This window comes from Notothenia rossii (assembly GCF_949606895.1).
Source record: "Notothenia rossii genome assembly, chromosome: 10".
NCBI classification, from domain to species: Eukaryota; Metazoa; Chordata; class Actinopteri; order Perciformes; family Nototheniidae; genus Notothenia; species Notothenia rossii.
Window position 1 is genome coordinate 36,960,405 of NC_136908.1, and position 144,179 is coordinate 37,104,583.

General features: G+C 43.6%; 1 protein-coding gene across 1 annotated transcript; it reads right to left on the reverse strand.

Annotated features, from left to right (window-relative positions):
* Window positions 1-12,006: 12,006 nt before the first annotated feature.
* LOC307022365 (ras-related protein Rab-37-like) lies at window positions 12,007-116,318 on the reverse strand. Its single transcript, XM_079655151.1, has 9 exons — window positions 116,033-116,318; window positions 52,098-52,208; window positions 50,206-50,247; window positions 50,009-50,075; window positions 49,849-49,901; window positions 49,520-49,585; window positions 25,386-25,442; window positions 24,608-24,684; window positions 12,007-14,612 (listed from the first exon to the last, which is right to left on the reverse strand). The coding sequence occupies exons 1-9, from the start codon at window positions 116,186-116,188 to the stop codon at window positions 14,507-14,509; spliced, it is 735 nt and encodes a 244-aa protein (XP_079511277.1). The 5' UTR covers window positions 116,189-116,318; the 3' UTR covers window positions 12,007-14,506.
* Between the last annotated feature and the right edge of the window lie 27,861 nt (window positions 116,319-144,179).

Consider the following 144,179-nt stretch of genomic DNA (forward strand, 5'->3'; position numbering starts at 1 on the left):
AAGTTTTTGTTTTTTGTGTTTCGGAAATATGTAAGGAATTCAAAGTTAAAGAATGGAATATTAGTCCGACGGTGTTGTTATCAGCTGTTCCACCATGGTTGCTACCTCAACCTATAGTAGATTTGTCCCTAGTGAAACGGGTACATTCAATGAAAAACAAATTCAATGTACAGGCTTATGTGAACACTGTTCTACATGAACAATATGGGCAGTTTATAAAAATATTTACTGATGGATCCAAAAATCCAGAAAATGGTCTAACTAGTTGTGCATTTTATGTTCCTGAGTTAAAAGTCAAAGTGGGAAAGCGTACAAGTGATCACATTGCAGTATATACAGTAGAGATGATGGCTATCTCTCTAGCACTTCAGTGGGTAGAGGAAATACAGCCAATCAATCAATCAATGTTTATTTATATAGCCCAATATCACAAATGTTACATTTGTCTCAGTGGACTTCACAGTTTGTACAGAATATCAGTATGACAATACGACACCCTCTGTCCTTAGACCCTCACATCGTACAAGGAAAAACTTCCAGAGAAAACCCACAGTTTAAAGGGAAAAATGGGAGAAACCTCAGGGAGAGCAACAGAGGAGGGATCCCTCTCCCAGGACGGACAGACGTGCAATAGATGCCGTTTGTAAATTGAAAAGATAATACATTTGCAGCATAGGTAGTCCAAATGTTTGGAAATGCATGTGTGTATAATAGGAAGATTAATCCACGAGTATATCCATCCAGGACTTATGATCCAGGACCACAGCCAGGACTCGCAATCCAGGACTCGCAATCCATGACACAGGACCGCAGGATCATCCATGACTCCGGATCCCTGCGTATATAGACACCAAAAAGAAAGACATTTGGGGAAGCTGGGTTAATCGGAACATGAGAGTACACAGGTATAGACAGAGAGAAGGAAGAAGTAAGATGTCCCCCGACAAACTAAGCCTATATCAGCAAAACTAGGGGCTGAATCTAATCAGCCCTAACTATAAGCTTTATCAAAAAGGAAGGTCTAAAGCGCACTCTTAAAAACGGATAGGGTGTCTGCCGTCCGAACACAAACTGGAAGCTGATTCCACAAAAGTGGAGCTTGATAAGAAAAGGCTCTGGCTCCCATTGTACTTTTAGAGACTCTAGGAACAACCAACAACCCTGCATTCTTGGAACGCAATGCCCTAGTAGGACAATAGGGTATAATGAGTTCTTTAAGGTAAGATGGCGCCTGCCCATTAAGGGCTTTGTAGGCGAGAAGAAGAATTTTAAATTCTATCCTGTGTTCTATAGGGAGCCAGTGTAAGGCAGCCAGAACAGGAGTAATGTGGTCCCTTTTCCTAACTCTGGTTAGTACACGAGCTGCAGCATTTTGAATCAGCTGAAGCGACTTGACTGACTTCTTTGTACACCCTGATAATAAGGAGTTACAATAATCCAGCCTTGAAGTAACAAATGCATGGACTAGTTTCTCTGCATCGTTTTGAGGCAAGATATGCCTGATTTTTGCAATGTTACGTAGATGGAAGTAGGCGGTCCTTGAAATTGATTTTATGTGGGTGTTAAAGGATAAATCCTGATCAAATATAACACCAAGATTCCTTACAGTCTCACTGGAGGCCAAATTAATGCCATCCATAGTTAATATATCTTTAGATAATTTGTTTCGTAGATTCTTCGGGCCAAGTACAATAACTTCAGTTTTGGTCGTGTTTAACATCAAAATATTTAAGGTCATCCACGTTTTTAAGTCCTTGAGGCAGTCTTGATTTTTATTTAGATGATTAATTTCATCAGGCTTGATTGATAAATATAGTTGAGTATCATCCGCATAACAATGAAAGTTTACAGAATGATTCCTTATAATATTGCCTAACGGAAGCATATATAGGGTGAACAAAATAGGTCCAAGCACTGAGCCCTGTGGCACTCCATGGCTAACTTTGGTTACATTACATTACATTACATTACATTGCATTTAGCTGACGCTTTTATCCAAAGCGACTTACAATAAGTGCATTCGACCAGGAAGATACAACCTTTAAGAAAACAGAATCATATAAGTACATCAGGTTTCATAGAGCCAAACATTTCAAGTGCTACTCAACTGGCATTTAGAAAGCCAGCCCTTTATTAGTATATAAGTGCTTTGTTAGTAATTCTATCGCTCGAAGTGGAGTCTAAAGAGATGAGTTTTCAGTCTGCGTCGGAAGATGTGTAAGCTATCTGCTGTCCTGATTACAATGGGGAGCTCATTCCACCATTTTGGAGCCAGGATAGCAAACCCACGTGTTTTTGCTGACGGGAACTTGGGTCCCCCTCGCAGTGCGGGTGCAGCGAGCTGTTTGGCTGATGCAGAGCGGAGTGCACGTGCTGGGGTGTACGGTTTAACCATGTCCTGGATGTAGGAAGGGCCAGATCCATTCGCAGCATGGTACGCAAGTACCAGTGTCTTGAAGTGGATTCTAGCAGTTACTGGAAGCCAGTGAAGGGAGCGGAGGAGCGGTGTGGTGTGGGAGAATTTGGGAAGGTTGAAGACCAGACGAGCTGGATGAGCTGCAGAGGTCGGATGGCACATGCAGGTAGACCAGCCAGGAGGGAGTTGCAGTAGTCTAGGCGTGAGATGACGAGAGCCTGGACCAGAATCTGCGCTGATGTCTGGGTCAGCTGGGGACGTATCCTCCTGATGTTGTAAAGCGTGTATCTGCAGCAGCGGGTTTGCATGGAAGATTCATCGTTGACACGTACAAACTGAGAGCGTTCAGATAGATAGGACCTAAACCAGCCTAAAGCAGTTCCCTGTATGCCAACTAAGTGCTCTAGTCTTTGCAATAGGATATCATGGTCGGTAGTATCAAATGCAGCACTAAGATCGAGCAAGACAAGAATAGAGACAAGTCCCTTGTCAGAGGCTATTAGAATGTCATTTGTGACTTTAACCAGAGCTGTCTCTGTGCTATGTTGTGTTCTAAAGCCAGACTGAAAATCTTCAAATAAATCATAGTTTTTTAAGTAATCACACAGCTGTTTTGCGACTGCTTTCTCAAGAATATTTGAGAGGAACGGAAGATTAGAAATAGGTCTATAGTTGGCTAAAACCTATGGATCGAGGTTGTACTTTTTAAGAAGCGGTTTTATCACTGCTACTTTGAATGATTGTGGAACATAGCCTGATAATAAAGACATATTTATAATATTTAATAAAGAAGTGCTAATTAATGGAAAAACTTCTTTTAACAGCTTAGTTGGAATCGGGTCTAATATACACGTTGATGGTTTAGAAGAGAGAATCATTGAATTTAATTGTTCAAGGTTTATGGCTGAAAAGCATTCTAGTTTACTATCTAGTGTAATATTAGAACTTAAGTGTCCGGGAGCTGTTGATAACACTATACTGGTCAAAGGCAAGAGGTCATTGATTTTGTTTCTAAGAGTAACAATTTTATCGTTAAAAAAGCACATAAAATCATTGCTACTGAGTGCTATGGGAATAGAAGGCTCAGTCGAGCTATGGCTCTCTGTCAGCCTGGCTACAGTGCTGAAAAGAAATCTTGCATTATTCTTATTCTCATCTATTAATAAAGAGTAGTATGCTGCTCTCGCTTTACGCAGTGCTTTCTTATATTCATTGAGAGTAATATGCCAAATTAAACGAGATTCTTCAAGTTTAGTGGAACGCCATATCCTTTCAAGTTGTCTCGACTTTTGCTTTATTTTGCGAGTTTCGGCATTATGCCATGGAGCTAATCTATGTTGTTTTATTTTCTTCTTTTTCAAAGGAGCAACAGAGTCTAATTTTATTCGCAGCGCATCTGTAGCACTATCAACAACATGATCAATTTGGGGTGGTGTACATTTTGTATAAGTTTCCTCCCCTACATGCAGACATGCTATCGAGTTAAGTATTGGTGGAATCTCTTCCTTAAATTTGGCTATAGCACTAACAGATAGGTTTCTGCTGCAGGAGCTTTTGACTAATGCTTTGTAGTCTAGTAACAGTACTTCAAAAGTTACTAAGAAATGGTCGGATAAAGCAGGATTATGCGGTTCGACTAATAGTTGCTCAATTTCAATACCATAAGTCAGAACAAGGTCAAGAGTGTGATTATAGCCGTGGGTTGGTTTATTTACACTCTGACAGAAACCAACAGAATCTAATATAGAGTTAAATGCAACAGTAAGGCTATTTTTATCATCGTCAACATGAATATTAAAGTCACCTACGATAATTACTTTATCTGTTTTAAGTACCAAAGCTGATAAAAACTCAGAGAATTCTGATAAGAATTCTGAATAAGGACCTGGTGCACGGTACACTGTAACAAATAAGATTGGCTGCAAAGTTTTCCAGGTCGGATGCGTAAGACTGAAAATGAGGCTTTCAAAGGAGGTATAATTTAATTTTTGTTTAGTATTGATAAGTAAACTTGAGTCAAAGATTACTGCAACTCCACCTCCTCGGCCCGTGCCTCGGGCAATATGAGTATTGATATGGCTGGGTGGACTGGCCTCATTTATGCTGACATATTCTTCATGTCTCAACCAAGTTTCAGTGAGACAGCATATATCAATATTATAATCTGATATTAAATCATTTACCAGTATTGCTTTAGATGCTAGAGATCTTATGTTTAAGAGACCACATTTAATCTTCCTGTTTTGTTGCACTGTAGTAGTTGTTACATTTACTTTTATTAGGTTATTATGTATGACACCTCTATTAGGTTTTACCTTAAATTGTCCTTGGGCAGACACACACACCGTTAATATTGGGTATTTTATTGGGTTCGGGATTCCTATGGAGGACTGCCTAGGAGAGAGCGCAGAGAAGCGTGTAAGACTGCGACTCTGCCTCCTGGTCTCAACTCCAGTTTGTCATAGATTAAGTCCACAGAGCCCTGAAATGTTTGCCGAAATGAGATTTGCACCTTCCAAAGTAGGATGAATGCCGTCTCTCTTAATCAGACCAGGTTTTCCCCAGAAGGCTGTCCAATTATTCACGAAGCCCACATTGTTTGCTGGGCACCACCAAGACAACCAGCGCTTAAATGATGACATGCGGCTATACATGTCATCATTGATCAGATTGGGGAGGGGACCAGAGAAGATTACGGTGTCCGACATTGTTTTAGCATAACTACACACCGACGCCACATTAAGTTTGGTGCATTCTGATTGGCGTAAACGAACATCATTACCACCGACGTGAATAACAATCCTACTGTATTTACGTTTATTTTTAGCCAGCAGTCTAAGATGCGCCTCAACGTCGCCCGCTCTGGCCCCCGGAATTTATGTGACTGTGGACGCTTCGGTCTCTAAATTCACGTGTCTCATAATAGAGCTACCAATAACCAGAGTTGGCTTCTCAGCGGGTGTCTCGCTGAGTGGGGAATATCTGTTAGATACGTGAACGGGTTGATGGGGACCTGCAGGTTTCGCGTTATGCCCCTTCTGAACAGTCACCCATTCTCCTTGCTGCTCGGGAGTTGCCGGGGGACGGCTAAGAGGAGCTACCTTTTGCCGGTCCGCACCGGCTAACATGGGCTTTACTGTAGCTGAGTTATTTTCTAAGATGCAGAGCCGGGCTTCTATGGCTATGATTCCCGCCTCCAACCTAACAACTATACTACATTTAACACATGTATCGGTACCAGTAAAGGAGGTAGGGGAGTAACCAAACATGAGACAGTTAGAGCAGGAAATAGCACCCGAGGGTGGGGAAAGAGCCATGGCTAGCTATCAAGCTAAAGTAGCTACCGTTAGCAAACCCGAAAAGAGTGTAGGCAACTGTGGAGTTACAGTCGCTAAGAGAAGGAGAGTTTGTGAGTGCTTAAGCTGTAGTAACGTGTGATTACAACGTAAGGCAGTTGCCGTGATCAAGAGTTTTAAAACGATCGATTAAGTTAAGATAATAAGCTATCAGCAACAGAACAGGCACACGGGATACCCGGAGATGACAACAACAACCGGAGGTTACAACATGCTTACCGCAATAGTGGTCCGTCCAATGCGAGTGGTCATTTGCTCTGACTCCAGTGCAGCTCTGGAGAGTATAAACAACTTCTCTTCAGAATGTCGTCAGGATATTTTACATGACATTTTACAACGCATGTTTAGGTTAGTTCATCTGGGAATTGTTGTTCAATTTGTGTGGGTTCCAGCGCATGTGGGTATTAGAGGGAATGAAGTAGTGGATCAACTGGCAAAATGTGGTTTGAAAGCAAACCAGATTGATATTATGGTACCCATCAGTAGAGCAGAAGTCAAATCTTTTACAAAAGTGGTTATCAAGCAACAATGGCAAAAACTATGGGACAGTAACACCAAAGGAAGAAATTTATATCAGATACAAAGGGAAGTAGGAACAGGAAGCACGTGGGGGAGTAGTAGAAGAGAACAGAGCATTAACAGCAGGATAAAATTGGGACACTCTGGACTAAACTCATCACTGCATCTGATTGGAAAACATCCAAATGGCAATTGTGATGGTTGCCAACAACCAGAGACAATACATCATGTATTTTTTAGCTGCCCGGATTATGACAGACAAAGATTAATTCTGAAAACTGCACTGGAACAACTCAACATCAAGGACATGGATTTCAAGGCAATATATGAAAGTAAATCAAGAAATGAAGCAAACAAGCTGATCTTCAAATTCCTCAAAATCACTGGTCTGAGGACAAGGATTTAATTTGAACATGTAATAACTCAACAGTAGGTGGCGATATATGCTCCAAGTGGAAGCGATTCGCCATTAAAGAAAAGAAGAAGAAGAAGAAGAATGCCGTGCTTCCATGAGCATCAAATCCCGCCGCAGATGGGAATACATTGCAATCAATTGAAAGCTATTTGCGTCCCTTTATGAAGCTGAAGGAGCCTAGGAGCGTCACAACTGCACGCCATGGGACCTGACCAAGCGTCACTCCTGGACGTTTATGGAGTGAGAGTGTGTTGGATTCCACAAATGTGGAGCTTGATAAGAAAAGGCTATGGCTTCCATTGTACTTTTAGAGACTCTAGGAACAACCAACAACCCTGCATTCTTGGAACGCAATGCCCTAGTAGGACAGTAGGGTATAATGAGTTCTTTAAGGTAAGATTGCACCTGCCCATTAAGGGCTTTGTAGGCGAGAAGAAGAATTTCAAATTCTATCCTGTGTTCTATAGGGAGCCAGTGTAAGGCAGCAAGAACAGGAATAATTTGATCCCTTTTCCTAACTCTAGTTAGTACACGTGCTGCAGCATTTTGAATCAGCTGAAGCAATTTAACTGACTTCTTGGTACACCCTGATAATAAAGAGTTACAATAATCCAGCCTAGAAGTAACAAATGCATGGACTAGTTTCTCTGCATCGTTTTGAGGCAAGATATGCCTAATTTTGGCAATGCTGCGTAGATGAAAGAAGGCGGTCCTTGAGATTGATTTTATGTGGGTGTTAAAAGATCAATTCTGATAAAATATAACACCAAGGTTCCTTACAGTCTCCCTGGAGGCCAAATTAATGCCATCCATAATTAGTATATCTTTAGATAGTTTGTTTCGTAGATTCTTTGGGCCGAGTACAATAACTTCAGTTTTAGCAGTGTTTAACATCAAAAAGTTTAAGGTCATCCACGTTTTTAAGTCCTTGAGGCAGTCTTGAATTTTATTTAGGTGATTGGTTTCATCAGGCTTGATGGATAAATATAGTTGAGTGTCATCCGCATAACAATGGGAATTTACAGAATGATTCCTTATAATATTGCCAAGCGGAAGCATATATAGTGTGAACAAAATAGGTCAGAGCACTGAGCCCTGTGGCACTCCATGGCTAACTTTGGTTTGCATGGAAAATTCATCGTTGACACACACAAACTGAGAGTGTTCAGATGGATAGGACCTAAACCTGCCTAAAGCAGTTCTCTTTATGCCAACTAAGTGCTCTCTTTGCAATAGGATATCATGGTCGATAGTATCAAATGCAGCACTGAGATCGAGCAAGACAATAATAGAGACAAGTCCTTTGTCTGAGGCAATTAGGTCATTTGTGACTTTAACCAGAGCTGTCTCTGTGCTATAATGTGTTCTAAAGCCAGACTGAAAATCTTCAAATAAATCATTGTTTTTTAAGTAATCACACAAGTGTTTCGCAACCGCTTTCTCAAGACTTTTTGAGAGGAACGGGAGATTAGAAATAGGTCTATAATTAGCTAAAACCTCTGGATCGAGGTTGTGCTTTTTAAGAAGAGGTTTTATTAGTGCTACTTCAAATGATTGTGGAACATAGCCTGATAATAAAGACATATTTATAATATTTAATAAAGAAGTGCTAATTAATAGAAAAACTTCCATTAACAGCTTAGTTGGAATCGGGTGTAAGATACACGTTGATGGTTTAGAAGAAAGAATCATTGAATTTAATTGTTCAAGGTTTATGGCTGAAAAGCATTCTAGTTTAGCATCTAGTTCTAGTGTAATATTAGAACTTACATTTCCGGGAGTTGTTGATAACACTATACTGGTCAAAGGCAAGAGGTCATTGATTTTGTTTCTGAGAGTAACAATTTTATCATTAAAAAAGCACATAAAATCATTGCTACTGAGTGCTATGGGAATAGAAGGCTCAATCGAGCTGTGGCTCTCTGTCAGCCTGGCTACAGTGCTGAAAATAAATTCTCATCTAATGAAGCTGCTCTCGCTTTACGCAGTGCTTTCTTATATTCATTGAGAGTGATATGCCAAATTAAACGAGATTCTTCAAGTTTAGTGGAACGCCATATCAAGTTGTCTCGACTTTTGCTTTATTTTGCGGGTTTCGGCATTATGCCATGGAGCTAGTCTATGTTGTTTTATTTTCTTCTTTTTCAAAGGAGCAACAGAGTCTAATTTTATTCGCAGCGCATCTGTAGCACTATCAACAACATGATCAATTTGGGGTGGCGTACATTTTGTATAAGTTTCCTGCCCTACATGCAGACATGCTATAGAGTTAAGTATTGATGGAATCTCTTCCTCACATTTGGCTATAGCATTAACAGATAGGTTTCTGCTGGAGGAGCTTTTGACTAATGCTTTGTAGTCTAGTAACAGTACTTCAAATGTTCCCAAAAAATTGTCGATAAAGCAAGATTATGCGGTTCGACTAATAGTTGCTCAATTTCAATACCATAAGTCAGAACAAGGTCGAGAGTGTGATTATAGCAGTGAGTTGGTTTATTTACACTCTGACGGAAACCAATATGATCTAATATAGAGTTAAATGAAACAGTAAGGCTATATTTATCGTCGTCAACATGAATATTAAAGTCACCTACGATAATTACTTTATCTGTTTTAAGTACCAAAGTTGATAAAAACTCAGAGAATTCTGATACAATTTCTGAATAAGGACCTGATGGATGGTACACTTTAACAAATAAGATTGACTGCAAAGTTTTCCAGGTCGGATGCGTAAAAATAAAAACAAGGCTTTCAAAGGAGGTATAATTTAATTTTTGTTTAGTATTGATAATTAAATTTGGGTCAAAGATTGCTGCAACTCCACCTCCTCGGCCTGTGTCTCGAGCAATATGAGTATTGATATGGCTGGGTGGAGTGGCTTCATTTATGCTGACATATTCTTCATGTCTCAACGAAGTTTCAGTGAGACAGCATATATCAATATTATAATCTGATATTAAATCATTTACCAATATTACTTTAGATGCTAAAGATCTTATGTTTAAGAGTCCACATTTAATCTTCCTGTTTTGTTGCACTGTAGTAGTTGTTACATTTACTTTTATTAAGTTATTATGTGTGACACATCTATTAGGTTTTACTTTAAATTGTCCTTGGGCAGACACGCACACCGTTAATATTGGGTATTTTATTGGAGAGAGCGCAGAGAAACATGTAAAACTGCGACTCCTGCTCCTGGTCTGAACTCCAGTTTGTCATGGATTAAGTCCACAAAGCCCTGAAAGGTTTGCTGAAATGAGATATGCACCTTTCAAAGTAGGATGAATGCCATCTCTCTTAATCAGATCAGGTCTTCCCCCAGAAGACTGTCCAATTATTTACGAAGCCCACATTATTTGCTGTGCACCACCAAGACAACCAGCGCTTAAATGATGACATGCGGCTATACATGTCATCATTGATCAGATTGGGGAGGGGACCAGAGAAAATGACGCTGTCCGACATTGTTTTAGCATAACTGCCCACCGACGCCACATTAACTTTGGTGCATTCTGATTGGCGTAAACGAACATCATTACCACCGGACGTGAATAACAATCTTACTGTATTTACGTTTATTCTTAGCCAGCAGTTTAAGATGCGCCTCAACGTCGCTCGCTCTGATGTTGCATGTGACTGTCGAGGCTTTGGTCTCTAAATTCACGTGTCTCATAATAGAGCTACCAATAACCAGAGTTGGCTTCTCAGCCGGTGTCTCGCTGATTTGAGAAAATCTGTTAGATAAGTGAAGGGGTTGGTGGGGACCTGCAAGTCTCGCTTTATGCCCCTTCTGAGCAGTCACCCAGTCTCCTAGCTGCTCGGGAGTTGTCGGGGTCCGGCTAGTACAAGCTACCTCTTGCCGGTCTATACCGACTAACATGGGTTTTAATGTAGCTGAGTTGCTTTCTAAAATGCGGAGCCGGGCTTCTATGGCTATAATTCCCGCCTCCAACCTAGCAACTGTACTACATTTAACACACGCAGGCCTATCGGTACCAGTAAAGGAGGAAGGGAAATAGTTAAAGATAAAGATAGATAAGATAGAGCAGGAAATAGCACCCGAGGGTGGGGAAATAGCCATGGTTAGCTATCAAGGTAAAGTAGCTACTGTTAGCCAAACCAAAAGAAGTGTAGGCAACTGTAGAGTTAGTCGCTAAGAGAAGGAGAGTTGTGAGTGCTTAAGCTGTAGTAACGTGTGATTATAACGTCAGGTAGCTGACGTGATCAAGAATTGTAAAAACGATCGATTTAATTTAAGATAATATAAGCTATCAGCAGTAGAGCAAGCACACAGGATAGCCCGGAAGTGACAACACGCTTACCGCAATAGTGAGGGTTACCAAACCAAACCAACCAAGGAGCTGATTGTGGATTACAGGAAGCAGCAGAGAAAGGGACATGCCCCCATCGCCATCAATGGGACTACGGTGGAGAGAGTCAGCAGCTTCAGGTTCCTCGGTGTCCACATCACTGAGGACCTGACATGGATTCTTCACCACGACCATCACCAAAAAAGCTTGCCAACGGCTCCTCTTCCTCCACAGGCTGAGGAGGTTCAACATGGACTCCAGGATACTCTGCAACTTCTACAGGTGCACAATAGAGAGGATCCTGACTGGCTGCATCACGAACTGGTACGTCAGCTGAACCGCCCTCAATCGATAGGCTTTAAACTGCACAGAACATCACCAGGACGGAGCTGCCATCCATGGAGGACCTTTACTCCCAGCGGCTCAGGAATAAAGCCCTCAGGATTATCAAAGACTCCCATCACCCCAGCCACAAACTGTTCTGTCTGCTGCCGTCTGGCAGGCGGTACCACAGCCTCAGGATTAAAACCACCAGACTCAGGGACAGTTTCATCCCACAGGCAATAATACTGTTAAACACCTGAACTGTTGAAACAACATCCACAATATGCATCTGGCTGCTAGTTATAAATTATTTATCGATATACCTAATATATTATATTCCAATAACTTGCATATAGACTCTTATTGCACTATTTCACTTTTTTAAACAATTTTTCTTTTTTATTTAATATTTACTTATACACTATATTTTTCTGTTTATCTGTGTTATTGTTTTGCACTGTTGGAGAAGCCTGTGACCTAAGAATTTCATCGTCATAACTACACTGTAGCTATGTTCGTATGACAAATAAAGAACATTGAACCTTGTTGTTCAGACATCAGAGTTTCTTAAAGCTGCACAAATGAATATTTTTGTATTATTAATGTAAAAGTATTTTAGCTACTTCAAGCAGGTTCATAGTTCTGTTTGATTTTCTGCCTGAAAATGTGAAATTCTGCTGACACCAGTGTAGTATTTCTGCCCAACAAGCAATGATGGAAGGACAAGGAATCTGTCCAATAATGCAGCTTTAATAGGTTGATGAAGACCTATATGTTAGATGTTGTATTCCAAAACTAAAGTTAACCCTCATTGTTCAACTTAAAAAAAAGAAAAGCGCTAAATATTTGTTATTACTTATATTATTATTACCTTATAGTTTTTTTTCTTGATACAAATATAAACAGTTCCATATGTTCTGGAGGTACTGCGCACACATTTGGTACATGCAACCCAGCAGCTGAGCTTTAGAATCCTTCATCAAGCCATAAAAGCAAAATACACAAATTATATTTACTGTATATCTATTAGGCATGGGCGGTATCATTTTTTTCATACCGTCATACCTTGCTGACATCATACCGTGGTATACGGTATATGACGGTATCAGTCCCAATTTAAGGGGTAATTTCTCCCCCCAAACATTTTTTTACTCACTATATCAACAGCCCCACCAAAAATATTTTCCACCAGCCGCCACTGACGGTATGACTTGGGTCGACTTGAGCGAGGTGGCGTTCGGCGGCAAATAGATGTTTCGAACGGTATATTATATGTTCGGTGTAAAATGCAGCCCGAGCGTTAGACGCTCGCAAAGTGCCGCGACGTGCGCGCAAGTGCAAAACAAGGGCTGCATACATGACACATTGTGCAAATGGCACATTTTGAAATCGGTTACAGGACGCGTTTGTAGATGTCCGACGTTGTTTCCATAGTGAGCTAAGTTAAAAATATATCATCATACATAAACATTTTCGGGAGTAAATACTTGACTTATTGAATAAAGTTTGCTATATTCACTAACTAGTTTGGCAATATTATTCCGTGCATGTGTTAAAAACCTTATTTCCATTTGATTCATTGGATTACTCGCGTGAATGTTTAGCACGTAAATGCTTTCATTTTTAAAACCGTCCGACCTCCACTACAAAACCATCAACCAGTTGCATAGGATTAAAAAATGTCAACACTCACTCACCCCATCTTAAATATTCCCAAAGAAGTGCCTCTGTCTCTCGTTGTGCTGGATGAAGTCACTGGCGACGAGTAAACCCAAAATAGTCCCAAACAGGCGCAGAGGTATTTTTCTTTTTTACTAGTTGTCCGAGTTCGGGGCCGGCAAATGCTGCCGCCATCTTGCTCAGCTCAGCTCTGTGCTGAGCTCTGAGAGCGGGAAAGACGGACTGCCCTCCCCTGCCCTCTGCTGGCGCGTGCTGTGCATTACAACCAATGTCGTCCCTGTCAAAACTCCGTGTCAGCGTAATAGAATGAAACGCATCTGTGATTTGGCACACAGTCTGTGACGTCACTGTATTGAAAATCATACCGAAGGTATTTCGAAATACCCTGGTATACCGTAATACCGCCCAAGCCTAATATCTATCTATATATATATATATATATATATCACACACACACACACGCACGCACGCACGCACGCACGCACACACACACACACACACACACACACACACACACACACACACACACACACACACACACACACACACACACACACACACACACACACACACACACACACACAGGAAGGTAAGTAATGTGGACAACATTTTACAAGACATTGTCAATTCTCGCCTCACTCACTCACAATATATAAACACAATATGATGTACTGTACATTTATTAGGCAAAACTGGAGATCCAAGTTATGGTCCTATGCAGCAATCTTCTGCGAGTGACATGTTTCAGGAGACCAGGACATTTGGGTTCCTCTGCATGTTGAGAAGCAGTTGCTGCTCTTACTCTTCTGGGTTGTTAGAGCATTTTAGCTTCCTGCATCGTGGTCCCTGAGCGTTTCTCCTCACAGCCAGCGTTCAACAGCTGACTGTCACTTCATCAAAACAGAATATACGTCATTAACAGACAGGGCTTCGTCCAAGGGGATGTCTTTGAACTACATCTATGGCCTTTGTGTGTCTGTCTGTAGATTGCATAATACACAAGGTTGTACAATTGTAAATGTTTCAAGGCTGATCCCCACTGATCTGCCAAAGACTGTGTGCTCCTCTGGCCTGTGCCAGAAGTCTGTGGGTTTATCAAACTGCCTGAAGCTTTCTTGCACTTTGGCAGAGTGGTGTCTTGTAACACACTTTTTATGATACATTAAATTAGTTAAAAAACCTTTTACTCTGAGTTCTATGTAAGGCAAACACAAAAAAACTGTGTTCAAAAAAGCATTAATGATGTAATTAGTTATATAAGAAAATTCATTTAAATTGGATTTGTTTTCAGTTAGAGTGTGGTTATGGCTGAGTATGCTAAGTCAGGCAAAGTTTGAACATGTTCCTGGGGTAAAAAGCTCTCGGCTAAAGCAAACCATGGGCTAAGTGAGTGTAGCTGGGTTTATCTTGTGAAAGGATGGCAGCAGAATATTCTAGGAGCTTCAGTTAGTTCATGGGGCTTCCTCCCACTCAGAAGCAGAGAGACTCAGATGTAGCTGCAGCAGCCGGACTTCTCCTTCTGAGCTTCAATGTACTCATGGATCTGGAACTTGGGTTCATTGGGATGTTGGACAACCCGGTGCTTCAGCTCCCTGCATAACAGAACCACACATCAATAACAGAATGTGGATTAATTAATAGGTTACAATGCATTAGGGATCCCACATAATACTATATTTGAACAATATATTATAGGGCCATAACTATCAATGTCCAAACCACATCAAGCATTATTTCTGAAACAGTATGGAGCTCAAATGCTTTCTTTCTTGCGGGTTTACCACAAGGTGAGTACCTGTTATATCCGGCTTTTTTACACATACTCTCTTGTGGAGGCTATTTTTATATAACATTAGAAAGACTGATTCTTATTATTACATTATAAGTTTATTGTGCTCATTTGTGTGGCTGTGACTTTGGAATAGATAGACGTATTCAGCTGCAATACAGAGTAGCAAGATCAGGCGCAGACACTGAAAGAATACAAAGAGTTATTCATAAACAGGACATCACTCCGGCCTTGAGTTGTATGGGAGCTTCGCTCCCACTAGTCTTCACCAATCATAAATGTACGGGCACGCACGAGGTTCGAGGCTCTTGTCCGGAAAAAGACTGACACTGCGCAGACACTGAAAGAATACAAAGAGTTATTCATAAACAGGACATCACTCCGGCCTTGAGTTGTATGGGAGCTTCGCTCCCACTAGTCTTCACCAATCATAAATGTACGGGCACGCACGAGGTTCGAGGCTCTTGTCCGGAAAAAGACTGACAGATTACAGCTTTGCTGTAAGTGATTTCTATGACGTGACGGAGTCCTTGGCCAAGTGAATATATATATATATATATATACAGGACTGTCTCAGAAAATTAGAATATTGTGATAAAGTTCTTTATTTTCTGTAATGCAATTAAAAAAACAAAAATGTCATAGATTCTGGATTCATTACAAATCAACTGAAATATTGCAAGCCTTTTATTATTTTAATATTGCTGATTATGGCATACAGCTTAAGAAAACTCAAAAATCCTATCTCAAAAAATTAGAATAGTTCCTCAGACCAAGTAAAAAAAAAAGATTTATAACAGCAAAACACAATCAAACATTTGATGGTCCATTAATGCACTCAGTACTTGGTTGGGAATCCTTTTGCACGGATTACTGCATCAATGCGGCGTGGCATGGAGGCAATCAGCCTGTGGCATTGCTGAGGTGTTATGGATGCCCAGGATGCTTCAATAGCGGCCTTTAGCTCATTAGCATTGTTGGGTATGGTGTCTTTCAGCTTCTTCTTCACAATACCCCACATATTCTCTATGGGGTTCAGGTCAGGGGAATTTGCAGGCCAATCGAGGACAGTAATGCCATGGTCAGTACACCAGTTACTGGTGGTTTTGGCACTGTGGGCAGGTGCCAGATCATGCTGGAAAATGAATTCCTCATCTCCATAGAGCTTTTCAGCAGACGGAAGCATGTAGTGCTCTAAAATCTCTTGGTACACAGCTGCATTTACTCTGGGCTTGATGAAACACAGTGGACCAACACCAGCAGCTGACATGGCTCCCCAAACCATCGCTGACTGTGGGAACTTCACACTGGATTTCAAGCAACTTGGATTTTGCTCCTCTCCAGCCTTTCTCCAGACTCTGGCGCCTTGACTTCCAAATGAAATACAAAACTTGCTTTCGTCTGAAAAGAGGACTTTGGACCACTGTGCAACTGTCCAGTGCTTCTTTTCCTTAGCCCAAGTCAGACGCCTCTTCCGTTGTCTTGAGTTCAGAAGTGGCTTGACCATGGGAATACGGCTATTGTAGCCCATTTCCCGGACACGTCTGTGAACAGTGACTTTTGATACCTGGACTCCAGCTTCAGTCCACTGTCTTTGAAGCTCCCCCAAATTCTGGAAGCGACTCTTCTTCACAATGCTGTTAAGGCTGCGGTCATCTCTCTTGGTTGTGCAGCGTTTCCTGCCACATTTCCCCCTTCCAACAGACTTTTTGTGGATGTGCTTTGAAACTGCACTCTGTGAACAGCTTGCTCTTTGAGAAATTTCTTTTTGTGTCTTACCCTCCTGATGGAGGGTGTCAATGACGGTCCTCTGGACAGCAGTCAGATCAGCAGTCTTCCCCATACTTGTGATTTAGTTTACTGAACCAAGCTGAGTGTTTTTCAAGGCTCAGGAAATCCTTGCAGGTGTTTCGAGTTAATTAGACGATTCAAGTGATTCGTTGAACACCCTACTAGTATACTTTTTCATGATATTCTAATATTTAGAGATAGGATATTTGAGTTTTCTTAAGCTGTATGCCATAATCAGCAATATTAAAATAATAAAAGGCTTGCAATATTTCAGTTGATTTGTAATGAATCCAGAATGTATGACATTTTTGTTTTTTTAATTGCATTACAGAAAATAAAGAACTTTATCACAATATTCTAATTTTCTGAGACAGTCCTGTATATCTATTGCTCTCTCATAATAAATAGTTAAACTTAGAAGTCGTCTGTCTTTCCTGGAATGTTGAACACAACACTCTCCAGTACAGCGTTAGCTGAGTGTTAGCGATGCTTGCTAATGTAAACACAGACCATATTTCTTCCAAAACACGTTGTGCATTGTTTCTGATACAGCACATAGCTTGATGTTCTTTATTCAGCGTTTAACGCTAGAAAAGTGTCATTGTATAATATGTACCTGTATAAGAAGCAGCGTTTCTGCCAGGGGTGCGTCTTGGCGTCATTTGAGGGAACGCGTAAAATTTTTTTATAATTCGAGAGAAAGATCGAGAGTTTTTATCGCTTGAAATTACGAAAAGGAAAAATGACAAGGACATCCCTCTGTTAGAGCCGAAACAGCCGACACTTCTTTGGAGAGCCGAGCCAAATGGTCCGGCTCACTAACGTAAAGAGATAGTATCTATAAGGGACGGCTCAATTCAAAATTCAACCCCCCCCACCCCGTTCTCGGGGTGGACGCCCTCACAGTAGCATGTGCTTGTATAAAAAACAGAGTGGAAACAGGGATTATTATTTGTTCCTCTTCTTCCTCTTCTTCTGGTGCAAGCTGGGAGATTTTGGAGTGCGAGAGAAAGAGAAGAGCAAGACTTTTTCATTATATTTTCCGTTTATCTTTGTGTAATGGGTGTTCATTTAATATAGTTTATCGGTGGTGGTTTGATTTGCTTTACTTTTCATGCTTTTTGGTGGTGTTTTTGGGGTATTTTGTAGGCTTCTCCTGCCGGTGTCTCGCCGGCCGGCGTCTGACGCCATGTTAAATGGGGAGTTTGCCAAACTCACGAGGAAGCAAAGCATTAAAATCTCAGCCGGCTTCCCATGCACTGTGGAGGAGATCAGGCTGGCTGTGGGAGAGAAGGTCGGGCACAGCAGCATTAAGTCCCTGGGGCGGATGAACAGCGCGGTGGTGATCTTTCTGGATCAGGTGGAGAAGGTGAACCGCGTCATCGGGACGGGCATCACGGTGAGAGAAATGTTTGTACAGGTTCAGCCACTGATGCTGCCCGCAACCAAAGTTGTACTGTCTAATGTCCCTCCCTTCATAACTGATGAGTTTCTCAGTCGAGAACTGTCCAGACACGGGAAACTTGTTTCTCCAATAAAAAAGATGCTATCTGGATGTAAGTCTCAGTTACTGAAACACGTAGTGTCTCACCGTAGACAAGTTTATATGATACTGAACAATCGGAATGCGGAGCTTAACCTCCGTTTTTACGTTAAAGTAGATGATTATGACTATGTGATTTTTGCAACATCATCAGTTATGAAGTGTTTTGGTTGCACGGTGTGCCCACACCGTGAATGCCTGTCCGAGGCAAGGGGATCCGGCTCTGCCTGGTCCGGATGACGCGCAGGCTGGGCCGTCCAACGTGCCAGCGGCGGAGCCGTCTGCAGCTGCGCCGGGACCACCCGCGGCTGCGCCGGGACCACCGGCTGTGCCAGGGCTGTCCTTTGCGCCGAAACCGCCAGCCGCCGTTGCGTTGGTTGTAATGGAGCAGCAGGTGGCTGCTGCTGAGGGAGGGGTGGCTCCCACGGTGGCAGCCGCAAAAGGCCCCTACACACGGCGGCTTGCGTTGCCGCTTGGCAGTGGGCGTGTCTTGAGCTTGGGGAGTTTACGCGAGCAACGCGACCAACAACCAATAACATGAATCTCTCCTGTCAATTGCATAAAAGGTTTTACATGTCACACTTTACATGATGAATATTTATGACATTAATATCTATGGTGCTATTTTACGCAACATTCCATGCTGGCTAAATACTGTCTATACCTGCTAGCTGTCCATTCAAATGAAGTACACTGGATATAAACTCCCCAAACAGTCGAAAACCTGCCAGTTTCAACCACTGTCTCTGCCACCTCCCTCCATGCCTGGCTCCTCCGGTTTGTATCCCGGTAGGTGAACAGGGACTGATCATAAAGCACCGGGTGATTCCCTACCGCTACGATTATTTTCTCCTCCATTTTTTGGCATATGAGGAAATGAACTGCGGTCCGGCTCTCCCAGCATACACGCGGTTTGATTGATTGAGCTTGTACTGGCAGATTTGCATACGCAGGATTTGATTGGCTGACGCCTCCGTCGAAGCGTAAAAACTAGAACATTGCTCTACTTTTGCAGCGGGCACCGCGAGAGAAGCTACGCTTTGCTCCCACAATGCAGTTCGGCGAAATGTGACGTCACCCCATTCAAAGTGAATGGACAGAAGCGTTGAGGAGTCAACGCACGCCGCCATGTGTAGGGGCCGTTAGCGGGCGAGTGCGCGCTACACAGCGCGGTTCTGCTGCTGTGCCCGGCTGGTGGTGTTGCACAGGGTGTGGGTGTGGGTGATTATGTCCAGGAAAATTAGGTGGTGGTTTTGTGTGAAGCAGAAGAAAAGGGGGATGGGAGAAATAAAGATAAAAAAACAAATACAAATGGTGAAAAAAACCCTGGAATAATCAATTAACCACAAGTTGATTTGGCAAAAGAAAATGTAGGGACAGGTGAAGTCAGTAAAACACAGGAGGAGGATATGGATATGGAAACACATATGGACAAAACAGGAGAGGAGAAGAAAACATGGGGTGAGCAGGTGGAGGTTGCTGAGATGGATGAAGAGGAGGTGGCAACAGAAATGATAAATAAAAAAAAGACTGCTACTGTACTAAACTAAACACAGGAGAAATAAAAAAGACATATCAACCGTTGCAAAAAGCAGTAAAGTAGTGAGTGAGGGAAAGGAAGGAGGAGAGCAAGGACAGGCGGATGAGAGTTGGGATGATTGTGTGTCTGACAGCAGCGATGTGCCAGGTTTATTGAGCAGTAGTCAACAAAAAAAAATGTACTCAGCTGAAATGTAAAAAAAATTACCTGGTGCAGACAAAAAAACAACATAACGTTATAAAAGAAGAATATTTCCCAGATTTTGGCCTTCCTCCTCTCCAAGTCTTTTAATCCTGTCTCTCTGGAGGTCGAGCATTTGATCAAGGTGAGGTTGCTTTTAATAAAAGCACGGTTTTACCTTTTTACAGTTGTTTTTATAAATGTGTATGCTCCAACAAACGGTGCAGAGAGGAAGCTGTTTTTACTAAAAGTTAATGATGTTTTAAACGGTTGTGCCACGGAGGATTTTTTATTCTTGGGTGGGGATTTTAATTGTACAGAAAACGCATCTTTAGATCGCAACCATGCAGAGCCGCATCCAGCATCCCAGCATCCCAGCATCCCAGCATCCCAGCATGCTCTGAGACAGCTGGTCCACTCCCACAGCCTGGTGGATGTATGGAGAAGGATGCACGCAGACAACAGGCAGTACACCTGGTCCCACATCAGAGAGAATAGAATCTCATCAGCTAGAGATTGTTTTTATTGTTTTAAGCATCATTTTAACACTTTTAAAATGTGCAGCATATCACCTGCTGGTTTTACGGATCACTCTTTGCTTTTATGTGGTGTTTTTATTAGAAATGTTTTACCCAGAAGTGCATATTGGCATTTTAACTTGGTTTTAACATTTGATAAACATTTTAAAGAGGCCCTTATTTATTTCTGGAGTGTTTTTAGGCAGAGGAAGGGAGATTTTAGCAGTCTTAGGCAATGGTGGGACCATGGTAAGACTGAGATAAGATTGCTCTGCCAACAGCACACCCTCAATGTCACACAAGACATCCTTATATCTATGAAAGACCTGGAGAGTGATATAGTGGAACTAGAAACAATAAGTGAGACCACAGGAGATCGAGAACATATTCAAATCCTCAAAGACAAAAAAATGGCTTTAGCCAACCTGCTGGACGTTAAAGTTCAGGGTGCACTAGTCAGGTCCCGGTTTCTCAACACCAATGAGCTGGATGCTCCCACTAGCTTCTTCTTCAGCCTGGAAAAAAAGAATGGGCAGAGGCGAGTGATCCACTTACTGCTGTCAGACACAGATCAGGAAATAACAGAGCCAAGCCAGATCAGGAGGCGAGCTGTGAGCTTTTATTCCACCCTCGACACAAGCGAGTTTGAGGAGGGGGATACTCTGTCCGAGGGGTTCTGCAATGAACTGCCTCAGGTCTCCGAGGAGACCAACTCACTGCTCGAAGGGCCGTTAACGATCCAGTAGTTGCCGACCAACCTGCAAGGCATGCAGGGACGGCGGGCTCCTGGTATCGATGGCCTCTCCATAGAGTTTTATAAAGCCTACTCGGACGTCTTGTCACATGACCTTTTAGACGTTTTTAATGAAAGTATGGCCTGTGGCTCTATGCCGATGTCCTGCAGGAGAGCGGTGATCACACTGCTACCAAAAAAAGGAAACCTGCAGGACATCAAAAACTGGCGCCCTGTGTCTCTGCTGTGTGTGGATTACAAACTTCTGTCCAAGGCTTTGGCCACCAGGCTGGGGAGGGCTGTGGAGCAGGTCATCCCGGGACCAGACCTACTGTGTGCCCGGCAGGTCCATGGTGGAAAATGTCCACCTAATTCGAGATGTTTTGGAGATCTTCAGCTCATCGGGCATTAATACTGGTCTGATTTCTCTAGATCAGGAAAAGGCTTTCGACCGCATTGAGCACAGCTTCCTCTGGAAAGTAATGGAGAAGTTGGGGTTCAGCGCTGGTTTCATAGCCAAGATCAAGGTGTTGTACAATAAGACTGAGGGTGCGCTGAAGTTCAACGGTGGACTGTGTGCTCCTTTTAGAGTGTGTAGAGGGGTCCGGCAGGGCTGTGCTCTGTCTGGCATGCTCTATGCGCTCTCCCTAGAACCCCTCCTCAACAAAATACGCTCCAAACTGCAACGGCTGTTTTTACCTGGTTTTAGTGGAAGCATGGTTTTATCAGCATACGCAGATGATATCATTGTTTTTATTAGAGACCAAAAACATACAGACATTTTAGTTAACATTGTGAGGGAGTTTAGTTCAGCATCGGCAGCGAGGGTGAATTGGAAGAAAAGTGAGGCCCTCGCTGTCGCTGAGTGGAGTGGCGGTCTCCCAGTTCTTCCCCAGAACATGACATGGAAAAAAGATGGGCTAAAGTACCTGGGTGTGTTCTTGGGAAACACAAATATAGTCCTGAAGAACTGGGAGGACGTCATAGGAAACATAGAGGAAAAGCTGTCCAAGTGGAAGTGGCTGCTCCCTCAGATGTCTTTTAAAGGTAGAGTGTTGGTTTTAAACAACCTTGTGGCATCCCAACTGTGGCACCGTCTTACCTGTGTAGACCCTCCCTCAGGCTTACTAACCCAGATACAAAAGAAATTGGTTGATTTTTTTGGGAGGGTCTGCACTGGGTGCCACAGGGGGTGCTGTTTTTATCTAGAGAGGAGGGGGGACAGGGCCTTATCCACCTGGCCAGCCGAACAGCCACTTCTAGGATACAGTTTTTACAGAGGTATCTGACCGGCCCGGCTGATTTGGTGTGGAGAGATGTGAGCAGTTGCATTCTCCGACGCATGAGTAACCTGGGGCTGGATGCTGCTCTGTTTTTAACTGATTTAAATATTTTAAAGTTAAGTGGGTCACCTCCTTTTTATCAGGGTGTTTTTAAATCTTGGGCCCTTTTTAACCATAACAGGTGTCCAAAGACTGACTCTCTGTACTGGTTGTTCAGGGAGCCTCTGATTCACAAAGCCAGGTTGGACGTCAGCAGCAGCGAAACACCTGGCCTGACGGTGGCTCTGTGCAGATCCAAGACCCTGTGCCTTCAGCAGTTGGTGGATGCAGTGGGGCCGGAGCTGAGCGAGCTCTCTGCTGGGTCTCTGCTGGGTCTGCACTCTGTCCGGGTGGCCGAGAGGATCCTGCAACTCTGGAGCCAGATCCTCTCCCCTGATGACAAAATACGTTTAAGGAGCTACGGACAGAGAAGAGCCAAGCCGGACCCAGCAGACCCCATCCCGGAGATCTACCTGAGCCCAGGGCTCGGAGAACTGACCGGCCCCCTGCTCAAGGTCGCAAACCAAGAACAAATGACTATCCACAAAGCTGACAAGAAAACACTATACATGAACATTGTAAAGACGACCAACATAAATGTGCTGAAGGACATGGCCTCCACGGTGTGGAGCACCAGACTGGGTGCAGGAAGCGGACCAGGCCCACGGCGGAGGGTTTTATACAAATCTCCCATTAAAAAACGTACTGCCAACCTCCAGTGGATAATTTGACACGGTGCCATCGCCTGTAATTATTTTATATTTATATTATTATTATTATTAATCATGCTGTTTTTAACAAGTGTCCATTTTGTGGTTTTAGTGAGACTGTTTTCCATGTTTTTACAGAGTGCAAGAGACTCACGGGTTTCTTCTCTCTTTTAACATTGGTTTTTAGTCCTTTTAGTATAGCTTTTACCGAGAGTGTTTTTATCATGGGGGCTCCATACAAGAAAACAAATAAAGAAAAGTGGCAGCTCCTGAATTACCTCTCTGGCGAAGCAAAAATGGCCATTTATTTAAGCAGGAGAAACAGTGTTGAAAATAAGAAAGAGGAAGAGGAAAAAGCGATCTGGCTGTGTAACATCAGAGCCAGACTCTGGTTGGAGCATCGTTTTTATAAGCACATTGGGGACTTGGACGCTTTTAAACAGCGTTGGTGCTATGATGACATTGTGTGTTCTCTTATCAAAGAAGATTTGCACTTTGCACAAGTTTTTAAGACATAGGTTTTTAATGTATTATTTCAAGTGATTTGTTTTTTTATTGCACAATGAAGCATTTTTATTTGAAGAATGTATAATTGATCGTATGTAAATAAAGTGTTTTTGCAAAAGTCTTCTTCTTCTTCTTCTTCTTCTTCTATGTATTAACAACTTTACTCTAAGTCCCTCTCATAGAAATCCTGCTGAATACACAGACAAACAGCTGAGGGAGGGGATTCAGCTATCTAGTGACTGTATATGGAGTTCAACGTAAAGCCAGCCCAGATTTTCGATATTACGTCATGACCGCAGAAAATCTGAATCAGCTCCGCTCTACCGCCGTTTTTTTAGATGTGGGTACGGAGGAAAAGAGAGAAGGTCATATTTTTGGAGACTTTGTGTGTCTCCACACATATTTATGTATAAAAGACATAAAAAAGTAACACTTGCATAATAGGTGACCTTTAGGAAAGGATGGACCTTTAACGAAACAACATTATAGCATCCGTGAACTTGCAACTTGGTTAATATTGTAATGGCCTTTTAAGAAATAAATGATTGGATGGCTATTATACCATTTGATTAAATTTTTTGTTAGTTTATTTAACGTGGACATGTTCTTATCAAATCATCCCTGGAAATTAATGAATTTGTCTTTAAATACTTCTCAATGGAATGTTACCAATATTTATATTTTAATATATTATGTATTAAATGGATTGCTAAATAGGCTGAAACGTTCAACAAACATTTACATGTTAATGTTCTTGCATATTATTGATGATGGGTGAACAAATTAGTAATGACATGAATGGTTGGTACATCATCTGTAAGCACAAACGTTACAGGATGAAAATGTTTTATCCTATTAAACCCCTTCAGTGTTAGTATATTGTTAGACAGGTAGAAGCTAATAATTCCTTCAGTTCTCTCAGACTGGATATAGAGCAGGTAAAGAGTTTCATACTTGGACACAGCAGTGAAGGCCAGCTCCACGTTCACTCCTGTCTTGGCACTAGTCTCCATGAAAGGAACGGAGTACTCCTGGAGAAGCAGAGGAGCATGGTGTCAGCATCACTGAGTCGGAACAGTGTGAGTGAATAGCCGCGTCCACACCGGAGTACTTTTCCCCGTACTTTTCCCCTTTAGTTCCGTTAGTACCCCTTATGTTGCGTTCACACCAAAAAGAGTACTTAGTGCTGGGAACTTTAACCCCCATTTTTAGTGCCTGCTAAAGAGGTGGTACTATCCTGGGGGGGAAAAGTGCCCCAGTTCTGATTGGCTGGTCGAATTGCAAACCACGCCCCGTAAAACTCTGAAAAGTTTTGTGAAGCCGCCATTGTATTTGTGGTATTAGCATTATTAGCATTAGCATTAGCCACGCACACCAACGGAGAGAGAATAACTTATGGCAACACAAAAAAAAACATGGGAGCGGTGGAGTGATGAGGAGGTGTCGGCGTTCTGGCGATTTACTCGGAAGCCAGTCCCCAACTCCGGGGACTTCCGGTCGGGGACTCTGGGTGGCAGTATACGCCGTGAAGTTGTTTGCAGCCTGCCAGTAAACCGACGAAGTGACGTCAGCGGCTCATTTGCTTAATCTTCCCTCAGGGAAAAGTATTCCGGTGTGAACGCGATTGGTACTTAGTGCCCTGGGGTAATAAGTGCTGGGGCACTAAGTGCCGGCACTAAGTACTGCAAAGTACGCGGTGTGAACGCGGCTATAGAATGAATGAAACACTCACTCTGGCCAGCCTCTCTCCTTCTTCCCTCCTCATGGCTCTGTCGCTGCTCATGTCAGCCTGTCAGACACAATGCAGGGTTAAAACAGCACATCTTATTTATAAAACAACCCCTGCAGCCTGTCATATATTAAAACAGCATTTTTATTTTACTTTTTGTTGCAGGTTTTGAAAATATGGCTGCAGTAGGATTTTGTTGCATGCTACCGTTTCAAACTTGGAATGTTTATTTTTTTTTTAAACAAACCGTCTTCTCTGTGGAGTTTTCTTATAAACCATAGTAATAAATAATAGATCCTCATTATACAAAAAGATTTACAAAAACATGTTTTTGACAGCTGCCCTACATCTGCAACTGAATGAAAGGAGAAACTGTTATAAAAGCAGTCCATACAGAGGATATAATGGACCTGTGGCAAGCTATTAACACTACACCACACAGAGCAGCACAGAGGAACAGGCCTCAGCACAGAACCAGAGTTATGGGAGGAAAATATCCCATTGCAATTAACACATACCATTGGAAATACCAATGCCATGCACAGAACAGTGACCGTTAGCGGGCTAGCTCAGTATGTTTCTATGTTCAATACACAGTGCTGAGCGCCATTCTCTTTTTGAACGAATGAGCAGTCCAAGGGCAACTTGCTTGGGAACCAGTTCAAGTACCAGAATGGGCCAATTATGGAGTGTAAGCTGGTTCCTAGAGAGGTGCAAATTCACAGGAGCAAGGTAACGGATCCACACACTGACCTAGAATCAAATACCTTATTAAGTCTTTACAGCATACGTGGAAAAAGTTGTCTGCACAGCCAACAGACACAAAGCAATATTAGCTATTAAGGAAGTTTAGTTTCTGTCGATCTCATCAAAATTACAATAGTGGTTCAAGAGGTGGAAGTACTCAGATCTTGTACCGAAGTAAAAGTAGAAGTAAGAGAGTGCAAAAATACTCACTGACAAGTAAAAGTCCTGCATTCAAAATGTTACTTAATTACAAAAGTATTAGCATGAAAATGAAATTGGGGATTGCAAGCAGAAGCCTCCATGTGGCGCATCCCGGGCAATGCTGACAACAGACACTGTACCACAGTGACGGTACGTCCACACGGCAGCGTCGCGTTGAAGCTTGCCGGTGGGCGTATCTGGCATGCGACCAACAACCAATCACATTAATCTCCCACCCCGGACACACAAGCATGCGGTTTGATTGGCTGGCGCTTCCGTCAACGCTTGAAAAGTTGAACTTTTCTCAACTTTCGAAGCGAGCAACGGAGGTAAAGTGAGGCGACGGAACCACAATGCAGTTCGGCAAAGCGTAACGTCACCCCATTCAAAGTGAATGGGAAGCGTCTCCGTTGAAGCATGCAACGCTGCTGTGTGGACGTACCGTGAATGTCTGAAGTAGCCAATTCTGCAACCACTGACCATCTGTATGCAAGAGACCCACCTGGGTCTGACCGGCCAAGCCGACCAGGTATGAAACTTGTAGCCGAGATACGTCTTTTTCACAAACTTGGATACTCAAAGGTAAGGACTCAAATGCACGACCCGGTGGAGGGGGCTTGGAGGTGGGAACGAGTGTGCTCTCATGCACGGCCTTGATCTTGCTGACATGGAAGATGGGATGTATTCTCATAGTCATGGGGAGTCGTAGGCGCACAGATACAGGGTTGATGACCTTAGATACCGGGAATGGACCCACAAACCTCGGAGCCAATTTCTTGGAGGCGACATGAAGCGGTAGGTCCTTGGTAGAAAGCCAAACCTTCTGACCCGGTTTGTAGAGGGGACCGGCCCTGCGGTGGACATCTGCTACAGCCTTCACCCGAGCCGAACTTCTGAGAAGTAACTGGCGAGCACCTGCCCAGGTTCGGCGACAGTGTCTGATCATGGCATGCACTGATGGAACCGTTACTTCTCCTTCGTTGGCTGAAAACAGCGGAGGCTGGTGGCCATTGGCACAATGGAAAGGAGAGAAACCTGTGGCCACCGTGGGAAGAGTATTGTGGGCAAACGCGACCCATGTGAGGTGGTCGCTCCAGGTGGACTGGTTCTGGGAGACGAGACAACGTAGCGTAGTCTCCAGTTCCTGGTTCAGACGCTCCGACTGTCCATTTGATTGAGGATGATAACCTGAAGACAAGCTGACAATGGCGCCTATGAGCCTGCAAAACTCCTTCCAGAAGGTGGAAATGAATTGTGGACCCCTGTCGGAAACAATGTCATTAGGGAAACCATGGATCCTAAATATCTGGTTCATCATGACCTCTGCGGTACCCTTGACAGAGGGAAGCTTGGTTAGGGGAAGGAAATGAACCATCTTGGAGAACCACCACTGTCAGGACAGTAGTTTTGCCTCTGGATCATGGGAGTCCTGTCACAAAGTCCATGGAAATGTGTGACCAGGGACGTTGGGGAACCGGCAACGGCTGAAGCAAGCCCATCTTGACCTGGGACGAGGTTTTATTCCGAGAGCACACAGGGCAAGCCGCTACATACTCCGCCACATCCTTCTTTATGGCTGGCCACCAGAACCGCTGCTTGATCCCGAACATGGTCCTCTTTACACCAGGGTGGCACGAGAGCACAGACGTTTGGGCCCAGTGGATGACCTTGGAGTGGAGAGACACAGGGACAAACAACAGGTTGTTTGGACACTCGCTAGGTGCCGGGTTCAAAACATTAGCCTGTTTTACATCCGACTCTACTTGCCAGGAAAACGCTCCGACCACACGGTTTAGTGGAAGGATGATCTTGGGCTCTATGGCAAGTGGTTCTGGGTCGTAGAGGCGAGACAAGGCATCAGGTTTTTGATTCTGAGATCCGGGATGAAAAGAGAGTGTGAAGTGGAACCTACTAAAAAATAGTGTCCACCTTGTTACGCCCAGGTCTAGGGGAACCTAGGCGCAGCACAAAATGCACTCTCCCCCACTCTTCCCACTCCCAAGAACACGGACACTGAGTCAGAGAAAGCGTTTGGTAAATTTATTTACCAAAAATTATACAAAAATAGGAGTAACAAAACCAACAGAAAAGAAACAAACCTTAGAACTCAAAATCTTACCTAACCGAGAAAATAAATATACAGGCTTCTTACCTACACTAACTTAAACAGGAGAAAATTATCAATGCAAAAAGGGAAGAGAAAACAAAAAGGTTTTGTACTCCTGAGAACATACATCTGTCTTTCAAAGACAGGTAAGGTATAAATGGCCCGCAGCCAGAGGAGAAGGACAACGATATCAAGGTGTGAACACAGCACCATAGAACATAATCTCAGAATAAGCACCGCGTTGGGAGTAGGAGAAGTTGAGTCAGTGAGAGCGGCCGAGGAACTGCACGGCTGTAGCTTAATATGCTCCCGTCTCCTCAGGTGGACCAATCAGCATGCAGGAGGTAGCTAATCAGCTAACGGGCACCACCTGCTAGCTCACACACACACACAGACACAGGAGGAGGGAAAAATGCACACACAAATGACCTAACGACCCAGGGTCGTAACACCCCCCCAACTAAAAATCAAACATTTCCCCCTAAATAAATGTTTGACTCAGATATATGGTTTAAAAAATATATAATATATATATATATATTAGGGCCGGGACTTTAACGTGTTAATTAAGATTAATTCATTACACAAAAATTAACGCGTTAAAAAAATGTACGCATTTTATTCGCACTTATCTTTGCACCGTGGAACGTTTCTCACTGGATGAGTTTCAGGGGTACCGATTATACTGGAGCACCAACTAACGTTCATGACTTCAAACAACAACAAACCACAGTGAACAATAGTCAAACATGAACGAACAAGCTGATGAGACCGCTTTGGTTGGCCCCGTGGATGGGACATTTTGTTTTAAAAAACGGACGGATGGAAGCATCGATAAGAGCACGGTTGTTTGCAAATTATTCAAAAAGGAATTTGCATATCACCGCAGCACATCAAGCCTCAAGTATCACCTCAATGCAAAACCTATAGCAGCTAGCGTGGAAGCTAGCGTGGACGTTAGCCCGACTCGGAGTACAAGGACCCACACCCAATTCGCGTTGATCAAACAGTGGCCTATGCAACAGAGAGATTTTATTTTTCATCAGGATATTGGAAGAATAGGAGGGATTGAGGTCAATCACTGGCACTTTTTTATTTTATTTTAAATGGTACAGTACACTTTATGTTGAACTATTTATTATGTTATTGGCGCAACTGGCACTTTATGTTGAACTGTTTATTGTTTTGGCCAAGGTTATTGAGAGAGTTGGACTGAAATGTATTAGATTTTTTAAATCAACTGTTGGTAAATCAACAAAGTCTGTTATGGCCTCTGAAGCAACAGAGAGATGTTTTCTAATAGTCAGGGTTTCCAATGTTCTGAATGTACTTGAAAGTATTGTGTTATACTTAAAAAACAAAGTGTTATAGTTTACAGATGGTCTACCTACCTATAGGCTACCTGAATCTCTGAAATGTACTATATTCCTAAATATGCTATTGCTACACTTTATGGCAAAAATTGCACTTTTCTGTTGGTGGAAGTGCCACCTTGAAAAAAATAAACAATGTTTTGTTGCTCAAGCTTATGTATTCAGTCATTATTCAATGGTATACTAAAATCCATGTGAAAAAATTGCTTCTCACTGTTGTCAGGTCAAATATTTATATGTGATTAAAAATGCGATTAATTGCGATTAATTAATTACAAAGCCTGTAATTAATTAGATTAATTTTTTTAATCGAGTCCCGGCCCTAATATATATATATTCTAAAGACGGACTCTTTAAGGACTAACGGACTCATAAAGACTCTAAAGGACTTCAACAGACTCCAACGGACTCTAACGGACTCCAACGGACTCCAACGGACTCGAAGGACCCTAACGGACACTGAAGGACTCTGAAGGAATCTGAAGGACTGTGAAGGACTCCGAAGGACTGTGACGGACGCTGAAGGCATGGTGGCCTGAACACCTCATCAATTGCGCTATTCTCCACGTTCGTTGCAACGTTTCTTAAGGAGCGCGGTTTGGTTTGGATCAAATCTATAGGGGACGATGTTTCTGTACCCTTCTTTTGCTCCTTCCTTTTTAGAATAGGACAGGTGACGATGAGGGTCCTTGCTCACGGCAGTAATAGCACTCCCTTTTCTCAGCTGTTTTGGTGTTACCACAGGGAGGAGATTTTACCCTTCCGTCACCTGCCCCAGGATCACGGTGAACTGGAAGATAACAAACATTTATATGAGTTATTACAAATTCATCTGCCAGTACCACGGCAGCAGCAAGCGACGCAACTTTCTGCTCATTCAGATAAGTGACCATTTGATCTGACAGCTGATTTTTAAATTCTTCCAAAATAATGAGCTCACGCATGTCCTCTATGGATGTGATTTTGCTGGCTCGACACCACCTATCAAAAAGGCCACCTTTTCCTCTCGCAAACTCTACATAGGTCTGGTTGACATTTTTCTTACCATTCCTAAATTTTTGTCTGTATGTCTCTGGTACCAATTCATACGCTCGAAGGACCGTGGCTTTCACAACATCATAATCGAGGCTCTCCTCAATAGTCAGGGCATTACAGACTTCCTGAGCCTTACCCACCAATTTGCAATGCAACAACAGAGGCCACACTCTCTTTGGCCACTGCAGCATAATAGCGATGCGTTCAAAATTATTAAAGTATGTATCCACCTCTGACTCCCTGAAAGGTGGAACTAATGTTATCTGCCTACTCACATCAAAACTGTCATGGGGATTTGTGTGTGTGATCTATGGGTAGGTGTTGGACTGGATGGTAGAGCAACTCCCCGCTCTATCTGCAGAACTTTTACCCTTAGGTGCATGGCTTCTACCTCCAACTCCTTGTGTCTCAGCTCTACCTCAAATACACCCTTCTCGACTAGTTCTGCACACAAGACGTCTTTTAACTCTTGTTTTTTTGTTTTTGTAGGCACAAACACATCATAAAACTGTGCAATTAACACTAAATCTGCTACTGTGAAGTCATCTAGTCTCTCAATGGAAGAGTCCGTAGTAAACAATTCCAATTGACTCTCCATTGTAAATTCCAACCAGAAAACTGTCAACCAGAGACCTAGAATGTGCAAGAAGAGGAAATAGCCATGCTTACCCGACACGATGAAAAGAACGGAAGGACCGGACGGACGAGCCTGGCGAGAGTTAAGGCGTTTAGCTATTTTTTTAAATATTGAAGTTAAAAGCATCAATCTGGTGCACTTTGAGAGCAACATTAAGAGATCTATGGATAGCCTAAATCTCTCAACATCCATATGAAACACAACTGTAAGCAGATGTTCTTTTTCTTTATGTATATTTTACAAATTGCTCCCCTTTCAAACTGTATTCTTGTTTTACTGCCATATATTATTTCATAACTGTTTTTCCTTTATTCTCTTGTTTTTTTTAATAACGATAATGATCATATGAAGGTGTGCCGCGGAAATAATCTTTTGAATAATTTGTGACCAAACCGTTTGAGACCCACTGAGATCTAAACACTCAGAGAGTCCTTTATCTCACCTGAGTCTCTCAGTCTGACAGGAGAGGACTCTCCTCCAGCTTGTTGTGGAACAAACAGCTCCTTATGTCCGTTAGTGCAGCTAGCTAACCAGATGCTAACAACACGATCCCTGCTGGCACCTCTCTCTCTCTCTCTCTCTCTCTCTCTCTCTCACACACACACACACACACACACACACACACACACACACACACACACACACACACACACACACACACACACACACACACACACACACACACACACACACACACACACACACACACACACACACACACACACACACACACACACACACACACACACACACACACACACACACACAGAGCCGAGCTTGAATGACACAAGCACACTTTTATTTCCATGCAACTCTCTGATTGGTCTAGTGTCTTGCCTCTGTTGCATTCACTGAACACGGGAAATTAAAATCCTGCCGTCCTATAGTGTCATGATGAGGTACAAGTAAAGCACGGTTAATGTATTATATTATTGAGATAGAATTGTCCGGGGCTACAGAAAAAACATTCGGGGCAGGCCAAAATATTATTTTACCAACAATGTGGAATTTATTGGCTACATATTACACAGATTATGCACAGCGGGAGCAGCAATAACCGTCAAATAATAATTCAGACAGGGGAGCTCTTGCCTGCCGCTAGGGGGTGCATGGGACTTAGTGTCTGGTGAGAAAATCAAAATGTCATTGAGATACACAAACACAGAAACATTCAAAAACTCCCGCAAAACCTCATTCACAAAACCCTGAAACACAGCCGGTGCATTACACAGTCCAAAAGGCATTACAAGATACTCATAGTGGCCACTCTGTGTGTTGACTCCTGTCTTCTACTCATCCCCCTTCCTTATTCTAACCAAGTGATAAGCATTTCTTAAATCCAACTTGGTGAATATCTTGGCAGTCTGAAGTAGCAGAGGACATGAGTGGCAGAGGATAGCGGTTATTTACCGTAATGTCATTAAGAGGACTGTAGTCCATACTTGCCAACCTTTAGACCTCAGAAATCGGGAGCATTTCAAAATGCAGGGGGGGGGGGTGCTAGTGGATTATGTTAGATTAACATTAACATGCTTATTGTAGTTGTAAGTGCACTGACTTGCGGCCTGTAGCACCGTCCTTGATGGAGCATATGTGTGGGCTGGACCTGTATTTTACAGGAAAGGAGTGAGCAGTTGTCAGTTCTTGTTCTGTTTTCTGTGAATATCTGCCTCACCCTCTCAGACTTTGAGTTGCGCGCGCTACTAAAGAGACGTGTTACCATGGAAACCAAACAATGGTGAAGCTGTATTAAAGTCCGAGTGGAAACAGTCGTGTGTAAATCTGATTTTGTCAGAAATCGGGAGAAATGCGGGAGAAATATGACCCCGGGAGGAAACCGGGAGAGGGCAATGAAATCGGGAGTCTCCCGCGAAAATCGGGAGGGTTGACAAGTATGCTGTAGTCTATGCAGGGTCTCAGGGTGCATTCACACCTAATAGTCCGCTCTCTGGTGCGCACCAGACAACAGTTTGTTACATTGTTTCATTTTTCAGAAGGTTCGGTTTGCGTTCACACGGGCAAAATCAAACGGACAATAAACTTTAAACACAAGTCATGTGCTCGGAAATGCTGTTCAACCATTGGTCAGACATTAAGGGGGTGAAAACGCAAATCCCGGCAATTTCTAGCGGAGCCTCCGCCATGGAGCATCGGCACTTTCGGCAGGTTATTCTCATGTTGTTGTTAATCTGGAGATCAACAGACACTAGCGGCCCGGCATATGATTATATAATCAGACAACGTCCGTTAAAAAACATTATTACATGGCTTTGTTGAATACTCGATTCTGATTGGTCAATTCAGAACACGTGACACGTTGTTAATCCAGAACAGACAGACCGCTGTCAAGGATTTATTGACCGTTGTTAAGGACGCTCACATCTGCAAAAAGAAGTCCGTTCGATTTAACTGTATACAGTTTGGCTGAAAAGCAAACTGCATGCAGTTTGCAAGCAACGATATTTTCAAATATGTAATCAAAAAGCTCCTCAAAAATGCTATCGAAGCAGTTCCTGTCATTGCTACGTTAGTTCAAACAGTAACAACGGACAATTTTTCTTAGCGGATGCATGTCAATTTAAATTAGTACATACAACAATTTTTTAAATCAATAAAATCATTTTCTAAATCCACAAAAGCATTTCAATTAATATTGGGAGTCAAGTCGTTACTTTGTTGAGAATGTGGCCATGTAAAAAGCGGGATAATGTGCCGCGACTCGGTCATTATGGGGAAAAGAACACCTTCATGCCGATCTAGATCCCTCCGCTTCGTTGATGAAGGTATCTGCGTTCTTGTGACACGTAAATACTGCGCTTCCTATGTTTTGGTGCGGACTGCGTTCACACCAGCAATGAACTGCTCCAGAGTTCGCAAGCAAGCGCTCCGAGACCACCTATTTTAGCGGACCAGAGTCCGGTTGTTTAGTTCACTTAAGAGGTCTCGGACTGTGTTCACACCAACACAAATTAACCGCACCAAGCGGCTAGACGCACCAGGGTTCGATTCAACCGGACTATACAAGGCAGGTGTGAACGCACCCTCAGAGAACCGTCTTTTTTTCCTACGAAGAAAACTCCCGCTCCAGCTGGGGAAGATGAAGGGCGGATAATCCCTGATTTGAGAGAAGAGGAAACCTACTCATCCATTGCCACTCTCTCGGGCCTTGAGATTGAATACAGTCTTCCCTTGGGAATGGGAGCCCCCGGTAGGAGATCAATGGGGCAATCAAAAGATCGGTGAGGAGGTAGTGACATGGCTTTCGATTTGTTAAAGGCTTCCTTTAAATCGTGGTAACAAGGAGATATTTTCTGTAGATCAGGATAGTCAGGGTGATCTATAATGATCTTATCAGGTTCTATTGGTGCATTAACAGAGCGTGAATGTTTACACCTGTTAATACAATCCTCTCCCCACTCCTTAATTTTCCCTGAGCGCCAGTCAATGTGTGGGTTGTGAATTTTTAACCACGGAAAACCCCAAATAATCGGGTGCTGAGCAGATTCAAAAATGTGAAACTGCATAACTTCTGTATGGTCCTTATTGACAGTGATCCGAATAGGCTCAGTGCAGTGGGCAACAGTGAACAAAAGACGACCGTCTAAAGCACTGGCGTTAATAGGATGAGATAGCGGAACAGTATTTACTTTTAGCTGTTTGACTATGCCCCAGTGCATAAGACTTTCGTCAGCCCCTGAGTCTATAAGCACTCCCTGGTCAATGGCCTGATTGTTAATAGGAGGGAAGTCTGTGGGAAGCTTGCTCACCAGCGCCCTCCTCTTGGCTGGTGAGATCGGTCTTTTCCCGGACATGAGGCGAGTTGGTGATCCGACTGGCCACAGTAGAAACAGCAACCCTCCCGAAGGCAGCGCTGCCTCTCCTCCAAAGAAAGCCTGGTCCTACCCAACTGCATGGGTTCGTCTGAGTCAGGCGAAGGAGCTGTCCTCTGACGGTCCGAAGCCGCGGGCAGGAAAACTTCCCCCGGCGGAGCGGCTCTCAGATGAAAGCCCTGGAAACTGGGATGTCCGTCACGGGTACGGCGGCGTTCTCTCTCCCTCTCCTGAAGTCGGTTCTCGATCCGGATGGATACAGCAATGACAGAGACTCCAGGTCTCGTGGCACCTCCAGAGGAGCCAGCTGGTCCTTTATTGGATCCGAAAGTCCAGTCAGGAAAGCGTCATGAAGAGCCCGAACATTCCACCCGCTGTCTGCTGCTGCCGTGCGAAACTCAATGGCATAATCAACCACCTGACGGTTGTGCTGGCACATCTGAAGAAGCCTTCTGCTGGCCTCTGTAGCAGGTGACGAGTGGTCAAAAATGCGACTCATAGTGTCTGTGAAGTCGGCTAATGAGTAACATAGTTCAGTGTCTCTGGACCATTCTGCAGTAGCCCAGGCTGCTGCTCTTCCCGTTAAATGGGACACAATAAATGCCACTTTACCATGGTCTGATGAGAAAGCCCCTGGGGTGTGCTGGAAATGCAGATCGCACTGTTCACAAGTTTGTGAAGTTCTACCTTTATTCTCCATAACTTCTTGCGCAGGACAACCCAGGCAAACACACAGAGGGCCATCTCAGTTGTTGATGTGGAGCCACTGCCAGGTCTAGGAAGAATTGCAGCCAACAACTCCACAAGAGAGGCCTTCAGAATTAGGGAGGTCTTCACATCATACTTCAATGCAGAGGGAACGGTCCCACTATTGAGCAACATTTCTATCCCAACACCAGATTTAGGTCACCAATTCATATAATTGTTTCTGTTAAATCCATGAATTATTGTTGTGTGAGGAAGTGCCACCATCTGCTTTTTAAATGACTTTATGATTATAGGCAAAGCATATATAGAAGTACATTTTGACTTTAAATTGAATGAAATTGTGAAAATATGCAGTCCCTTATATTTCTACAAAGGATTATATGTAGCACACTGCTACTAGGAACACTCTGTTACAAGTAAAGTTAGTTACTTTACACTACTGTGCACAATACAATCACCTTAATTACGTTATTAATTATGTGATGACCATAAAGAAACCTAAAGAAAAGTATGTGATGGCGAAAGAATAAAGGAACATTAAACAACGTGTTATTTTGATATTTGAATACAAAATTATAATCTAAATGTATATACAGTAGATTACATTATAAAAAGCCTGGTTTGTTCCCTTCAAAGATTGTCAACCCATGGCAGGTAATCTATTCAAATTCCAAATTTAGCACAACTGTGCTTGCTTCAGAAATTAATTTATGAATTTCAAACTTCACAAAGTTCTTCTGCTGCGTTGGCAGCCTTTGAAGAGAAGGAAGCAGGCTTTTGAGGAAAAGTTCATCCTCTGTTAGTGGAGTGCTAACAGTGGCAGGCAGAGCAATGGATCCCCGCACTGACCTACCACCTAAGTGAAGGAAGAAGTATGCTGTTGTGATTGGGCATTTTAACTCCCACCACACAATGTGGGGCTATGATTCTACCAACAGTGATGGTGAACTAGTCGAAAGCTGGATTGAAAACCCATGCATGCAGCTAGATCTGATTCACAATGCCAAACTCCCCAAATCCTTCTACAGCTGCCTCTGGAGAAGAGGATACAACCCTGACCTGTGTTTTGTGACCGATCTCAGTCACGATCAACCATGCTATAACAAAGTCGGAAGTTCCCTTTCAACGCCGCTTCAACCTCAAGAAGGTAAAATGAGCCGAGCATAGCGAGGGGATGGAAAAAGCACTACTAGGCATTGAACCCACACCATCAATCCACATTCATTCCAGGTAACCAACAGAACATGTCAATACCAACCAAGCCCTTCACCTTGGAAGAGCTTGAAGCAGGACTTTGCACTATGAACCTGGGAAAAGCAGTGGGTCCTGACAACATCCTGACCGAATTGATCCCTCACCTACTCCCAGCCGCAAAACAATGGCTTATGAAAATGTACAACGCATGCCTCCAGACCATTCCAGCCATATGGAAGAAAGCTACCGTCATTGCCCTACTAAGAAATAGAGTCGACCCTGGAACGAGGCCTCTCAGATATGTCTGCTTACTATCTTGAAAACCACCCACGCCCAATCCTTGAGAAAACTCAAATGTGTAGCTTTATGTCAAATACAGAGAGGCTAAACAGGAGCTTGACGTAAACTGGGAAGAATGCTTGAAAACCACCAGCACCCAGTCTCTCTGGGACTAACGTTAGATCGTATCCTTAGTTTCAAACAACACATCCAAAAGACGAGAGGCAAGTTCTCCACCAGGAACAAACTCCTACAACAACTAACAAACTCAAAGTGGGGGGCCCACCCACCCAAGTAGTGGACTATATCAACGCTCTGAATGTGGGTATGGACCAGGCCTCAATGAAACGCCTGCAGTTAGTCCAAAACGCAGCTGCACATCTTCTGACTGGCCACAAAAAGCTAACCCAATTCTGGCCTCACTACACTGGCTTCCAATTGGGTTCCGAATTGATTTTAAACTCCTTTTATTTGTTTTCAAAGCCCTAAATGGGCTAGCTCCTGCCTATGTAGCCGAACTCCTCCATCACTACACCCCAGCCAGAGCTTTAAGGTCTGCTGACCAGCTGTTGCTGATAGTGCCCAAGACTCAACTAACCCAGGCTCAAAACCTGAGGGCACCGAGCCTTCGCAGCAGCTGGTTCCAGGCTCTGGAATAGTCTGCCCCTCCATGTGAGGTCGGCCCAGACCCTAGGGGTTTTTAGATCCTCACTAAAGACTCACTTCTTCTCCCTGGCCTTCTAGTCAGAGCGGAGCATGACGCCTGACTATTCCCTGGGTTTTTGTTTTTTATATTTCTTTTATTGTGATTGTAGTAATGTGTTTTTATTACATGTACAGCACTTTGGCTCGACCGAAAATCGCTTTTAAATGTGCTATATAAATAAAACTTGATTTGATTTGATTTGAAGTACAGTGCATACATCGGCACTAGCTCTGTGCTTCTCCACTGCTGAATATGCCTGCCCAGTATGGAGCAGATCTAGTCGTGCACATAAACTAGACCCTATCCTCAAGGAGACATGCAGGATTGTGACTGGGTGTATCAAAACAACCCCCGTAAACTGCCTGTATGTATTCTTCTGGAATCGACCCCCCTGACATCCGCAGAGCAATCATCACCAAAGTCGAGCGCACAGAGCAGGCCAATGACAACCAGTCCCCACTTCACGAGCACCCTGCTGCCCAGAAACGCCTTAAATCCAGAAGCAGTTTTCTGGACAGCACTGAAGTACTGGAGACCAAAGGACGTTGCAACGTGTCCAGTAAGAAATGGAAAACAACATCTTCCGATTCATGTGTGTGTGGCGAATCACAAACAATAGAGCACATCATGAGATGCAGCCGAGCCCCACAATGTAACGGCGATGACCTGGGCGAACCAAATGCTGCTGCGCTCGCCTGCGCCAACCACTAGAAAGAAGTGATATACTGTAGAAGATGGCTGGATACAAGGAAGAAGCATGAAAATATATTAAGTAGTACCAAAAGTGAAAGTACACATCTTGCAGATTGGCTAATATATAATATATGATTCGATTTTAATTATGGATTGTTAAGTATTACTTTGTAATAGCACCCTTACTCCATGTTTAATGGTATTTCCCTTTGTGACGTCATAAGCAAGTGCGGAGCGCTATATGTCTTGTTGTTGATTACGCAGCACTGCCATGCTGGTTCAATGACCCTGAATAAATGGATGAGAGAAGAACAATGACTGCCCATACTTTATTAGTTTAACAGGTTATGGGCCCAGGCAAAGTTGGACTCATGCTAGTTTTCCGGAAGAAGTTTAACGTGAAGTATTACACGGGACTTCTACAAACTATGTGGACCAATAAGTAAAGAAGTGGCGGGAGATATTACACGCAACGTATAACGTGAGAACCCAATGCTAACAAGCTAGTTTAGCAAGCTAATCGCCAGAGGCGCGGGAAGGTATTTTGAGTGGGGGTGCTGAGGTGCTGGACTCCAGTGAACACACACGGGCACTATAGAGAATGCACAAAAAAACTCCCCACACGCAAACACACAGTAAACCCGCGACTGTTACAATGAAGGCTCGATAATCAGCTCACGGCATATAGGCAGGGGTAAAGTGCTATTTTTTACGAGTGGGGAGCGGACCTCACCTCCTCTAGGGGGGTCCGGGGGGATGCTCCCCCGGGAAGATTTTTTTAAAATATTGAAGATAAAAGCATCAATCTGGTGCACTTTGAGAGCAACATGAAGAGATCTATGGATACATCTCTCAACACCCAGATGAAACACAACTGAAAGCAGATGTTCTTTTTCTTTATGGATATTTTACAAATCACTTCCCTTTCAAACTGTATTCTTGTTTTACTGCCATATAGTATTTCATAACTGTTTTTCCTTTATTCTCTTATGTTTTTTATAACTATAATGATCATATGAAGGTGTGCCGCGGAAATAATCTTTTGAATATTTTTTGACCAAACCGTTTGAGACCCACTGAGATAACTTAGACTAAAGTGAACTATCTAAACTCTCAGAGAGTCCTTTAGCTCACCTGAGCCTCTCAGTCTGAGAGGAGAGCTCTCCTCCAGCTTGTTGTGGAACAAACAGCTCCGTATGTCCGTTAGTGCAGCTAGCTAACCAGATGCTAACAACACAGTCCCTGCTGCTGGCACCGGTCCCTCTCTCTCTCCCCCTCTCTCTCTCTCCCCCTCTCTCTCTCTCCCCCTCTCTCTCTCTCCCCCTCTCTCACACACACTAAATGCGCTATTTCCGCACACACACAGAGCCGCGAGCTTGAATGACACAAGCACACTTTTATTTCCATGCAACTCTCTGATTGGTCTGGTGTCTTGCCTCTGTTGCATTCACTGAACACGGGAAATTACAGCCCTGCCGTCCTTTCTAGTGTCTTGATGAGGTTCACGTAAAGCACGGTTAATGTATTATATTATTGAGGTAGAATTGTCCGGGGCTACAGAAAAAACATTCGGGGCAGGCCAAAATATTATTTTACCAACAATGTGGAATTTAACCGTCAAATAATAATTCAGACAGGGGAGCTCCGCACCCCCTGCCTGCCGCTAGGGGGTGCTGCAGCGCCCTCAGCACCCCCCTTCCCGCGCCCATGCTAATCGCTGTGCTAACAAGATGGCAAGCAGAGCAACGGGAGTTTTCACGCCACAGTTTTTGTTCGATGGAACCGACGATAAGTATGACCTTTGGGAAACAAGATTCTTAGGCTGCCTGCATATCCTGTAATTAAAAGAAACTATTCTCCATGAACCCACTGGAAATAGTCCTGAACAGCTAGCAGAAGACAGGAAAAATAATGCTGATTGCTATGCTGAGCTAATAAGACTGATAGATGATAAAAGCCTATCACTGATAAGACACAATGCCGCTGATGATGGCAGGAAGTCTCTAAGAATATTGAAAGAACATTATTCTGGAAAAAGTAAACCACGGATAATAAACCTCGACACGTCGTTGACCAAGCTACACATGACAAACAGCGAAAGTGTTACCGACTACCTTATACGGGCGGAGAACATTATCACGGCTTTGAGGGAAACAGGTGAGACCATGAGCGACGGACTCATAATCGCCATGATAATAGGAGGACTACCAGACACCTTTAAGCCACTGACTGTTCATGTAACGCGGAATGAAGATAACGTTACATTCATAGACTTTAAAAGGAGACTGCGTGCATATGAAGAGGCAGTACAATTTAAGATAAAAGAAACCACAGATAACGTGATGAAAACTAATGTTAGACAAGGCAGAGGCCCCGGCAGGATGTCTGCTAACAATAGAAAAGAAGAAGATGCTAACGTTATATGCTACAAATGTGGAATAAGAGGGCATAAGGCAAGAACATGTTACAGAAAAGTGTGGTGTGGTTACTGCAAAAATAACACACACAAAGAATCCCTGTGCAAGAAAAAAGGGGGTCAAGATGGTGTCATGTGATGGCCCCAGAGCCTGGGGCCTGTGAGTGTGTGAATGTTGCAGGTCCTGCGATGGGGTGGAGCTGAAGAGGCCAATCAGTGTGATCGGGGACACCTGGCCGGAGGTGCTATTTAAGCCCAGCTGTGAGTCACAGGGCGGTCATGACTCTCTCCAAGCCTGCTACGGAAGGACTCCCACCGTGATCCTTTCCCCTCGTCCGTCCTCTCCTTTTTTTGGTGTTGCGAAATAAAGTGCCCTGTTTTTTTTTGGAAACTTTGAGCGTCTCTCCACATTTTTCTGTTGTGGCCAACGGGCCGGTCGTAATAACTGGGGGCTCGTCTATCGTGAGTAGGAACCGGGAGTTAGTTGGGTTGGTGTGGCGTTAGCTGTACCTGTGTTAGCCTTTGTTCATGGCTAATTGGTAGCCTGAGTTTATTTATGGGGAGAAGCTGGGAGCACGTATCGCTCATATGACTGTTAGGTGACATGTTGGGGATTCCCTCGGATGACAGTGACGTATGTGGCCTTATATGGTGTTGTATATGCACACTAGGGGTGCCTAGGCGTTATTTTGGAACGCGTATGGTCCCGGGTTTGGGTGTATTGATGAGGTTTGTTTTTGTCCGGTAGCTGTGATCTGTTCTCTTACATATTCGCTGAAACATAGGAGGTAGTGGTCCCGCCTCTGTATACAATACCTGTAGGAGTGTTTCCCCTGGTAGGTTCAAGAGGCGTTTCCTCTTTGGGTTTCGTCTGGGGGGGCCTTGATAGTGTTGGGGTACGGCGGTAAGAGCTTCACTTTCCCTTTTCCCTAAACTTGCTCGGGAGCACTTCCTTGGTTCAGGGGGGTTGCCGGTTAACTGGTCGCCTCTCTCGGTCCAGCGGGCTTTAAGTGCATAAATACCCACCGCTACACCTCATGAAGACTAGGGGGGGAGTTATCAAGTAAGTTTGTGGTTAGGAAGTCAGCTGTGGGGCTGTTCATACCTACTGTGTGCACAGGTGGGCTAATAAATTGCATTTCCTCTCTAAGAAATTGCAGCGTTCATCGTATAAAATTGAGGATATTGTAACGGGTCAGAGTGCCGTGTTGAATTTTGAGCAGCAGAAGGAGTTGCTCAAATTACGCATAGAGTTGGAGACGGAAAATGAGTTGGCCGTGGAGAAGATGCGACAGGGCATTGAGCTGGTAAGAGCGGTGTCCTTGGAGATATTGAGGCAGGAAACTGAGCAGGCTAAGTTGGAGTTTCAGAGGGAGAAACTGAAATTAATTAGAGAGGGCAAAGTAGCGGCTGATGTCCTGTTTCCTGATAATCCAGCTAGTCAAAGCGGGGCCCCAGGGAGGTCAGTGGATGACTTAAATGATTTGAAGTTGGCTCCCAGGTTTAATGAGAAGGATCCGGAAAAAGATTTTTCAACGTTTGAGCGTCTCGCAGGTGTAAGGGGGTGGTCTGAGGCCACTCGCGTGTTATTGTTACAGTGTGTGTTAACCGGGAGGACTCAGGAGGCTTATTCATCTTTCAGTGGGAGTGACTATTTGCACTATGATTTAGTTAAATCTGCCGTTCTCAAGGCTTACGAGCTGGTGCCTGAAGCTTATCGTCAGCTGTTTAGGAATTGGAAGAGAGGTGATAAATCTCACCTCGAGTTTGCTCGGGATATTTCCACCCATTTCGATCGCTGGTGTGCGGCAACTGACGTTGATTCTCACGGGGCGTTGAGGGATTTAGTTATTTTGGAGCAATTAAAAAATTCTGTACCGGAGCACATTGCAGTGTATATCAGTGAGCACGCAGTCAGGACAGCTGCTGAAGCTGCTGCGTTAGCAGATGACTATGTTTTGACACACGTTGGTGGAGGTGCTGCCATACAAGGCAGTCACGGTGGAAATTCCTCGGGTATGGGAGCGTGGTCTGGTCGTCCAGTGAGACCTGCTGGGCAAGACAGTGGGTATGTACGTTGTGCACGTGAGCCTGACAATGTGTCTCATTACTGTCATGAGCAAGGGCACTGGAGAAAAGACTGCTATGCATTTAGGGCTAAAGCTGAGCAGGAAGGGACAAGTGGTAGTCCCAGGCCAGCAATGTTCGTGGCACCTGTCGCTGAGCAGGTGACTGGGCGTTTAGACAGTGAGTTGAGACCGCAGGGATCTAGCTCAGAACTGCAGTCTTATTTGCCTTTCATGACTGAAGGTTTTGTTTCTCTGGTGGGGAGCGATAAGAAGGTGCGGGTGAAGATATTACGCGACACCGGATCATTTGATTCGTTCATTTTAGCATCTGCCTTACCGTTCTCAGAGGACACATACATGGGGTTGTTCATTCCGACACTTGGTATGGGGTTAAATGTTCTTCAGGTGCCTCTCCATAAAATGATGCTGGTTTCAGATCTGTTCAAGGGTGAGGTGGCGGTTGGCGTGCGGCCGGCTCTGCCCGTAGATGGGGTGACCATGGTGCTGGGTAATGACATAGCGGGGAGTCGGGTGTGGGCTGATGGGGAACCTCCTGCTATCGTGGCGCCAGTGTCCCGGGTTAGCAGTGGTAAGCCTGATGAGTTTACAGCGTGCGCTACGACACGTGCAATGAAGCGCGTGCAGACGGGGAAAATCAGTAACACCCCACAGCGGCATTGTATGCCATGTGTTGATGTTCCCTGGTCTGGTTCTCACGGTGAGTCTCTGAAGAGTCGGATGGAGGGTGTTCTTCCTGGTGCGGGGGTGAAGGGTCGTGCTTTTGGGTGTTCGTTTCGGGAACATTTTCGGATGGGATACTGGGTACCTTAGTGGGAGCATTTTGCCGGTGAACCTCTTTACCAAGTTGGGGTGCATTCCAGGTTCCGTTATATGGCGAAAAAGAGAAGAAGAAAAAACGTAACACACTAGTTAGCCTAGCTGAACTAGTCGTTGATTAGTAGCTCAGTGCCGTGTTAGTGTGTTTAGGTAGCCGATGCCTTCCAGTGTTTTTCAGTGTCTTTCTTCTCGTTTGTGTAGGTGACATAAGAGTGTTTGATTTGGGGTGCCAGGGTTCCGATGGGGGACCCTGACTTTATGGGGGGGGGGGGGGCTGTGACGGGGCCTGTGAGTGTGTGAATGTTGCAGGTCCTGCGATAGGGTGGAGCTGAAGAGGCCAATCAGTGTGATCGGGGACACCTGGCCGGAGGTGCTATTTAAGCCCAGCTGTCCGGAGTCACAGGGTGGTCATGACTCTCTCCAAGCCTGCTGCGGAAGGACTCCCACCGTGATCCTTTCCCCTCATCCATCCTCTCCTGTTTTTGGTGTTGCCAAATAAAATGCCGTGTTTTTTTTTGGAAACTTTGAGCGTCTCTCCACGTTTTTCTGTTGTGGCCATAACAGTAACATAACAGTATGAACAGTAAGAACAGTAAGAAAAGTAACAGTATCATAACAGTAAGAAAACAGTATCATAACAGTATCATAACAGTAAAAAAAGTGAAAGAGGAGGAAAACAGCGAACAAGACCAATTCTTCAAGGCAAAGCACACGAAGAGCGGGAGACCTCCAGACAACGTAGAGATGAGAGGTATCATGGTGGACGCTGGAGCAACATCCCACATCGTGAACGATATTAAAAAGTTTGACAGCTTTGAGGACTCATTCCTTTCAGGGACACATTCAGTGGAGTTAGCTGACGGGACCAAATGCAGCGGAATAGCACAACGTAGAGGAACAGCGATCGTGCATCTGATAGGCGACATTGGAGGAGGGCACAGAGCACAGCTACGGGATGCACTGTACATACCTTCATACCCACATGACATCTTCTCTATGGCAAGACCAGCAAATGGAGGAGCGACAATCACCTTCAAGAAAGGAGAAAGCCACATGGTTGCCAAGGACAGTAGCAGGTTTGACATCCACGAGAGTGGATATTTGTATTACTTGCCAACTGTTAAAGAAAATGTTGAAAAATGTAAAGGGTGTCATGATATGCAAACTTGGCATGAAATGTTGGGTCATTGCAACTATGAAGATGTACAGAAATTACAAAGTGTAGTGACAGGCATGGAGATAAAAGGAACAGCAGTTAAGCCTAGTCAGTTATGTGATGTGTGTACACAAGGAAAAATCACACAGACTAGAAATAGGGAGCCAGACAGAAAGGCTGAGAAACCCTTAGAGCTAGTACATACTGATTTAACTGGTCCCATGTCAACACTGAGCAGAGAAGGCCACAGATATGCACAGTCATTTACAGATGACTATTCAGGCACCGTGATGGTATATTTTCTGAAGTCAAAAAGTGATACAGTGCAGGCCACAGAAAGGTTCTTGGCAGACATAGCACCTTATGGAGAAGTCAAGTGTATTCGTTCAGACAACGGCACTGAGTTTACAAGCCGAGACTTTCAGGCACTCTTAACTAAAAACAGGATTAGACACGACACGTCTGCACCCTATTCACCACACCAAAATGGTACAGCAGAGAGAAGCTGGCGAACTCTCTATGATATGAGCAGATGCCTACTGATAGAGAGTGGGTTACCAGACAAGCTATGGAACTACGCTATGCAGACTGCAGCTTTTTTAAGGAACAGGTGCTACTGCAGGCGCACAAAGAAAACGCCATATGAGTTGTTCACAGGCAAAGAACCAAATGTATCCAAACTGCAAACATTTGGTACAACATGCTTTGCTTACAAGCAAGAAAAAGGGAAGCTAGACTCTAGATGTGAGCAAGGGGTTTTCATTGGCTATGATAAAAACAGCCCAGCTTATCTGGTGTATTACCCAGAAACAGAGAGGTTGCAAAAGCACAGGTTGGTGAAATTCACAACCAAAAGCGCAAAAGAAAAGGAAACACAAACATCTGAATCACACATAGAATGTGGTCATGAGGATGCACACTCCAGGTCCATAGGCAATGATATAAATGTAGAAAATGTATCAAGTCATGGTATTCAGATGTGTGTGCCTGAGGATTTACTTGAAGAGACTGAATGTACACAGCCGAGTAAAGCCACAGAGACTGACCAAAAGGTATCCACAGAGAAACAAAAGGAGACCAACTCATCTACGGGATTTTGAGACTGAGGATGCAGAGGACAAAGCACAAACATGCATGGACTTTTGCTACACAGCAGTCTGTGATATCCCTCAAACCTACAATGATGCCATAGTGTCAGCAAAGTCAAGGCAGTGGAAGAATGCCATGGACGAGGAGATGTGATCTCTGGAGGAGAACGAGACCTTCCACCTCACCCAGTTGCCACCAGGTAAAAAGGCAGTGGGGGGAAGATGGGTCTATGCACTCAAAAGTGACATTGATGGATCAGATAAATACAAGGCAAGATTTGTAGCAAAAGGCTACAGTCAAAAACCAGGAACAGACTACAAAGAGACATTTTCTCTCACAGCTGATATGACAAGTGTAAGAGTACTCGTGCAGAAAGCAGCACAAGAGGGACTCATTTTACACCAGATGGACGTTAAGACAGCCTATTTGCATGCACCCATTGATTGTGAAATCTATATGGAGCAACCAGAAGGCTATGAAGAAAAGTCAAGAACCGGGGAAAACCTAGTTTGTAAGTTGCAAAAGTCTCTCTATGGCCTTAAGCAGTCAGGTAGAAACTGGAATGCTACGTTACACACATGTCTGAGTGAGAACGGTTTCATACAGAATCCAGCTGATCATTGTGAGTATACAAGAGAGACACATGATGAAAAGGTAATCATGATTGTATGGTTGACGATCTGATCAGCAGCAAGCAACAAAAATGTACTGGAAGGTGTAAAGATTATGCTTTCTGACAGGTTTAAAATGAAGGACCTGGGAAAGTTGAAACATTTCCTGGGAATTGATTTTTACCAAACAGAAGTTGAAGTTAAAATGTCTCAAAATAAATATATAGGCAAAATCCTAGAGAGATTTGAAATGCAGGATTGCAAGGCCAGGGGGACCCCATGTGAGCCAAAACTTGAACAAACAGTTGATTCTGAAAAATTGACAGACCCAACTAAATATAGAGAGGCAGTGGGAAGTTTTAATTTACTTGTCCACATGTACTAGACCAGATATAGGTTTTGTGGTCAGTAAACTATCTCAGCACTTGGCTGAACCAACAGAGGAACATTGGAACACAGTAAAACATGTGTTCAGATATCTAAAAGGCACAACAGAACAGAAGTTATGCTTTAAGAGAAATGACAGAGAGGCACTAGGTCTAAAAGTGTACTGTGATGCTGACTGGGCATCAGATGCAACAGACAGGCGTAGCACATAAGGATATAGTGTCAGTCTAAGTAAAGGAAGCTCTCTGATCTCATGGAAAACAAAGAAACAACCAACAGTGGCATTATCCACCTGTGAGGCAGAATACATGTCTTTAGCTTCAGCTATACAAGAATGTATCTATTTAGATCAGCTACTCAAAGGTATAGACGCATACCAGTATGCACAAACAAAGGTGTACGAGGACAACCAAGGTACTATAGCCCTTGCGAAAAACCCAGTAAACAGGCAAAGGAGCAAACACATTGATATTAAGTACCATTTCATTCGGGAAACTGTAAATAACGGAAAGTTAACTTTGGAGTACTGCCCTACTGAGTTAATGATTGCTGATGTCATGACCAAGCCAGCTACAAAGCTAAAACTAAAGAGGTTTGCTCAAGACATGTTTGGCACTTAAAAGTGCAGGAGTGTATTCACATTGTTAAGGCAAAAGAGAAGCCTGATTATATATTTTTGTTTTCATGTAACCAATAGAGTTAAGGTTGAGTGGGAGTGTTAAGTATTACTTTGTAATAGCACCCTCACTCCATGTTTAATGGTACGTCCCACTGTGCACCCTTACGGCCCGTCCACACTACAGCTTCGACAGCTTCAAAAATGGTTTCCAACGCGTCTGCCCATTCACTTTGAATGGGGTGATGTCACGTTGCCTCGCTTTTCGCCGAACTGAATTGTGGGGTAGCAGAGCGGAGCTTTCCTGGCGTTTCAGGCTGCAAAAGTTGAACAATGTTCAACTTCTGAAGCCGGAGACGCCGGAGTAGCCAGCGTCAGCCAATCAAATCCCGTTTATGCAAATCTGACAGTTCAAGCGCTAGCCAATCAAACCGCGTGCAAGCTGGGAGAGCCAGACCGCAGTTCATTTCCTCATATTGCAAACGAGAAATTACGGTAGCAAATCACCCGGTTCTTTACGACCAGAACTATTTACTGGGATACAAACCGGAGGAACCAGGCATGGAGGGAGGTGGCAGAGACAGTGGGTGAAACTGGTAGGTTTTCACCTGTTTGGGGAGTTTATATATATATATATATTGCTCGCATAAAATCCCCGGGGTTTTTTGCTTTGTATGCCGGGGGCGGGACATTCATGTGATTGGTTGTTGGTCGCGGTGCTCGAATAAAATCCCCAAGCTTCAGACACGCCCAGCTCCAGGCTTTTTTTGAAGCTATAGTGTGGACGGTCCGTTACTCCATGTTTAATGGTATGTCCCATTGTGACGTCATAAGCATTGTTGTTGATTACGCAGCACTGAGTACTGCCATGCTGGTTCAATGACCCTGAATAAATGGATGAGAGAAGAACAATGACTGTGCATACTTTATTAGTTTAACATGGATGCTTTCATATGTGAATCAAAGCTGGTAAAGGTGCAAATAGTTTGAATGACTTTGTATGCAGGGTAGCTTATGAATTTACTCCAGGTGTAAATAAAGTCTGATTTAAGTAAATGTAGGAGAAAAAGTACACAATTGACCTCTGAATTGTAGTGGGGTAGGATTAAAAAGTAACAACAATTTAAAATACTCAAGTAAAGTCTCTCAAATGTTTACTTAGGTACAGTACTTAGTTACTTTACACCACTGATTGATTCTAATCAGATTTTCACCAAATCCTGAGAAAGATCTGTGTCTTTAGCTGAAAAGATCTGTGTCTTTAGCTGAAATGTGTTCCTTAGTTCCCAAAGCTTACTAACAGTCTGCTGCTGTACAAAGAAATGTTTTGGATATAAACTTTAATAAAAAGCCACAGCATTCAGTCAGGTTTCACTACAGATCACATCCATTTCTATTTTCTCAAGACTTCTTCGTTAATGAGCCTCTCAAACAAGTGCTTCTTACCTTGTTGCCAAGCAACATGATGACTACATCACTTAGTGCATACTCATGGATCTCTGTTAGCCACGCCTGAAAAAAGAGAGACACACACACATGAATACACACACAGTCCAAAAAAACAGAAAACTTGGAAAAAAAACTAAAAACTTGGAAAGCAAGTTAACACATACACACACACGCATGCACACACACACACACACACACACACACACACACACACACACACACACACACACACACACACACACACACACACACACACACACACACACACACACACACACACACACACACACACACACACACACACACACACACACACACACACGCACCCTTATGTTGTCAAAGGAGGTTCTGTTGCTGATGTCGTAGAGCAGGAGCAGAGCTTTGGAGCAGGATGAATGACACGTGGTTATATTCTGCAGGTCACAGTAACATGAGTAAAGTAGATCTGACAATCACATGTAGGTTATGGTTTTGTATCTGCCTTACCGTGAGCATCTCTGTAATATGCATGTGTCACACTTCTGAACCTCTCCTGTCCTGCGGTGTCCCAAATCTGAAATAAAAAAAGAAACTGACAGTTTGGCCTGGTTCCACTTGGCTGACTCAAGAGGAAACTTGCCTGTGCTTTAGAAGGAAGATCCGAATGTGAAAGCACATTTCACTAGAGCTGATATATAACTGACCTGTAGCTTGACCTTTACATCGTCAACAGTCACCACTTTATTCTGGTAGAAGCAGAAAGAGATTTCATGTTAGAATGAGCTGAAGACTTGATTTTAGTTAATCACCTCACACACAAAAAAACAACCAAGGAAAACCTTGGATAGATTTTTCTTTAATTTGTCGGGCTTCTACCTCCACTCCACTCAAACAAAGATTACTTAAAAGAACCAGAGTGTGATAGGCTCTCTGGTTTGACCACTTTTACATCTAAAAAGAGCGGGCTGGCCAAGGAAGAGGCCCCCAGCAGACCTGTAGAAGGACTCTGACCTGTACATCATCAAATTCCAAATTGCAGGCACCAGGGCCAAGTTCCCTGTCTGCTCACACACACAGTCCTAAAGGGCCAGGCTCATCACAGCAGTTTAGCTGCTGACCGGCAGGCTGCCCTACACTCTGCTGGAGGCAGTCTTAAGGGCAATAAAATAGACAAGGAAAAAAAATATGTCTATGTGGGGGCCTCACAAGGTTAATGGGGAACTCTGCTGTTGACCTTTTGTTTTTTTAATTCAAAATGACATGGTAAAGAAGAGAAGGCAGATTTTTTTGTTTTGTTATCTCCATGGCTTGGTGGCAGCAGAGGAAAGTGAGTGTGTTCTTGTGTGATTTGGGCAGTGTTGGGACTAACGTGTTACTGTAACGCAACTACTTTTGCGGTAACTAATAGCGTTACTAGTTACACATTCCCATTACATAACGCCGTTATAGTTACTGTGATTTGGATGGGCGCGTTACTGCGTTACATTATGTGTTGGAACTGAACCGAATCGCCTTGCGGATGTAACTTACAGGGGAATACAGCGATGTCCTCTCACAGCACCATGGAACAGTGAAAGTAACCAGAGAGGAGTGATGATTGGTTAATGCAGGGTAACATTTCAGGGTACTGTAAGCCAATCAGAGACAGAGTTGGGCGGGTCTTGCCTTATGGGGAAAATGCACACACACGAACACTTGCTAATGCTAACACACACACACACACACACACACACACACACACACACACACACACACACACACACACACACACACACACACACACACACACACACACACACACACAGCAACACTCACCACCAGCACACACACACACAATGGCAGATGCAAGTATCAGCGAGAGCAGCAGCGCATTTACAACTTGGAGATATAATCACTATTTTCAATTTGTGGGGATAAAGGACGCAAAACATATTACGGTCAAATGTAAACTGTGTGCAGGACAGAAAGCGTTGTCCACATCGAATAGCAGCAATGCCAATCTCCTGAAGCACCTAACTAATGTACATAACATGGGGCTATAAAACTAGTCGCCAAAGACCCCACCGTCTCAACAACCGGCAGTGACCCAGATGGAGCAACACCATCTAAGCAGCCAAAAAACAATTCTTTCAAATCGCCACATGTCACCCAGAGTCAACTAAATAGATTGCCAGGTATGTTGTTGAGGACATGCTGCTCATATTTGTATTGTTATTATTTTTAAAGTAAAGTAAATTGTTACTAGTTACTTTTATAATTTACTAACTAATAAAGTAACTAGTTACTTTTTGAGAGCAGTAACTATAACTATTACTAGTTACTTTTTAAAAGTAACTTGCCCAACATTGGACTTGGGTGACCTGAGACTTCAACATGTGATTTCTGCTGTGTAGTTACAATACGAGAATGTCCTGTTTGTTAAATATAAACACACACACACGCATGCATGCATGCACTCACTCACTCACTCACTCACACACACACACACACACACACACACACACACACACACACACACACACACACACACACACACACACACACACACACACACACACACACACACACACACACACACACACACACACACACACACCGTGAATCCAATGCCCACTGTAGCAGAGAAGGAGCCTGGGATGAATTTCCCCTGATCAAACTGCACCAGCAGAGAAGTCTTCCCCACTCCACTGTCTCCCACCAGGATGGTCTGCAGGAAAAGCAAAGAAATGTATCACAATTAGAATCAAACTTGAACATCCATTTCGGGCTTATCCCACACCATCATTTTATAATTGTTGGTTGTAAGTCAGCCTCTGTTTCACCGTGAACATGTCTCCTTCAAGCTTTCCATAACATTTCCTTTATGAGAGCTGGCAGTGTCTGCTACAGTGTGACTCGCAAACTACAGGAGATCATTGTGAAGACATGAAAAGAATAAAGGCAACATACAAGTCAGTCACCAGGGCCTGCAGACAATAATTCCCCTTCTTTAGGCACACACACACACACAAACACACACACACACACACACACACACACACACACACACACACACACACACACACACACACACACACACACACACGCACGCACAGACACATACACACACTTTTTACTGTATGAAGAAAAAGTAAAAAACAGTCATAAGTTCTAAAGTGTCAATAAATGGTCTAAAGGCTTTATGAATGATAGAGGTTGAGAGGATTAGGTGGACACAGCCTTTGATCTCAGCTTTTAGAGGAATTTTTAGAAACTCTCAGAAGTGGGTCACATCTCAGTTGAGGATAAAATATGGAAGCTGTATCAACAAACATGCATCCTCTGAAGTACCATATCCATTTTATTGAGGCATGGCCACAATGTCCACTTATATTTACTCTGCAGAGAGCAGAGAATAGATTAAGAATAATTATGTTTAGTCTGTGCTTGAGGTAAGCACCTTTGTAAGGTTAGCCTGGGTTAAAACTTTGTTGAGAACTCATTAAAAAATGCGGCAAAATCACTTTTTTGACATACTTAAAAATAAGCCAAATGTTTTATAGTTATTAACTCTCAGGTTTTAATGTTAAAAGTCAAATAGTAGCACACAAGATTGCCACAGAGTGCAAGTTGTGACACATTTGAAAAACTTTTATTTTCACCTGTTAGCACACAATATGATGCCGTTAGTAAAGCCAACGTTCCTTTCATGCTCAGGAAGTAATGCTCATTAACTGTCAGGTAGTAGGCTATGCTCACAGGTCATGCTAACGTTTGCTGCCTTAGAGGAAATATACACGGATTAATACACTCCTTACACTTTTTTTCTTTGGAAAGGGAAGAAAACGGCATCAGCCTCCAGAAGCGTTTAATGCCAAGTATCACTCTTACAACAGCCACATGTGCAGAATAATTTCTTAGGTTAAGCTAACGCCGGTCAACCGTCACTGCATATAACACACTGGGGCCATGATAAAAGGCTCATCATCATTATGAATCTCATAAAAACAGAACCCGGGATGCAGCGAAGCTAGGTAGACGCTAGCCCAGGGGCTCTCCATCCTAATTCAATTTAAAACCTTTAAAAACACCCGAACCCACTTTTAATTTGGTCGGACGAATGCAGCACGGACTTGACATCAGGGAACAAACAACAACATTGGGCCATGTCGGCCAATGTCGGCATGTAATCTACAGTTCATTCATCTGGCAATCCTGGCAGATTCTCTCTAACACAAAAAAGGGACAAAAACGAAAAAAGGAGAATATTGGGCTATTGGCTCTGCTGTGTCTTTTGCTATCGAGAGATATCCCAACCCAGTCTCATGGCATTTCGTGTTATAGTCACGACATTTAATCTATTGATTCGTGTTCACCAACACGATTTCCCCTTTTTTTCGTGTCACAAAGAGCGATTTTAAAAGCAATGTATTTCTATCGGTAGTATGTTTCGTGCCTGCAGCATGTCTTTTTGTCCGTTCGGGTCTTGGAAGACCGGAAGCGGTAGGGTTCATAAAAATATTTTCTTATTCAATATCAAGCCACGATTATTTTTATTTTAAGTCGTATAATGTCAGACTTTTTTTGTCGTCTGTGAGGAAAAGAAATGGGGCTCAGAGCCTCAGAATACTGAAATCTGTATTTTCTTAAATCTTTTTTTCCTTCTAATTTGTTATTCTTTTCTAAATAACACACTGTTATTTACTCACCAATAACACACAATTATCCTTGTTTTTATTTATTTGTTTAATTCCATAATCTCTGGCTTTTTTGGCGTCCGTCAAGAACTGAATTTCAAAATAAAAATAAACGGAAACAGACGTAGGCCTATAAGGGATATTTCAAGCATCATTGCGATACACAGCTACTGAACTGATTGTGATGCATGTAGGGATATGGTGTTAATGCCATATCAAATCCGAAAAACATTTCTGAGTTTAGGATGGCCGAAGACACTACACTACCCATAATCCCCAGCTATCGTTTAGGACTACTGTCCCCGTGATTAATCTTCAAGCTCTGAGATGGGATGTTGCGCCAAGGTTATGCCGAGCGTCAAACAGCTGTTTGAAATTGAACGAAACAACGCCAGACTATCCAAAACTGGAATCGAACGCCCCCCCAGAACTACACATGCTAGCTATTGTGTTTGGCAAAATGTTCTATGGGACGTCTCTACTGAACGTTTTCGTTTTTCCCACAATTAGAAGTTGCCAGTATTAAACACATTGGTGTTATCAAATGTAAAACATATAATTGATAAAATGGTGAAAATCGCTTGTGTCCATAATGTGCAGCATTAATATCTACCCACATGACAGCTCATTGTTACTTTGTAATTCTACTCCACTACAATTCAGAGGTTAATCTGGTATTTTTACTCCACTATATTGATTTGAGTTACTTTGCAGATTCTGATTGATGATGTGAAATATAAACAACCCTTAAATCAGACTTTAGTTACACCTGAGTAAAATTCAGGGAAGGTGATTGTCAAGTGCCAACAATCAGGAGAGATATTTGATAGTTGGTGCTTGAGAAGACTAAACATTTATCTGCAATTGACATGAATGGAAACGAGTAATAAAGTATATTCATCACTCGTTATTCTCTACTAATAGTTAATTAAAGACTGTATAATGGCTATTTTGCATATCCCTTTCAAGATTTCAAGATTTTCTAAAGTTTATTGACATATCATATGCACAACTATGGTGTAGTTATGCAATGAATGAAAAACTTGGGTCGCAGCTGAGGTTCTTCAACAGTGCATTACAAGACATGATCTATCAATATGTGTGTATACCTCCACCATTAAATCAGTAATATCTTTAAAAACTACAAGTCCTTTTATATCAGCTGTGAACCGTTATGGTGTAAATATAACCTATCTACGAATTAGATAAAATGTAAAAGTCAGCCGAATTAGTGTTGATACTGCAAGGAGACGTATTGTGTCAAAAGAAATTGGAGATGTTGTTTAATTGTTGATATATTTATGATCCACGTCAAGTATTCAGTTTCGGCAGCAGTTCTTCCAGTTTTTCCAAAGGTCTTCTCATCAGGGCTCTATAAATAAAGAACTACGGCAGATCTGTAATATGTAATGCAGCCGAACCGTGTATTACAATGCCGTTATGTGATGACTTTCAAAGAGAAAAGCAAAAACACTCGGAATAAGGTATTATTTTCTTTAAAAAAAAAGGTTTTCGGATTTGATATGGCATGAACACCATATCCCTACATGCATTGCGGCTGAAACATCCAATCAGCAAGCTTAAACCATAGCTGAGGATCTTGGGTAATCAGTTCAGTGGCTGTGTATGCTCGAAATGTCCTACGTCTGTTTCCGGTTATTTTTATTTTGAAATTCAGTTCCTGACGGACGCCAAAAAAGCCAGAGACTATGGAATCAAACAAATAAATAAAAACAAGGATAATTGTGTGTTATTGGTGAGTAAATAACAGTGTGTTATTTAGAAAAGAATAACAAATTAGAAGGAAAAAAAGATAAAAAAAATACAGATTTCAGTATTCTGAGGCTCTGAGTACCATTTATTTTCCTCATAGACGACAAAAAAAGACAAACATTATACGATTTAAAATAAAAACAATAATCGTGGCTTGATATTGAGTAAGAACATGTTTTTATGAACCCCACAGCTTCCGGTCTTCCAAGACCTGAACGGACAAAAAGACGTGCTGCATGTTAGGTTTCCCGAGAAGTGAGTGGAGATGAGAACCCGCTATGCAAGCACTAAAACTGAGACAGTGGTGAAGTGTAAAAAAAAAGAAGCTTTATTTTGTCCACGACACTGACAAGGAGTTGACGAAGAGCACGTAGAGGGAAGACGTGGAGCTGGGCTGACCAGGAGGGGAGGCTGGACGTGGCAGGCAGAGCGGCTGGAGTATGTGGATCTGGAACAGGAAAAACAAGCAGGATTAGGAAATCATTTCCTTTAACAAGGACCATCAAAAAGTCACTAGGAAAAAACACTAGTAGGCCTGGACGATAGTTTACCACTGAAGAATAAACTAAGGACTGGCGAAGTCTGAGGATGGGAACCAGGGTTTTAAGCAGGTGCAGGTTCACACCAGTGGCAATCAGTGAGATGAGCAGCAGCTGCGGAGGTGAGTCGTCGGGAATCGGAATGTAGGTAGCCACGCCCAGCCAGGAAGACAGACACACAGATAAACAGACAAAACAAACACAGACAGGGGAAAAAGAAGGAGGAAGTACTGCAGATCCTCAAAGTACACCCCCCCCCCCCCCTCAACGGGAGCCTCCTGGCGACCACCAGGCTTGTCTGGATGAGCCCTGTGAAAGGCCCTTATCATCACAGGGACCAGGACTCGGGACCGAGGGATCCAGCATCGCCCCTCGAGGCCGTAACCCTCCCAGTCCACCAGATACTGTAAGCCCCTGCCCCGGCGCCTGACGCCCATGAGACGGTGCACCGTGTAGGCAGGATGGTCATCAATGATACGGGGGAGAGGAGGGGGAACGGTTGGAGGGCTCAGGTCACTGGTGTGAACAGGCTTAATCTGGGAGACATGAAAGGTGGGATGGATTCTCAATGTTCTGGGAAGCTTCAGCCGGACTGCAGAGGAGTTAATAATCCTTTGAATGGAGAAGGGACCAATAAAGCGTGGGGACAGCTTCTTCGACTCAGAGAGGAGAGGAATGTTCCTGGAAGATAACCAGACAGACTGACTTGGGACGTAAGGAGGGGCAGTTTGTCTGTGGCAGTTGGCTGACCGTTGGTTCCGAGCTGAAGTCAGGAGGAGAGCAGAGCGAGTGTCTCTCCAGATCTTCTGACAGCGACGAACATGCTGCTGGACCGAGGGGACTGCTAGTTCTCTTTCCTCTTCAGGGAACAGGGGCGGCTGGTACCCTAAAGAGGCCTCAAACGGGGAGAGACCAGTAGCAGAACAGGTTAGGGCATTATGAGAGTACTCAACCCAGGGAAGATGGGTGCTCCAGGTAGAGGGGTTATGGTCAACGATGCAGTGGAGGGCTGATTCCAGGTCCTGGTTGGTTCGCTCAGTTTGACAGTTTGACTGGGGATGATATCCGGATGTTAAACTGACAGAAGCTCCCAGGGATTGACAGAACTCCTTCCACACTCGAGAGGTGAATTGAGGATCGCGGTCAGAGACTATGTCAGAAGGGATTCCATGTAGCCGGAAAACGTAATGTAACGACGAAATGTACAGAGAGGATTTGGGAGGTCTCCAGGGCTGAAGGGAGCTTAGGAAGAGCTACAAAGTTGGCAGACTTAGAGAACCTGTCAACAATGGTGAGAATTGTGGTGTTACCCTGGGAGGGAGGCAGGCCGGTAACAAAGTCCAAGGCGATGTGTGACCAGGGACGACTAGGGATGGGTAGAGGCTGGAGCAATCCTGCAGGTGTTTGGTGGGAGGACTTACTCCTAGCACACGTGGGACAGGAAGAAACAAACTCCTGAGTGTCCTTGTTGACAGTTGGCCACCAGAAGTGTCTCTTAAGAAAGGAACGTGTGTGGTTTACTCCGGGATGGATAGAGAACCGGGAACTGTGGACCCACTGTAGGAGCTTGGAGCGAGCAGCATCGGGAACAAACTGACGGTTCAGAGGACCGTTACCCGGGTCTGGTTGCTCTCTCAACGCCTCCTGGATGGTGTTATCAATCTCCCAAGAGAGGGCGCCTACAACACAACTCTTGGGCAGGATTGAAACAGCAGAGGACTTGGGAGAGTCAGGCGAGTACAGTCTGGATAGAGCATCGGGCTTTGCATTCCGGGAACCTGGACGGTATGTGAGACTAAAGTTAAAACAACTAAAAAAGAGAGCCCATCTAGCCTGTCGGGAGTTCAGCTGTTTCGCTGACTGGATGTAGGCGAGATTCTTGTGGTCTATCCAGACCAGGAATGACTGCTTGCTGCCCTCGAGCCAGTGTCTCCACTCTTCTAACGCCAACTTTACTCCCAGAAGCTCCCTGTTTCCAACATCATAATTGCGCTCAGCAGGAGAGAGGCGGCGTGAAAAGAAGGCACAAGGATGGAGGATGTTATTAGAACCAGCTGTTTGCGACAAGACAGCTCCCACCCCAGTGTCTGATGCATCAACCTCCATAACAAACTGCTTCTCAGGGTCTGGCTGGATGAGGATGGGAGCAGAGGTGAACAGGGACTTGAGTTTGCGAAAAGCCTCATTAGCTTCAGGGGTCCAGAAGAACTTAATGTTGACAGAGGTGAGTCTTGAGAGGGGTGCAGCAACCTTACTGAAGTTCCTGATGAAGCGGCGGTAAAAGTTGGCGAAGCCCAGAAACCTCTGAAGCTCCCTCCTCGTAGTAGGGGCTGGCAACTCCACCACAGCCTCGATCCTTCGAGGATCTGCCTCCACTCTGCCTTGCCTGATGATATAGCCCAGGAAGCTGATCCGGTTCTGGTGGAACTCACACTTCTCAGCCTTGACATAGAGCTTGTTCTTCAGCAGTCTCTGAAGAACCTGGCGGACATGGTTCTCGTGTTCCTCCTCGTTCTTGGAGAAAATCAGGATGTCGTCTATGTACACAAAGACAAAGCGGTTAAGAAAATCACGCAGGACATCGTTGACAAGAGCCTGACATACTGCTGGAGCGTTAGTGAGACCAAAAGGCATGACTAGGTACTCAAAAGGACCTAAGGGAGTGTTGAAAGCCGTCTTCCATTAATCCCCTTGACAGATACGGATCAGGTGATAGGCGTTCCTAAGGTCAAGCTTGGTGAACAGGGTTGCCTCTTGGAGAGGTTCAAAAGCAGAGGTGAGAAGGGGTAAAGGGTACTTGTTCTTAACAGTGATGTTGTTTAACCCATGAAAGTCAATGCAAGGTCGCAGTGACTTATCCTTCTTGCCAACGAAGAAGAACGCGGCACCCACGGGGGAGGAGGAAGGACGAGTAATCCCAGCAGCCACTGAGTCAGTGATATATAGCTCCATAGCCTCTTTCTCAGGACGGGACAGGTTGTAGAGGCGGCTGGTGGGTAGAGGAGCCCCAGGAAACAGATCTATGGAGCAGTCGTAGGGCCGGTGAGGAGGAAGGGAGAGAGCCCTCTCCTTGCTGAAGACCAACCTCAGGTCGTGGTAGGTCGTAGGGACTCCAGTTAAGTCTACAGAAGCAGCAGAGCAGAAGGCAGGGTTTGGGGAGACAGAGACAGGAGGCACGGCAGATAACAGGCAGTTAGCGAGACAGTCCTGATTCCATTCAATAATTTTTCCCTTAGCCCAATCAATGTGTGGGTTGTGGGTGCGAAGCCACGGATAACCCAATACCAGAGGTGTGGAAGGCGCAGAGATTACCTTTAACTGGATGAGCTCTCTGTGGTTGCCGGAGGTGATCAATGTCAAAGGAGCTGACTGTGCTTTTACTGAGGAAATGATATGTCCATTAAGTGCATAGGCTGTTAGAGGTTCATCTAAACGCTCCAGGCAGAGTCCCAGCTGTTCAGCTAGCTCACGGTCCAAAAAAACTAAAAAAACTATCCTCAGCACCAGAATCAATGAGGGCTTGGAGAGGCAAAGTCATAGTGTTAACACAGATCTTGACGGGTATTAGAAAACGACTCAAGGAAGGGGGTAAAGATGATGGCTGTGGACTCGTCAGGACCCCCAATCTCACTGATGAGCTCCCACGTACTGGAGAGTTGGCAATGACCTGCCCCGCGTTGCCACAATACATGCATTGGCCAGCACAGATCCGGCGCTGACGCTCCTCCGGAGAGAGTCTAGCACGCCCCAGTTGCATAGCCTCCTCGTGAGAAGAGGTGCGCACGCTGGGCGGTGAGAAAACGGAGGGAGACTTAAACACTGAGGGGACAGGGTAGGTGGAAAAACTGGGCTTACTGTGTGAGACTGGTGGATTCCGCTGTGTCCGCTCAGCTCGGCGCTCCCGCAAACGACAGTCTAGGCGGGACACCAAGGAAATCAGATCTGGTAGATCTGCTGGAACGACTCGTGCTGCCAATTCATCCCGGAGCTGATCCTCTAATCCTCTCAAAAACACCGCCTTGAGAGCCGCCTCGTCCCATCGAGCCTCTGTAGCGAGGGTGTGAAACTCGATGGAATACTCGGCTACAGTGCGGTTTCCTTGTTGTAAACTGAGCAACTGACTCTCGGCGGAGCCAGAATAATTGGGATGATCAAAAACAGCAGAAAAAAGATCTGAGAAGCATTCAAAACACAGAGAGTCATAATCCACTGAAGAGTTCAAAGCCTCTGCCCAGGCTAAAGCCTTGCCACGGGGGCCAGCTCAGAACGTAATTAATCCTGGTAACATCAGCGGCAAACGAAACAGGACGCTGGCGAAATACCTTGTTGCATTGAAAAATAAATCCTCTGCATTTCTTCACCTCTCCTCTGGAATGGCTCAGGGTCGGTGATGGGGAAATCCTGGCGTGGAGTAGGAAAAATAGCTGGATTGGGAGAGGCATGAGAAGCTGGAGCCGAGGTAGTTAGAGCTGAGATCTGGCATGCTAACTGTGATATATTTATTTTAATGTTACCTTATATATTCATGTTGTGGGTACTGAATTGCTACAACATTGTGGAGAAATTAGCTTAAACATGTTTTATTACTCTGTATGAAAAAGGAGCAGTTGTGGGGGAAGGAGACATTCTCCATTAGATACAGCATGTGAAAATATCAGGGAAATCTACATATCTTAAAAATATATGTATGTGTTTAATTACTTTGTATCAATAATAAGCAGTCTGTGTAAAAAGAAGCTGGAAATATGCAATGTGAAACCTTTGATTTGAAGTAAAGATGTGAACAATAGCTCAAGTGGCTGGAAAGGCTGCAGGACAAATGAGTGTGTGTTCTCTATACTGGGCCTTTGTAAAAGTTTGACTATTTGAAAAGCATCTCTAGGAGTCCTTGAGAGCAAATGTAATGTTTTCCTCGTTATTATTTGATATGAAGGTAATTTACATGTATTACGTATATTTAGCTATAACAACTATATCTTAAAACATATTGTTAACTTGTGTGTGGTAACCTGAGGGGGGAAGGTGGCCACAGACAGGGAACCATATAGAAGAATGTGTGTGTGCTGGCTGCAAAATGTAAGATAAGATAAACACACTTGTCATTCAGAGTCGGGTCGTGCCGGACACCGAAGGTGTCTGTTTTTCATCAAACTGAAGAGACACTTTTGTTTTCCGGGTCTCCTAGCTGGCTCACGCTGATTGAGTACGACAGGCCATGTGTTGGTCTCTCCCAATGGGAGACCCCTCTGGGGGAAGCATGCACACACCTCCTCCTATGTTTTTAGTATGATAGCCTGTGTTTTCTCTAAGTTCGCTCTCTCTTCCTCCTGCTCCCAAGATGGTAAGTCTTTCCTGCTGGATGAACCAGAGCCGGAGTGCTCTGCATTTTGAAGCTGCTGTTGCGGAGTGCTTCGTGATTGATGTTGTGTGTTATTGTATTTTCACCATTAAATCAGCATATTTGTTATAACTTTATCCTGGTTGCTTTGAATTCTTCCTCTGTTAATTTGACCCACTCACAAAAGGACGCGCGGAGCAGGAGGGGGGCCTCAGAGCCCCCCGCCAGAGTGTGACCTCTGCTCCAACATAACTCAGAGACATGATGAGCCATGGACTGATTGCTCTCTACTAACGACCGAATGAGCTGGTCGTGTTGACCCAGGACGGAACCCTGACTAGACAGGGCATGATGGACTGTGGCGGGATCCGCTCCAGTGCCTGCGGGGTTCATTGTTGGCCAGTTCTTCTGTTAGGTTTCCAGAGAAGTGACTGGAGATGAGAACCCGCTATGCAAGCACTAAAACTGAGACAGTGGCGAAGTTTAAAAAAAAGGCTTTATTTTGTCCACGACACTGACAAGGAGTTGACGAAGAGCACGTAGAGGGAAGACGTGGAGCTGGCCTGACCAGGAGGGGAGGCTGGGCGTGGCAGGCAGAGCGGCTGGAGTATGTGGATCTGGAACAGGAAAAACAAGCAGGATTAGGAAATAATTTCCTTTCACAAGGACCATCAAAATGTCGCTCGGAAAAAACACTAGTAGGCCTGGACGATAGTTTACCACTGAAGAATAAACGAAGAACTGGCGAAGTCTGAGGATTGGAACCAGGGTTTGAATTAGTGAGATGAGCAGCAGCTGCAGAGGTGAGTTGGCGGGAATCGGAATGTAGGTAGCCACGCCCAGCCAGGAAGACAGACACACAGACAAACAGACAAAACAAACACAGACATGGGAAAAAGAAGGAGGAAGTACTGCAGATCCTCACACTGCAGGCACGAAACATACTACCAATAGAAATACATTGCTTTTAAAATTGTTCTGTGTGAAACGAAAAAAAGGGGAAAATCGTGTTGGTGAACACGAATCAATAGATTAAATGTCGTGACTATAACACAAAATGCCGTGAGACTGGGTTGGATATCTACCCGTGTCCGGGTCCCGGTGTCGTTTCCATCGACCTGACAGCTGGCGGCCCGGCCGCTTAGCTCCACACGCCGCCGGCCGGTTTCCGAAGAGGCTGGCTAGCTGAATAGCTAGCACCACCAGCGGGTCTCGCGCTGAGGGGCAGCAGGACCTCTACCCACATTGTCTGAGGACTACGGGGCCGCGCCGAAGGCTGGTATCCGAGTAGCAGAGATCCACACACAACCATCTAACTTCAGAAGAGGCCGAATAGCTCCCACACCATCGGAGAACTGCGGGTCCGCGCCGAGGGCTAGTGGCCTAGCAGCGGAGATTCACGCATCACCGGCTGGCTTCAAACGAGGCAAGCTAGCTGAACAGCTAGCTCTGCCGGAGGACTGTGGGTCCGCACCGATAGCTAGCAGCCTAGTAACAGAGAACCACAAACCAACAGCTAGCTCTGTCTACTCCACTGTCAACAACGGCACCGAGGTAAAGCCTAGAAATCCGATATTTAAAAAACACTGTTACACAAAAAAATTTCAAACAGTGAATCAAGCACAAATAGTGTGTGATCCTCGGTGCAAGCCGAAGGGACTATTCAGTGGACATTTACATTTCCGCAGCATTTGCAATAAACATGAACAGCTAGAACATCTCCTCCTTGAGTCCAATATTGACTGTTTAGGAATATCGGAATCTTGGCTAAAACAGTCGTAACCATCCACTCTTGTATCTATGTCAGGATATAATGTGTTTAGGAAGGACAGACTGAAGGGAAAAGGAGGGGGTGTGTTGCTTTATGTGAGGAATACCATTACTTGTAGGGAGATTGCTCTTCCAGCTAATATTGAGTTTTATTGTGTTGGTGTGGAAATCACACTTTCTGAGGAAATGTCCCTCACCATGATTTGCATATATCGACAACACACCGCTAAGGTGGATTTCTATGATCAGGTAAAACTCATGCTGAATTCCTGTGACTCCAACAAAGAGCTAATCATTTTAGGAGACTTTAACATAAACTGGAATGACAAACAAAATAGAAAGAACTTGATCACGGATAAACACAACTTAATACAACTAATGGATCAACCGACTAGAATAACCAAAACCTCCAAGACTATGATAGATTTATTAATTACTAACAAAGCTGACAGAATAGTTAAAACCTACAACTTACTGACTGGTCTAAAACCTAAAACCCCTGCATTGGGTTCTCGATTCATCCCCAAAAATCTGCAACAACGTTTTATGGATGCAGTGAAAATGATTGATTGGGGAGACACTGTCCTCTGAAGATATTGCTGAAAACAGGGATCTGTTTATATCTAAAATTAATGATACAATGTCTTCCTTCTCAAGGAGAGGGTGCCTTAGGGATAGGAAGGAAGATCATCTTCCCTGGCTGAATCTACAATGCAGGAATCTAATGCAATCTAGAGACCAACTATTAAAGCAGAGCTTGAAATCCGGACTATCCACTCATAGACAGAAATCCACTCATGCTCGTAACAAGGTAACACAAACAATAAGACAGGCCAAAGCAAACTTTTTCATCAATATAATTGAAGGTGCGAAAGGTAACGGTAAAAAAGTTTGGCAAATCCTAAATAAACTTTTCGGTAAACATACCAAACAGGAAAATAATGTTCTAGAATAAAAAATCAATGATGCCCTGATAAAAGACCCTGCTGTATTGGCCAACTCCCTCAATGAGTATTTCATAAATACTGCTTTGGACATTACAAAGCTCTTCCCGCCAACTGAGGTCTCACCTAGCCCGACTGTGGATACACACCCCATTTTTGACCTGGAGGAGATCACAGAGGTTGAGGTAAAAAATATAATCTCAAGGTTAACCTGTTAAGCCCTGAGCCTGTTTTTCAGGTCTCAGGCTCGAAAATGACATTCCCAGAACAAATGACCATATCCTCCCTTCTAAAAGGGTTAAATTAATAATCTATTTTCTCAAAGTAATGATAAACCTGTGAGTTGGATGTAGAAAAGTCAGAATCAATATAGATGTTTTTATTTTAAAGAAAATTCAGATTGAACATAGTAAAAAACTGTAAATTATAGTGTCCGTCCAAAATTCTTTTTTACTTTTTGTGAAAACTACCCTTGGATGATGTTAAGGTAGACTAAAAGCTTTAGGAATCCAAAGTACAACATATAATAAGTACGCTCTATCAAGATTGATGCAAAACAGAGGTGATTTGGGTGGAAATGATCGTTTTTACCGTTTCTCTGGAACCCATTGGTCGATTTTGTTGATTGACATCTCTTTTTGACCGTTAGAGCCAATAGAATCGAAGGGGAATTTCCCCATACACACACATGTTAAAAAAAAAAGGTGGGGGCTTTGCGCATACAGGTTTGCATCAGAGTGAACCTATCTCTCGCTCTGACATCTGGAAACGGAAAAGCAGGTTTATTGCTTTTGGATCATCAGAAACCATTTCAAAGGGACACATTGGATTATGTTTTGATGTCTGTTCTTGTTAATAGCTTTGCAAGTTCTTATCATGGAGTGATGATGTATGTACCCATACTGTGTCATATCACAATGCGAATCGATGGGTTGGGCGTGCAGCTAAGATAAGTAATAAGGGTGTTATGAGTGAGTTTCTGTGCAACACCCCGTTAGCATTTTTCGCTCGTGGCTAATTCATAGGTTCAGCGCTAGCTTTGTGGGTTTTTAAAAAAAAAAAAAAAAATCAGTTAGCTGAGTTTCTTCCCGTTAAATGGATATAAAACATTCATACAGATGTAGCACCTCATTTCAGACTCCAGCTTACAGTTTCCTGCCTACGACCTGCCTAAGATCAGTATCGAGGAATGTTAAGCCCTCCCACTATTTTCCAAGAGGGCGTTGCCAGATTTTCAATTTCAGGTTTTAACCAGGAGATGGCGCTTCATTCATAAATACAGAAAGACAACTTTTCCAGCACTTTCAGTTGTGTTTTGAAGAGCATTTGAACACATCAATATTTTAGATCAAATAAAGTATATCTAATCTTGTAATTCAATAATATATAGTCTTTATATATTAAATAATCATAATAATAATGTAAATGTTTACATTACACTTCTTTATTTGTTATGCTCATACTTTTACCTTTACAATCGTTTGCTTTAATATGCAGTATATTTTTTGTATATTTTTGTGTTTGCTTCCTCCTGCTCCCATTCTGACACATACTGTATGATTTATTATTTTTATTAATATGAAGATATTATTAAGATAAGATGTTACTTTATTGATTGAACATTTTAGTTTAGAATGTGCTGTCCCGCGGTAATTCAGAAGGCTCACAGGTCACATTCCGACCATTATTTAAAACAATACTGTATGTGCTTTCCCACCGTCTACAGTTTGATTTGCATAGAGGGAGCTCTGTGGCTGATTGGCCGGCGATTAGGTGTGGTGCATTTATCATTAGGTGATCAGAGCTAACTGCCTGCCGTCAGATTTCATTTAAAAAACAGGTCTGATTTTAAGCTTTTATCTCCAGTAGACTCGACTACTGCAATGGTGTCTTCACAGGTCTCACTAAAAAATCTATTAGAAAGCTTCAGTTAATTCAGAACGCTGCTGCTCGTTTCCTCACTAAGAAAGTGGATCACATCACTCCAGTTCTGAAGTCTTTACACTGGCTTCCTGTGTGTCAAAGAATAGATTTCAAAATACTGCTGCTGGTTTATAAAGCACTGAATGGTTTAGGCCCAAAATACATTTCTGACCTACTGCTAAATTATGAACCATCCAGATCTCTCAGGTCTTCAGGGACGGGTCAGCTTTCTGTCCCCAGAGTCAGAACTAAACATGGAAAAGCAGTGTTCAGTTATTATGCTCCAAATATCTGGAACAAACTCCCAGAAACGTGCAGGTCCGCTGCAACTCTTACTACTTTTAAGTCCAGGCTGAAGACTTTTCTTTTTGTCGCTGCTTTTAATCGAACTATTCACATCTCAAACTGCACTGTAACTTTTATCCATGTATTTTTTCTTTTAATGTTTCTTTTATTATCTTTTTTTTTTAATGAGTGACTTTAAATGCCATTTTCTTAATGTCTTTCATTTTTTGTAAAGCACTTTGAATTGCCGTGCGTTGATTTCGTCTTTATTATTATTATTATTAATATGAAGATATTATTAAGATAAGATGTTACTTTATTGATTGAACATTTTAGTTTAGAATGTGCTGTCCCACGGTAATTCAGAAGGCTCACAGGTCACATTTCGACCATTATTTAAAACAATAGGTGCTTTCACACCATCTACAGTTTGATTTGTATAGAGGGACCTCTGTGGCTGAATGGCCAGCGATTAGGTGTGGCGCATTTATCATAGGTGATCAGAGTCAGATTTCATTTAAAAAACAGGTCTGATTTGAAGAATATTTCTGCGCTCATAAAGAATGATAAGAATAAGAATAATGCGTATTGAACTGGTTTAATTAATTAGTGAGTTTATTTAACACTAGAACCGCCAATCGGGTCAATTTCTGTGATGTGTGTTGTGTGTAGGGATGTAACGATATACCGAATATCGCGGTATCGCGGTAAATAAACTTCCCAATACCGTCGTGAGACTGACAACATCTACCGCGATTTTTAAAACAAATTCATTTTTTTTTTAAATATCATTTTTTTAAAAACACTTTTTAAAAAAAAAATCTTAATTTAACCAGGTGGTCCCATTGAGATCATCGATCTCTTTTTCAAGAGAGACCTGTCCAACATGGCAGCAAGTAGGTTACAACATGAAAATAAAACAACAGATAACACAAAAGGACATTGTATTTACAGGGGTACACATTTTACACACCTAGAGACATTGACAAGTACCAACCATATATTTATATCTCGCCATGTCAATAAGCCTGGCGTTAGACTTTTTCGCTGTCCGTCATTTTGACAGACAGGATTGTAAAATATCCGTCATAATCCCTTATTACCCGTCGGGTCTGAACAGTTCACGATAGAGCATGTTCGTGAACTGTCAACAGGGGGGGGGGTGGTATTATGCCGTGTGTTCATGCACCTCGCGGGACGCGCACAGCGTAAAGCAAAACCTCCCAGACATGTATTGATCTGTACGGCAAAGTACGGTTTGGAAACTATATCATTTCCTTTTGGAGGGCATGCATAACACGGCATAACACCAGAGCCTGGCTCTGGGGAAAAGTTGGTGCTGTTCCGAGTTTGTTCTAATCTGTCAAAATGAAAGACTGCTTTCAGATTTTGTTAAATAAAATATTCGGTTAACGCGACCACTGGTGTCCCAGCAACATCAGTACCAAGCGAGAGAGTTTTTTCCAGAGCCGGGGATATTGTAAATGCCCAAACATCCCAGCTTATAAATACCTGGAAATGTGGACATTCTCATATTCCTAAAAACCTGTTTGATGATGCTGAGTGAGTGACTAGTGAGTTTGAGTTGAGTTACTTGAAAAACTAAAGTGAAACTTGATTTATTTTATTGCAGGGTCTGATTATTAAATGTCCTTGTTTATTTGTGAGATGCAGTGGCATAAAGAAAATGCTTACTTTGTTTGGTAGTACTACTAGGTACAAAAACACTGGTTTTCTTGTTCCAGTCTGTTACTGTCACTTTGTTTTTGACACTTTAAAATACTGCTATCCTACAAAAATGCTGTAAAAATCAGATTTATTATGTAATAAAGAAACATTTTCCGAGTAAAAAAATGTTTTATTGAAAAAAAAATCTGAATTTTTTTATTCTTCCCTTTATTATTCAATATCGCGATAAATACCGTACCGTGGACTTGTTATCGCGATATTATCGTACCGTGAGTTTTGGGTATCGTTACATCCCTAGTTGTGTGTTTGCAATGTAACTTTTTTTCAATAAAATATTAAAGTCTCCCACTCCGTGACTTTTCCTGAAAGTGTGTTATGTAGCACCCTATGGCGTTAAAAATTGCATTATAATAGCGGGATTTGACGGTTTTAGGTAGGTCTATACAAAAACCTCTGGTGGTTCTAGTGTTAAGGTAATTAGGTACAGTAGAAGCCCTTTTTTATCAGTAACGAATTTAGAAGTTGAACATAAAAGTCAACTAACTGAGGGTCACTTGCAATGAAAGTGTTGTGTGCTTATTTAATAAACCTTTTACATTAAAAATGGTTGTTGAATATATAAATATTATTATGAATGTGGATAAATACTAGGCTATTTATTATTATAAACGTTAGTCCTTAACATCTATCACTTTGTATATCACCATTCTTTAATTAAATGTTTGATAAGTGCATGCAGATAAGTACAGTAAAACACGTACACAGATACATTATTTTGTATTTTTATTGAACAATGACAATTTCACTCTCCACTATGTCCACCTTTATTTTGCACAACAATGGCAGAACGTTATTGAGGCCTGTAATCAGTCGACTACAGGTATCTTGGGTCAGTTTTGTCTTCCAAAAATCCTCTGTCGCTTGCATTAGCCGCCTTCCGAATGTAGTCTTTCATCAAGTGCCAGACCAACTCGATGGGATTCAAATCCGGAGATTCGGGTGGAGTTTTAACCCAGTTTATTCCCTCAGCCGCAATCCCAGCTGCAGCCGCGCTGTGTTTCGGGTCGTTGTCTTGGAAAAAGCGGTGATCCGACCCAACATTTTCCCTGATGTATGGACCTGCAGCTTCCTTGATGATACTGTTTTCAAAGTAGATTCTGTCCATGATTCCTTCAAAGATAACCAAAGGGCCTGGACCGTGGCACAAATCAATCCCCAAACATGCAACTTTATTGGATGTTTCGGTTGAGGCTTTGCAACAAAATGGTCCTTTTTGTTGAAACTGAACCTTGCAAAGTGTTCCAGAGCTATTGTGGATTCATCCGTGAAAAGCACATCATGCCACGTTTCCCCAGACTCTATCCACTGGAGGGCTTGTCTCAGCCTTGCTTCTTTGTTGTGATCTCTGATCATTGGAGTGAAACGGGTCCTGCCATATTTCCAGCCAAGTTTTCTCCTGGCCTTGCGTATGCTGCTCAGTCCTAGCGAAACCCCAAAGTCCGCCTGAATTTTCCGCTTTACACCATGAGCCGTGAGCTCGTCGTCAGCCTTTGTCGCATTCTCGATCGCAGTCACGATATTGCTGTAAAAGAAAAAGACAAAAGCCATCAGGGAAATGCAGAACTGTCACATGTCAGCTGTCAGCTGTTTACGATACGTGCTATAGGCCTACTATTAAATAAGGTAGGCTACTTATTGTTGGATTTCTCTTGGACCTGAGCGGCGGGGTGGTTTCTCCTGAAAGTGGTTTCGCAGAGTGCTTTGTGAAACTTCTATGCCAAGGCTTGCAAAAAGTTATTGGATTTAACTTGTTAATTTTCCATTTGCTCGCATGACATGAACCTCCTGGGACCTCTCTCGGTTGATGCGTGTCATCCTTGCTGTAATAGGCAATGGTGGATTCCAGAAGCCGGTTACGCAAAATAGTAGCCGACAAAAGTAGGTGCGGCTGTATACAGCTATCCTATTGGTGCGTCTACAGACGCATCAATAGCAATCCAGGTTGAAGGATTATTTGAAGGATTAAAGTAACGTGTTATGGCAGGAAAGTTCAATAAGGTGTATTTCTGGTATATTCATTTTAATGTCACCTTATATAGAATGTGTGTTTAACTTTTGATTTCTGCATTGAGTGACTTCTGCCTAGCAGATACCAAGAAGAGGCCCCTAGGGTCTCTCTGTTAATTATCAATAGTCCTTGCAATTAACAGGGGAATTCCCAGATACATTTTCAGATAATGTAGTTAAAGTCTTGTTAAAGTTAATGATTCATTTCCTGTAGACCCCAAAAGAGGCCTTGAGAATTGGATCACACAGTAAACGAGACCATAGTCCTTTGTTCTCATTTTTAAATGTATTCATTCCAGAGAGCTGACTTGAGGTGAAAGGAAGTTCACAGAAGCCATTAAGCCACAAGAACAATTAACTTATGTTGGTTGACTGATTCGGTGACTGTCATGGGACGATGGCGTTTGGATATTTACAAATATGGCTTTCATAAAGAACAACAGGTGACTGTTGTGTGATAAGATACATGATAGGATGTGTGTGTGTGTTGAAGATGTTTAGGGGGAATGCGTGTGTGTCCTTTCAAAGAGTCCTCTGTCATGACTCCAAATCATTATTTGGGGGATCTGCCTGAGGGCAGAGGGACAGAAACACACACACACACACACACACACACACACACACACACACACACACACACACACACACACACACACACACACACACACACACACACACACACACACACACACACACACACACACACACACACACACACACACACACACACACACACACACACACACACACACACACACACACACACACACACACACAGAAGTGAAACCGACCAATGGAACACTGCCAACTCACTGGCTAGCTTGCTCAGAAGTGAACTCGCCAATAAAAAATAGCTAGGGAAGAGCAAACGACAAAACTCCTCCCCACCTGTGTATAAATGTTGTGATCATTTTGAAGATCGGCGCTCTTGTTTTTGACTTGCCGTTCCTGAGACGTGTCTCACACGGTGGTAGAAAATTAGCACGGAGTACTCTGCAGAGTGCTTCGTGATTAGGTGATTTATTGTATGTTTTACCATTAAAACAGATTATTGTTTAACCCTTATCCTGGTGCTTTGACTTTTTCTTCTTTTAAAAACAAACTCATAGAGGAGCGCGGGGAGCAGAGGTTCTGCCCCAACAAGGTGCACGTACACCATGTACGATTCACAGATAAATAGAGTGCATAACTTGCTTTTGGCACAACATTTTTTTTGTGAATCAAGGAAGAACGCACAACCTCTTTTTTTGAAGAATGGATTCCAGCAATTTTTACCAGACCCGGACAAAACGTCTTGCACAGGTGAGCTGACAGATTGTAAATAACCTATACTCTGCCCTTTAGACCTACTGTATGTGTGATTATTTGTTAATTTCACTTGTGCTTATGTCTAATTGTGTTATATTCTTTATTCCTAATTCCTATAGTCCGCCCCGCAGGTGGCTGCAAAAAAAGTGAAGCCGTCCCCTGCGCCAAAAAAACCAAGCAAAGTCAGACTTGTTAAAAAAGAAAGTGGTACGTACTATTGGCCCTCATTGTCAATCATTAATACTTACACCATCTCTCTGCTATAAAATATATTGTTTATGTCCATGTGACCACTGGTATTCATATTTGTTTTCTGTTTCCTATCAGCCCATCACACTTGCTCTGCTCCCGGCGTCTGCTTCGTGCACGGCTAGATTGGGTGACGCAGAAATTTGTTCACTTAAAATCCGGTTGACCGCCACGGAGGCACAAGTGTCCGACCTGACTCAAGAGCGGGATTTCATGAGGATTATACAGCAGACTGCAGAGTCGGAACGGGCTGCCATTACGTTGGCACAGAAGACTGCAGAGTCGGAGCGTGCTGCCATTACGTTGGCACTGAAGACTGCAGAGTCGGAGCGGGCTGCCATGAGGTTGGAACTGCAGCAGCTGAACACGAGCGCCTACCAACCCAGGCGACTGTTTGGGTTCCATGTGGGAGACGCAGACCCACAGCCTCTGCAGCCAGATGTGCCATTCCGGCCGCTCACATACAGACAGTGCCAGCGGCCAATCCAGCGGTCACTCCGGGGTCGGCAGCAACACTACGACCCACACCTGATGCGCGCACACCTGATGCGCCCACCACCACCAGGGCAGTTTTCTCGGATCGCAAGGACATGTTCTTCGGGGACTGCTTTCAAAGGGGACAGCGTCGCCCTGAGAAATGTGTGGGGGATATGTTCATGGCCATGTTGCCATTTGAAACCTATGAGAACGTGGTCAGAATAACAAACTGGAGCGGGAGCAAAGGAAAAATGCCCCTTCCCCTCAATGTGAGGCAGACACTTGAGTCCAGTGTCTCCTGTTGGTTCCCAGGCCTGACCACGGACCAGTGACATAAAATTAGGAACCGGGTAAACGAGAGACTGAGGAGCCCACGAAAAACGGATCCAGAAACGCCTCGCCCTGGTTTCCGCCGCAGATAGGCATAGATAGGCCGCAGATAGCCTATGTATATGTTTGAATATTATAAGATTCTGATTTTTTGTACACCGTAACAAAAGATCGTAATTTTACAGGAAATAACTGTACATTTACTATATAATATTTTGTTAAATAAAAACATGGTGATGTTTTGTAAATGTATGAACCCATCTGTGACATATGGATCTTAATAATATACACTAATATTAAGACTCGTTTTGTCAAAATCCTAAACTTTGACAAAACGAGTCTTAAACAAGTCATTATGTGCTTTCACCAATAAATCCTGAGTGGTTACCAAAAAAAAAAGCCCTGCTCTGAAGGTTATTTTCATTTTACAAATCCTGCACTCAGCTTTGTTTTCTCCAATATCATTGAAATGCAGCCAGATGCTGCTTATTTTTTCGGTTTTCGCTAATTTCTTGACTTTTTCCGACGCGCTTGCATTTAAATCCGGCTCCCCGTCTCCCCGTCGCTCTATGTAGCTGGCCTGTACCACTACACCTGCTGTCTTTGGAGCGTCTGCCCCCCACCCTTCTTTCACATAATGGTATGATCCTAGTATGTCCTTGCATATGATTGGCCGCATGGTGGCCCAGCTAAATAAAGACCCGCCCCTGCCTGCAAGGATTCTCAGCAAGAGTAGGAGCGGCTGGAGATTCTGCTCTCCCCGACGGGAGTCTGCTCTTCTAGCTGTATCTCGCGATCAGCGTGTTTGAGACCTCTGAATTAAAGTATCAAGTCACCTCAAGTCAGAAGGCTCAAGTCCAAGTCAAGTCCCGATTCATTGGTGTTCAAGTCCAAGTCGAGTCGCAAGTGTTTTGTGATGTTGTCAAGTCGAGTCCAAAGTCATCAAATTGGTGACTCGAGTCTGACTCGAGTCCAAGTCATGTGACTCAAGTCCACACCTCTGTTGTTCTCACTATACATTAATGACTTGCCTAATGTATGTCCTGAGTTGAATGTGCAAATGTATGCCGATGATGCGATCATCTTTGTACACGGGAAAAACACTGAAATTATCTCATCTTGTCTCTCTAATGCATTGGACAAGGTTCAACACTGGCTGAACAACATTTGCTTACAATTAAATGTAAAAAAACAGTATGCATGATGTTCAGTAAACGCCCAGTCAAAATCGAAGGATCCAATGTGTTTTTAAACGGAACAGAAATAGAACTAGTCTCCCAGTTCAAGTATCTTTGAGTCATATTGGACTCAAACTTGACTTTTATGAAACATATTAAGAAAGTATCCAATACCATTAAATGTAACTGTCATTTCTTAACTGTCAATGCTGCAAAGTCATACCTCCACTGTGTCAAAGAATATTTCTGTCTTCACTTTAGATATTTAACCTTATTGCCTGTTGACGTTTACGACTAACCTTGATCTGTGACGCCAGCTTTAAGGAATGTGCTCCAGCACTTAGGCCCCGGCCCCACGAGGACGAAAACGGTCGTTTGCGTTAGTGTCATATGGACCGTTTTGCCACACTAGGACGACCGAATATGACAGTAAACAACTGCGGAAACGATAACGAGTCCCAAGGTGGATAGAACGGCATACGCAACGCTCTGGGGGGTCCAACGGCTCCGTGTGTAAGCCCTATACGATCCTTTTCTGATAATGATGATGCAAAAGCCCCGCCTCTCCCCACCTCTGCTGCTCACCCCCGCATCAAAGTAAACTGCACACTGAATTCAGATTAGCCTATATATCTTTCTCTCGATATGGACGTAAACGCGAATGAAGTCTAATCTGACAGGACGGAGACACTCAGCTCTAATCACCTGCAGCTCCTCCCGCTGTGATGCAGCGGTGAACGGAGAAAAACACACACTTCAAGTCAGATCATCACCCTTAGCTATTTTAATTACCTCTCAAACTACCTAAACTAGTTATAAATATGTTTATTTTGACTGTCGGCCGGGTCACTCATTCCTGGATAAGCTGCTGCATGAGACAGACACTGACGCTGTCCGAAGAGAGGGAGGAAAAAGAGAGGCTCCGTGTATTTTATTATTATATTATATGGAGTCGTTATTCATTTGTTTTAAAGCTCAATAAATAACAAAGAAGACCTTTGACCGGCCCTTTTATAATTTTGTCCGGAAGATTTAAACTTTAATACATGTTGACTGGCGAAAAACTCTGCCCGGTTCCCTCGGCCCCACCGCGGAGAATAAACAGAAGGGCAACCATGACAACCATGCTTCTTCGCTGCTTTTGTGGAGGAAGTTCCAGCGACATGTACAGGCTCCTGAATATGTACTGCAGCTTCTCCAGCGGTTGGAGCTAAACGGAGCTGTCTTGTGTGGACAGACACTGTCCGGTGAATATTGCGTGTGGACGGAAGCTTTTTTGCGATTGCGTTTGCGTTAATCCTATGCGTTTTGCCGTATGCGTCCTCGTGGGGCCGGGGCCTTAGTCTCAGTTTTATGACCGGTCAACTCTCGGACACAGAACCTAAGAGTCAGATAAGTGATTCAGTGTCTCCAGGTGTTAACGCCCCATCCCCCAATATGTGGTTTAACTCTCTGTAAACTAGTTAAATGTTCTATCGAGAGAGATACTGGGCAGAATTGACATGGCAACCCAACCATGCAGTCAGAACCTTTTGCTGCTGTGACTTGTGATATGAATTCTCCGGCCGTAGACTTGTGAATAAACTATCAGTGTTTGACATCAAAGCTCCAACTCTCCTCGTGTCTCTCTGATACCTGACTCTCCATAGCTGCGGAAGTTTCCCTTACAAATTGGCGTTGTCGGCAGGATACCAACACATCTTCAGAACTGGTAAGTGTAATTTCAAATCCACATTTGGACATTGCCTTACCAGAATCTGTGATTGACGGTATCCTAAAATTACCTGTGAAACTGAGCGGTTGTGTTTCGTTTTTTGGTTAATTAACATTTGGGGATAATAAACCCAGGGGATCAGTGTCTGGGGACTTTGGTCCTGGCTGATTTTCTCTGTGTATGCTGCTCGGGACGAAAGTACCATACAAGCATGCACAGCTCATGTTCGGAGAAACGTTAAAGAAATACATCAGTAAAGTGGAACTTCTGTATGAAAGCGATGTAAAGATTTGTATTGAACGAATCGCCGAATTCTGGGGGTTTCAGCGGCCAACACAGCAGTTAAAAATAAGTAGCCCGAGATATTTCCCCCCCATCACCTCTCTAAACACGGCTGCAGCAGCAGCTGCGGGTGTGTGTGTAAATATCCACCCGTATCTGGGTGGCTGGAAGCCGTGCAGCTGCGAGGGAGAAAGTCACAGCTTTTTGTCTATATCTTTAACTCACACCACCGCCGTCTCTATTAAAAACGAGATGGTCTAAAACAGCGGTTTTCAAAGTGTGAGGCATGCCTCCCCTGGGGGGCGCCAGAGAGCTTCAGGGGAGGCGCAGCATGAGACACAAAAGAACGAGAAAAAGACGAGTAAAGTGACACTTGCCCACTTGTGGCTGTCTGTGGACAGTGAGTTCCCCTACCTCGCCAAAAAGGCTGTAAAAGTGCTCATTCCCTTCCCCTCCACCTACCTGTATTTCTCATTGTTCAAATGATAATAAACATTTGCATAAAGCATATTTGTCCACTCATATGTCGATAAGAGTATTAAAAACTTGAAAAATATTCCTCTAAGGTACATTTAGAACAGATAAAAAATGATTGACTATGGACAATCATGCGATTAATCGCGATTAAATATTTTAATAGACTGACAGCCCTAATTACATATATTATTATATACATTAGTTTAACACAATCTGCATCTAAAATTGTGGCATAGATACGTTATTTTCCCCTGTGCAATTCTCCATTTACTCAACAATAACACATAATTATCCTTGTGTTTATTTATTTGTTTGATTAATAAACACAAGTTGGAGTCCGTCAGGACCGAGGGTCGGAGCAGCTCATTTGCTTTAGAGCAGCGGTTTTCAAAGTGTGAGGCGCGCCTCCCCTGGGGGGCGCCAGAGAGCTTCAGGGGAGGCGCAGCGTGAGACACAAAAGAACGAGAAAAAGACGAGTAAAGTGACACTTGCCCACTTGTGGCTGTCTGTGGAGACCGAGTTCCCCCACCTCGCCAGAAAGGCTGTAAAAGTGCTCACTCCCTTCCCCTCCACCTACCTGTGTGAGTGCAGGTTTTCTGCATTGACTTTGATCAAAAGCAAGTGCCGGTAGAGGCTGCAGCCAGAGGATGATCTGCGTTTATTCCTGTGTGCATCAAAGACGCAGACTCATTGTTCCCACTAAAGTAGGGGTGAGTGTAATAAGGAGGCAAAGTTGACGCTCAGTGTGTTGCCGGGAGCAAATAAGGATTTATCCACTATGTTGAAAATGTTAAAAAAAATATGTCTTGAGAACACGGCGTGCGGAAATATACGGGTCGTGCTGCAGCTAGATGTGCCTGTCCTCTGTAAGAAGGTGTAGGCTACAGACATGCAAGGAAGAACGGCTGTCCACAGGCTGTTCCAACTTTAACAACTGTATTAACTTCCAGGGTAGTGAATTGAACATGCAATTGTAATTGGGTGTGTGGTATATTTTCATGCACGGACACGCATGTTCCACAACACACAAACTGAACAACACTCAATTTTCAGATCGCTACTAGCGTCCTTGCGATCTTGTTATAATAACAAGTGCACGTTACTGATGCAATATGGTTGAGACCATTCGGGCTTATTCTAGAGGGGTGCAAGGAATAGTCCAAGTAGTGGGGGAGTTTTATACAATATGTTTAAAACATAAAAATAAAAAGGTTTAAAAAAGTTATTGTTTAATGTTTTAAGGAGGTGACGCTACTCAGCCAATCAAATCGGTGCAGTCAGCACCATAGATTCAAACACACACACAGAGATGAAGAGGAGAGAAACAGTCGGAGTAATTTCAAATGGCGGAAGGTAGACAGCGAAAACAGAGCACTTAATTACATTTCTCTTACTGGACCAATTTGAAATGCAATTGAATACCCCTGCATTATATAGACCCTCCAGAAAAACGGGGGCAAAAATCCTTGATTATGCGGGCTAAATTCCTTGATTATGCGGGCTAAAATCCTTGATTATGCGATTAAACATGCAGGGTTTTATGTGATTTTATGCGGTGAAACTGCGGGAAGTTGCGAAATATGCGGAAAGTTGCGAAATATGCTAAATATGCGGGAAAAAATTATCGATTTTTTTTTTAATATTGTGCTGTCTTATTTATTCTCTCTCACACACAACCTGCCACTAACGTTAAACCCCTTTACTATTCAATTAAACACATTCAATGTTTATTTATTGTAAAAGCAATTGGGCTATTTTAATCTCACGCACACACACATGCGCACACACACCCTATTAACAGGAACTCCACTTTTCTAATAAATGATTTAATCATGGAAAATAAGAATTGTAAATTTAAAATAGAGAAAGTGTGAATTGCAGATGTTGAATGTCTACTAGTAAATGTAATGATAAACCACCGGGTGTTGATAATCTAGATGGTAAATTTCTTAGATATGTTGCTAATTTGGTTGCGGAGCCTATCTGCCATATCATCAATGTAAGTATTGAAAAGTGTATTTGCCCACAGGCATGGAAAATAGCAAAAATTATTCCACTTGCAAAAAATCCAGCTGGATCATTTTCTGGAACAAATAGTCGCCCGATAAGTTTATTACCAGCGTTAGGAAAGATAATGGAGAGAATAATGTTTAATCAAATACAGAAATACTTTGAAGGTAACAATCTTAATACTGCTTATCAACATGCCTACAGACCGGGCCATTCCACATGCACTGCTTTAACACAAATGACCGATGACTGGAAGGTGGAGGTAGATAATAGGAAGTTAGTGGGAACGGTACTACTTGATTTTAGTTCTGCCTTTGATGTCATCGATCATCCATTGTTGTTGAACAAGCTAGAGCAATATGGTTTTCATCTGAATGCACTGAGGTGGATAGAAAGTTATTTGACCAATCGATGTCAAACTGTTTTTTTCAATGGAAGTCTGTCAACTATTAAGAAAGTCAGTTGTGGAGTTCCTCAGGGGAGTTGTTTGGGACCACTTTTATTTTCTATTTTCACAAATGATCTACCATTGGTCTTACAGGAATCCAAATTTGTTATGTATGCAGATGACTCGACAATATATGGAGCAGGTTCATCTACAAGGGAGCTGAGCCACTGTATAAATAAGGATCTACAAATGATTTCAGAGTGGGTAATAAATAATAAGTTGGTACTTAATGCAGGAAAAACTAAATCTTTAATAATTGGGTCAAATCATCAGTTAAAATGTGAACCTAAATTGCAGTTACATTTAAACCATATTGACATTAAACAAGTCAAGGAAACTAAGTTGTTAGGGATAACTCTAGATCAAACACTGTCTTGGTCTAAACAAATTGATAATGTTGTATGTAAAATGGGAAGGGGTGTGTCACTCGTTAAAAGAATTGTAAAACATTTGCCAATAGATGTCAGGAGACAAGTCTTGGAAGCTTTGGTGCTATCACAGCTTGATTACTGTTTTGTTGTTTGGTCTAGTGCTTCAGAAAACGATTTAAATAAACTACAAGTAGCACAGAATAAGGCAGCACGATGTGTTCTGCAGTGCTCCTACAGAACCAGAGTGACTGAAATGCTGGAGACACTGAAATGGATGAGTGTTAGACAGAGGTCCATTTATTCTCTGTTAAATTTTGTAAAGAATATTACAGTGACACACTTACCACATATATTGTCACAAAAGTTCATAGCACAGTACTCTACACATAACTATCAAACCAGACATGCAATAGAAAAAAGGTTCATTTTACCCAAATCAAGATCAAATATCAGACAGAAAACAGTACTATACAGAGCAATGGTCAGCTGGAATTCGTTACCGGTCCATATCATTCAAGACAACTCAAACATACATTTCAAACATTTGCTAAAACAATATCTGAGAACTACAAATTAAATTTGAACTGTACTTGTGGGTCAATTAGTAATTAGTAATTAGTATTATCATGTAAATTATATTGTTGGTAAAATTTTGTTTAGGTTTTGACTTGATGATGGCTAAAATGTGATGACTATTTTTTTCTGTTTTGTTTTTGCTTTCACTTCCTTACCATGCACTTTTCATGAAATTATGAGTTGTTCCGTTCTGGTATGTTTTGTGTGGGTGAGGACCCCAGGAAGAATAGCCAATGCTCATGCTAGTGCTAATGGGGATCCTAATAAAAACTATAGGTTACTTACGTAACCCCAGTTCTCAGAGTAACATGAAGTGAGATGTCTCACTATGGGATGCGCCTCATCGCGGAGCAAACAGAAGCATTAATCTCATTACGCCAATCCTGATTGGCTGGTGATCTTGACGTCAGCGTCAGGGAATCCACCCCCTATAAGTAGCTTGCGCTACGCCGCATGCGTCATTCAAAATAAGCACCTCTTCTCGCTTCACCATAGCAAGGAGGGCCGTCTGGTGAGACATCTCACTTCATGTTACTCTGAGAACTGGGGTTACGTAAGTAACCTATAGTTCTCATTCATAACACTCCGTTCGATGTCTCACTATGGGATATTGTAGCTCCCGAATTGCCAGACGAGCTTATCTCAAAAGTCACCAAGACCAACCAGAACTTAACAGTTAGAGCTCTAACTCAGCAGGGGGCCCAGCACTGCATGGGCCACACTGGGAGCAAAGACGTCTAATCTGTAAAAGCGGACAAAAGTGAGCGGCGAGGACCAGCTCGCTGCTGCACAAATGTCTTGGATGGAAACACCCCTGAACAAAGCCCAGGATGTAGCCAGACCACGAGTCGAATGAGCACGCAAACCCGAAGGTGCCTGCAGACCCTGACTCGTGTAAGCCAAAGCAATTGCCTCCACAATCCAGTGAGAGAGCCGTTGCTTAGTAACAGGCTTGCCCTTCTGAGGGTTAGCCCAGGACACAAAGAGTTGGTCATTATGACGAAACTCTTTTGATCTGTCCATATAAGTGCGTAAAGCACGGACTGGACATAGCAAATTCGGCTGCTGTTCCCCGGAGGGACACAGCGGCGGAGGAAATACCTCAATGTCAAAGGGGGTACATGAACCAACCACCTTAGGTATAAAGGCAGGGTTGGGCTTCAGCAACACTCTCGTTAACCCTCGGGCGAACTGAGTGCATGAAGGATGTACAGATAGCGCATGAATGTCACTGACTCGCTTGGCGGATGCCAGGGTCAGTAACAGCACTATCTTGAGTGACAGGTGCTTCATGTCAGCTTCTTCCAGGGGTTCAAATGGGGCTCGAGTGAGCCCATCTAAAACCACTGTCAAGTCCCATAAGGGCACCAGTGACCTGGAAACAGGAAGGAGCCTGCGAGCTCCCTTCATAAAACGGCAGACCAGAGGATGCTGGCCGGCCGTCTTACCCTCAAAACCCACATGGCATGCAGCAATAGCAGCCAGGTAGACTTCGATCGTGGAGAAAGCTCTGTGTTTATCAATTAGGTCCTGTAGAAATGATAAAATCACTCCCACAGGGCATTGAAAAGAGGTGTGCCCTTTTTGAAGGCACCAGTCCTCAAACACCCTCCACTAACAGTCATAAAGAGACCTAGTGGAGGAAGCAGGAGGACCGGAGGCCAAATGTGCGCGAGCGCGTCCACGCCTAATGGTGCGTTTTGATCGCGCATTGAAAAGAAAAGCTGACAGTGAGCATTTTCTTTTGATGCGAACAGATCTACCGCGGCTCGGCCGTAACGCACCCACAGCTGACTCACAACCATTGGATGTAGAGTCCAGTCTGCATATAGTGGTACACCTCTGGACAGCAGGTCTGCACCGAGGTTCATCACACCCGGTACGTGCGTCGCTCTCAGAGAGAGGAGACGGCCGCAGCTCCACAAGATCAGTTTGCGTGCCAGCATGTGTAACTGGAGAGAGCGCAAACCCCCTTGTCGGTTTATATACGATATTGTGGTCGTATTGTCCATCCTCACAAGGACATGGTGTCCTCTGAGAAAAGGCAGAAAGCGTTTTAGGGTGAGGAACACCGCTAAAAGCTCCAGGTAATTTATGTGCGACCGCTGGAGGTCTCTGCTCCAGAGACCCCTCACCGGACGACCTTCGTAAATACCTCCCCAGCCTGTCAGACATGCGTCTGTGGTGACCACCTTCCGTGAAAGGACAGCACCCATAGGCACGCCCCGTACCAGAAAAGTCGGGTGCAGCCAGTGGCGCAGTGCCATTACGCATTTCACAGTAACCATCACTCTCCGTGCTCCATGACGCGCGGGGTTTAGTTTTAGAGCGGCTACCCAGCGCTGAAACTCCCTCATGTGTAACCGTCCCAGCCGTACAACCAGGATGGCTGACGCCATGAGCCCCAGTAACCGCAGGCATGATCTGAAAAGAACATGTTTGCGCAGCTGGAAATGAGCGAGGCAAGCTCTGAAAGCTTTCACTCTTTCCGCTGACAGGCGGGCTGGGCACCGAGTTCAGGTGTAAACCCAGGAAGAGTACAGTCTGTGCCGGGCACAACATGCTCTTTTCTTTGTTTATTATGAAACCCAGGTTGAGCAGGTGCTTTACGAGGACATTTGTCTGCGTAATAGCCTCCTGTTCCGACTGTGCGAGAAGCAGCCAGTCGTCTAGGTAGGTTGCCAGGCGAATACCCTGTTGTCTTAACGGGGCTATCGCGGCTTCCGTACATCGTACAAACACTCTTGGACTGAGAGACAGACCGAAGGGAAGTACTCTGTATTCGTAACAGATCCCCTGAAATGCGAACCTCAGATATTTCCTGTGTGGGTAATATACTGGGATGTGGAAATACGCATCTTTCAGGTTGACTGATGTAAACCAGTCGTTTTGTCGCACGAGACGCAGCAGAGATGTGTGAGTGAGCATTCTGAATTTGTATCTTCTTAGATATTGTTCAGAGCCCTCAAATCTAGTATTGGCCGAATTCCGTTCCCTCCCCGTTTGGGAACGAGGAAATACTTGGAATAAAAGCCGCTCTGACTCTGCTCGGCGGGTATTATAGATATAGCCTCCTTTTCTAGAAGTGAGAGAATCTCTCTTTCTAGAATGTGGGCTGACTCCCCTCGGGCCTGTGAATACAGAACGCCCGAGAAGCAAGGGGGGGTGAAAGCGAATTGGAGTCTGTAACCCCGTGTAACTGTCTTGAACACCCAAGCAGACGTTGTGAGCATCTTCCACTGTTCGCTCCTTAGAGCCAGCGGAGATGTCACGTCTTTTGCCCTCTGAGTCTCTATTTGTTGTGTTATGGGGCCCTCTAGTGTCTGAACATGGTGGTACCCCGATTTGACAGTCCCCACCGACACTGCGCATGCGCGTGACGGAGGTGCCTTCACAACCCAAGCCGGCACTGCGCCTGCACGTGACGGTGGTAGCCTCACAGCCCCAGTCGTTACTGCGCATACGCGTGGCGGCGGTGCCTTCACAGACCCGTTCATCGTCCGCCTTTTGAGAGAGGCCGTAGCTGCTCTCAAAAGGGGAACAAATGGCGGGCTGTTTATTGGTTTTATTGTTTTCTCTTTCATTTTTCTGAGCTGCGCCCTCAGCCTGAGGCCTGGATGCGTCAGCGGAAAATGCTTTATCCGAGAAAACAGAGCAATATTGTGACATGTGTTTTGGTGCACTTGAGGATGGCTTTGAGGCATCTCTCGAGGCAGCGGGAACACATCTGGAGCTGGGGAACCTTCCAGCTCCGTCACCGAGGGAAGAAGAGGAGGCTGTCAGGCCGCCAGCTTCTTCTTCCTCGCCTGCTGGCCGAAATTCCGGGTTGGCTGCGCCTGGGCTGCAGCCGGAACCGGAGACTTTCTGGGCCAATTCGCCTTCGTCTCCTGCCTGGGCTGGGGACTCGGGGCGGGCCGTGACCTCTGCTGTTTCGGTACTTTAAACCGAGCAGCTGAGGTAGCTTGGGCGAGGGACTGCCGCTGTGAAGGCAGCGGCTGGACCCATCGAGGAAGACAGAGGTGGAGGGCCTCGTCTTCCTTCTTCTTGGACTCGCATCTCTTCTGCATAGAAGCGAGCGCAGATCCGAAAATCCCCTCGGGAACGATGGGCATGTCCAGCACATCCTCTCTTTCCCGGTTTTGGGAGGTTGGTGAGGTTGAGCCATCTAGCTCTTTCCTGCACCACCATAATTCCCATTGCCTTTCCCGTGGCCTGGACGGCGCAGCGTTGAACGTGGAGACAGATGTCCGTGATCGCGGCTATCTCGTCCAGTACTGCCGGTCCAGGATTACTCGATAGATCCTCGCAGAGCTCCGCTTGGTAAGCGGTTAGCAGCGAGGAAATGTTCAAAGCCCTGGCAGACAATGCTGCGGCTCTGTAGGACCGTGCAGTCATGGTTGACTGGAACCGGTCCGCCTTTGCCGGCAGCGTGGGGTTCCTGCTCGGTGTAGTCGCCATCCTCGGGAGGAGGTGAGCTGCCACCAGCGGTTCCATCGGCGGTATGCGGAGCAGGCCGAGCCTCTCCATACCGTCGCAGTCTAGGGGAGGAGGCACCCTGGATTGGGGCCTTGTTGCTGAAGGGCCGGTCTCTCCACGAGACCGACACCTCATCCAACATCTCCGGGAAGACCGGCAGGAGTTGCCTCTTTGTCCTCGTTGCTTGGGGCAAATGTTTCCCCTCGTAACGGGACCTGTAGGTCTCCTTGGCCATTTCGGGCCATGGGATGTCTAGGCTGGCTGCGGCACGCTGACACACGGCCTGCAGGTCTATGCTCAGACAGGGCGAAGCTGGTGTGCTATCGCCCGGGAGAGCAGCCATCGCTCCCGGCTTTGCAGCCTGAGCTGATGACACGAAGACATCATCGTCTTGCTCATCAGAGTCGGACAGGAGGAATCCAGAGGTTTCATCCTCTTCGTCCTCCATGTAGTCCAACTCCGGGACATCATCCGCGGGCGAGACCATGGTGAGGTCCAGTTGGGAGCCCCAGCTTGACACAGCGCGGGGCTCCGCTCGCACGTCCCTCGCTGCCACCGAGTCCCAGCCTGACACGGCGCGGGACTCCGGTTCTGCAGCTGCCACTACTGATGAGCCCCAGACCGACACAGTGCGGGGCTCCATCTCTGTGGTGGACGCCCCCGTGTCCTGATTTCCGTCCGGTAAATCAGAGGACATGAGGGAGTCCTGACCCGACAAGCTAGCTTGGCGTGCTAGCCGTCGGCGGAGGCTCTTGATGGTGAAGCGGGCACAATGTCCGCACGAGCCGGGGTTGTCGATAGCCTCCTGGGCGTGTTCTAGCCCGAGACAGGACGAGCAGACCTGGTGTGAGTCTGTGCCTGATATCTTCAACCCGCAGCCACAGAGCCGAGCCTCCGAGTCCCTGACTCCTCTGGTGTGAGGGAGAGAAGCGTCCATCTCGGTCGCCGTGGTGACGGCGTGGAGAGGACCCGCTCGTAACAGGTACGTTGCTGAGAAAAAATACTTCCCCAACTGTCGTTAATCCGGAGAAAAAACGACAGTGTAGAATTTTATTCTCAAAGAATATTAACTGGTGTGTTAATACCCTTTTTATCTTCCCCTCCTCCTGTGTGAGAGAGAAAAAGAAAAAACGTCCTTGCTACCGTGGTGTCGGTAGTGAGGGAAGACAAGCTAGCAACACGTGTGTTGCTAGCTTGAAAAAATCAAAACCTTACCTTTATTCCCGAGGAGAAAACGGCGAGGTCGATTTGCAATACTAACTGGTGTGTTGGTATTAACAGTCTTCTTGCAGAAGTATATATAGAAGTAGCCGGCGAGCGCCCGTCGACCGAAGGTTAGCTTCGTAAATCAGTCTGTGGACCGTTAAGCTAGCTAGCTACTGATCTTTTTCGAGATGTGCTCCGAAGCGAGAAGAGGTGTTTGAATGACGCATGCGGCTTAGCGCAAGCTACTTATAGGGGGTGGATTCCCTGACGCTGACGTCAAGATCACCAGCCAATCAGGATTGGCGTAATGAGATTAATGCTTCTGTTTGCTCCGCGATGAGGCGCATCCCATAGTGAGACATCGAACGGAGTGTTATGAATGAGAACTAACAAACTAACACACACACACACACACACACACACACTTCTCCGCCTCATTCTGTTTTCATTTACTCGTTCGTTATCTGCAGCTTCAATCTTGTAGGCTACTCACCTCGTTTCTTGTAGCCCTCGAAAGGGTTTTGGAGGTTGATGCCTCGTGAACGTGAGTTGTTTGGCTTTCTTGTCCGCAGCAGCAGAAAGCATTTTCGAATGTTTGAATGAATCAAAGTGGGTCGTCACCGTCGATTTTCTCTTATGCTCCAACACACAGTTGCACGGGGTGCAGAATAGTTTCCCCGCACTTTTCACCCGGTCTTTAGTAGAAATGTTCGTCGGTAAATGAGATGGATTAGATATTTTCATCTTGGTGTTTTCTCTATCGTGTGAGCTCCACACGTTAACTCTATACAGTGTTGTTTACATTCTGTGATGCGCGAGCTGATGACGTCATGTCAAGACGAGTTAACTTTTTTTTCCCTCAACTTTGTGTGGAAAAATGCGGGGATTATGCGGCCTTTTGATAAATATGCGGCCTTTTAGAAATCTGCGCCATTTTGCTGATTATGCGGTAAATTCTGCGATCGCAGAATCGCGTTTTTCTGGAGGGTCTAATTATAGCAACAACAACAATAATAATAATAATAATAATAATAATAATAATAACAGCAATAATAATTGGGAGGGGGGGCGCGGCTGTTCTTATGTTCTCTCAGGGGAGGCTCACCTACCCACACTTTGAAGACCCCTGGTCTAAAAGCACTCGTTGTTTGTGACCCTCTTCTACATTGCTGGCAAGGCCGGGGCAGCGCGAGGTGCGTGCATCACCCGATGCGCCACAGTTCCCTACATTGCTGGATGAACGTTCCCTACATTTTATGCTGGAGGAGCTGGTGGCGGTCCGGGGTGCATACATACAATTATAGGCTAATTGATCACGGGTGGGCATTGGAAAGCAAGTGTAGAACAAAATTGTTTTTCATCATTGTGATGAACACGATGGCGGGTGTATAGGCTGGTCGTGTAGGACTACAGTTAACTGTGCTGTTGTTGGAGAGAAAGGGTAGCGGAAAAAAGTCTATGTTCTCCTGATCGGGGGTTCATACTGTAGCGCCACTAGAATAGAGTAGTGGTTGTCGCAAGAGTATAAGCTAGTTATCGCTTTTGGACAGTCTTCATGCACCGATCTTAGTACTTGTATACAAGGGTGGACGCGCGAGTCAAGGTGCCCCATCTATAATTCCCTACCCCCTCTGAAACCTCTTAATTCGGACTAAATTGAGCTGGATGAACTTTGCTGTCTCGCTGGTGTTTATTGCGAGTTTATGTTTGTTTGTCTAAATTGTTTGTATGGGGGGGTCTATATTGGTTTGTCTTCCCGCCCTCTTGTGTATGCTTTGTAACAACTAATAATGAATCAATCCATAGCCAGGGTAAAATGAACTAAACTGTAGTTATCTCACCAAAAGTAAATGACTTGAGAAAAATAAATAATGTAAAGATGTAAGGCAAAATTATCTATTATAGTATAAATGTGCTGTAAATGTGCTGCAAAATGAAAATAAATAGCAAAAGAGTGTTTTTATGTCCTGCATCTGAGTGTGCAGAGGAAAATGTAAACAAGAAGCACACTGTTCAGGGTGTGCGCTGTAGGTGTAAGAAGAAAATAAGATGATATTGCTTTAACAATACATGTTAAATTGTATTGCTGGTACATTATGTTAAGATATCTTTGTGACCTTGTATAAACCCTATGGGGCATAGGGTTTATACAAGGTCACAAAGATATATTAACATAATGTACCATCTCTTACACCCTGAGACCATCAGAGGCATCACTGCTGCTCGTAAAGACCTGCCTGAGGAGATCAGGGTTAAAAAATAATCTGTCTGCTCAATTAGGTCAATGTTATATTATTTGTTTCATTTATTCTTAATCTATGTATTGTATGGTAATAATGAATAAAAAAACGTAATGTAGTGAACACATTCTGAAACAAAGCAGATAAGAAAGAACTAGACTCAGACATAATACTAATTATTGTTGAAACCTTTTGCGCTTTTGCTGCAAAATGGAAACTTTGTTGATTATCTATTCCAACTGGCCACTGGAATCGGATAATTAATATAAGTTGAAGTTCAATTACAGTTTTAAATATAGTTTAACATTCTTTATTAAACTGTTTCAAATTATTTCTCGTATCAACCAATTAGTCTCCATAGACATTACTAAAATTCTAATAGTTGTTAAACTACTGACTATACCTAGCTTATGAACAACAGAGTAACGGCCCGTCTACACTACAGGCATGAAAAAATCTTGAAGCTGGGCGTGTCTGAAGCTTGGCGATTTTTTGCGAGCAACCAATCACATGAATCTCCCGCCCCCGACATACAAAGCAATAGCAATGTTAAAACGAAGTAAACTGGATATAAACTCTCCAACCAGGCGAAAAAACTATCAGTTTCACCCACTGTCTCTCCCACCTCCCTCCATGCCTGGTTCCTCCGGTTTGTATCCCGGTAAATAGTTCCGGTCGTAAAGAACCGGGTGATTTGCTACCGTAATATCTCGTTTGGAATATGAGGAAATGAACTGCGGTCTGGCTCTCCCAGCTTGCACGCGGTTTGATTGGCTGAGCTTGCACTGGCGGGATTTGCATAAACGGAATTTGATTGGCTGATGCCAAGCATCGAGCCTCAAAAGTTGAACATTGTTCAACTTTTGATGCCGATAGATGCTCGTGATGCTTGCAAAGCCATGCCATGCTCAGCACAATGCAGTTCGGCGAAGATTACAAATCTTCTACGTCACCCCATTCAAGTGAATGGGCGAAGCGTTGAAAGCATTTTTTGATGCCTGTAGTGTAGACAGGGGCGTAGCTGGAAATTCTGGGCCCCATGAAAGAATCTATTTGTGGGCCCCCAATCCATGCGAGTGCGCATTAGCGCGCACGCTAAAAAAAATGTGGCCATTTATTTATTGATGAAAACGCATAATATGGTTTTTACCTATACATTCGGATCAGCAGTTCAGCACCAGTTCAGGATGTCGCATTGCGTTCATCTTCAATGAATGGACCAATGCAATAGTCTACCAAACAACCTTGAGTTGCACTAGCTAGGCATATTTTCCCCTATTCTTGTGACAATGTTTTCTGATACTCAACATACAAAAGCTGTTACTTGTCCTGTCTCTCTGTAATCCCATCTCCAACACAAATAGTCTACTCAAGCACACTATTAGGTTGACAGACACTTACATTTTGATGTGCTCTGAAGTATACAATCGTTCCCTGCTTGGATATACCTTTTACGAAGCAGATTTTGAACTGTCGCGGGCAGAGCACTAGCTTTTTTGCTGTAGCGGCCGGGTTGCTGCCTTTCTCAGCAGAGTGCTAAAGCCCTACCTGTTACACGCGCAAGTAATTCGAGGAGGCGCGAGTGACAAGTGTTGAGCTATTGGTGGGGACAATTCAGGATTCTTGGATACTGGTGGGGTCAGAACCTTGCGTCCACCCCCAAAACGACACGATGAAACCCAACCTCGAAAACCCTGTTGAAGTTAATGAACTGTAATGGACTGCAAGAAATCAACATGCACTGACTATCAACTTTATCTTCTGTCTATTTAATTGAAAATTACACCCAATACAGGAATGAACAAACAAAAAATCTCAACATTCTTTGACTTATTAAATTAAGATTTGAACAACACAAGGACAAAAGTATAAATTAACTGAAGATTTGAACATAATTATAAAACAATAAACTCTCAGGACATGAACACACTTACAGCAAACAATGAAAAATGTAGTGCGAGAGGACTATGCATCAGATAGTAATTGTTCACAATGTGGGCTGTAGCCTGTCAGCTTACTATAGGGAAACATCCCACAATCCTGTCATAGACTGGATTTTTATTCCTAAATCCCGAACGCCAATCGCCGGACCTTCTTGGTGGCAAAATCTTTTACGAGCTCTTTGAAATCAAGTGACAGAGCCAGCTTGCTTTCAATCGATAACATTGCAAGGCTGTTCAACCTCTCTTGCGACATGGTAGATCTTAAATAGCTCTTGATAAGTTTCAACTTACTAAATGATCTTTCACCACCAGCTACGGTAACTGGGAGCGTCAAGAAAATTCTGAGGGCAATGCAAACGTCTCCAAAAATGCTCTGGAGTTCCATCTTGTATATTGCATTCAGTAGATCAAGAGAGCTACAATCAGGGGGGAAAGTGGCAGAAAATATTTTATTGAGATGCCTTATCTCACTCTCAAACTGATCTGTGAGATCCTGTGAGTATTTCTCCCTCAGTGGCTGACACACAGAAGCCATGACACTGTCACTCAACTTCCCAATTTTAAGTATGGCAGCAAATTCTTCAACAATATTTGCTGTTGTTTGGAACCGAGTGTCCAAGTCACTTATGATCTGGTCCATGGCAGTGAGAAACACAGTGTTACGGAATGTTGTTTCTGGCCTATCCTCCTGACCTGTTCCTTCAGCAGTTTCATCATGAAACCTCTTCCTCCTCCTCTCACGGCAAAGTTCTTTTTTGAAATGAGGTGGAACCTCCATTTCCTTAGCTACCATTGATGCCTCAGACAGAATAGCATCCCATCCATTTCTGAGAGTCTGCATCTCATCTCTTAGTGCAGCAACATTACCTGCCTCCACCTCTATTGAGATTTTCCCTGACTGGAATATCACATTTCTGTCATCAATAGATTGCAATACTTTCACCCAAATGGTGAGAAGGACAATGGCATCAAATGACATGAGGTAGTTCCTCAGACCAACAGCTTCAGATCTGGCCTCACCTGTGAGACTGCATGAGCTCAGTATGGTAGCAAGGGCTTCAATGACACCAGGTAGGTGCTTTGCTACAGGTTTCACAGCATCAATTCTCGCACTCCAGCGAGTGTCAGATAGCCTATGTACAGAGCAACCTGTTTTCTTTTTGTATATAGACCAACGAGATGGACTGGCACTTACAAATGTGTAGAGGCGGTTAATGTAACCAAAAAAGTTGGATACTTCAGGGCTCGATTCTGCAGCATGCACGCCTACCAGATTCAACGTGTGGGAGGCACAAGGTGAGAAAGTAGCAAGATTATTCTTTTTCAGTATTTGTGCTTGGACTCCCTTGATTTTCCCTGACATATTCGCCCCATTATCATACCCTTGCCCCCTGCAATCACTAATGTCTATCCCTAGATCCAGAAGCACACTCTCCATCATGCCTGCTATTTCACATCCTGTTTTTCCGTTGAAATCTTTGAATTCAATAAATCTTTCAGTGATCTCCCATTCGCCTGTGTCTTCATTATAATGTACATATCTTATGAGCACAACATTTTGCTCGGTGTGGGAAATGTCAGGCGTTGCATCACAAATGATTCCATAGTATATGGCATCCTCCCTTTCCGTCAGAATGGTTTTTAAAACCTTTCCCCCACACAATTCAATAAACTCGTTCTGGATGTCTGGGCTCAGATAATGAGTTAGCTGGCTTCCTTTTTTGGATGTCCTGATTTTGTCTAAGTGGTCTTTCAAGAGTGGATCATATCGTGACAAAAGTTCTAGCGTACCTACAAAATTTCCATTGTGGACATCGCCCAAAGCATGCGTTTTACCTCGGAAAGCTAAATTCCTCGTTGCCAAGTGCAGAGTGACATCAAGGAGTCTCTGCAAGATAGCTTTGTTTTTCTCAATTTCAGACTGTAGCTCTCTCTGCAACTGATGATCAACGCCACATGCAGTCATAACCGAACACTGTAGGTGTTTCCATCGCAAATAACAGTCCCTGTGATTCCTACTTGTTTCATGGCTTGGGAATTTATCATACATGCGACGCCACTCGACGTCACACATCTTGTATCCCTGGTCACTACTCAAAGCACTAAGAGAGGGTATTTTTTGCTCCTTGGAGAAAAGAACACATGGTATGCAGAACAGTGCATTTGCACTTTCACTGTGAATCAACCAGTCCCTTTTCACTTTTCCCCTACCCTTATCTGCTTTGGTGTATTTCAAGTAATCTGGAAATCTCTTTCCCTTTGAATCATGTGGAATTTCTTGATCTGTTTCTCGCATTGCTAATTTCTTTACAATAGTTGCCCTGTCCTTGTCACTCATCCTAGCTGGGAACAACCCTGGGTCAAGTGATAGCAGATCTTCTACCTCAGACACCACTACAGGTGGCTCAGTATCTGTGGCATCCTGTGTCGGAGCCTCACTTTGTCCCTGACATTGACTGTCCATAGCTGCTTCCTCCTCATCTGTGCTGCTTTCATGGTCCTCGACCTCTTCTTGTACTGGTACCTCTGCCTCTTCACCTCTGCTCTCCTCGTTGGCTGCCTTGCTCGAAGGCCCTGGCTCTAGAGTATCCATAGTGTACATAATTTATAAAATGCCCTATAATAGTAATAACACAGTACAGCTCGAGCTATCTCTTAATTGTTATAATAATAATAATAATAATAATAATAATAATAATAATAATAATCATTTGTATAGATATTTTTCAATTGCTCAAATCTAGCTATAGCTACTGTAACAACCTCAATTTAATGTGCCAGTGGTCAATGGTATTGCAATTACTGGAAGAACTAGAGTAACTAAATGTGAATATTACCTAAAGTTGTATTCAATGCATGGTAAGCATATTTAAAATCTGTTTGTTAACCCCAAGCCCTGCTGCTTTACCTCCCTCTCCTTCAACTGGGAACCGGCCTGAGGGAAGGGGTACTGATCCTGAAGCCGCATCTGTGCATTAGAGCAGATGTGATTAGCATGTAACATTATACAGGTTAGGTTAGCTAGCCATAGCAAAAGGGCATAGCTGCTGGATACAAATTCACTGGGCTCATCGACACTCATCTAATTTTTGATAGCAACAGGTAGCTAACGTCAGCCACAAAATGTTGGCTAAGCTGTTATGGGCTTCAAAACCAGTTCTGTGAATAAATACCTTTCTTGTGAAAATACTTGGTGACTATCTGTCGACCTCTTTTATTATTTTCCTCTTGCTGACGTTTTTTCTTTCGTTTCTGAGCTCCTGATTCATGAGCTGTAGAGGACATTTTCCTGTCAGTCTGTTCAAGCTGCAAGCTGCTGGTGCACTGCTGTGCCGCCTAGTTATAGTTGAAATTGGGGGTGCAAGATTAGTAACTGGCAGGCAAGGGGTGGTTTGGAGTGGGTCAGGCACGACCACCTCCATGGCAGAATTTTTTTAATTTAATGAACACCTGTACGTGCAATTTCCTGCAATATAGAGCACAGAACTGTCTCAAAATCCTATGGGATCCTAAAGGATTCCTATAGGGTTCCAAAAACGTATAGAGATTCCTATAGCATTTTTTGACTAGGGATGTTATCCTAGGTCTCTTTCTCACTTCCTCTGCCTCCTCCCTGAGTCTGCACAGTCACCACATCATTCTACATTAAGGAGAGCAATACACTTATGAGTACACTGAACTGGTTTGAATACACAATCTTTATGCTACTCTGTAAAGAAAGGGAGAGAGGGGGGAATATATTATCCAAGTATTTGTGTCTTAATTTGTTATGTTATCCTACACTTTAAGCTGACTGATATTTCCATTACCTGTAACTCTTGTGTCTCTTTCTCTCCTTCTCTGCCTCCTCCCTGAGTCTGCACTGTCACCACCACATCATTCTACACAGGAGAGCAATACACGTATGAATACACTGAACTGGGTTGAATACATGATTTTTAATTTTTTCTGCCATGTTCTACCTGGTTGGCTGGCTGGCTACACACACACACACACACACACACACACACACACACACACACACACACACACACACACACACACACACACACACACACACACACACACACACACACACACACACACACACACACACACACACACACACACACACACACACACACACACACACAGTGTGCAGGTTAGTTACAGTAGGAGATGGGCTTCTATCATATTATCTTCTATCATTCTATAATTCATTCTTCTTTTATTTTCATTTCAGGTAGTTGTACCTTAAGAGAATTGAAGGCTGGCATCTGTAAATGCAGATAGATATAAGTACTTTATTCTTATTTTATTATCATTATTTTCTTTCCAATGAAATGAAATCAGAAAATAAGTGGTATATGATGGAAAATATGAAAGTCAATGCTTGAAGGAAAATGGACTTCGGAAAAGTTTTTTATTTTGTATTTACTGTTCTGTAAAAGTCCTGTCGAATGCAATGTTTTATGTTTTGTGTGGACCCCAGGAAGACTAGTTGTTGTCATGCAACAGCTAATGGGGATCCTAATAAACTCAAACTCTAATGGGCTTCGATCTACCAGGTAGCTAGCTAGTCAAACACACACACTGGTTGATGTTACTAGCTAGCTAGCAAACGTCAGCTAACCGCTAGCTAACATAAAGAGTGACCTGTAATTCAATGCAGCGAAAATGAAGAGAAGGTGATGATTATAAATGTGTTTTATTGTATTGAGTGGTAGAAGTAAAGACATGTCTAACATATTCTTTGTTTGAACAACTTACTGAAAAGGTCTGCCACCAATGACAGACTGTTCGCGGTGATTTACACTCAGCCTACCTGCATCAGGACTGCTGTGGGTGGGAGGCAGTTGATCAAACCATTGTGAGCGAAATGCGGGGGGGGGTCACAATCTTTGGAAACTTAAAAACTCGCTATTAAGTGTCTATAATCAGCACAAGTTCTTTCATTGCGTATTATTAATTCGATTGAAATTACACACTTATGTTTACAGTGATATATTGGGGGGGAAATGTCATATTTTTCATATGATCAAAAAGTGGGGGTGCAAAAGCACACGTTTGCTCCCCCAAGGTCAATTGTGGGGATGCACCTGCTCCGCTTGCTCCATTGCTCAGGCGCCCATACCATGCAATGAATGAAGGGAGGGGTGCTCATTCTGTCAAACAGAGTAACAAGTACCTGTTTGTTTCTTTTGGGACGTTTTTTTTTAATACAGGCAATTATACTTTTGAGTCATTTACATTAACTTACTTTAGGATAATAATAAAACCATATTAATAAAAAGATAATAATAGTGTTCTCTGGGCCCCCCCCCCAGTGCTGGGCCCTTGGAATCATCCTAACCTCCCCCCCCCCCAGCTACGCCCCTGAGTGTAGACGTACCGTAAAGGTTGCTGGTGAAGCCAGGATCAATATATTTGTTGAGGTTTTTATTGTGTGCATAATAAATGGGTTAAATAAATAAATAAATAATAAATAAAAATTTTAAGGAGTAGAATGTTGCAATCTCTTTAAGATCAGTAATTGCAGTTCGAAGACAGATGTTGTTTTCCAACGGCCTCTCCTTCACAGGCCCACGCAATAAATCATGAGACTTCCAAATCCTAACAGACAGAGATCAGTATCACTTTGGGTTGGAAGCCAAATCCATGAAGGGGTTCTACTTGGCCCAATTTAAATACCATAAAGAGAGTATTAACCCAGCTCAGGCTAAATGTCAAATGTCTTTAATTAATGTACAAGTGTTTTGATTTATTTAAAATGTTCCAGTCTAGTTTCCTTCGAGTTCAGTCTAAGCTACGAATTGTTTCTCATAAACATTCTCACTGCTGTCCCAAATGTTTTAAACCTTGGGCAAACAAGCTGTTCACACACACACACACACGCACGCACGCACGCACGCACGCACGCACGCACGCACGCACGCACGCACACACACACACACACACACACACACACACACACACACACACACACACACACAATTATTTTTCTTTTTTTTATGGAATTAATACCTATAGTGATAATTAAATGCTATACAATGATTTTTACAGTCTGGTACCTGAAAAAGGTCAACTGAAACTGATGGAACCAAATGTACCCAAATGTGCCCAAAGCTTAGTCCGCTTGGACTTTTTTGCTAAACATCTCTAAAAAGGTCAATTTTCACTTTTTTTGCCTCAATCTTGATACAGGGTACTTATTATATGTTATACGTTGGATTCCTACAGCTTTTAGGCTACTAACCCATCATTCAAGGGTGGTTTTTACTATAAGTAATGGGTTTTATTTGGGCGGAGACAATAATTTACACTTTTTGACTATGTTCAATCTGGATTTACTCTGACACTGAAACATCTTTATTGATTTTGACACTTCTAAATCCAACTCACAGATGTGACCTTGCTTTGATAAAATAAATTATTGATATAACCCTTTTAGAAGTTAAGTTATAGTCCTTTGTTTGTGCATGTCATTTTCGAGCCTGAAACCTGAAAAACAGGCTTGGGGCTTAAGAGGTTAACTACACCACTGGTTTTTTAATCCGCGCCACCTAGTGGTTAAAGCACGTTATTGAATTTTGTTGTTGAATACGTTTTATTTGATGAAACCATTTAAATATTAAGAGTAGCCTACATACAAAATTGAAAATATCAAGAAGATACTGGAGCCGGGGGCTGGACCCATCCAATTCCAGTTTTGGAAAGTCTGCCGTGGTTCCATTCCATTTCAAAGAGCTGTTGACGCTAGCGTAACCTTGTCCCACTGCCACTACAACATCCAATCACAGGGCTTGATAACTAATCACGGGGTTTGTAAAGCAAGGCGGATGTTGTAGTCCCAAACGATAGCTGGGGATTCTGGGTAGTGTAGTGTCTTTGGAAACTGTAGTGTCTAAACTCCTAAAAAACTATTTGTTTCTCTGAATCGAAGGTTAAAAACACAAAAGCATTGTACACAATTTAAACCAATCAATATTGTGTAATTAACAAGGATAAACTGATGTTTTTTAGTGGATGAGTAATGCAGATATCACTGTGTAATCATTTGACAGTGAGGGGAATATATCCGGTTTTATTATGAAAACTTCGAGACCGGAAAAACTGTTTTCACCTACATTAACTTTACATGGAAGCTGCCGCATATACACGTTATCCTGGCGAGACCTCAAATCATTTTCATAATATCTATCAAACTATAGATCCTACACATCCACTGGAAGTGGATTCTAAAAGTACAATATACACTTCTCGCTAGAAATCTAATTAAAAAGCATTTTAATGGCCAAACTATTCTACAATTTAGGATTTTCCAGAGAGGGTTATTAATAAATAATAAACGGGAGCATGTTGTTTCTTACACGACCACTAGAGGTGCTACACTTTAAAACGTGGCTATGGGTTGTAATCTAAGGTGCTTAAACAATCGACCTATTTGGTCGTTTTTTGTAGGAGGACAGGCTGGTTTTACAAACTGGTCGTTTGCTTGTGCCACAAACCTGAAACTAATATAACAGCTGTACAGGAGAGCTATAAAGGTGTTTCACAGAAAGCCAAATTCATACCACCACTGTACCATCCTTGAAAAACACCATTTCTTGAGTTGGGACAATTTTAAGTCTTTTAAATGTATTTGTTTTTTTTATAAATGTTTACATGGACTGGCCCCCCCTCCCTTAGGGGAATTCATCCACAGAAAACCCACTGGACGCTGCACTAGGTCAGAAACCAGAGGAGACTGTGAGGTCCACCGTAGACAGACCACTTTTGGACAAAATATACTCTCCATTAAAGGCAGCTCATTCTGGAATAGCCTCCCAACTGAGATACGGGATTGTCCCACTCTCAATAGTTTTAAAGGTCAACTCAAAGAATGGTTGAGAAACAAACATCCGTGCAATCAGCGCTAAATGCACTTTAATACAAGGGTATCTCCTCTCACACTTTATGTAGCTCTTGTATATTCTCTTGCACTTTATATGTCATAGCTGCTATATTGTACTGCCATGTGGTAAATACTTGTATATGCTGCTCATGCTCTTTCTGCATATCATGTATTTATTTTTTCTATGTATATAAATGTCATGTTCTTAAATGTTGTATGGGAGGGACTACAGATGGCTTAGCTCAAAGCTTAACAAATTGAAGCATTATTTGTTTAAATTGTTCATCAATGTGCATTGTCCCTTTTCAAATAAACGATTACATAAATAAATAAAATAAACATTCAGCTGATGAGCAAATTCTGACATTTAGAGAGAAAATTACTCCCGAGACTTGTGAGCACTTTTATTGTCATTACACACAACAGGTATTATGTAACACAATGGTTTCTCTGCATTTGACCCATCCTAGTGTTAGGAGCAGTGGGCTGCCATTATGAATGGCGCCCGTGGAGCAGTGTAGGAAACTGTGCCTTGCTCAGGGACACCTCGGTAGCACTTGGTCTGGACGGGACTTGAACTGGTGACCTTCCAGTTGCCAAGCCAAGTCCCTATGGACTTCGCCACCACCGCCCATTTTACCGAGCTCCTGATAATAAAGCGGGCACATCGGGCTCTTGGACCCCATCCACCTGTAGACCAGAGACCGCGACCTGTTATGATACGACTGCTCAAATGCCAAGACCGAGACAAGATCCTGCGCATCGCCGCACAGCGGTCCAGAGAAAATAAGGGTCCCATCAAATACGAGATACATTTACACTTGCATGGTGACTTCACAAAGAGGCCGTAATACCATGATCGATGTATTATCTTTTTGTTGATGAATAGGGCAGTGAAATGTGTTTGAAATGTGAATGGGCTAAACGGAAAGGTTAAAAGGAAAAGAGTCTTGACACACCGGAAAAAACTGCAAATTGATATTGCTTTTATACAAGAACCCCATCTTCTCACACAGGAGCATAAGAAACTGAGGAGAGAATGAGTAGGACATGTAGTTTCATCATCCTTTAATTCCAAAGCCAGGGGAGTAGCTATTTTAATAAATAAAAACACTCCAATGATGATTGGAGAAACTATTATTGATCCATCAGGCCGATATGTATTAGTTAATTGTCAGGTTTACTCAGAACCCTGGACACTTTTAAACTTATACGCACCCAACCATGATGATGCATCCTTTATTCAAGATATCTTTCTTAAGCTGTCAGGGGGATGAAAAAACATACTGGTAGGGGGCGATTCACATTTTTGCCTGGATCCTATTCTGGATAAGTCATCCTTGGCAGTATCTAAATCAAAAGCTGCCAAACCACCCTGGCATTTATGAAAGATCTAAATTTGGCAGATGTTTGGAGACAGATCCATCCTCAAAGCAGAGACTACTCTTTCTATTCCTGTCCCCATAAGTCTCATACTAGGATTGACCTTTTTGTCTTATCAACACAGCTAGTTCATAGAGCATTGGAATCTGAATATTTATCTAGGACCCTGTCTGATCATTTTCCTTTGAACCTGTTTATTTTGATGCCAGAAAAAAAAACTAACTCAGATAGATGGCGACTGAACCGTACCCTTCTTCAAAAACCATCCCCCATAACAAGCATCACCTTCTCCGACCAGGACCTTCCCCTCTCATCAGTTGACACCAACCTCGGTGTCAAAATGGACCCCTGCCTCAACTATGAGACCCACATCAAACACATCTGCAAAACATCCTTCTTCCACCTTAGAAATATAGCTAAACTCCGCCCCACCCTCACTCTTCCTGACGCCGAAAAGTTGGTCCACGCCTTTGTCTCCTCCAGGTTGGACTACTGTAATGCACTTCTCGTCGGGATCCCTAGCAAGAGCCTTCAAAAGCTCCAATACGCACAGAACAGCGCTGCTAGGATCCTGACGAGAGTGCGCAAATACGAGCACATCACCCCCATTCTCAAATCACTGCACCGGCTTCCCATCACCTCCCGGACAGAATTCAAAATCACCCTGTTAACACACCAGTGTATCCACGGAAATGCCCCCCCCTACCTCAAGGAACTGATTGAACCACAAACCGCCACCCGCAGACTCCGCGGAAATACTAACAAGCTGAAGGAACGGCACATCAACCTCCGCACTATGGGAGATCGAGCTTTCTGTGCAGCTGCCCCCCGGCTGTGGAACTCACTCCCAGACCATCTCAGAGCTCCTCAACCTGTGAACACTTTTAAGAGAGCACTAAAAACCTACCATTTTAACAAAGCATTTGGTTAGCTTTTTAAGCCGGTTTTAATAACCCTGCCTCTCCTTTTTAAAACGTGTTTTTAAACTTGTTTTTTAACCTGTTTATACATTTTGACTCTTGCAAATGGTTTTCTTTATCTTTTTTTATTATGTACTGTAGCACTTTGAGGTTTGTTTCAAATGTAAAGTGCAAAACAAATAAAATGTATTATTATTATTATTATTATATCCGTGCAAATACTGTGGTGGAAACCAACTACGACAAAATTAACCTATTTTACCGTGATTAAATTGTAATACACGTTTCAAAATGATGCCGAAGTAACTAAATACTGATAACAGTTAGTAAAAACCAAGCTGTCTAGTCAGGATTCAGACAGTATTGCACTTCATTTATTGTCTTGGTTGATTCTGTTGGCTTATATTTTATTTTATCAATAAGGTATTTATATTGTTTTTCCCTTTTTAAACAGATGTTCAGTTATGCTAAAGTCTTTGATTGCACTTCAAGTCTAAAGTTTACATTTGAATTGTTTGGCACTGACTTTTTCTCATTGATGTTTTATGTTTTACTTAGTTATGTTTTACTCTCCTTTTCATGTTTATTGATGTTACATCACTGCTAGTGCTACCTAAAACAGAACGTGAATTTTTATACTGAGAAACTGTGCCTTGAATAATTTATTTTATTTAGCAAGAGAGTGCACTTTACTTGGTGAAGAAACCAGTGTTAACGTTTGATGTGTAGGGTGTAGGCCTACCTACAGTACTTGAACACTGAGGAAGCCATATCAAAATTCCTGTTGAATTCATTCAGAGATTCATTGCAGAATTAAAATCAGCTTGAAATTGTATTTTGGTCTGTTACTCCTTTTTATTTTAGTTTTTGTTACCTTGTAGGTGGTTGTACTGTTAAGTAACTTGAAAAATAACCATAATAACCGACATGAAAAAATATTGTGATAAATATCGTCTATCGTGATACTGCTTGAAAAATATCGTGATATTATCTTTTTCAATATCGCCCACCCCTAGTCCAGAAGCGCGCCACCCACGGGCCGATGAAGGCATGGGCGACGTCCTAAGCCGCCGTCGAGGTGGTGAAAAGGTGAGAGGGTCCACACAAGGCCGACCAGACATGGTCGAACCTCCTCTCAGGCACCAGAAAAAGCTCAAAAAAAGGGTCGTACTGTCAACGGTCAAAAAACAGGTAGGTGGAAAAGCGAGAGGATCCACACGAGGTCGACCGGCTGTTCGAACCTCCTCTCTAGCACCGGAAAAAAGGGGTTAACAGTCGGATGTCAACCGATGAATGTTGATAGCCGTTAGCAGCTAGCCGTTAGCAGCTAGCCATTAGCCGCTAGCTGGCAGCCATGGGTAGCTGCTAGCCGTGGTTAGCTATCGTGGTTAGCTATCGTGGTTAGTTGCTAGTTGTCGTTAGTGTTAGAAATTAAAATCAATGTTTTAATGGGGAAATGTAGTTTAAACATGCCGTCAGTTTTAATGCAGTTTTACACTGAAAAACCAGAAATTATTGTGCACAACCAGCTGTTAAGCTTTATTCTGAAACTCTTTCATCTCCGGTTGGCAGTTAGCATGTGGTACATTTACAATTTCCTAAATAGGTGAATTTAGTAGCGAAATGATATGGAGTGGTGCAAACCGAAGCCTACTGATTTAACACTACAACTATAGATGTCGAGATACTACCATGCTGTATATTAAATGAAGGTACAGTTTATTTGAATACATTATTGTTTACAGACGAGAGTAGCATGTGACAACATCCGGAATGACCGGAAACCAAACCAGCCGAGAAGTATTTTTTAGAGTATTGATTACAGCGTTTAGAATGTGTTACATGAAAAGTGATGAAAGAGAATATGAGGAGAAAAGGCGTGTTAAGCATATATTGAATGTGAAAAGAACCAATCCTCTGTTTAAATGCAACAACGGACATTGGAGACGAGGCGAGCCAGCTGGCGGGGAGGAGCCAGCAGAGGATATATATATAACAGCACCGGACGAGGGATCGGGACTCTTCTCTTCCCTAACGAGGAGCGGATCACAGCTGTTTGTCTGACTGAACAATATCATGCTTGTGACATACCCGCACCTTTTTTAATTAAAGTACCCAATTGAACTTTCACAGAGACTCAATTTAGTCTCCTTTTAAAGCTTCTCTCCTGGACGGGAGAATAACGAACACAGTTTACAATCTGGTGAGCTCCCCGACGTGATCCCGCTGACCGAGGAGAGAAAACCAACCGGCTGTTTCCTGGAGACGCTTGCAGCCATTCGACACACAAGAGCTCAAATCAATCGGTACGAAGATGCCTGTTATGACAAAGATTCTTCACTAGTTAAACTAGGCAATGTTAGATTTGTGTGTTTGACGGCAGCCGGCGGATCCTGAAAATAGATGTGCATTTTAATGTTAAAACAACCCAAATTGATAAAATAATCACTCTAAAACCACGAGGCGTTGTTTTGTCACAGGCACGGTGAGTTCAAATTCCCTTTGTTCCATTAACCCTGCATGCTATTAACCACGTGTGAGTGTTGAATTTTAAATATAAATGTGTGTGGACATTGTACTTCGGATAGGTGCCTTGCTGTTTTCACGTAGGTGTCTCTTGTTATGTTAGTAGTTAGTTAGCCTATGACGTAAGGGTATATAGCCCATTTGACGATTTTTGTTAAGATCTGGAGACATAGCGAATCGGTCAAGGGTCGAGTAAGTGAAAACCAGCAGGGCATAGCGAATTAACTCAGGGTTAAATAACAGAAGTCAGTGCTTTAAAGAAAGTCCTTTTCGAGAAAAGGCTTGGTTAAGGTCTAAGCCTTTATCAGTGGTTAAAACTGTTCTGTTTTTAAACAAGATATTGCAGGTGGGTTGCGGTAATCGGAATTACAACAGCAGTGCAGTAATAAGACAACGGTCTATTATTAGTTGCTGATAGGTCTCCATATTGGTCCCGGTTTGGCGTGTCCAAATAGCAACAGTTAACCAATAGTAGACTATAAAGTCAATTATTACGTGGACAGGTTTATAGCTTGTGCGTAAGGGTTCCTAACTTTAAGTGATGATATCAATAAGATAAAGCCCATTTTCTCATAGTAAACTAAATAGAAATGTTATTTTAAACTACAGTGTTGTGTGTTGAATTTACTAGACAAAATATCACCCCACCATTATTTCAACTCCACTGTGAGAGCCACGAGGTGTTTTTTCAAATCCCTTTGTTCTTCAGGTCAAAGGTTGGAAAACCAGTTGTCATCTTGTCTTGACCTCATGTTCACAGTGAACCACACGGCAGTCGCCATTTCATGAAATGCTAATTGAAGTACTCTGTTTGCTTTAACACACTGAGGCTAGGCATTCCATCTTGGAAGTACTTCTGCTGGTAAAAGTGTATTGGCTGGTTTTGGGCAATGTATTTTGGCGGTTATGTGCTGTGTTGTTTAACCATAGTGTAATGTTCTTCCTATTTTAAAGATATTTTTAAGGAAAATAAGTTTCTCCTTGTTAAAAACAAGTCAGTTTTGCAACAGCTATTCCCTAGTGGATTAAGCTGGAAATTAAAATAGCGCACTCTGGTGGTAGTACAGAATTATTACACAAATAGAAGAAACACCAACACATTGTGAAGTATAATTTTAAGTGTTATAAATAAACACATGCTTGATCGCCAAGATAGAATTGCAAGTGGTTTCTAATTATAAGAGAAGAAACTTTACATAATACTTTTTCAAACGCCAATTTGTTGAAGCTAACACAAGTAGTGACATTAGCATAATTTCATGCATTTCGGTATGCACTGTACACAGGAGATTTGGATTTGAACCATATTCATATTTAAAGTCAAAATCATACACGGTACAACTTTATTTTAACATTTCATATTTTAATTTTGCATACTTTTTATATATTAATTAACTTTATTAATATTTTACCTAAAACTTAAAAAAAAAAAATCTATAACTTAAAAAAAAAAAAAAATTAATAAAACCTTGAGCAACTAAAAACAAAAAACAGATTTAAAGTCCGGACGAACAGCAACGAAGGTGCTAGTCAGAAGATTAGTGCTTCATCTTTGATAAGTTAATACATAATTAGAGAACATGTCACCAAAACAAACTAAGTTGAGACTAGACGCAGAGCCAGGCTCAACAGCAGATATCAAGGGAAGGATAAAAATCAGATCAGATGCTATAACAGTTCCAAATTTTAGACAAAAGACATGGAACCACATGGAGAAACTGTTGGAACAGTGGCAAACGAGAGGACTGCTTCCAGCAGATGATCAGCCTGGACCAGGGGTCGGCAACCTTTTTGATATTAAGTGCCATTTAAAAAAAAAATTGTTATCAGCGTGCCGACGATCGAGAATTATCAACGGGGGGGGGGGGTTGAGGAGCTTGATGCTCGTGAACTATCAGCCAGAGGGCGAGGGGAGCCTCGCTGCGGGGAAGCAGTGTGTGGACCTGTCAACGAAACTTACACATTTACCACATTTAAATAATTGGTTTAAACGGCATAATAATAAGGACAACCGTCCATTCTGTGATTCTCCAGAACACACATGTTATGATATTAGGGTCATGCAGAGTGAGATCGCTGTCCCTTTAAGAGAGAGAGAGAGAGAGAGAGAGAGAGAGAGAGAGGGGTGTGGCTTGTGCATGTGTGTGTGTGTGGATGGCAGAGCGACAGTGAGGGAACGTGTGTATGTTTCTGGAAGTGAAACGAGGCAGCAGAAAAACAGATGTCTGTGATGTATTTTGTGAAACGGAAGAACAGCTAAATAAATGCAACGGCCTCCCAAGAAGAGCTCGCCTCTCTCCAGTCATTTAAGCTAAAGTGGGTTATTGAACCTGAAGCTTGTTGCTTCTGCCCTCCTCGACTACGGTCTGGGAGCCGACAGGAAAGTTCAACACACAGATGGCCAGTCCGCCCCTTTGTACCATATTATTTCGATGAGCAGATCGCCACTGTGCTTAAGTTTCAACTAAAGACACAGCCACGCAAAAACTGCGGCATTTGTACAGCTCCTTATGGGTAGGCCTACTGCAATTTGTGAAGTGCTTTCCTCTGTGGTGAAACGATCAGCACTGCACCACGGAGGAAAGCGGCAGAAAGTCACCTGGAGTTAAAGAGAGCGGGGCTGCGTTGCGTGCATGGCTTCCTTCTGCAGGTAGACGCGCTCTGGCGGCGGCCTGGTTCAGGATCCGAAAATACAATTTAAATATTATTGCACACTTATTCCACTTATTCCTAGTGTGCCACTGGTTACGGTGCCGCGTGCCAATGCTGGCACGCGTGCCAGGGGTTGTCGACCCCTGGCCTGGACCAACGAAAGCCCATAGAAAAGCTGTAGTTGAACATGAGAATGCTGAATACCTACAACAGGAAAAAGCATGGATCAAAGCCGGACAACCCCCTTGGTGTGGACCTGCTAAAAGCGCTATGAACAGAGCTGAAAAAAGAAAATCTAGAGTTACAAGTCTGGTACTCCATCTAAAATATGTCAGCCAAGAATCAACGAACAGCATGTATGTGGCTCAAGGAGCAGAGCTCACAGCAAAGGAAGATAAGAAAGAAAAGACAGAAGAAGCTCCAGTAATCCAACCTTCAAAGCTCCTTCCAAGCCTGACAGATGCGCCTCCTCCCTACATGACAGATAGCGGCTGGAGAAGCAGGATTGAAATACCAATCATGGACTCACAGAGACATGGAAGCATTAGTGGCAAAGCTACCTCCACTCACGAAAGGAGGTCAGAAGTGGGTGAATGATCTGGAGAGATACACAGCCCAAGACCACCTGTGCTTGGGAGACATGAGGGCCCTGCACGGACGGATTGAAGGACGACTTGAAGTGAGAGCAATAGATTCCAAGGCCAAATGCACCAACTCTCCAGATTACATTTGCTTCAACAAAGTCAGGTCAAGGTATTGGGCTGCCATTCGTCAAATCTACCCAACAACACGGAGTTTACATGCCCTCAACAGCCTGAGAAAAGAACCGGGGGAAGACATGTATGCCTTCCTGAAGAGATGTGAAGGAGTGTGGGAGGACTGCACTGGAATGCTGTGGAAGAACGCGGTCATTAACGCCCTTCCCCAATCAGTGCAGGCAAGCCTGGGAGATGTGGTGGCATTAGACGCTATACCCATTGAAGAATGGAGACAACATCTCATTTACCACGATATGAAATACCAAGCAACCCAGAGGGAAAAAGACGAAGAAATTAAAACATTACAACTAAGACTCTTGAAGATACAAATAGCTGAGAAAGATACCGAAGCTAATAAAAACAAGAAAGCGGCAAGGCAAATGGCAGCTACATCAGAGAAGGCAGTGCAGATTCCTCCAACAATTCAAGCTCAGGAAGAACCAGAGAATGCAGGGCAGACATCTCAAACAGTTGAATCTCAGATAGTGCCAGAGAATCAGATGGAGAACCAACAACCAGGACGTTTCCGAGGAGGCAGAGGCAGAGGAAAAGTTCTCCGGTTTGAGGGATGCTACATATGCAATCAGCTGGGCCATTGAGCTAGAGATTGTCCACAACAACAAATGAAATACCCACCACATGCACCAAACAACGGCCCACCATGCAGTTTCCATGATAACGACGGAGGCAGGGGGTCCCAGAGATGTCAAAGACGTACAGGATTTCCAAACATGAACCAAATGCCACTGACAGCCTGGTATCAACCACAACAATGAGGAAGCTTAGAGGACCAGACCATCAGGTGATGCATCTTCAGCACTAGAGTATTTAGAAAACCAGCTACATAGAGCCACGTATGTCACCACAGGAGGGAGAGGTTGAATGTTATTTAAAAGATAATGAGTAGAATATTGCATTTACACATAGAGCATCCACAGATTAGAAGTAGCAGAGTAGAACATTGAGCAGACTATTTGTGTAATTATGAGAAGGATACAGATTACAAGTGATGTTGTTCCCCCACACAGAAAACTATTGTGTCGACACAGCTAGTGAGGTCAAGACGATGGGCTTCCACCCAACATATGCAAGGGGCGGCGATACACCTGACGTGAAGCTGTCAGACCTGAAAACAGAAACTCGATTCTGCTGTGGTGAAGTCTGGCTACAAAGGGAGGTGTCCGACAGGGTCGCTTGTCTCAAACCAGTGAAGAAGTCAACAAGAACCCAGCTGAACTAGAGAGTGACTGTTAGTGGGAGAACAGTGACGGAGCGACAGAGACTGGCCCAACATTTTCCAGCCAGTACATAGATAGACCCCGTCAGAAGACCGGGGCTGTGTTTAAAGTGGAACTTCATTTTTTTCTTAGCCAGAAGTGCAGTTTTTAATCAAACAATTATGTGAATTATGGAGTCAGATTACATTTTTCTCATAAACACAATTTTATAATGGGTCTGAAGGATCTGTTTTAAGGCATGAGCTGCAGATTAAATAACATAACACAGATTGAGAGCTTGGAGGAAGAAGTTGTATGGTTTTTACAACAGTTTCAAGAATCAGTTTTTATTTATTTATTCTTGAGTAACTTCACTGATTTATAGTGTAGTGCGTAAGGCAATATCTCATTTTGAGTGAGGGGCACCAGCCCTTCATGCAGGTCACTCTCTGTGACAATAGTTCATATTTTCCCTCCAGTTTGGAGAAATATTATTTTATCATATGTTAGTTCAGCAGTATTAACCAATCCTCTAATCCTAGAATTATTGAGACGCATTAGCGGAACCAGGGGTATTGTTTTTCGCAGCAACGATGATGCATAATACCATGACAAAAGCCATGATTGAAACAAGTAAAATATTTTTTGTGCTAATGGCAGATTTTTTTGTGAATATGCATTTATACCATCAGAAAACCATACATCATACGATATTTTTGTACGCCTTATGGGTACATGGAGAAGTTATATTTATTTAATGCAACGTTATGGGTTTTACATGTCCTGTTCAGAATAGGGTAATCATTGCAATATTAATTGATCATGTTATGCTCAAAGGAGGGAGTGTCATGATTATACAGATATGTTGATTTCAGTGACGTTGTAGTTAATAAATAATAACATGTAGTCAACAATAGGTCTCATAACAACAAGAGGTATGCCAAAGTTTGGGCCTTCTCCAAGGAGGGAGTGGTCCAGTTTTAGATATTAGACAAATAGAAGTGGATGAATATGTCAGAACTCTGAGTAATATTATGCAAGTTTTGTCTACACAGGCTAGGAAAACTACAGAGATACCAGACGAGACTCCAGAAGAGACTCCTGTTCGGCCAGGTGAATGGGTGAGGGTGAAAGTTCACAAAAGACAGTGGGCTCATCCCCGGTGGACGGAAGCGTGAAAAGTTGTAACAAACTTCACACACGCTCCGGTTTAAAGGTAAAGAAAAAGGAGCAAATTGACACCACCTCACACATTGTCACCCTTCACTGGCAACTTCCAGAACATTATTGGGAGTAAGGACTGATTTGGCAGAGCTGGAACAAAACAATAAATAGAAATAAGATAAAGATAGAAACAGCTCAAAAGACAAATAGTCTATAGATTTTTATAGATTGTACATTAATGTGAAAACGTATTTTTTGTTTTACATCTGAAAAAGAGTCCAATTTTTTATGTTATTTTTGTACTCATTATTTAAATTCTGTAACGGACACAACCAGGGATAAAATAGAGATGATGACAAGAACAAAGCCAAACCAATTGTGGGGTCCCCTAGGGATAAGAGTCAGAATAGCATTGTTGATTGTGCTCATTACACTTGGCACCTTTCTGGTTGGAAGGGGAGTACAATATCAAGTAAAACATGGAACCATTAGTTCACTCATAGAGAATGCCCACATCACTAACAAGACTCCAGCTGTGTTTCAGAGACTTTCACTTATCCCCAGAGCCAAAAGATCAGCTGAGCAACAAGAGGAGGAGTTAGAAATACTCGGTCCCAAACAAGAGGCGGTTATAATCAAGATGATTCACCCCCCCTATATGCAGTTCTTGCATCAAATGATGAGATGGGTTTAAGTGATCGGGATATGTAAGTGATGGGGATTTACAGTTTAGGGGAATCTCTAAATACACTGAATCCATGTTTTAGTCTGTACCAGAAACACCCCCTGTTAAGCTATGAACAACCGACCGGTGACCTATCTGAGCACAATTATTGAAAATGATTGTTAGACACAGGCTACTAACCCACAAGTACAGCTTTGTATGTACAACTCTATGAACAAGATTCCCCAGCAGATTGTGGCGACATTGCACAGATATGTCCAGTCACAAGTTACTTATGTTCTAAATAACAGTGGGATTAAAGTGATGGAGAAAATATGGAGACGTTCTTTTATAGTGTGTGAAATATGTGGTGCTTGAAACATGTAGGTATTTAAATGTATAGAAGAAAATGGGTTCCTGAAAGAGTTAATTGGAGTAAACATGTTACAGTGGGTGAAAGCAATGTTTAGGGATATGGTAAAGTTATTAGTAGACATGAATTGTGTTTAGATGACATTTAACAACTAAGATAGATAGTAAGATTAGGAAAATAGAGTGGAAAAGGTTGGATTTATTTTACCTCAGTGTGTTAGAATTAACTATAGATAATGCGTCCCGAGATCTCTCTCTCTCTCCGCCTGTCAGAACGCTACGACCCCAACTTCCAAGCAGACAAAAGACCTCACCACGGAAGACTCCTCCTCCATCGAACAGACAGAGAAACAGAGCTGAACCATCTCCACCTGAGAAATCCAGAACTACAGGTGACATAAAAAGGCACACTCTCATCGGTCCCCCACAGGACATGAAGTTCCAAGCTGAGCCACAAGATTTGGGCACAAGAGCAGAGTGTGGGACATGAGAGCGGAATACGCCCTCCATGCAACCAGTAGAGACTGTAAAGGAGGAGATGAAATGCAAAGCAGATGGGACACTGAAAAGAGTTACAGCAGAAGGATCCAAGAGCAGATGGACTGAGGAGAAGGTGGACGGAGGAGAAGACAGGACGGAGGAGTTGGCATGGTCCGGCAGAACGTGAGGGGGTCGTGGCTTGACAACCAGAGGGGGAGAGAAGGAAAACGGGAGTGAGTTTACACATAAACACACTTATTCACCAACGAGAAATACGTAAAGAAAAATATTTATGAGCCATGAATTAATCAATTGGTGAATTTATAAAGAAAAAAAGAGGAAACTATTAGATAACCCTAAAAACGCACTGAGGGTAGAACATATTATTCAATCTTTTCATCATATGAACAAATTATTCTTTAAGAGTTTTTTATTCATGTGTGAATTTGAGGAAGATTTAATTTGTTACAGTATAGACCTACAGTTTAAAGGGATTGTTTTAGTAACCACTCTATAAAAGCAGACAAATCTTTATTTGTATGGAAAATGTTAAAGGTAGAGCTAGTACCAAGCCAAAGATAGTATTCCAATCTAGAGTATTGATTTCTCCTTTGTAGCATGGTTATTACCTCAGGAGGGAAGATTAAGGTGGAAATAACATTTGTTTTTCTTCCAAGATGTAGAGTTTTAAAAAGACACTGGGCAAAGAGAGATTGCACATTTTAATTTTAAAAAACTAATATAATTGGGAGTAATACATGCGGGCCTTGGATCACTCATTGTGATGGTGCATATTTTTTACAACAAATATCGTTCAGGGAGAAGGGGTCGCTCAACCCACCCTGCAGATGTTTTAAATTTTACTTGCAGCTTCACAGGGAGCGCACGGCACCAGAGTATGAGTTTTAAAAGACACCATTCAATCAGTGATGACCTGACATTTAGAGATGTTATTTAAAGGAGAAACATATCTGCCATAAGTGTAAATTCCTGAATTAAACTACAAACCATTAATGAAATGACTTCTGTTTTTAAAATCCTTGTTAAAGGAGGAAGTAATTATCACATGCTCGGGCACCAAAGGTTCCACACACTGTTAAAGGGGTTAGCATAGCTATTTAAGTAGACCATAATTGAAAATAAATTAGTATAATGAGTTATTGATATTCCACCGGTTCTCACACCATTTCAGGGACTTTATCACTGCATTAGAACAGACCACCCAAAGTTACTGATTAGGAACTTTTAAGTGATGAAATTCTACAACTGTTGTAACTGACCAAAATCTTCTCCCAGAAATGACTGTCTAGAATGCCGTACCCCAGAGTAGAACGTACAACGGCCCCTTCTAGAGAACATATTACTTTCATACCTTAAATGGTATGAAAGGAGGGAGGGTACATTTCTCATGAGGAGACAGTTACAAATGCTAGCAGAACAAGACGACCAACCCCCGTATACAGATGCTGATGACAATGATGAGTTAGTTTAAATGATATGGATGTTCGGAGATGAGATTGATCAATGAATGTCCAGCCGATGTGATTCTTTAATGATGAAATCATGTGAAGAAGTGAGCAAAATTAAAATGGAGTGAATCCATTTCAATTTACTTCATACTATTCCAAGATAGTATATTTTTATTATTCCAATTAATTTTACACTATTCTAAGATAGTCCATTTTATTTGACTTTATTATTTTATACTATTCTAATATGGTAGATTTCATGTTGTATAAATCATTGCTATTCTAAAATGGTTTGTTTCTTTTCACTTTTCAAAACAAGTGCCTTAACACTGAGCGTGGTATGAGAACAGTTTCTGTGAAAGGAGGGAGGAAGAAATGTTCTGATACCAAGCCATTGATGCTATTTTGAAGAATGATATTGATTGCAAACACTACAAGTTATACACAAGGGAAAACTTTTGTTTGAGCACAGGCACATAATTTATTTTGTATTTTTGTAAAGTTAAGCCTATTGAACCATTCCATTTTGATTGCATGTTTATAATATGAGATAAGTACTATCCAAAGTTCAGATGAAGAACTCATTGATTTCAGTATTATACACACCTTTTAGGTGTGTAAGGAGGGACTGTTAGAAATTAAAATCAATGTTTTGATGGGGAAATGTAGTTTAAACATGCCGTCAGTTTTAATGCAGTTTTACACTGAAAAACCAGAAATTCTTTTGCACAACCAGCTGTTAAGCTTTATTCTGAAACTCTTTCATCTCCGGTTGGCAGTTAGCATGTGGTACATTTACAATTTCCTAAATAGGTGAATTTAATAGCGAAATGATATGGAGTGGTGCAAACCGAAGCCTACTGATTTAACACTACAACTATAGATGTCGAGATACTACCATGCTGTATATTAAATGAAGGTACAGTTTATTTGAATACATTATTGTTTACAGACGAGAGTAGCATGTGACAACATCCGGAATGACCGGAAACCAAACCAGCCGAGAAGTATTTTTTAGAGTATTGATTACAGCGTTTAGAATGTGTTACATGAAAAGTGATGAAAGAGAATATGAGGAGAAAAGGCGTGTTAAGCATATATTGAATGTGAAAAGAACCAATCCTCTGTTTAAATGCAACAACGGACATTGGAGACGAGGCGAGCCGGCTGGCGGGGAGGAGCCAGCAGAGGATATATATAACAGCACCGGACGAGGGATCGGGACTCTTCTCTTCCCTAACGAGGAGCGGATCACAGCTGTTTGTCTGACTGAACAATATCATGCTTGTGACATACCCGCGCCTTTTTTAATTAAAGTACCCAATTGAACTTTCACAGAGACTCCATTTAGTCTCATTTTAAAGCTTCTCTCCTGGACGGGAGAATAACGAACACAGTTTACATTAGCTAGCGCAGCCTGGACGTGCAGCCGCACGTCCCGAAGAAACAGCCCCATCAGGTAGAAGTCGGGTTCTTCCCTACCTAGCAGGTCGTGCATCGTCTCCGGGGGGCGCACCGAGCCTCAGTCCGCGTGCCGGTGGCAGCCACGGACGTCTCCAAAAATCTCCGGCATAACGAGAAAAACAGCGCTTTTCGCCATGTTCGGGTCCGTCCCGGAAAATTCACGAGACGTTGTCAGGGTCACCAATGTAGCGCCGAGAGATAGGGAGTCGGAGGCGGTGCAATGAAGGTATGAAGCTGACTTTAATGAGCAGCAGACGTGTGTGTGTGTGTGTGTGTGTGTGTGTGTGTGTGTGTGTGTGTGTGTGTGTGTGTGTGTGTGTGTGTGTGTGTGTGTGTGTGTGTGTGTGTGTGTGTGTGTGTGTGTGTGTGTGTGTGTGTGTGTGTGGCAGGATGATTACCCATTCATTTTCTATGGCGGTCAAATCTGACAGAAAACATCAAGGGTGTTTCACTGTTGAACAAATCACTCAAAATGCAATGCAAGTGGTGATCATCAAGTGTATGTTCAGAGGCCTAGTGTGGAGGATAACATAAGGTATTGAGGCAATTGGATGAAAAACACAATATTTATAATTAAAATAAAAGTCATTCGGTCACTTTTGACCCGAAACGCAAGAGAAGGGTTAAGGCATTTGATTAAAATGTGGTGTGAGACTCACAGAAGTCTGGGACTGAAAGTTGGACTGTCACCAAAGTCACCTCTGAGACAAAATTAACTCATACCCGTGACTCTCAATAACAAGATTCTGGAAACTTCACATCACAAGGGGATCTAACATTTGGAAGATTGCTACGAAAAAAGACTGCTCATGTCCTTTGAACAATTAAAGAGGAAATATGACTTGTCCAACAAGACCTTCTTCTGTTATCTTCAGTTAAGATCCTTTCTTAGAGCCAACCTGGGCCCTGGGATAACGTTACCTGTGTTGACTGATGTGGATAAACTGCTTCATGAGGGAAATGTATACAAAGGTATTTCTAAAATGTACTCTTTACTGCTGAATGAGGGCCCAAAGCCAGGTTTACACAAATCTAAAGCGAGATGGGAGTCAGATCTGCATGTAGAAATTGATGAACAGCTCTGGTCAGATTTATATAAAGACAGTTTGTCAGCTACTATTAATGCCAGGTACAGACTGGTTCACTATAATTTCTTCCATCAACTGTACCTCACCCCACAGAAACTACATATATCCAAGCCCGAGCTGTCAGAGATGTGCTTCAGGTGTGGTATTGAGGTCAGCTCCTTCCTACACTGCACCTGGCTTTGCACAAAAGTGAGGCCCTTTAGGTACAATTTTTGTGACACGTTAACCAAGATCACAGGATCTACCTTCCCTTTAGATCCTGAGCTTTGCTTGCTGGACGATTTCGCAAGTCTCAATAGATCTTCAACTAAATCCCAAATTAAATGTATGCTTTATGTGTGGCTAGGAAATGCATAACACTAACATGGGAATCTGACTCTCCTCTCCTCATTGATAAATGGTCTTTAGAAATTAACAGTTGTATTCCTCTTGAAAAGATCACATATAGTCTTGGAAAAGGTATATAATCTGATTAACCAACAGGCCTCTGGATATACAGTAGCACTGTGTATGTGTAGTATCTTGTTTTGTTTTGATTTACGCACTGACTTTTGTTTGTCTTTTGTTTTGTTATTTGGGGGGAGGGGGGATGCTTTGCGTTTTTATGCTACATGTTTTTTTTTTTTATGTTTAATTGTTACATAAACCTGAAAATTATAAATAAAATATTACAAAAAAAAAACAGAACCCAATACCTATCAGAAAAGTTCAACAAAGGGCTCACAGGTAGAGCACACTTCATACCAACAGAAATAATATTTAATCTCATGTTTCCGTCACTGAGAGCACATAATGCTGCATGTGTTTGAGCACATAGGAGACAAACCGCCTCACTAAACCGGCATTTGAGATGATGATGATGAGTGTGTTTGTGGTGCGGGGGTATGATGCTGTTTCCGTGGTAACAGAGGAGAGCTGGGAAGTGGGCCTCTCTTAAGCCAGGAGGCAATACAGTGACGCAGAGGTTCTGGAAGGAGACATGGAGGATGTGGATGACGGACTTATTGTGCATGTTAGTGGTGTGAGAGAGAAGATGGTTTTATCTGCAGGGGGTTTCCTTTCTTTCAGTTTGAGCCCAGATGTTCTTAACAAGAAGCTTCATTAACTTCCTTAGAGGTGATCCAGGTATTAAATGTGAAACGTATAATTCCCTGGGTACTCTTTAAGTCTTAATTTAACACTTAAAGAGTCAATTTTTCAACACTGAGCCAGTGAACATATGGTCCCTTATCACAGAGTGTTCAATTAAGACTCCAGATTTGACTGTGTAGTAACATGGCACCGGGGAGGTTCCTCGGAGCTCCTCAGCCCGAGATCTGGATAACTTTTTCAAAAAGGGGTTGAAGGGAAATTGAAAAGAGAACACAGACAGGAGGTTCCTCGGGAAGACAGACAGAAAGACAGACTCATCTGGAAGGATGGTTTTAGATTTTTGAAAGGACAGCTTGTCTTGCGATAATGTGCTCCCTCATAATAAAAGTCTTAAACTCACACTCAAACAGACACACGCTTGCTAGAGCTATTAAAAGCTGCTGTTCAGAGAGCATGGTTACATTACAAACCATTTGAGCAATCTCAGTTCTCACTTATTGTAACTCACAGCAAATAAAGGAACAAAAACTTTTCTTTAGAAGAAAGACTATGATGACGTTATAGCAGATTGTTTTTATGGTTATTGTCAACAGCTGAAAGGTGTGTCAGACACATGAAAAGTCTTTAGAATAATATCATACTAACAAAATGTATATGATTCATATGGTTTCAGAGGTAACTGTCTTTAAGCTGCTGTTTTACATAAAACCAGACCAAAAAAACAAGAATTAAAGGGCAAAAGTGATCCTTAGTAAGCAGCTACATCTAGGCTGAGAATTGCCTGGACACACACACGCTTATTATAATTATTATTGTTGTTGTTTTCATCCCTCTACAGCAGTCACTCTTACTCCATCTAATTGCAAATTTCTAAATGGCGATATAACACAGAGTATATTTAAATAACACTAAAAGAATCAGTCTCAGTGATAATGAGGTCCAGCGGGGGTGCATGGGATAGAGCATGTCGAAGATGGTACAGAAAGAGAGAGAGCAGTACTGACACGAGGAAGTTTGAAGCTACTGAACACACGTCATAAATGCCAGCACGACATGGACAAATAATAGGAGACGCAGTCTAAGAATCAAATACAATATTATTATATTTCCCATAGCCTACCTTGTGCACCAGTTCCTCATCATATGTGGCGGGCGGGGGGGTCTTCGCCTGGATGTCGCAGCTCTCTCTGGACTCGAACCCGCTATCAGGATGGATCTCCGGGTAATCTGTGGTGTAGTGCGCAGAGATCGGCTCCATGGACTCCATCCGCTCCATCCTGTCCTCCGCGCGCTCTGCAGCCGAGCAGCTCGCGAGGGGGATAAGACTCTCCCTCTCTCTCTCCCCACCTCTCTCTCTTTCTCTTCTGAATCACTCTCTCTCATCACTTAACATTTAAAAGGCATGTCGTGATCACGGAATACAACAGAAAGGTGGGGGAGGTGGTGCTGCTGGAGAGAGGGTGAGGCTGAGGGAAGGAAAGGAAGTGAAGTTTGACAGGGAGGAGGGGGATGGGGAGAAGGACAATGAGAGGATGAGGAAGAGGAGGATGAAAAAGAGGAGGATGACGAGAATGAAGTGAGGAATTAGGAAAATGGAGGAGGGGAGGCTGAGGAGAGTGAGCATGTTTTGGTTTATCAAAAAGGCAGCATTTAAATTATAACAGAGTAGATATTTACATACACATCAGTAACACATCTAAAATAATACATATTCACAACCCTTGTTTTGTTACACTAAATCAGACATAACAAATGTGCAATTATTCATTATTACTGGGAGGCTGAGGATCCCGCAGCACTTTTCACAAAACAGACCAAGATCTTAGGTTGGCAATGATAACACATCTAAAATAATACATATTCACAACCCTTGTTTTGTTACACTAAATCAGACATAACAAATGTGCAATTATTCATTATTACTGGGAGGCTGAGGATCGGGTTGGCAGGACCCCCGGCCGAAGATCACTTTTCACAAAACAGACCAAGATCTTAGGTTGGCAATGATAGAAATGATGTCAGAGATCTGTTGTGCTTTATTATTTCGAAACAGTTTGGTTCAGTCTCCCTTAACTTCCACTAGAGTTTGCACAAGAGTCACTTTTCCTTTTACTCCAGCATGAGGGCAGTTTGAGTTGAGTAAACTCCCCCCCTCTTCTCTTCAGGGTGTTAATATTTATCCCCAGGTTAATTCTTATGTATACCATGTCTGTGTCTTAGTTTCCAACTTTTTGTGGGGAGTCCAAAGACGCTTTTCCTCTCAGTCAAAAGCGAATGAGAGTTTGTATGAAAGTTAAAGTATACAACAGATTCATGTAACAGCTCAGAAGGATTCCTGTGATGGCCCCCGAGCTGCTGACTGTCATTGTCTCTTCAGGTGAGCACAACACTTGATGCCTCTGCACTGTCAACATGTATACTTAATGTTTTAGGTGGAAAGTGAGGGAAAGCATGTTGCTTTAGTGTTACTTTTTTCTCATTGCTGATGTTTACACTTTGTTTTTTTAACCATTATATCAGTAATATGAGTAGAAGTAGATATATCTCACTAGATATTTTATATCTTTGATTTGAGTATTTTTAAATTAAATTAAATGTAATATGTTTCTTAATGCTCTTAATGTCTTTCATTTTTGTAAAGGACTTCGTCTTGTGTTGAAAGGTGCTATATATACCTTGCCTTGCCTGGCCTTGCCTGGCCTTGCAAAAGCCAAATAACTACCACCTGACCGGGGCGCTGCAGAAGCTGCCCTCTTATGAAATTGTTCGTAAGAAGGACCGGCAGAGACGTATTCACGTTCTGATTTCACAGCGATTCAACCTCAGCGGGTGAGCTCACATAGGAGTATGTCAGGTCCTCTCTGAGCTAGTTTCTCTGCAAACTTGTTGTAATTCCCTCAGTACAGACGACAGCAACGAGTTTTTAATTTACTGGCAGGATTTATTTGGTTCATCCAGACCGTGAAAACTGTCATCAAAAAACATAATACACAAATACAATAATCACTAGTCAACATAATAACAAAACATACAGTAATATCCCAACATTGTCCTGGTAATGTCGTCACTTTCAATTAGGCTACTGTATACACAATACACTTTGGTTACATATAATTCAACAAAACACAAAGACCAATCTAACTAAGCCCAACATGTGTTAGCCCTTAGCTGTATTAGCCCTTAGCTGTATAAAAACAATTTAATACAAACAAGAACAGAAAACGCACACAAAAAACGTCAGCAAAATATACCTTAGTAGCTGCATTGCATGAGGAAAATTGTGTAGCTTGGTATTACTCTGTACGATTGTTTATCTTGATGCTAAGAGCTATTTTGCAGATGCATCAGCACTGAAAAACATGTACTAAATCAGCGGACTTTTCGGATGAGTGTTACGCTAAAGTATGTCCTGACGGAAACAGGCGATATAAAAACAAAGGTTCCGCCTTAGAGAACTTTGGTTCCTACCAAAATAAATAACTCAGAAATACTGCGCTGACTGACACAGAGGCAGTTACACTCCCACCAAAACATATCACATGTATATGATTTTCTTCAACTATTGAGAGACAACATACTGCGTAGAAAAGATAAACAAAAAAAACTAAACTTCAGTCCTTGGATTCCCAGAGAACGATCACCATGACTGCACCTGTAGGGAGACAGATAGAGAGAGAGAGGGGAGGAAAAGAAAGAGAGAGGCCGGAGTCTTCAGTCTGCTTCCATCAGCGTCACCGTCTTATGGATGGGCCTTTCCAGGTGGACAGGTTTGGAGATACGCTTTCCTTTCTCATCAAGGGTTGAGTCGCTGATGAGCAACTTGAGTCTTCGCACCTTCCCATCCTTTCCTGGGTACACTTCGATAACCTTTGCCATCCTCCACTGGTTACGTGGTGTAGTATCATCTTGCAGGAGTACAACATCGCCGACCTTTGCATTCCTGCGATCTTTGGTCCACTTCTGTCTCTGTTGGAGGCTCAGGAGGTACTCCTTCTTCCATCTTGTCCAGAAGTGGTTGGATAAGAATTGAACTCGACGCCATCTCTTGCGTAGGTATAGATCTTCCTTGACGAACTTCCCAGGAGGTGGAGCGAGTATCGTGGACTTCATGGTCAAAATGTGGTTTGGTGTCAGGGGCTCTGAACTGGATGAATCATTCAGACAATCAGTGGTCAGAGGTCTACTGTTCACTATTGCCATGACTTCATACAGGAACGTTCTTAGAGAGGAGCAGTCAAGCTGCGTAGCTGACTGTTCTAGAATGGACGTCAAGACACTTCTTATTGTGCGAATTTGTCTTTCCCAGACGCCACCCATATGACTTGAAGCTGGGGTGTTCATGATGAACTCACATCCAAGCTGCTTGAGCTCTTCCTGATCCATTTCTTTCAATGCTTCAGCAAACTCTCGTCTTGCTCCGACGAAGTTTGTTCCTTGATCACTTCTTATCTGACGTACATTTCCACGAATGGCGATGAATGAACGCAGTGCGTTAATGAAGGCATCCGTGGTCATGTCGTCAAGCATCTCAACGTGAACCGCTCTGGAACACATGCAGGTAAGTAACAATCCATAACGCTTTAGCTCTTTCCTTCCTTCCTTTACGTAGAATGGTCCAAAACAGTCCATACCGCAGTAGGTGAATGGAGGAGCTGTTTCCATTCTGTCCTCTGGAAGGTCTGACATTTTCTGCTGTTCAGTGCATCTTCTGAACTTCCTGCACTTAGTGCACTTGTAGATATGGGATGATACAGCCTTGCTGCAGCCCAGTATCCATATGCCATTAGATCGGAGCGCATTCATGGTCATTCCTCGTCCTTGATGGTACACTCTTTCATGATAGTGCTTGACAAGTAAATTTGACACATGACTGTCCTTTGGAAGGACCGCTGGATGCTTCACCTGTGGATGTAGGGCAGCATGAGTTAAGCGGCCTCCAACTCTGAGGACACCTTGGTCATCCAGGAATGGACTTAACCGGTGCAACTTATTGGCTTTGCCCTTGACTGGCGTCTCCTTGTCACTTTGGAGTAACTGTATATCTTGTGAGAAGGTTGCTTCTTGAACCATCTTGATTATTGTCAACTCCGCTTCTCTCCTTTCCTCCAAACTGCAGGCTTCACAGGACTTTGGCTGAAGCCCTTTAATTTCTTTCACATGGCGCTGGAGTCTGGCGATAGCTTTCACCATTTTGGACCAGTCTGAAAACTTGTGTAGGCGATCTAGCAGCGACTTGACTTCTTTCGCCTGGGTGTCGAGAACCTGGACCTTCTTAAGTTCAGGATCGTCATATGTGATCTCTCCCACCTTGACATCTCCACTTGGTAACTCCTTCTGCCAAAGAAAGTCTGGGCCTGTGAACCAGTTAGAGGATACCAGTTGCTCTGCTGTGAGACCTCTTGAGGCGTGGTCTGCTGGATTATCTTCTGAAGCCACATACTTCCATTGTGTAGACTCTGTGCTTTGCTTGATGCGTTCCACACGATTTGCCACAAACACGTGAAATCTTCTGGCTTCATTATTGATGTAACCAAGGACCACTCTTGAATCAGTCCAGAAGACTTCTTGTAGGCATTCTATTTCCAGTTCTTTCTTGAGCATGTCACTGGTGCGGACAGCTACCACTGCTGCTGACAGCTCGAGTTACCTTAGTAGGAGCGACTCTCGACTTTCCCATTACAAAGCAACAGTGGACCTCACTTGACGTACTCACTGCTCTGAGGTACGAGCACTCTCCATAGCCTGACTCACTGGCATCGGCGAAATGGTGGAGTTCGTAGTGTTGGACCTTGAAGCTTGATGGAACGTAGCATCTTGGAATCTTCACCTCGGCTAGATTTCGCAGGTCTTGAAGCCAGCTTTCCCACAGAGGTCGTAGGTCATCAGGTAAGTTAGGTCTTTCTTTCTTGAATGGCAGCGGCATTTCGTAATGACCGTCGCTCTTTAACTTGATGCTCTTTTCCATTTTTGACAGGAACCTTAGATCTTCTTGAGAGATGGGGCTGGTCTCCGACGCTCTTTCAACGAAGTCAGACTCCAGCATCTTGATGACATCTGCAGGTAAGAGAACTTCTTTGATCTGTGTCCTACAGACATAGTGCACTTCCTTTGTGAGGTCTGAAGAGGACGGTAGACCTGGCATCACTTGCTTCACCATGACTTGGTGACTTATTCCAATTGCATCTCCATAGTTGAGACACGGGTTGCCATATCCCACTACACTCCAGCCCAAGTCTGTCTTCTGTGCAAACGGCTGGTGTTCCTCACCAGGCACCACTTGTCTTGGAACGAGGGCTTGGGCACAGTTGTAGCCAATTAACAGGCCGACATCACAGCTTTGCTGAGGAGCGATCTCATCTGCAATGTGTTCAAGATGAGGCCATGCTTTCGCCGTATCTGGTGTGGGAATATGGTCTCTGTTTGCAGGGATAAACTCTCTTGAGTAAGTCACTGGAAGAGTGATTATCTTGTCTGAATAAAAACCTCTAACTTGTAGACCAGCTAGCTTCCGACAGGACACGATTGTGTTTCTTGAAGCCAACGTGGAGAGGTTTAGCTGAACTGGTTCACTCTTAGCATTGAGAGCCTTCGCTGTCTCGTCGAGGATAAAGGTTGTGTCACTTTGTGTATCAAGGAGTGCGTACACCAGAACTTCACGACTTGGCACACTTGTAGATGACACCCACACTGGAATTATTGTGGAGGTATGAGTGTCTCCAACATTCTGGATGACTCTAAGTGCCGTCGCCTCACGTGATGGTCTCTCTGACTGGTCTTGTGACTGTTCATTCTTCCTTTCTTTGTACTCTTCTTTGTCTTTGTCACTGTACCTTGCTCTGTCAGATCTTGTAGACATCCTTTCTTCCTTGGTGCGATCGTCATGAAGACAAGTTGGGTGTCTTCTCTCACAGGTGTCGCAGCTGTCTCTTTCTCTACAATCTTTAGATCGGTGGCCAAAATTGAGACAGCCAAAACACAATTTATTTTCTTGAACAAACTTGATTCGCTCCAAGATTGTCCCTTGCATAAACTTGTAACACCTTTGTAGACTGTGTCCTGCCTTCTCACAGAAGACACAGCTTGTGACGACGGCTTTCTCATCTGAGGTGGTTGCTAACACCTTTGCTCCAGGACCTCCGCTCTTTACACTCTTGTCTGGAATCCTTTCACTTGGCTTAAGAGCATGAAGAGATGTTATTGGGCTGCAAGCGATTTTAGCTTCACGTGTGAGAAACTTGACAAACTGGCTGAAGCTCGGGAACATGTGAGTGTCTTCTTCTGCTTCTATGACTTTCCTATTCCACCTTGAAGTCAACCAGTCTGGGAGTTTAGAGAGAATTTTCTGGTTCTCGTTGTAATCATTAAGTATTTCAAGACCTCTGATCTGAGACATGGCTGCCTCACAGCAGCGCAGGAAGTCGGCGAGTTCTTGAAGTTCCATACTGCCTTTGGAGCTTATCTTGGGCCACGCGTCAAGCTTCTCTCTGAAGGCCTTGGCGATGAGGAATGGATTGCCGTATCGCTCTTCTAGGATGTCCCATGCTGCATAATACGCTGGCTCTGTGCCAAGTAAAAAGTAGCTCTCTATGGCCCTTTTAGCAGATCCACCCACATACTTGCGTAGATAATATATCTTCTCTTCAGCTGGTATGTTCTTCCTGTCAACGAGCGTCTGAAAGGACACTTTCCAGTCGTTGAATCGGAGTGGGTCACCACTGAACACTGTAGGTTCAGGTAGAGGAATGCGACTCGCACTGATGGCTTCTGCGAGCGCTTTGACGAGAGCTGTTGTGCCATCTTCATATTTGTTTTCTTGCCTTGCTTGTGCTACAGCTGGTGGTGTAAAATGGTGCCGCAGCGGGCTAGTTTGAGGCTTGACTTCTTCTTCTTTCTTCACAGAGACACGATGGAGAAGATCATTTATAGTTTGAGGCTTGACTTCCTCTTCTTTCTTCACAGAGCCACGATGGAGAAGATAATTTATTTCTTCATCTGAGCCGTCGCCCTTAGTTGCCGGACATGAATGTATACTCTGGTCATATACAGGACTGTCTCAGAAAATTAGAATATTGTGATAAAGTTCTTTATTTTCTGTAATGCAATTAAAAAAAACAAAAATGTCATACATTCTGGATTCATTACAAATCAACTGAAATATTGCAAGCCTTTTATTATTTTAATATTGCTGATTATGGCATACAGCTTAAGAAAACTCAAATATCCTATCTCTAAATATTAGAATATCATGAAAAAGTATACTAGTAGGGTGTTCAACGAATCACTTGAATCGTCTAATTAACTCGAAACACCTGCAAGGGTTTCCTGAGCCTTGAAAAACACTCAGCTTGGTTCAGTAAACTAAATCACAAGTATGGGGAAGACTGCTGATCTGACTGCTGTCCAGAGGACCGTCATTGACACCCTCCATCAGGAGGGTAAGACACAAAAAGAAATTTCTCAAAGAGCAAGCTGTTCACAGAGTGCAGTTTCAAAGCACATCCACAAAAAGTCTGTTGGAAGGGGGAAATGTGGCAGGAAACGCTGCACAACCAAGAGAGATGACCGCAGCCTTAACAGCATTGTGAAGAAGAGTCGCTTCCAGAATTTGGGGGAGCTTCAAAGACAGTGGACTGAAGCTGGAGTCCAGGTATCAAAAGTCACTGTTCACAGACGTGTCCGGGAAATGGGCTACAATAGCCGTATTCCCATGGTCAAGCCACTTCTGAACTCAAGACAACGGAAGAGGCGTCTGACTTGGGCTAAGGAAAAGAAGCACTGGACAGTTGCACAGTGGTCCAAAGTCCTCTTTTCAGACGAAAGCAAGTTTTGTATTTCATTTGGAAGTCAAGGCGCCAGAGTCTGGAGAAAGGCTGGAGAGGAGCAAAATCCAAGTTGCTTGAAATCCAGTGTGAAGTTCCCACAGTCAGCGATGGTTTGGGGAGCCATGTCAGCTGCTGGTGTTGGTCCACTGTGTTTCATCAAGCCCAGAGTAAATGCAGCTGTGTACCAAGAGATTTTAGAGCACTACATGCTTCCGTCTGCTGAAAAGCTCTATGGAGATGAGGAATTCATTTTCCAGCATGATCTGGCACCTGCCCACAGTGCCAAAACCACCAGTAACTGGTGTACTGACCATGGCATTACTGTCCTCGATTGGCCTGCAAATTCCCCTGACCTGAACCCCATAGAGAATATGTGGGGTATTGTGAAGAAGAAGCTGAAAGACACCAGACCCAACAATGCTAATGAGCTAAAGGCCGCTATTGAAGCATCCTGGGCATCCATAACACCTCAGCAATGCCACAGGCTGATTGCCTCCAAGCCACGCCGCATTGATGCAGTAATCCGTGCAAAAGGATTCCCAACCAAGTACTGAGTGCATTAATGGACATTTTCAAATGTTTGATTGTGTTTTGCTGTTATAAATCTTTTTTTTTTACTTGGTCTGAGGAACTATTCTAATTTTTTGAGATAGGATTTTTGAGTTTTCTTAAGCTGTATGCCATAATCAGCAATATTAAAATAATAAAAGGCTTGCAATATTTCCGTTGATTTGTAATGAATCCAGAATGTATGACATTTTTGTTTTTTTAATTGCATTACAGAAAATAAAGAACTTTATCACAATATTCTAATTTTCTGAGACAGTCCTGTACTTGCTGTCGTGCCTCGGCAGCCTTTAGCTTCTTAATAGTCTCCAATCGATCTAGTTCTCTGCGCTTGGCTTCTAGCACTCTTTGTCTCTCTGCATTTTCAGCCTCTTGTTTGACTTTTATCTGAGCGGCTTCAACTTCCAGTCTCTGAAGCTCTTTAATATAATGCTCTTGCTCCAGCTGTACTTCTAAGGTGGCTTTGTTGGCAGCAACCTCAGCAGCTGCACTCTTCCTGCTTGCAGAGGAGCACTTAGTGTGGCGAGAGCTAATGCCTGTCCTTCCTGAGGCTACAGACATTACCTCTTCAATGACTCGATGTTCTTCATGTCTTTGACTTGTAGTATGCCTATGGGCTGTAGCTTCCTCCCTTGCATCTATAAGGTCCATTGCATCCTTAACCATCTTCTTTGTTACTGTTTCACAGGTGTCGATTTTGCGACGTGTGTTAAGGTCAGGAACCTCAAGGCATTTCCAATCGTCATAAACGTCATTTAGACTCCTAGAGGTATTGCGTACTTTAGTAATTTGTCCATCTAGCAGGTCGTCTGAGCACTTTCCACTCAGCGCTTGGTTGGCTTCTTTAGTGGCATCCTTCCACTTCTCATAGCACACACTGAACCGATGTGCAACCTTTATTACTTGCTCATCATGCTGTTCTTGACCCTTTTCCGTCATTCTGCGGACTCTTTGGCCTAATGGTGGCTCTTCTGAGGAAGCGGGGTTGTCCACTATGATGCCTTCAGTCGCTTGTGGCTGCACGGTTGAGCTGTGCTCGTGCACACACTCTGTCCTGTCAGGTGCGTGTGACTCCATGTCTGGGAAATGTACATCTGCAATTGTGTGCTCTTCGCCATTTCGGGACATCTTACTTGCCTTACTGTTGTCATTCACTGCTCTTTGGTGCTGTCTTCGTGAGCAGTTAAGTTTTCACTGTAATTCCCTCAGTACAGACGACAGCAACGAGTTTTTAATTTACTGGCAGGATTTATTTGGTTCATCCAGACCGTGAAAACTGTCATCAAAAAACGTCAGCAAAATATACCTTAGTAGCTGCATTGCATGAGGAAAATTGTGTAGCTTGGTATTACTCTGTACGATTGTTTATCTTGATGCTAAGAGCTATTTTGCAGATGCATCAGCACTGAAAAACATGTACTAAATCAGCGGACTTTTCGGATGAGTGTTACGCTAAAGTATGTCCTGACGGAAACAGGCGATATAAAAACAAAGGTTCCGCCTTAGAGAACTTTGGTTCCTACCAAAATAAATAACTCAGAAATACTGCGCTGACTGACACAGAGGCAGTTACACTTGTTATAGCACGTCATAATGTGACATGAATTTTCTTTAGGGAAAATACACTAAAGAGAAGAATGACAAGATTCAACTTCCATGAGTGTGGAACCGGAATCGTGAGGCAATAGACCTAGCTTAGCACAATAATACAAACAGGAGGAAACAGCTAGCCAATGATCTCTCCAAACTTCAGAAATACCAACCCAGTCTCATAAAAGATTATGTGTGCAGTGGATGTACATGATCTTTAGTTTGCTAGTTATTACGAAGATTACTTCAGGAAATTGTGTCTATACAACGTTTTCATTGTTACCAAGGTGGTTGCTAGGGACGCTGCTATCGATATTATTTCTGTTATGTTGTGTAATTGTTTAATGGTGTTATCTTTATTGCTACCCCCTTCCCCGTCAAATGTATTGGTCCACAGCGCATTATATATACATATTAGGGCGTTAATAACGCGTTAATGCAAAAACACATTAACGCCACTAATTATTTTAACGCGATTAACGCATGAGTATTTTTTGTCCTCGGCCGCCCGGTAGTTTCAGAGCGCATCGAGTTTAAAATACCATCTACAAGCTGATGCTGACAGCCCCGCTCCTGCCGTCCGCTTGCGGCAGACCACACTTCCATGCTCACCGGCAGGCCCTGACTGGCCATTGGGAGGACCGGGAGGGTGTGTGTATGTGTGGCCCGAGCGAGCGAGAGAGATACCTTACGTGTATTGTTGTCGTTAGCATCTGGTGCTAGCTAGCTGCACTAACGGATATAAGGAGCTCTTTAAATGAAAACAGAGGAGCGACATTTCGCCATCAACTGCGCCGATCACTTGACTTTATGCAGGTAGCCAGACAGTGGGACATTGTACGAAAAGTCAGCACACTCAGCACGGATAGTGCAACATGATTGCAGCGTCCAGACAGCTCCCGTTCGAGCATATGCCTTGAGTTGCACATAGCTCCAACGATCCATCACACACACACACACACACACACACACACACACACACACACACACACACACACACACACTAGGGGTTTCACCAACTAATCGACTAGTCGACTAGTCGACTACTTTTACCACTAGTCGGCGCTGTAGGCCCTAGTCGACTAGTCGTGGAAAAAAATTGAGGTAAATGAGGTGCTGCAAAATGCTGCAAAACACGTCCGACATTCTTATGTATGGCAGCACTTCAACGAAGATGTAACCAACTCCACAGTGAAGTGTCAGTTGTGTACAGCTGTACTGAAGTACAATACAAATGCATCTGCTATGCGCAACTGTTAGAAATTAAAATCAATGTTTTAATGGGGAAATGTAGTTTAAACATGCCATCAGTTTTAATGCTCTTTTATACTGAAAAACCAGAAATTCTTGTGCACAAGCAGTTAAGCTTTTATTCTGAAAATCCTTCATCTCCGGTTAGCATTTAGCATGTGGCTAATATACGATTTCCTAAAGAGGTGAATTTAGTAGCGAAATGATATGGAGTGGTGCAAACCGAAGCCTACTGATTTAACACTACAACTATAGATGTCGAGATACTACCATGCTGAATATTAAATGAAGGTACAGTTTATTTGAATACATTATTGTTTACAGACGAGAGTAGCATGTGACAACATCCGGAATGACCGGAAACCAAACGAGCCGAGAAGTATTGTTTAGAGTATTGATTACAGCGTTTAGAATGTGTTAAATGAAAAGTGATGAAAGAGAATATGAGGAGAAACGGCGTGTTAAGCATATATTGAATGTGAAAAGAACCTATCCTCTGTTTAAATGCAATAACGGACATTGGAGACGAGGCGAGCCGGCTGGCGGGGAGGAGCCAGCAGAGGATATATAAACAGCACCGGAGGAGAGATCCATTCTCTTCTCTTCCCTATCGAGGAGAGCCAGATCACAGCTGTTTTTCTGCCGGAACAATATTCTGTCTGTAACACTACCGCGCCTTTTTTAATTAAAGTACCCAATTGAACTTTCACAGAGACTCCATTTAGTCTCCTATTTTAAAGCTTCTCTCCTGGTCGGGAGAATAACGAACACAGTTAACACAACCATGAAACACCCGCTGCCGACAGCTAGCACTAGCAGTAATGCTAGCACCAGTGAGCAACGGACCGGCGTCAGCACTGAACAGAGGCAAACGAACAGCAAGAAAACACGGGTCAACAGTGATGCGGATGATGAGCTACGGGATTACTGCCAGCGGACACCGCATATCCCCACAATGGATAATCCACTGGAGTGGTGGGCAGAAAACGTGCACCACTTCCCCCGCTTTCGAGGAGCTACCTGGCTATTCCAGCCACAAGCACCCCGAGTGAGAGGGTTTTTTCCCTGGCAGGCAACACTGTCACCCGAAAGCGGTCAAGCCTCCTTCCCTCACATGTCGATGCGTTGGTGTTCAAACCAAAAATATGGAAAGGTGGACGTTATCGTGGAGGACAGCGAATAAAGTGTTGCACAATGCGCTGTTGCGCACTGGATTTACGTGGCATTTATGTAAACAAGAGTTTTTTGCTGTCGATTTTGGTGAGTCCAGTGTTTGTTATTTACTCAGCCATGTAACACAAATTAAAATGCAGTGTTTAATGTTACTTTATGAGTTCCAATAGAAAATACAGTTGTAAACCTCTCTTTGTGTGTCTCTATTATGACGTAACGACTAGTCGACTAGTCGACTACTATTTTGAAAAACTAGTCGACTAGTAAATATTGGTAGTTGTGAAACCCCTAACACACACACACACACACACACACACACACACACACACACACACACACACACACACACACACACACACACTTTGTATTGTATTATTGTATGAGAGAGGTTCCAGGTTGAATTGAGTCAAATATTTGTAATGTTCAGAGGTTGTTGTGTTTGATATTCATGAAAATATTTCTCATTGTTCAACTGATAATAAACATTTGCATAAAGCATATTTGTCCACTCATATGTTGATAAGAGTATTACAAACTTGAAAAATATTCCTCTAAGGTACATTTAGAACAGATAAAAAATGATTAACTATGGACAATCATGCGATTAATCGCGATTAAATATTTTAATAGACTGACAGCCCTAATTACATATATTATTATATACATTAGTTTAACACAATCCGCATCTAAAATTGTGGCATATATACGTTATTTTCCCCTGTGCAATTCTCCATTTACTCAACAATAACACATAATTATCCTTGTGTTTATTTATTTGTTTGATTAATAAACACAAGTTGGAGTCCGTCAGGACCGAGGGTCAGAGCAGCTCATTTGCTTTAGAGCAGCGGTTTTCAAAGTGTGAGGCGCGCCTCCCCTGGGGGGCGCCAGAGAGCTTCAGGGGAGAAGCAGTGTGAGACACAAAAGAACGAGAAAAAGACGAGTAAAGTGCCACTTGCCCACTTGTGGCTGTCTGTGGACAGTGAGTTCCCCCACCTCGCCAAAAAGGCTGTAAAAGTGCTCACTCCCTTCCCCTCCACCTACCTGTGTGAGTGCAGGTTTTCCGCATTGACTTTGATCAAAAGCAAGTGCCGGTAGAGGCTGCAGCCAGAGGATGATCTGCGTTTATTCCTGTGTGCATCAAAGACGCAGACTCATTGTTCCCACTAAAGTAGGGGTGAGTGTAATAAGGAGGCAAAGTTGACGCTCAGTGTGTTGCTGAGGAACCAGTTAGCGGGTATACACAGGGTTCAATGATCCAAGTCCAGGCAAGAGTCCTTTCTGTGCATTTTATTGAACTAACCCTAACCCTAACATTGCCTCAGAAACACAGCATGTTCTGTTATAAATGAGAAGTGTTCAGGCCAAAGTTGAAATAACCCTGAAGACAATTTCCTCCTGTTTTCACTGATTTTTGAAACCTTTTCCAGAGCCACAGGATTATACATCACAGGATGTGATTTAATTTAGTCTAAAATCTGGGAGTTTAACCCTTTAAAGTGCGTCTTTAGATACATTACATAATTTACATTGACACATTCCATTACAGCCTCCACCAACGTATGAAGAAACCATTCATCAGTCCTGTGACGTTTCACCTGCAAATCTGCGCACTCTAGATGTTCACCTGTCAAACTAGCAGGACCACTCCTTAAATTGGAATTAAGACACAAACAACCCAGTTCAACCCCCCACAGCGCTGCAGGGACTGTCCTCCTCTTGACCGGCACACAGCTCCAGAGTTCTCTCTCTCTGATGGTCCAAGACCCCGTTGTTACTGCAGCATGAGGAGGAGGGCACTAGACGTTAAAGTTGATCAGGGGAGACCACCAGGAGCAGGAGGAGACCTTTGGGAAGGGAACATTGAACTTTAAAGCAGCGTTGATATATGTCTGGGATTCTGTTTGAAGGTTGGGTTAACGATAATGATTGTTCACTCCTCAAGACAATGGAACATTTTATATTATATTGTTTTTCTGAGAAAGGTATAATATGGGAGGTTGGATTTCATGGTTTGACAAATATGATTCCTTAAAGACTGATCATGAAGTATATTTTTGTATTGAAGTATTTTTATTAAACATCTATGAATTTATAATATTTGATGGTGTTCCCATCAGACTTTTACTCAAATAAGAATCTAGAACCTCAACTTGAAAGGTGCTTTGTGTAAGATAAACTGGTAAAAAATATTGCTTATCTTACAGTATGATTGCATTTTCAAAGGAAAAGCCACGAGTCGTGCTGCAGCACGCTCCGATGGGTCTGTAATAATAGCAGAACAGAGCGGAGCGAAAAATCATTGTTTAGACCAAGATCGCAGCTCTGTGAATCTACACTTAGAAGGCTTCTCAATTCTCTAATTTCCCCTCCTCGACCCCCCTCCTCGACTCCTATCCTCGTGTCTTAGTCCCGCCCACAGGAGATGCGAGCGGAGGAGTCGAGGATGGGAGCCGAGGAGAGAGGAGGGGAAGCAGCAGGCGGTTAGAGAAAGGAGAACTCCTCTCCTCTGAGCGGTCATTTTAAAGAGACGTCCATTAATGATGACAGGAGGCACAGCAGCACTCTGGCCGTATGTCATTTCCTGGATTTCCCTCCTCGATTCCTATCCTCGACTCCTATCCTCGTGTCTTAGTCCCGCCCACAGGAGATGACCAATGTCATTTTTATTTGCTATAGTTTGGGAAGATTGAAAATCGGTAAGGAAAGCCAGCTAAATCGGTAGGCGGTAGAAACATCAAAAGCAGTAGACTACCGCCCAAATCGGTAGGGTTGGCAGGCATGGATATCTACTAAACTAAAGCAAATAAAGAGAGTAGGCCTGTTATACTTAAGCAATAGCTTACAACAGGCCGTGATATGCTCATTATATCACAACTAAGGGGCGTGGTTCGGCCCGACGCGAAGCGGAGGGTCGACAACCCCCTTTTTATAAAACGGTTGCCAAGTGTGGCAATATGAAAGAAAACTACACACTCTAATTTAAATCGTTTTTATTAGTAAACGATGATGTTCAAAATAAAATAGTCCCTCCATTGCCTTCTGCACGAAACATAGTGCGAGGTGGTTGCTATGTAACAACACTAACAGCTAGCGAACATATTAGACAGAGAGCGTTGATCCATTATTTGGCTATTTATTTACATTAATGTGTATGTTGCTGTTTATTGTGCATCCACTGAAAAACTATCCAGCATCAATAGAATGGCTTACGTGGTTACATAGGTTGAGGTTGTTCTAGGCTGTTGCTTGGCGTGGCGAGAATATTGCTCCACTTTCTCCGGTCCCCGAGATTCGGCTTCCAGTAGCTCTGGGGAGAGCTTTCGCACCTAACGGTCAAAATGTTTCTGCTTTGTTTCAAGACCCGTATCAGAAAGCTTTTGAATGGTGGTACTTTTCCAGTTGCTCTACCTGCTCTTCACGTAGCTCTGCATGTCGTCGTTTAGGTGCTTTTTTTGTGTGGAGATAGGCACTCCTCAATTCACTCCTCCATAGTAAGACCCCCCCGGAGGTCGAAGTTAATCTTAAATGTTTCCATCTTATGCTTTGTAAGTTTGTTTCGTGACGGAAGAAATGTAAATACATTTATAAAACTGACAAGTCAAATCAAACAATCTGATTGGTCGATAGCGTTTTTTGCGGACCTCTTTGATTACAGATTTGAAAACATCGTTGCTTGCTTTAAATATAGCACAATTCATTATGTCAAACCTTGGAAAGTATCTAGATATCCCTTCCCTAATGCCAAAGGAAGTGCACACTGAATATGTTTAGCCGTTTGATGTCTATGTCTGGACCGCTGCGTAAAAAGGAGGGTTTCTGCCCCGTTACTTCTCTGCTGCTTTCTTGTTCCAGTTTGAAAAGCAAACTGCAGGCAGTTTGCTTTTCAGCCCAACTGTATACTGTTTTTCTAAGACGCGGAGGGATACTGACTTGTTGTGAAAAGTAACTTACAATTCTAAACGTGGTATACGCTCAGTATATCACGGCTAAGAACCAATCAGATTGCTTGATTTGACTTGTCTGTTTTATAATGAGTGATATATATTTTACACACTGCTCTGCTTTCTGCAAGGACCTCACAGCTGTTCTCTCTGTAAACATCACGTCGTGATGAAAGCAGTTAATAAAATAATATCCAGGGGATGCATGCAGAGCTGTCATTGGCTGAGATAAGTCCGGCCGCGCGTCACAACTCTTTGAAACATCTCTGTTGCCGGAAATGCATCCACGGAGGAACTGTGGAGGACCCATCAGTGTATCCTCGATTATAGCTCCTCCAGAGAGCCTCCTCGACGCTCGATCCTCGGTCCTCGATGTGCATTTAGAGAAATTAGATGTCTTTCAACATGGCGCGCTGAAATTCATTTCCGGGTCACTATCGGAGGGCCGAGGATTCGAGGAGGGGAAATCTTTGAAATGAGATACGGCCTCTGTCTGATGGACAGATGTGTTCATGAAGACTTATATATTTACTTTGAATTCATTCACAGTGCAGTATAATGAGAAAATAACAGGCTACAGATGCGGACATATACTGTACACACACATATATTTATATAAATATATACCATTTCAGAATCAAACAAGTATGAGAGCACTCTCATAATAACGTAACACAATCAGAGATCGGATATATCCCCCCCTTCCCCCTCTCTCTGGTCGCTGAAATGGGGAATTGAAATTACGGGCCAAAAGTTTTATTTACAAGTATTAAAAGTAAGCAGAGGACACCAAACCAACTGAGACCTGTATGTCCACCGCATCTTTGCACTGTACAACACGCATCTACCTACACACTGTACCACATGCACCTACACACTGTAAAACACACACCTACAGCTCCTAAAGCATATCAGGATACAGCCGTTGTGTATTTTATTATGTGAAGCACTAAATGGTTTTAGAAAAATATCGACCCTTTGTTTGTAGATATCTCCTAAACTAAAGCAAATAAATAAAGAGAGTAGGCCTGTTATACTGAGTCATATATATTATACGCACCGCTCTGCTTTCTGCACGGACCTCACAGCTGTTCTCACTGTAAACATTGCGTTGCGATGAAAGCAGTTAACAAAATAATATCCAGGGGGCGTGCGTCACGACTCTTTGAAACATCACTGTTGCTGGAAATACATCTGCGGAGGAGCCGTGGAGGACCCATTAGTGTATCCTCGATTATAGCTCCTCCAGAGAGCCTCCTCGATGCTCGGTCCTCGATGTGCATTTAGAGAAATGAGATGTCCTTCAACATGGCGCGCTGAAATCCATTTCCGGGTCACTACCGGAGGACCGAGGAGTCAAGGGCTGAAGTCGAATAGTCCATTTAGCTTAGGAACCTTCCTAATGGAGTGAAATGACCCGGAAGTCCCTCAGTGGCAGCCATGATAAGTGCCGTTCGAATTCTCTAGATGATAGGAAAGGAGGTTTCAAACTTCCTTTATAACCTCCTTTAGCTTAGGAACCACTGGACCTCCCTTGACGAAAGGAGAGGAGAAAATGCTGCCCCACAATGCCTTGCAGCCGCAGCATTTGACGTCACACAACAGTCGGCCGTCCACGGAAACAACCGATTATGACCGATAAATGATATCATGAACGTTACGGTGCTTATTAAGCATTTTAAAACATATGTGGTAACTTGCCAAAGTGCTTTGTTTTGAACGTTCATCAGTATTATAATCAAAAAGAGAAATATGAACGTTAGTTTTTACTGAAATGATCAAATAAAGTCAACATTTCACAGTCTTTACTGAGCTGTGTGGGGTTTGTTCAACTTTTAAAAGATGTTTGAATGGTGATGTACACAGTGATAGATGTTAAGGACTAACGTTAAGATCTTTTCATACAATCATACGTATTGGGATCATTTGAATTAATGTGGACCGGAGGGAGAGGGTGACGAGCATAAGTTTCAATTTCCTTTTTTATTTAAATTCCAACTTTGGTCATGAAGAATATGTTTCTCTGTTGTCCACGTTCATAAAGCATAAAACAACAGCATCAGAGCACGGTGCAGAGTCTCTAGATGAGTTTACAGTAGTCCCTCGTTCTTATTATACATCCATGTTGTAGTCCGCTGTATAGAAAACTGGAGTTTCCATAGTTTCCCCACAGCAGCAGATGCACATTTATGACGTCCGCTGGCGCATCATAAACACGTCGGATAGTGAAAGTGCAGTCGGATTCTCTAAAGTACTGCAGTGTCTTCTCCTAAGTCCTTTTGAATTCTCCTATCCGCTATCCCTTAACCCCGTAACGTTTCACTCAGAGGTCAAGGAATAGACAATAGGGTAGACGTTAGGAGCTGATTCTTGGATTATCCGAACGCAACCAAAGAGTTGAGGAGGGGAAATTAGAGAATTGAGAAGCCTTCATAGTGTCTAAAATAAATATAAACATACGAATGCCAACATACTTAAAATGCCTTTACATGCTGATGTTCATCAGGTACTAATGATCACCATCTTAATGTAGCGTGTTAGTGGAGCAGGATGAGTAGTAAATGCTGTTGTAAGGCATATTCTTCTAAGCCTATCACCGCCAGGAGGCACCCTATAAAGGGGCAGAGGGTTCCAGCTGGCGGCCTCTTGTTCGCTGGTGCTCAGACCTACCCACTTCCGTTCTTGCCGTGTTTTGCTTCCGCCACCGGCGTTGGTATGTTGTAGGAGAATAGCTGGCTTCAGGTAAAGTTCCGCAAATTCTCCATCATACTTACGTGTCATCACGTTTTGTTTTGTATAGCGGAGGGTCTTCCTGGCGATGCCCGTCAAGTAGGCGTAACGTAGAGAGCATGAAACTCTCTCCTCTCTACCTGATCGGTATGTACGTCGATTTGTTCAGTCCATTCACCACACCTTTTCTGAACATTACAATTATACTTGTGTGTTTATTATTAATCTAGGGCCAAGCTAAGGCTTTAAAGAACCGCTGCTGTTTTGCTGCACCGAAAAAGGCGGGTTTCTGACGCAGGGTCATCACCTGTACTGCTGATCCTGTGTGCTGCTAAATGCTAATTAATTGTCTGCTTCTGGCTATCGTGTCTGGTCCGGTTTGGCATTGCCTACCTAAGTTAAAAGCATCAATCTGGTGCACTTTGAGAGCAACATTAGGAGGTCTATGGATACACCTCTCAGTCTTTCAGGAGTGAGCTCTCTAAAGCTCAGTTTGTTACATTCTTTCATTTTTCAGAAGGTTCGGTTTGCATTCACACGGGCAAAACTCAAACGGACTATAAACTTTAAACACAAGTCATGTGCTCAGAAATGCTGTTCAACCATTGGTCAGACATTAAGGGGGTAAAAACGCAAATCCCGGTAATTTCTAGCGGAGCCTCCGCCATGGAGCATCGGCACTTTCGGCAGGTTATTCTCATGCTGCTGTTAGTCTGGAGATCAAGAGATACTAGCGGCCCGCGCATATGATTATATAATCAGACAACGTCCGTTAAAAAACATCATTACATGGCTTTGTTGAATACTCGATTCTGATTGGTCAATTCAGAACACGTGACACGTTGTTAATCCAGAGCAGACAGACCGCTGTCAAGGATTTATTGACCGTTGTTAAGGACGCTCACATCTGCACAAAGAACTGAGGTTACCTACTGTAACCCTAGCTTCTATGAGTAAATGGCGCAGCCCTCTAAGGCTATCGCTGTTGGGTAATCCCCCTGCGCCCCCGCGCAGCACTGAAACACTTGTAGTCCACGCCCACCCGCAAGGTGGGCCCCACCCTCGGGCTTCCTTCCGGTATAAATAGGAAGGAGGCCCGGCAATCTGCTCCCATACCAAATAACCTTTCTTCAGCTATTCGTAGAGCCAGTGGGGCCCAGCGCTTAGAGGGCTGCGCCATTTACTCATAGAAGCTGGGATTACAGTAGGTAACCTCAGTTTATTTCGTATATGGCTTCGCCCTCTAAGGCTATCGCTATTGGGTTAAGGGCGAAGCATGATGTAGTCTGCGCCCCACTGGGTCCGCCCGGCACTGGAAGCACAGACAAACCTGCTAAATAACACCCCATGCCTGTTGTGCCATGCGTAATGGCGCATCACCGTCCCTGGAACATAGCAAAACATGCCTATCTTCCCGACGGGGTGAAGGCTGGGAACAATACATACCGGCCGCTGTGAGAAAGTAGAGACGAAGGTCCCACCTTGCCCAGCGATCATAGAGGGGGAACAGCAGCTCTCTGCGTGTCAGACAGGTAGGAGAGCGCCCAGCTGGATCCCTGACGTCACTCACTCTGACCAGGCACTCCGTACAAAGTGTGTCAGAGGAAAAAGGAACATCCCTCCTATAAGAGGGGAAAAGGGCCGCTCTCCGCGTGCCGAGAGGCAGGAGAGAGGCGCACAGCTGGCTCCCTGACGTCACTCACTCCGACAGGACACCCAGTACAGGGTGTGTCAGAGAGGAATGGGAGACATCCCTCAAATAAAAATGAATAAACGAACAGGGGGAAGACCAAGATGCAGCAGTGCAAATATCTTCCACTCCACATTCCTCCGTGCAAAGCCGTGGAGGAGGAAATTCCTCTGGTGGAGTGCGCATTGATGTTCTCTGGGGGCTCCACCCCAGTGGAGACATGCCTGTGACACAGCCTCACACAACCTGTGTGACAGCCGTTGTGCAGACAGAGGTTGCCCGATCGAGCGCTCTCTATAGTGCACAAGCAGGCGCTGAGAATGGCGCAAGGCAGCCGTGCGCGCCACATAGCAAGACAGCGCGCGCACCGGACAGAGGAGATGAGATGTGGCTTCTTCCTCCGACCTGTAAGGAGGGGGAAAGAAGCCATCCAAGGTGATCACTCTCGACTCTAAAGAGCTTGTGATGACCTTTGGCATAAAAGCCGGGTTAGGGCGTAAAACAGCCGAACTGCCATCTCCTTGGATCCGGAGGCATGACGGAGCCACAGAGAGAGCAGACAAATCACTCACCCTTTTCGCTGATAGAGCCAAAAGTAATACTACTTTGGCTGATAACAGTTTAAGGGGAACCTGGTATAAAGGTTCAAATGGGGCTTTGCTTAGTGTGCGTAACACCAAAGCCAAATCCCACTGATGCGCCAGTGCGCGTGACACCGGTCTGAGTCTCGTATACTCCTCGCATAACACGGCTGCTGCGCTCTGCCAGCCCCTCGGTTCAATTCGTCGGGAATATACATTGCTCTGATAAGAGCGACATGTGTGCGCGCCCAGAACAGCAGGCGCCTAGCTGCATTCAGAAGCTGCGCAGATCGTACTCCTCCCTGGCGATTGAGGTAGGCTGCTTCCATAGCCGTGGCCTGTTGTCTGTGCAAATCAACACATGTTTGATTGTATAACGGGGCGACTCCCTCGTTCTTTTCCGAGATTTAGAAAAATAGCGGGGGTAAAAACCGCGCAAGAAACTGTTCCTGGGATGACAGGAGTGTTTCTTCTATCCCATGAAACTGCTGGGGGGAGAGGCTTCTCTGTGAAGTGCCGTAATGGTCGTCATGGTGACGAGCCACGCCATCGCCGCCGCTGCCCGTGAGGCAAAAGGGCTGCAAGGGAGTTTCCACACGCTGCATTTCACTCCGTCTCTCATCATGAGGCGCGTACACGCCCAGGGGATGAGAGGTGTGTGCATGCTGTCCACACGAGGCGTTATAACGGTGCTCGTGGGTTATTATGACCGTGTGTAGGAGGCATATCTGGGACAGAGGAATGCCGCGAGCTCCGCAGTTTATAAACCAATAGGTTAAAACAGCAGGCTTCTGCAGCGAATGAACCACCTCTGGAGTGTCCCCCTGTTGGAAGAGACCCAGGGGGATCATCACGTGACCAGCTGACGCCAACGCCGAGCAGCTGCGTCACGGAGAGGGCTGTGTGGGTTGTGACAGGCTGGAGGAGAGCTGTCAGTTCCTCCCCTCGCTGCCGCGAAAGTCGCGCTCTCATGCTGGCTGAGTTTAACTCCACTCCCAGATAAACGATTGTCTGAGAGGGAAGAGGACAGCTCTTCTTCCAATTTATTATGAAACCCAGGCTTTGACAGATGCGATACGAGATGTACCGTCGTTAAAGCGACTTCCTCCCTGGAGCGTGCCAGCAAATAGCAGGTCGTCCAGAGAAAAACCACACTCTCATCCCTCCTCTGTGTAGTGGCTCAAGCCTTCTCTACACAAAATGCGAAGAGCCAGGAAATATCCGAACAGCAGACGATTGTCTGGTCTGATATTCCCTGAATGGAAAACGAAGGAATTTCCTGTGTTTCGGGATGATGGGTACGTGGAAGTATGCATCCTTCAGGTGGAAGTGAACCAGTCGTCCTGGTGAACACATTCCAGCACCTGTTTGATCGTCAGCATGTGGAATACTGACAGATCGAGGATGTCTCATTCCCCCAGTCTTTTTCGGGATTAGAAAAATAACGGGAGTGAAAACCCCTGATTTTCCTCCCTTTGAGGAACCCTGGAAATATCCTCTTTCAACAGGAGTTCCAGCAGTTCGGATTGGAGCGCAAGACATAGCTTCTGGGAGGACAGGAGTGTTACCTGTATCCCATTGAACTGTGGGGGTGGGGGGAGAGAGGCGAACTGCAGAATGTATCCTCTGCTGATCAGCCTGCTCATCCATCTGTCCATCAGACACACGCGCTGCCACTCTGAGAAACACTCTAAGAGCGGGCGCACATGCTCGAGATGTTCTGTGGTCGTCATGGCAACGAGCCACGCCAGGGAGCCTCCACACGCTGCGTTTCACTCCGGCTCTCATCATGAGGCGTGTACACGCTCAGGGGATGAATGGAGGTGTGTGCAGTGCTGCCCACATGAGGCGTTATAACGGCGCTCATGGGTTTATTAAGGCCATGTGTACGAGGCGTATCTCGGACAGAGGAATGCCGCGAGCTCTGTAGTTTATTAACCAACAGGTTAAAACCAGGCTTCTGCAGCGAGACCTGCTGTCTACTAATCAACAAATTAGTGGCAGCCGGCTTAATTAGCGCGCTTTGAAATGTATTAACCGACAGGTTAAAACCAGGCTTTAGCAACGAGCCCTGCTGGCTATTAACCGACAGGTTATAGGCAGCTGGTTTACACAGGGCGTGAGGCAACCCCAGGTGGGCTTGGACCGAACGGGCTGCGCGGGAGCCTCCACACGCTGCGTCTCACTCCGACTCTCATCATGAGGCGCGTACACGCTCAGGGGATGGATGGAGGTGTGTGCAGTGCTGTTCAAATGAGGCGTTATAACGGCGCTCATGGGTTTATTATGACCGTGTGTAGGAGGCGTATCTCGGACAGAGGAATGCCGCGAGCTCTGCAGGTTATTAACCGGGGTTAAAACGGGCAGGGTTCTGCAGCGAGCCCTGCTGGTAATCAACAGATTGTTGGCAGCCTGCTTAATTAGCGAGCTCTGCAGTTAATTAACCGATAGGTTAAAACCAGCAGGCTTCTGCAGCGAGCCCTGGCGCTGCGGGCGCTGCCGCTGGGGGCAATCAGCCTGGAATACTGCTCATTCCCCCGTTCTGGCTTCTCTGTGATGTGCTGTAATGGTCATCATGGTGACGAGCCACGCCATTGCCCTCGCCGCCGCTGCCCGTGAGGCGAAAGGAATGCGAGGAAACCTCCACACGCTGCATTTCACTCCGGCTGTCATCATGAGGCGTGTACACGCTCAGGGGGTGAGTGGAGGTGTGTGCAGTAGAGATGTTAAGATTCACCGATTCGCATCGGTGCACCGGCATAAACGTTCAAGATGCGAGTGCACCGGTTGAAAGAGTGCACATCGGCTACATTTTGGGTTGAACCGGGTTGAACTCGCGATGCATCGATTGCGTAGCGTCTTTGCATCGGTAAAAAAACGATTCATTCATATAAAATCCCCTCATCTTGGCAACGCTCAGCAGAGACGATCTTTGATATTTGCTTCTCCACTACGGAGGCCGAGAGTCTCAGTTATCAACACACACGGAAGTTGAGGAGAAAGAGAAACACAGCGCACCGAAAAATACCTACAAATCAAACGTTTGGCAACACTTCGGATTGTTCAAGAAAGACGGTGTAAAAGTCCTTTATGCTATATAGTTGACCGCAGGTCATAGAGAGTAATAAGGTATCCGTAGACCTTTGTATGAGGTATCTTTATTACTTAACAGGTCTACAGCCATGATACATAGATCCGTCCTAGATGCGGACTTGCATACACACAGTATCACTCCGCAGCCGCACCCCATCAGTAACGTCCTGATGGTATATGTGCGCGGCACTATTTACTACAGACGGTCAACTTGAAAAATCACTCGCAAATTGTTAACGATGCCGAGCCGCTCTAAAGTACACAAGTAGTTCGAGGAACTTAGCGACGCACATAAAGAGGCGACGTGGGGTCTGCGGCTGAAAAGAGAAACCTGAAAGTTAGACATATGAGTTAAATCACTCAGTGACGTGTTCTGTCAGAGAGAGTGGTGTTTAGTTTACAGCAGCCTGTGGCCAATAATAATTTAAATGTCTTCCTTACTGTAAGCAGTTATGAAATACCTGTTTGTAAAAGGTTATTTGTATTCTTTATTGTTCATATAGAAACCACTGCTTTCTGCTCACTGGTGAGTTAGCCTATGAATGAGTGTTAAGCACATCAGGCTGGCAGCTGTATGGGCATTGCTCTATGGTAGCTGTTATTTGCACATTGTTAATCATGAGCAATGCATCCTTACATTGTTTAACTGTGAGGTGTTATACAATTGTACTGTACTCTGGATAGCTTTTAAAGGTAAAAAAATAAACGGCATGATGGGATGTGCAGTACCAAATATGTAAAGCACTTTTTTGTTAATGTACGATTTGCTGCATATCAGGAATAAAACAAAAATCCTCTGTCGTACCATATTGAAGTATCATTATTTTTGCATCGTGTTGAATCGTATCGTATCGCCCCGAATCGCATAATGTTGAATCAAATCGTATCGAACTGTATCGCAACAGGGGTGAATCGTATCGTATCGCATCGCCTGGTGTTTCAAATGTATCGTTAATGTATCGTATCGTGGCAACGTATCGAGATACGCATCGCATCGGCCTCAGTGATGGAGATGCACATCCCTAGTGTGCAGTGCTGTCCACATGAGGCGTTATACCGGCACTCATGGGTTATTATGACCGTGTGTAGGAGACGTATCTCAAACAGGGGAATGCCACGAGCTCTGCAGGTTTATTAACCGATAGGTTAAAACCAGCAGGCTTCTGAAGGGAGCCCTGCTGTCTACTTAATCAACAGATTAGTGGCAGCCGGCTTAATTACCGGCTCCGCTTCCTCGGAGGCTCTCGCGGAGCAGACCAGGGGCGGGGGAGCCTCACTCCCCTTTGACCCGCCGCCGGGAGACCCTGTCTCTGGGGTGGCGGGGGAGCGGAGACGTGGGACGGAGCCCCTGCAGCCGCCGAGGCGGTTGCTGTGGGCGTCTCACCACTTGCAGCCTCCTGTGGCCGGCGTGGACGCCGCGGCTGCTGCGGGCGTTGGTGCCGCCGTGGCAGCTCAGCCGACTGGAGCCAGCTGTACATGCTGGTGAATGCTGTCCACCTGTTCCGCGGCCGTCTTCATGGACTCCACCATGGCGTGGAACTGGGGTCAGCGTCCAGTAGCACTTTTCTGGCCGTCTCCGTAACAGACGCCGCCGTGGAGAGGGGGGAAAGCATGTTCGGCCGCCAAGCTGGCAATCTGCTCCGACTCTGTCTCCCCCGTCCGGGGGAGAGGAGGGAGGGGAGAACCGAACGGTGAACCGTGGAGGGAGGCGGGGCAGGAGTTGCTTCGGACTCCTGCCCGGCACTCTGCCCCACGGACACGAGGCCCCGTCCGCGGGCTCGTAAGCCTGGACGGGTCAATCGTCCTCCTCGGCCACAGCAGCAAAAGTGTCCGCTCTCCGCTTCCTGTCGCCCAAGGGGAGACGAGCGCAGTGTGTGCATGCTACCTGCTGGTTTAGAGCCGCGTACGCGTGCTCTGACCCCCGGCAGGATTTGCATACTGCTTTTATCTCTGTAGGTCATAACTCATTATGAACCCAGAGCCACATGAGGGACAATCACGGACGCAGTTGTTGCTCATGATGATTCTCAATTGCTGTGCTTCAGTAACTGTGCTGGTTTGCTGAAAAAAAGCGGGAGCAGATTGCCGGGCCTCCTTCCTATTTATACCGGAAGGAGGCCCGAGGGTGGGGCCCACCTTGCGGGTGGGCGTGGACTACAAGTGTTTCAGTGCTGCACGGGGGCGCAGGGGGATTACCCAATAGCGATAGCCTTAGAGGGCAAAGCCATATACGAAATAGAACCCAGCTAGAAATGTTTGGTTCTAAAAACATTCTGAGAATGTTACAGTCATTTTTCTAGGAAGGTTTTCAGCGGGAAGTTTTTGTTTGGTTCCCAGAACGTTCTTCTGAAAGGTAGGATAACTTGATAATTTGACTATTAACACATGTAAAAGGATGACTCGGAATCAGCTGGTGAAAGTAACATTTGTTTATTAGAAAAGGGGTCCAGGGAGTGGAGGTTGGTTATGGCGGCAGTGGGAAACAGTTGTTCCAGGGTGGGTAGAGAGGCCTGGCTGGTCTTGGGAGTTGGAAGGCCTTGGATTCCTCCTGGGAGAGACACAAAAATCAGTGTGAGGCAAAAGCAGGCAAAGTTGTCAAAGAATATGCTGGTAAAAAGCTAGAGCGGCACGCAACAAACCGTTCACGGCAACAATCCAGCCGGGCTGGATTTATTATTATTATTATTATTATGTATGGTTTTATTTTGGTTCCTAGAATGTATTTCTGAAAGGTAGGATAACGTCCTCTAAAAACATTCTTCAAATGTTTGGTAATAACATTGTTCGAACATTATACCCCAAGTGTTTTTGTTGATTATGCACATACGTATCTCTATTGTCATATGGATCGAATAACACTTAGAAAACCAAAGACAGACATATAGAAGAACGGACCGACTATCACTGCCCGTCCCTGAAACCCCTGTTAGTGTTTGTATGTGTTTCTTTCTACTGTGTGTCTCTCTGCCTGCTGGCATGCTCTACACGGATGGGAGCAATCTCCAATCAACCACACCTGCAACCTGCTCGTCAGCCACACTATGAAAGCCTGCAGCCTGCACTCATTCCCTGCTGGATTGTTGCCGTGAACGGTTTGTTGCGTTCCGCTCTAGCTTTTTACCAGCATATTCTTTGACAACTTTGCCTGCTTTTGCCTCCCACTGATTTGTGTGTCTCTCCCAGGGGGAATCCAAGGCCTTCCACACTCCCAAGACCAGCCAGGCCTCTATACCCACCCTGGAACAACTGTTTCCCACTGTTTAACCAACCTTCACTCCCAGCTCCCCTTTTCTAATAAACAAATGTTACTTTCACCAGCTGATTCTGTGTCATCCTTTTACATGTGTTAATAGTCAAATTCCAATAGTTAAGTAAACTATCATAATCATCCTAATGACCACAGTGGTCAGTCCACTTACCCAGGAATTTTGAGTTGAACAATTACAGGAATATTATGTCTTTTTGTTCAAATAATGTAAACATATTTTAGTAAATGGTTACCATAGAACATTTGCATAATTTCTTTAACATAAACCATGTTATCCTTCTCTAAAATAATAACATTCTGGCAACATAAAAAATCTAACTTGCAGCTGAAAATGTTTGAAGAACAGTAGGGCATAATGTTCTAACAATGTTATCAAAAACATTTTAAGAATGTTTTTAGAGAACGTTATCCTACCTTTCAGAAGAACATTCTGGGAACCAAAATAAAAGCTTCTGGCGAAAACGTTTTAAGAACAGTAGGGCATAATGTTCTAATAATGTTATCAAACACATCTTAAGAAGGTTATCAAAAACATCTTAAGAAGGTTATCACCAAACA

Excerpts from the sequence above, each read along its gene's own strand:
- LOC307022365 (XM_079655151.1), bottom strand. The coding sequence starts at position 116,188 with ATGGAGCGGATGGAGTCCATGGAGCCGATCTCTGCGCACTACACCACA. Across the intron at positions 25,443-49,519 it reads TCATGTTGCTTGGCAACAAG|GCTGACATGAGCAGCGACAG; the intron begins GTAAGAAGCACT and ends TGTGTCTGACAG. Across the intron at positions 24,685-25,385 it reads AAGGAGAGAGGCTGGCCAGA|GAGTACTCCGTTCCTTTCAT; the intron begins GTGAGTGTTTCA and ends CTGCTTCTCCAG.